This window comes from Martes martes (genome assembly GCF_963455335.1).
Source record: "Martes martes genome assembly, chromosome: 5".
Lineage (NCBI taxonomy): Eukaryota > Metazoa > Chordata > Mammalia > Carnivora > Mustelidae > Martes > Martes martes.
In genome coordinates this window covers 103,618,066-103,733,082 of record NC_137892.1, presented here as the reverse complement: position 1 = coordinate 103,733,082, position 115,017 = coordinate 103,618,066, and the positions used below count along the sequence as shown (strand labels likewise).

The window sequence follows — 115,017 nt, the reverse complement described above, 5'->3', positions numbered from 1 at the left end:
CAGAGATGTCTGCTCTTTTAATTATATATAAAGAAAAAAAAATAGCCTGCCGTGGGACAGGTGTGTAATGTTAGTATGCATGACTAATGTAAGAAATTGTTATTCTACTAATATTTACTTGTGATTGTGTGACAAGCGTGTTTACAGATTATTTGGTTACACTTCAATTTACAGGGCATAAACAATTATTATCTATTACTCTGAACTTTATTGATTACATGTCCTTCGGATTACATGGGATTGTAGTTGGGAGTTACCATGTAACTCAAAACATAATTAACATGTAATTAGTTTACAGACTTTAGAGTATCACTGCAATTTACCAAGCATGTAGTTCTAGCGCACTAGCATGGCACCAGCCATGTACTTACAATGTAGTTACAGAGTAATTACATGGTTATTTTTGCAATGTAAAATAAAGTGTTTCTGATTATTTTCTATGTAAAGGAACCCTCTCCCTTCCCCTTCTGGTCCCCACGCTTTGGTATAATATATATACTTCTCCATACACAGACCTCTGCAGAATGCAAAATAAAACTTGCAGTGAATGAATTTAGCATTTTATGAGAGTGCTGTTGGAAAGACTTGATAATTCACCCCTTTTGTTTTGAAGAGTTGAATCTTCTGTTAAAAGGTGATTTAAAACTTGAATGTGATGAATTGTGGCAAGTTAACTTCAAGTTATGTGCAATACTTATTTCAAACTTTTGAAAGATCTTTGCAGTGTAATTCTTTGTTTTTAATTGCAGACATTTAAAAATGTCATTTTCTACTGTTAAGAGTAATCCTCTTTCTTGCTGGTGTTTCTAAAGAAAAGAATCAGAAATCAATCTTTCTACTAATGTAAATTTGAGATTATTTTTAAAAATGGAATAAAAGAGGTTTTGGTCATTTGCTTTATTTTATTATCTTATTTTAAAGCTACTGTGATTGATAGCATTGTAAGAATTGGGACAATATTGTATTCAACTGTTTTATTTTTTATATTTTTAAAATTTAAAGTATAATTAGTTTTTATAATTTTCATCAGATTTTTGTTATATTTTTTGGAAGTGAAACTTTTAGCAAGTGGGTGTCTAGTTTTTACTAATCCCTAATGTTTTTTTTCCCAGTGTATTGCTCATATTATCAGAAGGAAAAGTTATTTAAGTATGTCAGTTAATTGTACTACTTGGCTGAATTTCCATATAGTTTTTACTGTGTATGGGGAGGTTGTAGTATTTATTATAGCATTTTAAATAAGGGTAATTCATTTTTTATTAAAGTCATTTTCACGTTAAGTTCCTATTTTTGTATGTTCTACTCTTAAGTTATATAACACAGTTCCTTTTTTAAAAGAGTTCATTTGTTGAAGTGCTAGTGGAAAATTAATGTTATTAAATAGTTTGCAAATGACTATTTATACCAGTATGCATATAATTTTTAAATATTTGTAATGTGAGATGTTGAATGAATAAAACTTTTAACTCAGCTTTCTTTTAATATACTTCTTTATTGTGAACATAAGTAGATTATGCTTCCATGATTAGGAGTGTATCATTTAAAAAGTACGAGGTGTATACTCTTGGGCCAAGGCAGAACGAACTGATATGAAAAGGTGTCCAGTTGTATAAGTACTAGTGGCAAGTGTGCATTGCTTACGTAAGTTTGTAAGTATCGGTGGGTTGTTGTCTTTGATCTGCACTATTTGGTCACATACTGCCCTGCAGAATCTTTTTTTGTTTGTTTGTTTGGAGCCTTCAGTACGTGTGTGTGAGGCCTCGGTCAGGATCTAAGCTAAAGGCCAAGTCACCTGCTTAAGGCCAGATGTCCAGCAAAAGTCAGGGAACATGTGTCTTTATAGAGAAGGTCACTATCTGGAGGTTTAGTTTGTGGTCTTTGCTAATGAAGAGCCTTGATTTTTGGTCATCGTATAAAGGATCACAGTTAGCAAGCCTTGAATTTCAACCCATTGACTTTCAGTGCTTAACTGACTTGAGCCAGTTGCTAACATAGGGTATGGCCTCTGGGATAATAATCTCTATAACACGAGAATTGAAAGTGTTATCTTTGATTTAGTCCATTCATCATGTGGACTACCGGGTCTGTGATGTATTAGTGTTTACATTTTAAAGTGCATTTTCAAACTTTAACTTAATCATTTATTATGACATAAAATATGACATGGAGGATATTCTGTTTTGTCAAATTTGATTTCTGTTCTTTCGCACCTTGAGTATAGTATTCTTAAGCCTGGAAGAAGCAGTTCTCCTCTTGAGACAAATGGACTGTAGAGGTCTTTTGCTTCTAAATTGTTTTTTCCCCAATATAGCTCTGTAAACTGTAGGGAGTGCCTGAGGGCTGAACCAGCAGCCCATGAATTCAGTGGAGGGCCCCTAAGGAAGCCCCGGGGACATCGGACATGTGGGTGGCATTTGGTTGCTACCTTCTATAACATCTCTTGGCATTCTGGGTTCATTTAGGCATTTGAGGAGAAAACACACACACACACACACACACACACACAAGTAGATTGTGTTTCTTTATTTTAGAAGTATTTATTTTAAGCAAGTGCTTATCAGCTGTAAATGATGTAACAACTGAATCTTGAAATAATACGTAGGTACACTACTTTGGTGTTTTAAATCACAGAACAGTGAATCTGAAAAGGGTGTGAGAGGCCATCTAAGCTGTGTTTCCTTATTTCCTGGTAGTTCACCCAAACTTGCCTAAAAAGGAAAGTTCTCCACCCCATTCTTAGCCATTTGTAACAATTGAGTTATTTCATAACCTCTTTTGGTAATGGCTTTGTATTCACATTCAGTTCAAAAGGAAAATAATTTTTTTAGGAATTTTTTTTTTAAGTTTGATAAATACTCCCTTAATGTGTGGTCAGAAGTTGTGAGGGAAAGTAAACTCCTGATTTTAAAATTTAAGAACTGTGAAGATGCTAATGAATTAAAAATATTTAAAGGGTAATTCTTTTTCTGAAGTATGTAATGATGGAATGAGAAACAAGAAACTCTTAATATTTCACAAATTGTGATCTTCAGAGCACTACAGTGGTCCTCTAGAAGAAACAGACAAAAAAATTAAATTTTTTAAATTTTTAATTAATTTTTAATTTAATTAATTTAATTATTTTTTTAATTAAAAAATTAAAAAAATAAAAAAAGTTCTGTCATTAAGTAAGCTTAAAAAATAAAGTACCCTGTTTCATAGAAAATCAAAATATGCAACCAGCTCGTTAAGGCTTTGAAAGGTTGTACAGTGAAGAAATCTGTTTTTCTTTGTTTAAAGTGTCTCCCCCCCACCACCAAAATTACTTTGTGCATAGTCTCTGATTGCAGATAATGTGGGATCCCATGAGACGTACTTGGGATACATTGCTCTACATTTTGGTATGTTCAAAGAATCTCTCTCTGTTTTTTTATTCTGCAAGGGCTCTTGATCCTGTCCCTCCGTAGTCATACCCAAGGCTGTTATCATTGTCCACATTTAACTTTACAGGGTTTTGACATAGTTGCCTTGCTTCTAACCCCTGTACCATTTCCAGCTCAGCTCCTTAATTCCCCTCCTTCTGCTCCCAGCTCCAGAAGAGAGACATTGCTTTGCGGAGTGAACCATCACCTTGCAAAGCTGTTTGGATCGTGCCATTCCCTGGCTCAGATAAGCCTTTATTTCTCATGAGGGCCAACCCAGGTACACCTTCAGACAAACCGCTTGTTTAAATCTGCCCTTCATGACATGCTATCTTTCTGATCACACATATCATTTCCCTCCTTGGAAAATTTTCCCTTGCAAATTGTCCCCCTGTACCCTTGCCGATGCTCTGAGAATAGGGACCGCCGGCTTTGAATAAACTCTAAGAATTCAGAAAATGAACATTTGTGCCCTACTATGAATTCTTCAGCAGCACCAATGCAGCTTCTCTTATTGAAGAACATTTTGCTTTGGCATCCCTGAATCTTGTCGGGATATTTTAAGTTCAAATCTGTTTCTAGTCAGTTTGGGTGTAATTGTTGACTGGCTGGGAAAAAGTATCATATTGTGATTCATTGTGGTGACCAGAGGTGGAAAAGTACAGTTTGTCTCAAGGAAGTTAAAAATGAACAGTGGCGTCCAAATCCAGTGCATGCGCCATCCGCCAGTGTGTTCTATTGGGCATAGTGTGATTAAGTGTCAGAGAAACACTGCTGGTGGGTAGATGGGGGCCTGGAAAGTGGTGAATCAGTGAATACAAACGCCAAAAGCCAAGCTTGAGCTTTCTTTATCCTCTTCACTGGAGTTCTATTTCAGTAAGCGTGGCTTTGATACCATAAAAAAATGTCAATGTGATTAAGCAAATGTCACCATTCTAAAGAGATTATTTTCAGCTCCTCTCTCATCCTGCCTCCAACACCAAAAGAGAGAGAAAAGAACCAAACATACCCGGTGGAAGGGTACGACCCTTCCATCCCCCGCCCTGCTGCAAACCCTTACTAAGGGCAACACACGGCATTTAAAATTTGTTCTGAAATGGGTTACCCAAGATGAGAACTGGTGGTGTTAAAAATCTGTGAAGCCGCATGAAGGTTTTAGGCAGGGTCCAGTACGGACCTGAGCCTCCTTAGTTGAATGCATGGAGGCGTCATTCACCTCTCACAGTTGAGGGAAAAGGGAAGCAGCCGCTGTGTTTAACCGCTGGTTGAAGATGGGATTCCGAAGGCCTGCCCAAGGCGGGGGTGGCGTTATGGAATGGCCTCATCTATCTATCAGGTGACTCTCAGCTCTCCTGAGAGTTTGGTTTGGTTCTGGAAGAGGAAACCAGTCATTGGTGACCACCTTGGTTGGGCAGTTACATACATTAGCATAGTTGGCACCCACGTGAGGTACTGAACAGAATACAGATCGCCAGGAAAAGTTGGATGACTTGCAAGGTTACACAGCTAGTCTGTGGTAAAGGCTGGATTCAGTCCCCACCCATCAAACCCCACATTTTTTTCCCTATAAACCTCACTGCCAGGGGAATAGCAATGGATAAGATTTTTTTTCAGTTGGTATTTGCTTTTTTTTTTTTTTTTTTTTTTTTTTAAGCTTATTTATTTGAGAAAGAGAGAGAGTGTTCTGGAGCAGGGGGAGGGGGAGAGGCAGAGGGAGAGGCAGACTCCCTGCTGAGCAGGGAGCCTGAGGCCAACTCAGTCTCAGGACCCTGGGATAATGACCTGAGCCAAAGGCAGATGCTTAACTGACTTGAGCCACGTAGGTGCCCCTTCTATTTACTTTTAAAACAGAAGCTTGGTATCACGTTTGAAAGTATAGAGACAGGAAGATGAAACAAAAGTTGCAGGAGAGAATGGGAGTTCGGATTGTGAGTCCTAACATGAGGCTACTTGCTTCCAAAGAATTGACTCTTGCTTGAGGGATTCACTCAAGGTCATAGAGTTGGGTAGTGGAGACCAGGTAGGAAGGCCAGATGGAAGCTCTTCTTCCATCATCAAGACTGGATGGCTCTGCCTACCTCTGTGGTTCTTGTCTGCCTACTGGCTTCTCTTATGTGTCTGTGTTTCAGTGGCCAGACTTGGTGTACCGATCATTCGCAAGGGAGTGGAAGTGTCATTTCTTTTCACTTTGAGGAACTTCTTAATGCATATCTTTTCTCTTTGACCACCAGTGAAAGACAGATCAGTCTGGGGCAGGAAACAAATAAAAAGGACCATTTTCTCTAGTACTATGAACCCCCAAATCCCAGAACCACAAGTAGTTCTGGGAGGGAGAAGAACAACAACAATTACAACAACAACTGGCATGGACACCATGTTTACCAAGTGCCAGCCATCTTGCTCACCAGAGGTGTTTCATTTCTCTCTCCAACGTCCCACTACTTCATGTGATAGGTGCCTTTAGCGTGGTCGCTTTCAGGTGGCTAAACTTCAGAAAGTTTAACCCACAAAACCAGGATTGAAGCCCAGGCACACAGATATTAGGTCCTGTTTTACCTTGGCCCGTTTGAGTTTCCAACCAACCAAAGAGGAATTTCATTAAAATTTCACCAAGACATTATACTGAAAGGATACCATTTTACAAATCGAAAAATCATTTGTCTTTATTTTGTCTGACGAGGATGGCTTCAACAATACCATGTGTGTGTGGTAGTTATGTCATCTCCTAAATTGAGAGAACCAAGGAGTGGCGCGACCAACCAAATCACATGGGTGCCAAGAAAGGATATCTATCTAACTAGCTAGACGGATGGACGAATGGGTGGGTGGATCAGTAGGTAGTTAGGCAGACAGACTGACAGATTGACATACATATTAATATATCTATACATCCCATTTTTTGCGGGGGGCGGGGTGTGGAATTCAAGGAAAATCCCAGCCAGGAGAAAGGGTTTTATTTCTTCCTATAGAACTATAAGTGAACATGTTCTTTATATAGAAATCAAGCCTTCCCTCATGCATCTCATTCTTTGAGACGCTGCAAAGTCGCTGTCATCTTGCAAAGACAGTTCCTGAAATTCAAAAGAGCAGGGAGAGGCTTTCTTACTGCTGAACTTTCCTGGTGAATTTTAAAACAGCACTTGAATATTTTGCTTTTGGACTGAGATGTCAGAATCATTAAAATAGATTTCTGCAGAAAATATATATTTATATATATTTCCTGATTTTATATAAATATATATATGTATATGCATATATATATTTAAAAAGAGAAAGAGAAGTGTTCGCCATTTTTAGAGTTCTGGAGCTCCGGAGTGCAGAGCTTTGATCATTGCTGCAGCCCAAACAGCTGCTCCTGAACAGATGTGATGCTGTAGAGCCTAGAAGAACCAACTTAGAATGTTTGAACATAGATTTGCAGCAAAATGCCCTTCTGAGGGAAACAGTGAGGCCACAGTCAAATACAGTCGTCAGCAACTTCCTTTTTCTTTGCCACCCAAAGAATTCAAGTCTAACAAAGACCGAACACAACATTCTAAAATTGGAAGACATACAATGGGGGACTCAGATTTGGTCCCCTAAGGTGTCCTACTTAAGTCAGAATCAGCAGCCCTCCCTGAGGGATGTCCCAGGGTCTGGGGAACGAGGGCAGGTGAAGGTGGACAGTAGGGGGAATGGGAAGGACAGGAGGAGAAGGGGAGTGGGACTCAGTTATCAAATACAGTCCCGTGCCAGAAATCAGTAGCATCTCCCTCCATACACAGAGCCAGCAGCTGGGGCCACAGCCTTCCACACTGTCTCCTCCCTTTCCCAGAACGAGGAAATTTTGCCATGATGGCAGTAGTCACCCACGATGGCAGAAAATTGGAATCTTTTTTTGGCTTTCGTTATGCTTATTTTATAGTACTTTCCCCTCTGAGTAAATAGGGAGGGCGCAGCTCCATGACCTTCAGAATTGGGGTCTGTGCATGTCTTAATCTGTTTCTGATAGCAGTTAGTGCCCTTGGCATATGTTAACTATTTACTATGAGCATCCTAACGATTCTTGTTGCTGTTATCTGTACACTTACAAAGTGCCGGTCCCTGTGCTGGGTTGGAGGCAGGAGCAGGTTTCAGGGTGACCATGCGTGTGGCTGGCAGGAGTCCTCTGCTGCCGCCATCCTACATCATTTCCCTTCCGTGTCTTCTCTGGGTTCTGCCCCATCCAGCCTGTAAGAGTTGCCATGGTGACGGTGGAAGTGTGGAGGCTTCAGGCCAAGTGCCTGCCTGGGCTGCGCCCTGTTCTTGCTGTCTCCCTTGCTCGTTGGGGATGGGATTCCTCCCATAGTGGGAGACCATACACCGCAGCAGAGGGTCAGTTGTCTGGGCTGCTGATCTGAACACAAACTCCCAGGGACTGTGCCCCGGAACCCTGATCAGTTTCAGCTCTGCAGAGTTTCAGATGAGCAGAGAATCTCTTTAGGCAAAGAAGCAGGAAGAGAGAAGTAGGAGCTAGAGATTCAGCCAGGAGGCTGTCAGCCGACAGTTCAATTATACTGCCTTCGAGGAAATCTGATTTTTTAGTTTCTCAGTTATTTCCCCTCTGCCTTTATAAATGGCAAAACACAGGCAGAGGTGGACCCAGGCATGGCAAGAGAGAGAAGAGGTGACTTGGATTTTGAAATCAGGGGTCCCTGGGGCTAGGGACATAGTTCTAGGGTGAGACCCCAGGATTTATGTCCCACTGCCACCTCTGGGCGAGTGAATTTGGCTACATTAGGTAACCTCTGAATATGGGTTGTCTCACCGGTCAGAAGGGGCAGAAAATAATATCTCCATCATCAGGTTGCCGTAAGGCTTCAATGAGGCCATTGTGGAGACTGTCATCATCACCATTGTTGTCCCAGATCCAGCCACTGCAGGCCACAACAACCCTGGGAATGTCCCTTCCCCTCTCTTCCTGAGATGCCACACTCGCTGTCTCTGTACAGAGGAGTCAGTGATACCCATCTCCCAGGACTGGGATGAGAACCGAGTCAGGGGAATGCCGCTGGCCTGCCCTGCCTCAGCAGAGCCTCCCTGCTGTCACCCCACCTCTCCTCCCCCCAGCCTCCCCCACACTGTGCCATGCGCTCTCCATTTGCCAGTCCTTAGCTGGAGTGGAACACAAATCTGGCTTGCCAAACCCTTGCCTTGCCAAACCCTCCAACAGCTTCCCATGGCCCTGGAGAGAAATCTCCATCTATTTTCTCAAGTCCATAGGCCCTGCAGTATCTGCCCCGGCCTCCATCTCCCACCCCTCCTCTCCACTGTGCCCTCCAGCCACACTGTGGCCCTCTCTCTGTCCTCTGACACAAGGCGCCTCTCCTAGGGCAGGGTCTTTATCCTCCTCCCCAGATTGTTTCCTCAGTGAGAAATTCTCAGCGCTGTCTCCCCGACCTCAGGCTTCAGCTCAACTCCCCTTTCGCCCTGCAGGACTTAGCTTAGACATCACCTCTGAGAAGAACTTCCTGGGTCATTCTTTCTAAAACATCCCCTCCCACACCCCCCCACCCCCTCGCACCCATCACACTTTGTTATCAGAAGCAGTCCTTCTGACTAGTACTTCTTACATGTGTAATTAGCATTATATATAATTTGTTTACCTGGTTTTCCTGGGTATAGGAGATAAATATTGTCTTAGGCATATTTGGGTCCTCGGGACCAGTCATGCGTGGTGCACATCATAAGTATTTAATAAATGTTTACTGAACAAGTGACTCACAGGATCCAGACATTAGTTCTCTTTCCTAGACCTGTTCTCAAAACAGCCACTAAAGGATCTGTGCCTCAGAAAGGGAAGGGGGGAGGCTGACAGCTAATGGAGCCCCAAGGCTCAGGTATTTCACTAGTAGAATAGAGATCGGAATGCCAGATAAAAGTAGCTGGGAGCCCTGCTGTGCTCGTGGGCGCCAAGTTCATCTGGGGATACTGTTCCAATGCAGGGTCTGATTCTACGCAGCTGGGGTCCTGAGACTCTGCCTTTCTAACAAGCTCTCAGGGGAACCCCACACTGCTGCTTCTCAGACCACAAGGAGAAGCAAGAACTCAGTCCCCATGAAAACCTGGGATTTTTAAACCTTGGAGTACCGAGGACAGGGGGAGCACAGTGGCTGGGAGAGCAGAACAGGACTGGGTTGTGGGTGCATCTCCGGAACTGGAAGCTGCTGGGACCCAGGACCCAGGGGCCCAGGAGGGGAAGAGTATACTCCCAATGCCAGAGCAGACCAGACAGATGGGGTTGAGAGGCTGGAATCTTGTTATTTAGGATGTGCTTTTAGTCCCAGAGAGATATTTCTATCCCAGAATTTGCTCATTCATTTATCCACTCATTTCTTCAGGAAATATCTGCACATTATTTATCCTGAGGATGCTGTGGGGACAGGACAGGTAAAGTCTCTGTCCTCTTGGCATGAACATCCTGGAAACGACCTGGATTTGAGACCTCAATTGTGTGTGTGTGTGTGTGTGTGTGTGTGTGTGTGTGTATGTGTGTGAGAGAGAGAAAGAGAGAGAGAGAGAGAGAGAGAGATAGATAGATAGATAGATAGATTTGGGTAAGTCCTTTGAACTTTCAAGCCCTGGTGAAATGTGATGCCAGTTCCCAACATAGGGAGTTGCTGGGGGATAGCCCCTGACAAAGGTCATGCATTCTTATTAAGCACAGAACCATTTATCTGAATTGTGAACTTGCTCTCTGTTAGCTAAAGGTAGAAATCAGCAAAAGAGAATTACATTGAGGGGTTTTCTTGTTCATTCAATCATTCATCCAAGTGTTTGTATTGTTCTGGGCTCTGGGCATATGGTGGGGGCAAAGCCAGCAAAGTCTCTGTCCTGTTGGCATTCGCATTTGGAGGGAGAAATCACATAATCAACAAGAAAACATATATATAAACAACAAAGTGCTCTGAGAGTTATGAGGACAATAAAACTGGATAATTTGGTGAGACTAGAAGTGGAGCTACTTTAATTGCGAGGTTAGAAAAGACATTTCTGACAGTTGAGATTTAAGTTGAGACCCGAGGAATGAGGAAAAAAAGCCATGGTGAAATCTGAGGGAAAAGTACTTTGGGCAGAAGGAACAGCCCATGCAGGAGTCCTGAGGCAGGACAAAGCTTGGCATATTTAGGAAAGGAAGAGCAGGGTGGCTAGACACAGTGACAAGAGGAAGAGGTCATGACATGAGCTCAGAGAGGCCAAAGGGCCAGAGAAGGCAGAGGCCTGTTAGCCACAATGGAGGCTCTGTGTTTTATTTTAAAGTAGATGGAGAGCTGCTGAAGATTCAGCAGCCACAGGGGGAGGATGGGAACTGATTTAGGATCGCCATGATGGTGTGGAAAATAGCTTATGGGGAGCAAGAGTGGGAGCAGAAAAACACTTCAGGAGTGATGGCCATGTGTCTGGGAGTGAGGACGGTGGATGTTGGTAGATGCCAATGGTGTGGGCCAGGATGATGGCAGAACAGAGAGAGGTGGGCAAGTTAGGGCTACAGGTTGGAGGGACAGATACAGGAGAATGACCTGGGTTTTGGCAAAATCCCACATGCTGTGCTGTTATTGGAGGAAACACAATTTACCAGGCAATACTAATCCTACTCCCTTGGAACACTGGGGCAAAAGCAAAATCTTCGTGGAACCACAGGAGGAAACAAGGCAGTTCCAATCCTACCTAGACACACAGAAGCTTCGAAAGGAGGATGTCGATTGATTAGAAAGGGAAATTTTTACCCCATTCCCCTCCCTGTCCTTGGATGTCTCATTGAAATTCGTTGCTTGTTTGAAAGGGCACGAGCGATCCATTTTTAACAAGAGCAAGTGGCACTTAGACGCCTTGAGCAGGCTCTAATTCTGATTAAGCATTATTTTAATTTGGAGGGGCTGTATGGAAGGAAGATGAGATAGATGGCTGACACAGACAATGTAATTAATCTTAGAGATGGGGTTAATAACCAGGGGATGAGGCATGTGTGCACGCGTGTGTACATGTGAGAATGCGTGTTGGGTTGGTGGTAGGGAGGCAGCCGTAAAGGGAGGGAATGCTCAATTTTCCTGTGACCAAGTCTAGAGAAGTTCTTCTGCGTTCCCCACAGGGCAGGGTCCTCCCATCCATTCATTTGCAGCAAACTCTGCGAGAGTTAGGTCCCCTGGGGCCCTAAGCTCTCTCATTCACAAAGGGCCTGTAAAACGGAGTCAGTTGACATTATCTTGAGATTAAACAATGGCCATAGAGATCCTCTGACAGGTGTGAGAATAGAACCATCATATCCATTTAAGCCTGGGCACCATTATCACATCCTCTGTCTATAACGCATAAAGAATCCAGTCTTAAAAAGGAACACCTATAATTGCTTGAGAAACACATAATTCTGTTATGTTGTATTTTGGGGGTTAAAGCTCTATTTGTTTATTGCAAGCATTTTAAAATATATCATAATTTCTTCATGTGAAAAAATGTACCTTCCCTCACGCTTCCTTCCCCCTGAAATGGAATTGGCCTGGGCTCCTTTCTTTCTCAAGAAGCCCTGGGGTTAGCTTTTTGAAAGTTGGGGCTGGCTTAGCAGCAGTGTCGGTTCCAGATCCCCCACACTTTATACTCCCAGGAACATGGTGGAAGTGGCAGAGAGGACTTGTCAGAACCAGGGGAGAGTGGAGGAACAGCACTTCAGGCACAGATGAGGTGGGAAGGCCCTTTTCTGACAGTCATCTGCGGCTGTCTCCTTGGGGGACCATATGTCCCCATGCCTACGGCTGGCCAAATGAAATTCATGACTAGGAGTATGCATCCGTTGGTTTTTCTCTCAGTTCCTGCAGCTGTTTGACGAAGGGGTGAGGGAGGGAGGAGCAAATCATCTCTTTTGTGGGCTGAGATGACATCTTATACAACTGCTCTTGGTCTTTCTACGCAGCGCCCCCCACCACCCCCCCGCACCGGCTGCCAGGGCCACTCACCCCACAAGGGCAGAGGGACTGGAAATGCATTTTCTCCAAGTGTTATTTTTAAAAAGCCCAAGTGAAAGAGTCGTGGTTTGAATTCAGGCTACTAACTCTTGGTAAAAATAAAAATTGAGTTGTTTTTTGAAGGGTGTGGAAAAGAAAGGGAGATTCTTTTTTATAAGGGAGCTGTGACTGCCACCTGGTGGATGATGTTAGCTGAGCAACTTCCTTCTGTTCGTGGCCTTTTCTAATGTGTCTAATCATTCATTTACTTATTTCTTTATAGTTACAACACATGAGTATGGAACGCCCTGTGTGTGTCAGACACCGTGTTAAGTGCCTGGGGACATGTTGCGGGAACAAAAAGGTCAAGGTCCTTGCTTTCATGTAGGAGCTGTAGGGTTTGTGGCTTGACAATCAAGAAGTAAGCCACTAAATTAGGTACTTTCAGACTGCAGTGAAGATAATGTGTAAGGAAGGGACTAGGGACAGGGAGACAGGGACCCAGGGAGGCTGCTCTCAGGAAGGTCCTCTGGGATGAGATCTGAACTCTGAGAAGGTTCTGGCTTTGTGAACTCCTTGCACCTGCTAGGCTCTCCTGACATCCCCCCTTGTTGTCCTGTCAGTGGCCATCCCCACTGACTGCTAGTGGAGCACTGGGTGGGCTGCAGGGGACAGGGGCAGAGTGAAATCTGTGTCTGTTGCATGTGGGTGGGCCAAAATACGCCCATGAAGTACAGCAGCCTTGGTCTCCTCTGTTCCCTGCATCTGCCCCATTCCTGCTGTGGTCAGAGGGCACTACTTTGTATCAGATCCATTGTTTCTCCTGCCAATAAAATCATCAAACACGGGATTAAAGAGGAGAAATAAACCTCTTCAAAAGGATTGGAGAGTTTGGGCTGAAGTGAGAGGACTTCAAGGGGTGAAGATTCCAGGGACAAGAAAAGCTCTAAGATGGCTCTACACCATAGCTTTCCTCCACCCACAGATGCTGTCCAGTGTATGAGTGGTAGCCTAGGGTTCAGGGTTACCCAAGGAGGCCCTAGTAAATGCCCTAGACTTTAAGCTGGGACACCTGAGGAAAGCGGATTAGATAGTACTGAAAAGAGGAGTAGTGGATTGGCTTACAGATGAGTAGAAAATAACTGGACAGAAGCATCTAGAGAAACAAGGACAGAAACCACAGAAAAGAGCAAAAGAGATAAACGGAGCAGAGTAAAAAGATTTAACATGTAGTGGGGTCACAGGAAAAGAGAAAGAATGAAGCAGAAGCAATACCAGAAGAAATAGCCTAGAATTGATCAAATCTGATAAATGATATCAAAGCACACACTCAAGAAGCACTATGCAGCCTAAGCAGGATAGATGCAAAGACCATCATACTGAGTGATTTCATGACAAAACTGCTAAAAAGCAAAGACAAAAAGAAAACCTGAAAAACAAGCAGAGGGTATGACTGACAGTTGACTTCTCAAAGGAGATAGAAATTGTGAAACAATGGAATTTCTTCGAAATGCTGAAATAGCTGGCAGCCTTGAATTTGATTCCCAGCAAAAACATTCTTTAAATATTGTTAAAAAAAGACACATCAGAGAAATAAGTACTAAGTGAATTCATCACCACTACAACACACTGATGTAAAATGTAAAGGTCCTCTAGGTAGGGGAAAGATAATGCCATTTGGAAAAATGGATATGTAGGGATGAATAAAAACACAATGGAGATGGTAAATACATCCAAAATCAGTAAATCAAAATGAATATTGACTGTTTAAAACAGTAATAATATTAATGTCTCACGATGCTTAAAATACATTGTAGAATTACCAAAATAATCTATATGCTGCTTACAACAGATATTATAAAAACAAGAATGAAGAATGGTTGAAAGTAAAATAATGAAAAAGACATACCATGAAACAAAAACCACCAGAATATATGCCAAGAAGTATCATTAGCAATAAAGAGAAACTCTTCATAAAAATCAAAGGGTCAAGTTACCAGGAGATATAACAATTCTAAATGTGTAGACACCTAATAGCAGTTAAAGATATACTAAGCAAATATTGATAGAACTAAAAGAACAAATAAAAATTCAGAGCTATAGAGGACAATCGTCAGCACACCTCTGTCAGTAACTGATAGAACAGTCTGACCTAATTTAGTTGAAAGTACAACCTAGATAAAAAGAAAGATGCATTAATTAAGAAACATAGATAAGACACTTCACAGATTTGATCAAATTGGCATATATAAAACACTGGCCCCAACACTTACAGAACATACATACTTTTCAATTGCACACAGTTAGTTCCCCAAAGTAGACCATATGCTGCATTCTAATGCAAGTCTCAGAAAATTTCAAAGGACTGAAATTCATTCAGAGTGTGGTCACTGACCACTATGTAATTAAGCTAAAAATAAATAAAGTTGAAAAGCTCCCAAAAGTTTGGAAATGAAACAGTATACTTATACACAATCCACAGGCCTAAAAAATTACAATTAAAATATTTTGAATTGAATAATGAAAATTTCACATATAAAACTTGTGGCAAGCAGCTAAAGCTATGCTCAGAGGAAAATGTATAGCTTTACATACCAGCATTAGAAAAAAAGGTCTCAACATCAATGATTTAAATATCCATCTTAGGATGTTATAAAAAGAATTAGGGAATAATAGAGGGAATTGACAAAGTCAAAAGTTGATTCTTTGAACAGATTAATAAAACTGGTAACCTACTATTGAGAACAAATCAGATAAAAAGCATACATAAGTTATCAATATCAGGAATGAAAAGGGAGATATCCCAATATTCCTAGAGACATTAAGGAGATAAATGAAGGAATATTTGAACAATTTTTGTTACTGAGTTTTAAATGATAGAAGGAACGAACAAATCCTAGAAGAACACAGTTTACTAAACTGACCCAAAAAGAAATAGAAAATCTGAATAATCCTATAACAACTAAAGACGTTCTTACAAAGAAAACCCCATGCCCAGATGTCTTCATCAGTAAGTACTATCAAATACATAAGAAGTTGTAAGCCATTCTCTCTCATGAACATAGAAGTGAAAAGTCTAAAGAAAACAATCTTGAAAAATCATATTTAGAGGTATAGCAATCATATAGTATGATAATATGTCACAAGTAAGTAGGATTTATCCCAGACAGAGGGTTGGTTTAACATTAGGATTTGATCAATGCAATTCATCACATTTACAGAATAAGGGAGTAAAATTATATAATCATCTCAATAGATTATAGCTAAAGTACTGGATAAAATTTAACACCAAACTAAACTCAAAATAGAAGGAAACTACCTTAATCTGATAAATATTATGATAAAAAAACAAATTTACAGCAAATATTACACTTAATAATAAAACACTAAAACTTCCCTTTGAGATCAGAAATAAGACAAGGATATTTACTATCATCATTTGTATTCACAAATTATATTGGAGCTTTTAGCCAAAGTGGATTGGATATCCATATAAACAAATAATTAATCTTGACTCTCTACATCATACTACTCATAAAAATCAATTCCAGGTGAATTAAATATTTAAATGTGAAGATAAAACAATAAAGCTTCTAGAAGATAACAGGAGAATATCCAGGAATACACAAAGATTTGTTAAACCAAATTCATAAAGTATAATTCTAAAGAAAAATATTGATATATTGGACTACTTTATATATTTATAAGATTTTATTTATTTATTTATTTGACAGAGAGACACACAGTGAGAGAGGGAACACAAGCAGGGGGAGTGGGAGAGGGAGAAGCAGGCTTGCCGCAGGGCAGGGAGTCTGATGTGGGGCTCGATCCCAGGATCCCTGGGATAGAGCCTGATGTGGGGCTCGATCCCAGGTTCCCTGGGATCATGACCTGAGCCAATGGCAGACGCTTAATGACTGAGCCACCTAGGTGCCCCTGGACTACTTTAAAGTTAAAAAAACTTTTAGGAGTTCATAGAATAAAAGGTGAGTCACAGATGAGAAAAAAAATTGCAATACATACAACTAACAAATAGTTAATATACAGAATATATTAAAAAACCTCCTCTTAATGATTGAGAACAGAATGAAAACCCCATATAGAAATAGACGAGAGCTTTTAAAATTTTTAAAAAAGATTTCATTTATTTATTTGAGAGAGAGAGAGAGAGAGAGAGACACCTAGTGAGAAGGAGAGCAGAGCGGGGGAGAGGGGCTGAGGGAGGAGAAGCAGACTTCCCACTGAGCAGGGATCCCAATGTGGGGCTACATCCCAGGACCCCAGGACCATGACCTGAGCCAAGGTCAGACGCTTAACCAACTGAGCCACCCAGGTGCCCCTAGACAAGAGATTTAAACACAAAGGATGATATCCAAATAGACAATAAGCCCAACTTCCTAAGTCATCAAGGAAATGCAAATTACAAGAAAGCAATACCACAGTGTGTCAGTCAATTTTATATGTAAAATTGCCTTGGCCACAGTACCCAGATATTTGGTCAAACATTACTGTAGATGTTTCTGCGAAGGTATTTCTTGATGACATTAACATTTAGATGGGTAGACTTTGAATACAGCAGATTACCCTCCATAGTATGGTTGGACCTCATCCAATCGCTTGAAGGACTTAATAGAAAAAGAATGACCTCTCTTGAAGAAAGGGGAATTCTGCCAGCTGATGGTCTGCAGACTTGAACTGCAACATCAACTCTTTCCTGGTTTTTCAACCTGCTGGCCCATCCTGAAGATTTTGGACTTGGCAGCCTCCATATTTACGTAAGCCAATTCCTTAAAACCTCTCCCTCTCTCTCCACACATACACACACCCCCACCCACCCACACACCCACATCTTTATTGGCTCTGTTTCTCTGGAAAGCCCTAATACACATATCCATCACAAGGGCTAAAATGAAAACCACTGACAAGGCCAAAGTGGTGCTGAACACGTGGAGTAACTTAACTGGAATTCGCGTGCTTTGCTAGCAGAAGTGAAAATTTCTACGACCCCTTCAGGTACCTGTTTGTCAGTGGCTACCAAAGCGGAACCTGTGAATACCCTAGCAATTCCACACTAAAGCACATACCTGCTAATAAATGTTCATCAAAAGATATACATTAATGTTCCTAGCAGCACTATTCATGATGGCCTCAGACTGGAGACAACGAAATGTCCATCAACAGCGGAATAGAGGAATGAATGGCATTATAATCAAATGATGTAGAAACTCATATAACAACTTGTATCTCACAAACGTAGCTTGAGTGAAGGACGTCGAACCGTGGGCAAATCTCACTGATGCTGTTTGAATTGGAAGAAAGCAAAGGGATTGGACCTGGGTGACGACATGACGAGCTTCAGCAGTGCACCATTTCTTCACCTGGGTGGATCTTACATGGATATATTTAGGGTGTGAAAATTCATCCATCTGTATAGTGATGATTGGTGCACTTTTCTGCACATATTTATAATTCAATTAAAAAGATTCATTTTAAGAAAATAGGTCTCTGTCACTGCCTGTTTGGGGAAGTTATTCGTTTTGGAGCCTCAGTTCCTCTTGTAAAATGCTGCATGGATTTAAAAGGATGGTCTATGGGAAAACCATTTCTAAAGTATAAATGTAAAGATATTGCCACATACACTTCATAGGGTATGTACTCAATAAAGGTGACATGAAGGTTAAGTCTAAGGGAACTCTCTCTGTGTGCCAGATGCCCAACATGCCTTATTTCGATTTAACAACCCAGTTACCCTGAATTTACTTCTGAGGAAACTGGAAGCTTAGAGAAGAAAAGTAGCTTGCCCAAATAACCCAGCTGGGAACCGTGATGGGCCTCAAGTAGGTGTGAGTAAGAAGCTGGCCTCAGGCCCATGGCCCAGCACAACATATACCAGGGTCCCGCTGGAACGCTATGGCAGCAAAAGGTGCTGTCTCCTCTCCCCTCCCCCAGGCCCCCAACTTCATTGACCGACACTCCACATTGGTCAAGTCCAGGGTCGGCCGCTCACTCTGAAACCTTCCTCATACCCAGCCACGGGGAGGGGTGTCCCAATGGCCTGCTCCCTTTCCTCCCACCCTCTTCTTGGTTCAGCTCATTTCTTCAAAGGGCTGTGCCCCACAGTCGGCTCTCTACCCCCAGTGATCCGGTTCCCAAACCGCACCGCCACTTTCCAGCTGAGTGGTCCACCATCGCCCCAACCAAACGCTTCCCGCTCCCCGGCTGTCTGCTGCGTGGTCAACCCCAGACGCTGTCTCCCCACTGACCAGAGGGCGTCCCTCCTGCCCCGCGCACCCTACTGCCCACGCCCCGCCCACCTACTGCTCACGCCCCGCCCCCCGGTCCCGCGGCAGCGCTCGCCCGTCCCCCCCTCCCCCGCACGTGCACCATGGCCCCGCCCCCGCCGGGCGGTCCCGGCAGTCTGCCGGCGTCTCCGCGTCCCGGCGGTACGCTTTGCGGGACCTGAGGAAACTCCGCGGCGGTTCCGCTACCAGGGTGGCGATGGCGGTGGCCGGCCGGGAGCCCGAGCGGGACGTGGCGCGCTTCGTTTACGTGACACGCTTCGGCTCGTACCGGTGCGGCGGCGTCTTGCAGCTGGGCAGCCGCCGGGCTCAGGGCCGCGGGAGCACTGGGCGCGGGGCCGGCTGCAGCCCTGAGGAGCCGTGGGCGGCGGCCCCAGCCGGCGCGGAGCTGGCCCCTGGCTCTAGGTCCCGGACCCCGGCTGCCTCCCCTCCGGCGTCGAGCGCGCGGAACGGCCCCCAGCCGGCGGCGCGAGCAGGTGGCGCCTAGCGGGCGGGCGGGCGGGCGGGAGCGAGCCTCTGTCTCAGAGCGGTGGGCGCCTCAGCCACCCGTCAGCGTTCTGTCAGCCTTCCCGGCTCAGCCTCGGTAATCCGGCGCCACCCGCGGCTTGAGGGCCACTGTCCTCCCGTCAGCCCGGCGGCGTGTGCGGGGCGAAACAGGAGCCCCCCACCTGTCCCTGGCTTTACGCGGGTCCTGGAAAGGGCGCCGAAGGGCACGTGCCGCTCACGTAAGGTCCGCCAGACTGACAGGAAGGGTCACTGGATGGAGCCACTTGCGTCCTGCACAATGAGGGGGCCCGTGGCGTGCTTGTCGGTATTCTTAGTGGCCACTAATTTTATATATTAGCTTAAGGAGGACTGACGTCTTTACCAGGCTGAGGCACTTCCTCTCTAAAAACGGGAACGTCTTTCCATTTGTTCAGGCTGCTTTTATGTCTTTTCGGAATGTTCTAGATTTGAAATTTTCCTATAGGTTTTGTGTATTTCTTTGTTAAATTTATTCCTAGATGTTTGATTTTCTCTTGTAAATGGGGTTTCTTCCTCCGTAATCCCCTCTGTTTATTGTTTGTATATAGGAAGGTTCTTGATCTTTCTTTTCTTTGAGCGACAGAGGGGACAAGTAGACTCTGTTGCGGTGAGGCTAGATCTCAGGAGCCCGACATCATGACCTGAGCTGAAATCAAGACTGAGAAGCTCAGTCAGCGGAGCCACCCGGGAGCCCCACTTCTTGATCTCTTAAAAAAAAAAAAAAATTCAGCTGTATTTAGGATTGGCTTTATGTACATTTTGAGGGGGTTCGATAAAGTTATATCTCTAGTAACACCACCACAATTAAGATGCTGAGCATTTCTGTTTCCTGGAAAAGCCCTTCCTCTTTTTTGAGAGCTTATCCCACCACCTGTGCTTTTTTAGAGTTCATTGAGCTCACCTATTAAAAGCGCACAGTTGTGCTTTTCACAGAAATGTGCGACCATCACCATACTCAATTTTGGAACATTTCTAATACCCCGAAAGAAAAAACTTGTAATTTGTACCGTACCCTGTACCCATTAACACTCAGGATTCCCTCTCACAGCCCACTCCTAACCGGAACCCTACTGCTAAGCAAATTCTAAACTTTCTGTCTTGATAGATTTGGACATCTCATATAAATTGCATCATACAATACGTGAGCTTTCCTGATTATCTTCTTTTGATTAGCTTATTGGTTTTTGTGTGTTAACTTTAGATCCTAGCACTTCAGTGCATTCTTTTATTATTAGAGTAAGTTTTATCATTGATACTGATTATCCAGGTATATGATGATGTTATTGGCAAATAGAGAAAATTTCATTTCTTTTTTTTTTTTTTACCCATTCCTATGCCTGCAGTAGATTTGTTTTGTCTTACTGCATCCATTAGCTGCTACCTCATGTATAGTGTTGAATAGTAGTGGAGATTGTGGGCATCCTTGCCTTATTCCTGACTTTAGGGGAAATGCCTCTAGTATTCCTCACTAAGTAAGGTACTGGTTTAGGACCAAGGCATACATATTTTTTTATATATGTTTAAAATCTTAAAAAGTATTCCTCAATTTTTATGTATGTTTAAAATCTTAAAAAGTATTCCTCGATTTTTGTTTTCTTCAGTTTTTTTTTTTTAAATCATAAATGGGTATTGAATTTTGTCAAAGGCTTTCTCAGACCTATGGCGATAAACACATTTTACTGTTAGATTTATTAGTATGGTATATAATATAAATGGATTTCCAATATTGAACCAACCTTGCATTCTTGTAATAAATCCTACTTGGTTATGATGTGTTATTTTCTTAAAGTAGCTTGAACTCTGCTAATAATTTGTTTAGAATTTTACATCATGATCTGTAGTTTTTCTTTCTTTGTACTTCTTCATCTGGTTTAGGTGTTAGAGTTATATTTACTTAATACAAGGAATTACAAAGTTTTCCTTCTTTTTCAATGCTCTGGAAAAATTTGTAGAACAGTGGGACTACCTGATGTTTGAAGGTTTCATAGAATTCTGTGAAATCATCTGGGTCTGGTGCTTTTTGTGAAATAATTCCTTAACAACTTTTTCTCTATCTTCTATGAAATTGCTCTTTTTAAGCTTTCTAATTCTAATGGGTGAATTTTGGTAATCTGTATTTCCCTAGGAAATTATCTGTTTCATCTGTGTTTCTAAATCTATTTGTGTAGAAGTATGCAAAGTAGTGTCTTATAATTTTAAAAAATTTGTTGTGATTCAGTGGTTATTTCCCAATTGTCATTTTTTTTTCTGTATGTATGTGTATTTCCCCCTTTTCTTGATCAAGTTAGCCAGTGTTTTGTTTTAATTTTTAAAAAACAGGATTTCAATTTATTAATGAGACATCTTGTTTTTCTAGTCTCTTTCTCATTAAAAAATAAAAAAGATGAAACTTTAATATCTCCTTGCATGTACTTTCTTTTGGTTTACTTTGTTCTTTTTATACATTTTTTTTTCCAGCAGGACATTTCATTCATTTATTTTTATTCTTCCTTTTTCTTGATAAGCGTTTAGTGCAATGCATTTTCTTCTAACCACTACTTTAAGTCCCATAGATTCTAATACATAGTGTCTCTATTGTTACTATTCTTTAAAATTATAATTTCAGTTTGTATTACCCTTCTCATTCTAGAGTTGCTTAATAGATTCAAGTTTTTTTTTTTTTTTCTAATGTCTGGGAATTTTCTGTTTTGTTTTTGTTAGTACACTGTTTTATTGCATTATGTTTTTAAGATTTTATTTATTTGTCAGAGAGCACAAGCAGGGGGAGTGGCAGACAGAGGGAGAATCAGGCTCCTGCTGAGCAAGGAGCCCGATGTGGTACTCGATCCCAGGACCCTGAGATCATGACCTGAGCCAAAGGCAGACACTTAACCTACTGAGCCACCCAGGTGTCCCTATTTTGTTGCATTTTGATCCGAGTGTTTGTAAGGTCTCCATTTTTACAGATGCTACTGATGTTTTCTTTGTGACCTAATTTATGATCCTTTCATTTTGTTCTTTTTCTCCCCTGGAATCCATGCATTTGGAAGACTGTCCCTTTTAATCAGCTTGCCCTTTAAACTCAGTCAGTTCCATTAAATGGCATGCTTCGTACTTTATTTGATGTCTGGCCTTTTAAATTGCACATTGAAATCCCTTCTCTGTCATTTGTGCTCTAATCTGCCAGGTGTTGTTTTAGTATTTTTAAATTTAGGGTGCATTTAATCTTTCTGTTGGTTGCTGCAGCTCTCCTGCAGGTACTTTTTCTGGTGTCCCTCTTCTCTTCCGTGGTGGCCACAAAGCCCTCTTGGGTGGAGCTGGAGCATATAGGATCATAGCTCTGTAATTGAATGATTTTTCTTATTTTACTTAAATGTTATTTTGCAGTTTCAGTGTTTTCTGTCCTCAAGTAATGCTGAGGGTGTGGTTTTGTGTAGAATTTTCAAAATGTGAAGCTGTTTGGTGTGAAATTTTGGGAATGCAGCTACTCTACATTTCTCATTGTCTTCAGTGACTCAGAACGTCCAAAACTGAAGGTTTCTGAACAAGAGAAGTAAGGGGCACTTTGGTGCCTCAGTCGGTTAATGGACCGACTCTTGGTTTCAGCTCAAGTCATGACTTCAAGGTTGTGGGATTGAGCCCCACATCGGGTCTGTGCTCTGCACAGAGTCTGCATGCCCCTCTCCCTCTGCTTCTCCTCTTCCTCTCTCTCTCTCTCTCTCTCTCTCTCTCTCAAGTAAATAAATTTTAAAAAGAGAGAAGTGATAGGGTTAGATTTACTCGGCCATGCTATATAAGGGAGATTGAATTGGAGGCAGGCAAGACTGAAGCCCAAGTTGAGGAATGTATAAATATTTTGTTTGTTATCCTTCCAGACTAAATTTACTTTGATAATTTAGATGTATGAGATGGTATTCTGTGTGACTTGTTTGACTCCTGAGAATGAGCTGTGGCAGAAAGCCTTCAGATATACTAAGCAGGGCCATGATTTTGGACTCCAAGCCCCTCTAATGGCCTCAGTGTTAAAAGGCACTCAGTTTTTTGTTTTGTTTTGTTTTGTTCTGGCCCCTCTGCCAGGGATCAAAAAATCCAGGGGTAGTATAAGACACTTTAGCCCTGGATTTCCAGCTTCTTTGAATAGTTGAAACAGGATAAAAGGTTTACTCTAGGAAAAGGAGAGAGTATGGTGATGGTGGTGGTGGTAGTGGTGGTGAGGAGCTCTACAGCTTAGGCAAGAAGCCAGGAAAAAATACAGTGGATTTGATTGAGAGCCTATATTGCTTTAGTGCCACAAATCAAAGGACAAATAATAGTCCATCAGCAAGATAGTGTATTAAAAGTGAAGAACACTGAAAGTGAATGAAGAAGCTTCTGGAAGAAAGGGGGGTGGAATGGAAGGGATGCATGAATTCGTGCTGGAGATAACCACCTATGCCAGTTAGGAGTAACTGGGTAGCTGAGATTATAAAACCAGTGTTGTGTTGTTGTAACTTTATGCGGTGCAGACCTAGGATCACTTTCCTATGCTTGGTTTCTCTGCTGGGGTGGGAAAAGACAATAAGGCAGTTTGCCCTGAATTTTGGTTTTGAAATTTTGGGGTTTTTGCTGCTCCTTTGTAGTAGGGGTAATATGATCTGATATGGAGGACGGAGTTGGGCTGGGAGAGATTGGAGGCCAGAGTCCTGTTAGAGGACAGTCAGTAGTCCAGTGCAAAAATAAAAGGTCTCACCTAAAGCAGCAACAATATAGAATGCACAGGATCAATGACTGACTAAAATATGGAGAAGGAAGGTTTGATGCCAACTCTGAAGTTTATGCGCTAGGCCGCTGGGCAGATGATGGAGCTATTAACTTCAGAGCCTCCTTGCTGTGCTTGTGAGACCAGGAATAGGGTCATAGATTTATATTTAAACCAAGCCAGAAGTGAAGTTTTACTCTGTTTTTGGTTTATTTAATATTAATATTAAGGGGATGTTTATTAAATACTTATGCTTGGTACTCTATGAGGAGTAGGTAAATTATGGATCCATTCAACAACATTGAACACCTTCAACACTGTAGGAACTAGATTAGGTGCTAGTGACATAGATGAATCATAATATTCTGCTGTCAAGGAACTTCTAAATGAATAATATGAATACAAGCTAGTAGACAGGAATGCTGTAAGAGAGAGATCTGACAAAGGCTTTAATAGTTTAGGGAAAGGAAAGACATAAGGGTAGGAAATAAAGGGACACAAATTGAGAAATTGCTAGTGGAAGGTTGAGATTATCAAGAGCATTGGCTTTGAAATCAGAAAGATATAATCTTGGCTCTGTCATTTACTAGTAGTGTAATATTGGCCAACTTAACTACTCTGATTCTCTGTTTCCTTATATGTAAAATGGGAATAATAGTTCTTACCACAACAGGTTACTGCAAAGACTAGAAGTAGTACAGAATGCATGCAGAGTATCCAGCACAGTGTTTGATGTAGAATAAATGTACAGAAATGGTTTGGAGGAAAGTGGGGGATTATCCCAGTGAGTAATATATAGTAGGCCTGAGTAATATTGAATGAATGAAAATGAAGTTTTGGACCAGATTGTAGAATGCCTTGGAGACTGTCATTTCATAGTCACTGAAGATTTTTGAATGGTGGAGTAAAGTGATCAGAGACAAGTACACTTCTGTAAGATATACTTGAAGTTGTTTTTGTAAAGTGTAGTGGAGTTTAGAAATCCAGGAGCAGGAAAATCAGGAAATTCTTCTAACATTTCAAGCAAGACTAATAAATCAATTCTCACAGAGCTTGGGAGGTATATTCATAATTTATATACAATAGAGGATGACAAGTACTCTTGTGGAAGTACAAATAATTGCTTTGGAAGTGGTGAATAATTTGAGGGTGAGGGAATCAGAGAAGGTTTTATGGTGATTGAAGCTCCATGAGAGTCACACATGTTGCTGAGCCAGGAGGGAATTACTGGTGGGAAAAATTGTGTGAGCATAGCCCTGTGTATAGATCTGTAACAGAGAGTGATTAGGGAAGAAGTAGGAGTCTATTTTGCATGTGTAGAAACCGTGTAGAAAGAAGGCTAGAAAAAGACTGGAAACATTAAGTTGGGACAAAGTCTTTGGTGTAGATTGGAGCTCCCCTTAGTGAAGTTTGCAAAACAAGTAGGAGAAATGATTTTGTCTTTTTTCTTTCTTACTTCCTCTATACTCCTTGACATGTTTTAGATCCCCAGTAATTACAGGTAGACTTGATGGCTCCTATCCTGACCTCGAGGAGTAATGTCTAGGTTAGGCAAGACTTAAAAATGGAAAACATTTGAGAATGATGCAAGTACAGTATTCCAAAGGTGTTGGCATTTAGAGAAAAAGGTACATCTGGGTATATGAAGAACAAAGATTCTTAGACTTGAGTTGTTTTCCTACCCTATATCTGCATATCATCTGCACTATCATTTACTTAATATATTTATTTAAATATTTGCATTTTTTCCTCTCAACTAAATTTCTTTTGAGAACACTTTACATCATTATCTCAGTGACAAACCTGTATAGTTAGCCACAAATAGAAATTAATTTAAAAAAATCTAATAAAGACAAAGCAATATTATTAAATTCTAGCCAAATAGCTTGTCTAAAAAATGTTGTCTGTAGTCATAAAGAGAGAGAAGCAAATCTCAGAGAAGTCATAATGACATACTAGTTCCAAACTCAGACTTTCTCCCTGATGTAATCAGATTAAAAAATAATGGGAAAGATAATGAGTTTCTCACTGTATGATTTAAGGTTCTTTAGTGCCAGGTCTGTGCCCCACCCAGAATCAGTGGCACGCTTCTCACAAATTGGGAAATGCCATTTTAGGACATACTCTAATTCACTAGCAAAAGTAATACTTATTGCCTAATATGTATGGTATTAGACATTGGATCTCTAATAAAGAATAAAACACACTCCCCAAGTTAACAAAATGAAAAATCTCATGGTAATTGAGCATAGGGTGCTTTCTGAAATCAGAGAAGGTTCCTGGAAAGCTAAATATTGAATGGGGGGAAGAAAGTCAGGTATAGAGTGGTAGTGGTAGGGCAGAGATAAGGTGGGTAAGGGTTTGGGTGGGCGGATTACAGACAAATATAAAGGCTTTCAGGGAGCACATGCTCACTGTTTTATGACTTTGTTTTTGGACACACAAGCCCTTGGGTTTTCTTCTAACAGTTAATATTTGGGAAGGCAGCATGGTTTAGTGAGTAGAGGAAGGAAACTTACTCGGACAAACCTTTATTAGTACCTACTATGTGTCTGGTAGTGTGGGTAGAAAAATGACAAAGACACACATAGCTTTACCCTTAGGGAGGTCACAACCTAGTGGAGGAAACACATTATAAATATGTGATATAAAAGTGTGCTAAGTGATGTGACCTCAGTGTTCCTGGAGCTAGTGCTGTGCAAGGCACTGTAGAGAGGTGATGGTGTGAGCTGAGTCTTGAAGAGCAGGTAGAAATTTGCCTGGCAGGAGTGTGTGTGTGTGTGTACACATGCATGTACACAGAGTGTTTTAGCCATATAGAACAGCATGTGCGAAGGCTGGGAAGTATAAGAACAAGGCATTTGAGGAACCAAAGGTATTTGGGACATTTGAAATCATAATGTGTGTCTGGAGTTGAATGGAGAAGAAAGGAGAATATAGAGATGCATTGGGTCAAGATGTGGCTTCTGGTATTTGTTTGGTGTTGCTGACTTTTTGGGACTCATCTGTCAAATCAGTAAAGAAAGATTTCCTAGGCATTTCCAAGGTAGTTTCTTGGTTTTCTCCCCCAGCATATTACTAGCTAATTTGTAAACTGGTATTATCTAGTGAATAGAAATATACCAACAAGTGTAAAAATCCCCAAAGACAGCTCAAGAGACATTTATAATTGTGCCTGTTACCAGGATAGTGAATCCTTTAAAATATGTGCTGGCCTTGATCTTTTACCTTTTCACTCTCTTTCTTTTTTTAAAAATTAGGATTAACCCAGAAGAATTTAGCTAAAAAGTTTGATTTCCCCATCCCTTTGAAAGAAGCTTCCAAAGTAATGAAGAAAAAGAAAAAGGTATATTATAAAGGAGAATGAGCAGTATTTGAATTTTGGATTAACCTTTCTAAATACAAATGTGTGAAGATACTCAACAGTAAAAATAGTTCCATCTTTTGAAAGTTTAATTTACAGAAGTGAGAAAATAGAATTAATTTAGCAGAAATGGAATTGGGTTTGGAAATATTTATTAACTATAGAGAACAGTCCTTCCAGTGTTTGGAGATATAAACACATTTTAATCAAAATGTAATGGGAGATTTTTCAAAGCATGAAAATGTATGTCTCATAGAATATAGCAAACTTCATAGATAGTATAATATAAAGAGAAAATCATGGATTTAACAGAAAAGAATAACATATCTATATTGGTGTCATATTGCTCTTTTAAAGACAAGGGATATACATTTAGTTTGTGGAAGGAAAGCTAACAATGATGAGCCTTTACTGCTGAACCATTTTCACCTCTAGTTGTCTACATATCATGGTAATTTGAGTGTTTTAAACATAATCAAGATCACTAGCTCTACAAATCTTTGTTTTCTACCATATATTTTACACTTTGGTTTGAAGAAACTATTAGTGATAATGACATATAAAATTGTATTATTTCTGCACTTTGACTCTGTATGATTTACAACCCATGCACCGTATAAAATAACGTTCAAGGTGATTCACCCTAAATGTATTTTGAGTGTACATCTCATCTTCCCACTATACTAAGAACTATTTCTTCCAAGAACCAATTCCCCTTGGGTGAGGAGAACAGAGCGGTAGCCAATGTTTACTTATAACTACTATATGTCACACACTGTGGTATGTGCTTTATATATATTTCATATATATATATATATTTTTCATTAATTCTAATAATCCAATATATGAAGTTATTATTAGATGAGATGTAAAATACTTCCCAACGTCAAGGAACTGTTAAGTGGCAAAGCCAGAATCTGAGCCTAGATTTGTTTTCTTCCATAGTTCTCATTAGAGAACTGTCCGGTATTTTTGCTTTGGTGTGTCCTAGGAGAAATGTTTAATTCTTAACTAGAATAAAATACATTAAAAACTACAAGAAAATACAAAAAAATACCATTAAAAACAAAATTGGATGTGTTGGAACAACTTAGGTAGGACTTTATAGATCTTGCCTTCATCCAGGAGAGTTAATGTAAATACTACAGAGAGGAAATGCTAGGAAGTTAGCAGAAGAGATGACTGATTGTAGGAAAACAATTACATTTAAGTTTTAGGTCTCTAAGTGCTGTTATTGTTTTATAGTGATACCCGTTGACAGGCAACATGGTTGAGTCACTGCCAGTTGCCTCTGTCAAAATGTATTCCTGCTTCTCTGCTAAGTGTTCCTTAACTCTGCTTAAATTTTTAAGGCTTCAGTATGGAATAGAGTGTACAAAGTCATTTCTAGAATGCTTGAAGAAAATGAAAAATATAGACTCAGGCTGAAATACCAACAACTATCTTGTGAAAGTAAGTTAACACAATTTTTTATTGTATTAAAGAAGACTGGCTTCCCTAACCATTTAGTCACCCTTGGGTCACATTAGTCTAGTACTTCTCCTAATTGTCACATTCAGAGTACAGAACTATAGAAATGTGGCTACCATATTATCACTGTTCATCATAATTAAAGGCACAAAACATTTTAAGCTGAGCTATAGACTAGACCACAGGCGTAGGTCTGAGTGGAGGAGCGTAGAAGGTAAATGTTGACTAAATTTACTGAGCGAAAGGAACACACTTGTCTGTTAAATCTGAATTTTAATGTCAGCTTTTTAATATGATTACAAAACTCATCCATATTGATGAAGAAAAACATTTTAACTGCAATATAAAATGATATATTCTGTGTCACTTTGTTACTTCCTTCCATGGATGCTGCAGTCTAATGCATTTGACAACACTGCCCTTGAATTATGGCCTTGATGTCATGAATTCATTCCTGGAAAACAACTCATAAATTAAACCAGGTTCTAAAGCTGCATCAATATTGAATTGATATTGTGGGCAGAGAAAAATTAGATGTAATCTTGTATACTTATTGAAGTAATAGGAAGTTCTGGATTCTCAAGTTGGATTAAATTTATATAACTAATAATGCCACATGAATTGATAGATCATAATAGTTACTTCCTTTCCTTCACATACTTGTTCTAATATTCATGTTACCATGCTGAACACTTTTGTAGGTTTTTAGTACTGTCACTCGATGACAGCTACTATTTTGATAGTAAATCTGCAGAATTGAGTTTTGTGAAGATCATTTTCATAAGATGATAATAGAATAGAATGCCATTTTGTAAGCAGTGTTACACTGGAAACTCATTACTGTTTGTTTAATATTGCATTAATAATGGCATAAATTGTTTGCAATGATGACATATAAACCAATGTTCAGTGATACTCTATTTATATTTATTCAGTTAAGAAGGAGAATGAGGCAGAAGTGAGGATTAGGAGGATAACAGTAGTCTGTGGTTTTTTAGGTGAAAAGGATGTTTGAATAGATAGAATAATGCACACAAACCCTGGATATTGTTCTAGGTGTTAATCCCGATTCAGTTACTTTAATAGACAGATTACATCTAATTTTGCTCTGGCCATAACCTCAAACTTGTCAATTTTCTTGTGACGTTTACTACTAACCGTCAAGTAATCTTATAAGGCTTATTTGACAAATTAAAATAATATTCTGTGTTTTCCAGAAATAGCTTGTTATAAACAAGTACCCTTGTAATATATTATTTTGCATTACAATTTTCAACCAGATTACAAAAATTGATAATATTGTTTTAGAAATGTATTATAATTCTTATTTCTTAATATGTATTTATTAATGGGAATACCAGTGCTAGAGGCCAACTTGAATTTTCTGTATATTTTATGTTGTTCCTAGACTCAAATTACACAAGATGAAATCTTATCTTCTGGTAAGAATCCAATTATATAACAGTTATAAAATATAGGCTTTATTTCCTTCCCCTTTACACTTACCTTTTGCAACCTTTAGTGTATGCCCATTGCTGATTCTAGCCTGTTTCCTTCCTTTAACCCAGTGTTTGACGCATAGTAAGCACTCATTAAATATTTGTTGAAACTTAATAAACTTCATTTGGGCCCCATATTCACAGTGCTATTGAAACTACTCTTTCCATGATCCATGGTTTTTGTTTTTGTGGGTTTGTTTGTTTGTTTATATTTCCTGGTTCGCTTTTCTTTTTGAACTTGTCACATTTAATATTATCTTACTACTACTTTCAATTTTTCTTCTTTCTTAGTGTCCTGAAGGATATGACATGGTTTTCTTTCTGCTTTTCTGACCATATTTTCTGTGTCTTTTTTAATTGTCTCATGCTACCACTTAATAACAAATGCTGCCCTGGGAGTAATTGTTGGTTCTGCTCTCTCTTTACATATTTGTTCTGAGATAATATACCCATTTAAAAAAAAATATTTATTTATTTATTTATTTGGCAGAAAGAGATAAAGCACAGGCAGGGGGAGTGGCAGACAGAGGCAGAGAGAGAAGCAGGCTCCCCACAGAGCAGGGAGCGGGACCTGGGGCTCTATCCCAGGATCCTGGGATCCTGACCTAAGCCAACCGCAGAGGCTTAACCAACTGAGCCACCCAGGTGCCCCAATATACCGTTTTTATAGCTTCAGTTACTCTCTGTGTATGACCCTTAAATCTTCCTTTTACCTTTGACCTCTGAATTTCTTTAGGCGATTCTACAATTATTTTAAAAAATTACATGTTTTGAATCAGTGAATCATCTCTCCTCTTTTCATTTCAATTGTGCCTTGGTTTGCTAATTTTCTGGGTTCATTGAATTTCTAGGGAGAGATTACATCCAGTTTGGTGGGGTTTGGAAAGTACTAGGAAAATAAGCTGGGCGTTGAGAAAGAAATCAGAATTTTCTACATGGGAATGTGGGGGAGGGGCATATATTTTAGATATGGCCATGAGCAAGTTCACAGAGTTCAAGAAAATGTTCAGGAATGTAGTTTGATCAAACCTTGTTTATGGTATTCATTGTGAAGAAAGGTATAAAAGTATACTGAGACTGTATTTCAGAGGGTCTCGTGTGAGTTATATTTATATTCCATTAAGTAGACAATAAAAAAACATGAAACATCTTCTTAACCCTTTATTCTAAATGATTACAAATGAACAGAAAAGTTGCAAGAATAATACAAAGAACTCCAGCATACCCTTTACCTAGTTTCACTGATTTTTAACATCTTGTCACATTTGCTTTTTCATTCTTAGACACTTTCTCTCTTTCTCTGTGTATATATGTTTGTGTTTAAAATATTACCCCTTAAGGGGTGCCTAGGCAGCTTAGTCAGTTAAGCATCTGAGGTTTAATTTTGGCTTAGGTCATGGTCTCAGGGTAGTGAGATCAAGCCCTGTGTCTGTCTTCATGCTGAGCATGGAGTCTGCTTGAAATTTCCTCCCTCCCCCCCAACCCCCCCCGTCCCTTTGCCCCTCCCTGCAAGCTCTTTATTTCTCTTAAAAATATATATATATATGTATGTATGTATATATATATATGTATGTATGTGTGTATATATATATATATATGTATGTATGTGTATATATATAAACCCTCAATACTTTAGTGTCTATATCCTAAGGACAAAGGTATCTTTTATATAACCATACAACAATCAAATTCAGGAAATTTATTTTTCCTTTGTAATTAATAAGTATTTTATAGAAACATAATAAAAAACTATGCAAATACCTTGTACATCATCAGTATAGAACATTTTAAAGCAGTGGATTGATCATATCTGCATTTTAGAAAGAATCTGATGTTATTTTGTAGAAAGGCTTGGAATGGAGGCAAGACAGGAAGAAACTGGGGATTCTGACAAGGTCCAAGTGAAAGTGAAATGCACTTAAATGGGAGTAGCAGAGTGCGTGGAGAGGAGACAAAGTATTTGCTGTGGGGGATAGGAGAGAGGATCCAAGTTCTGCAAATGAGTAGATGAGAAAGAAGGAAGTCAGGAGAAGAACTGGTTTTGTGAAGCTACTGAGTTTTATTTTGGTGTGTTGAATTTTAGCTGTAGTGATATATTCAGGTGAAAATTCCAGGTGCACAGCTCGAAGTGTCCTTTTGGAGCTAGTGTACAATCTATGCTGCATGAAGGTCATAGGTAGTTGTGGCAGTAGATGTGCATGAAAACCCCAGTGTGAGGATGCTGGGGGAGGAGAGGATTGAGAACACAATGTTGGTGATGTCTAAGATGAAGAGGAATTCTTAGTTTCAAAGAGTGATTGTAGGAGCTTAATCAGAAGTCATGATAGGGATACAAACAAAGTTTGCAGAAGATAAGGGGCTTGGCAGTTCAAAGGATTGCAAAGGCCTTGTTCAGTGAGAGTGTAGGGATACAAAAAGTGGGAGTATAGAAATACTTCAGCTAGGAACAATTTAAGAGTCTGCACCCAGAAGTTAAGCGAAAATGCCAATGGATGACATTGTCCAAAACAATAACCCACTTGTGAGTGGCTTGAAGTGACCTGGAGATAGAGGACTATGATACAGTATTTTTGTGACATAGTTTCTGTAAATGGAGCTGTTAAAGTCATCAAGGTTTTGGCAGGAGCTGGAATGGAGAAGAAAATTAGGAGTTATACACTGAGTGCATTAGAAGCTTTTTATGGTCAACTAGAGAAAGTAAAATTTATCAAAACAGTAAATACAGGAAGTGGCTAATTGTTGCTTAGTAGTTTTAGAAATGTTAAAATATTTCAGTGACTATTGACCATGACATTTTATCTTAACAAGATTCAATTTTGTCATCTTTTATTTAGGATTAACCTATCTTTGGATCTGTTTACCTAAGAAGACTATGAAGAGTTTAAAGATGGAACTTTAAATTGAATCATAATTATATGTTAATTTTGGCATGTTTTGTTGGAATTGGGACTTTCATAGTTGAATAGAAAAACTACCTTCATTATAAATTCATAATTGAATAGAAAAATTACCTTCATTATAAGTAAATTATGTATTTCCTTGCAAGTTAATACAAATTTTTGTTAAATATTATTATCATATGCACACAAGTGTTATGCAGATCTTATTCAAGTGTGAATTAATACTTACTCCATATCTTTTTAAATTAATCTTATACATTAAATTTAAATTTTACTATAAATTTAAATTTAAATAGTAATATAATTGCAGGGATTTACAGTTGCCCACTTTTCCCTTTTATTAATGAGTCTGCAACCACCACTTTATTCATTCTTCATTTAGATGTAAATGATTTAAATTAAACTTGGATTCCATTTAAATTGTTTTTGGCTTCCTTTTTCTAAATTTATCAATTGTTTTATCATAAAAATCTATAATTTACATAATGATGATTATTTTGGGTGTTAAAACTAATGGTTATTTAAACCATCTTTTTATCCTAAGGAAAATTAGAAAATTTGTGCAAATTCTAAATTGTAATATGGAATATTTTAGTAAAATTTGGAGGCAAAGATCAGAGGAAACATTCTTTTCCTTTCCAAGCCCCTAATTATTAGACACATTATTTTTTTCAGTCAATAAATGAGAGATTTAGTATTTTGAAAATAATTTAGAAATGTTTCTTAGTGGAGTCCCATTATTTTCTACTCAGTATTAAGTAGTAATCAACTATTGCCTAGACCATTTTTTTCTGCTTTTTTGTTGATGCAGTCTCTCTCCGTAAATTGTATTAAAGGCCTAGGTAGAACTGAAAACTTAGGAAGAGAAGTCAAAAAGAGGTTTGCCCATGAAAAAAGGTAAAAAAACAAAACAAAGAAACCTGACATGCATACTGAATTCTTTTACCACAAAAATTGAAGCACATGTGTAGTAGATCTCTTTGGTTCTAGAGGCAATAGATTCCTCACCTAGAAATATTGGCCAGGTCCTTATGTTAGGTGACACAGAACGTTGCCAACTTTGAGTGGGACCTAGTGTAGGAAAGGGCTCTGCAGTAGGTCCAGCCTGGGGTATAAGTCCTGCTGCTTGAGTCATATGAATTGGAAAGACCCTATGGTGTTGGAGATACCATTAATGGGAACAGATGTAGTATGAAGCTTATATAAGGAAAGCCAACCACAGACCCCATAATGGAATTATAAACCAAGGCTATGCTGTTCACAACATAAAATTAAATGCCTTTAGAGACACAGTTTTGACATGTTTTGGGGCTCTGGTGGAGAGAAATTTACTTGGCCATGAGGCAAACAAACAAAAACAAAATAACCAGCAGCATACTGCCATAAAGTGAAAATAGTACATCTGGGAAGGAAACCTTCCCAGCAGAAGTTTCCTAAGTAGGACCAGAGAACACAAGTAGGCTATGTGAGGTGGTAGTCCAATCCTCAGGTTACCCACATCCGCTATACTAACTCGCCTCCCCTTGCTTGCACCTATGGCCAATATAAGAAGTCCCATATAATCAGATGAAAGAGGAGGAAAAGTCTGAGCTTTGGTTTATGAATGGATTGGTTCAATTGTACATACAAAGCAATAGAGATGGTGGCAATACTATGACCATGTTCCAGAGTGGCCCTGAAAAACACTGGAAAGGGACAAGTGTGGAGTTGCAAGCCGCACACCTGGTCATCCACTTTGTAATATAGGGGGAGTGTCTCAAGGTGAAAATCTTTGTGGATTCCAGTGGCCTGGCCATTTTATCTGGAGCCTGGTAAGAAAGATGAATGTTGGAGACAAAAAGGTAAGGTATAGATTAGAGGTATATGGATGGACATACGGGAAGGGACAAAGTGTGAAGATTTTTGTTTCACATGCTACCACTCATGAGAAGAGACACTGAACAACTAAGTAGACAGAATAATGACCGGTTGATGTTAGCTACCTGTCATCATTGGCTACCCAGGAACTTGATTGTCTTTCTGTTTTCAGTTTTTTAATTTCAGTTATTATTTTTTTCCTTATGCCTGCTTTGGGTTTGCTTGTTTATTTATTTATTGATTTCTTGATTCTTAAACTGGAGACTTAGATTATTGATTTGAGACTTTTCCTCTCTTCTTATGTATGCATTTAGTGCCATAATTTTTCCTCTCAGCACTGTTTTAACTACGTCCCACAGATTTTAATATGTTGCGTTTTTGGTTTTTTTAAATTTAATTGTAAATCTGTTCTTTAAGTTCTATCAGCTTTATTTTCACATATTTTGTATATTATTTGGTGCACACATATTTAGTTTTGCTATGTGTAATCTTGGTAGATTGACCCCTTATAATTATATAATGTTCCTCTTTGTCTCTGGTAATTTTCTTTGCTCTTAAGTCTACTTGATAGGATCTTTATATAACTATTTCTGCTTTGTTTTAATACATCTTTTTCGACCCTCTCACTTTCAATTTGGCTGTATCATTCATTACATTTGATATGTTGCTTGTACATAGCATATAGTTGGTCCATGTCTTTAGTCAGCCAATCTCTGTCTTTTAATTGATATAATTTTACCATTTGTATTTAATGTAGTTCTTGATATATGAGGGTTTAACTCTTCCATTTCATTTTATGTTTTCTGATTTTTCTTCATTTCTCTGTTTTCTTTTTCCTGCCGTCCTGTTTCTCATGTGATCTCCATTGACACTTGAGTCAGTAATGGAAGGAGTGGTCAGGGAGTGTGGGAAGAAAGATAAGGCTCATTACTTGCCAGTAGGGTGGAAAATTCTGGCTCCCTACTTGGCCTTTTCTCACATAATCTCATTGGGTTATGGGGGGCACTTCAATTTGGGGGAAAGTTGGAAGTCTGGGGTCCCCACTCAGCCTTTGCTGCCATGGGTGTTGTTCGGGATCCAGTTTTTTTCTGTGGTGTTTAGCTGGTGAAGAGACATTAGTAAAATTTTCTGTCTTTCTAGGCTATCCTTTTTCCAGATGGAGCAGGCATTTATTGGGACTTTTTTGTTTGTGCCCACTGGCATTTCCAATCTGCTGCAAGTCCAGGATATATATTTGAGACCAAAAAAAAAAAACAAAGCAAAACTCCAGAAACTTACCACTGTGTTGTTATTTGGGCCTTGAGGTCCTCAGCTGATTTTTCTTCTTCTTTACATATTTGTCTTCTCTTTGTTTTATATATAATATCCAAGGTTTTTAGTTTTTAATACTTAGTGGGAGGAATAGGGAAAAGTATATCTATTTTATTTTCCTAGAAACATAAGTCTCAATTGATATTTTACAAAGGAAATGTACAGACAGTTCTATGAAGACAAGTAGTCATTTCATTAAACAGTGCTGAAACAATTGGATATCCATGTGCAAAAACATGAACCTCTACCTAAACCTCATACCTTATATAAAAGAATAACTCAAAATGGATCATGCATGTAAATGTAAAGTGTAAAACCAAAAAATGTTTAGAAGAAAATATAGGAGAAATTCTTAATGATCTAGAATTAAGGAAAGAGTTCAAAGTGGATAAGTTTGATTTCATCAAATAAAGTACATAAATACTTATAATATCCTTTTTTTAAAAAAAGATTTTATTTTATTTATTTGACAGAGAGAGACACAGAGAGGGAACACAAGTGGGGGGGGGGTAGTGAGAGAGGGAGAAGCAGGCTCCCCCTGAGCAGGGAGCCCAAAGCAGGACTCGATCCCAGGACCATGGGATCATGACCTGAGCCGAAGGCAGATGCTTAACGACTGAGCTACAGAGGCGTCCTGCATCTTTATTTGTAATAGCCAAAAATTGAAAACAACTCAGGTGTCTTTCAGTGGATGAATAATTAAACCGTGGTTGTCAAACCATGGCATACTACTCAGCAATAAAAAGAAGCAAACTACTGATACACAGAAAAACCTAAACGAATCTCCAGAGAATTGTGCTGAGTGAAAAAAGCCAATCACAAAATACTGTATTCCATTTATGTAGCATTCTTGAAATGGAAAAATTATGGAAATAAAGAACAGATTAGTGGGTTCCAGGGTTTAAGGAGTGGATGGGGCTTGAAAGAAGTGCATGAAGCTACAATAAGGTGAGTGATACTGATTATAAAACTTTAAGCAAGCCTTGCATTCCTGAAGTAAACTCTGCTTGGTTGTGACTGTGTGTGTGTGTGTGTGTGTGTGTATAAAATATATTCTGATCATATATACATATGATCAGAATTGATTTGCTATTATTCTGTTGAGGATTTTTGCCTTTATATTCATGAAGGATATTGGTTTATAGTTTTCTTTTATTGTAATTTTTGTTTGCTTTTAGTATCAAGGTAATGATATTTTCATGCAGTGTTATTAGGTGCGTACACATATAGACATAAATCATTGTTATGACCTATGATAAAGATCAAATTGGCAACTTTATTATTACGTAATGTCTTTCTGTATTCTTGGTAATATTCCTTGTTCTGAGGTCTACTTTGATGTTAACATAGGTATTGTCAGTCTTCTTTTGATTAGCACTTGCATGGTGTATCCTTTTCCATCCTATTACTTTTAATATGTCTGTGTTTATATTCAAGGTCCATTTATTATAGAAAGCCTATCATTTTAAAAATCTGATTTGGCAAGTTTTGTTTTTTAATTGGTATGGTTAGATTATTTACAGTATATGCAGTTATTGATATGGTTGGGTTAAATTCTGACACCTAGATATCTATTTTATGTTGATTCTGTCTCCTTTGGTTCTTTTTTTCTCTTTCCTCTTGGATTGGGTATTTTTTATTACTCCTTTTTATCTAAACTGTTAGCATAAGTATTAGTTATCTACTGCATACCCAAATCATAGTAATTTAAAACCACATACATTTATTAGCTCACAATTTCTACACATCAAATATAGACACAACTGAACTGAATCCTCTGCTTCATGGTCTTTTCCAAGGGTTCCAAGTATCAGCTTAGTATTTCTGGTCTAGAATGAAGTCTCAACTGGAGAAAGATCTACTTTCAAGTTTACTTATTGGTTATGGACAACATTAAGTTTCTTGCTAGCTGTTGGCTTATGGCCACCCTCTGTTTCTTGCCATTTGGGCTTCTCCAAAATAGTGAGAGTCTGTAGAAATGTGGAAGTTATGGTCTTTTATAAACAAATCACACAAGTGATATTACATTACTTTTGTAAAATTATATTTTGACAAATTCGTTTGAAGCATGTCATTAGTTTCCTCCCATATTCAAGGGGAAGCAATTACATGAAGAAGTGATTACAGAAGAGGAGATCATTAGAGGCTTGTCTTAGAAGTCTGCCTACCACAGCTTATTTTGTATTACCTCTTTAAAAGAATTTAGTGGTTAAAATGTCCATACTACCCAAAGCAATCTACACATTTAATACAATCTCTATCAAAATACTAACAGTTTTTCACAGAGCTAGGACAAACAATCCTAAATTTTGTATGGAATCACAAAAGATCCCAAATAGCCAAAGCAATTCTGAAAAAGCAAAACAAAACTGGAGGCATCACAATTCTGGACTTCAAGCTATATTGCAAAGCTACATTCATCAAGACCGTATGGTATGGGCACAAACACATAGAACAGTGGACACATAGATCAGTGGAACAGAAGAGAAAACCCAGAAACAGACCCATAACTATATGGTTAACTAATCTTCAACAAAGCAAAAAAGACGATCCCATGGAGAAAAGATAGTCTGTTCAACAAATGGTGTTGGAAAACTGGACAGCCACATGCAGAAGAATGAACCTGGACCACTTTTTTATACCATACACAAAAATAAATTCAAAGTAGATGAAAGACCTAATATGAGAAAGGAATCCATCAAAATCCTAGAGGAAAACACAGGCAGCAAACTCTTCAACCTTGACCACAGCAACTTCTGGCTAGACACATCTCCAAAGGCAAGGGAAACAAAGGCAAAAATGAGCTATTGGGACTTCAAGATAAAAATCTTTTGCACAGCAAAGGAAAGTTGACAAAACTAAAAGGCAGCCTACTGAATGGAAGAAGATATTTGCAAATGACATATTTGATAAAGGGTTAGTATCTAAAATCTAAAGACTTATCAAACTCAACACAAACACACAAAAATAATCCAGTTAAGAAATGAGCAGAAGACATATATTTTCCCAAAGAAGATAGCTAGATGGTTAATAGACACATGAAGAGATGCTCAATGTCATTCATCATCAGGGAAATACATATTGAAACCACGGTGAGATACCACCTCACACCTGTCAGAATGATTAAAATTAGCAATATGAGAAACAACACATGTTGGCAAGGATATGGAAAAAGGGAAATCCTCTTGCACTACTGGTGGGAATGCAAACTGATGTAGCCACTCTGAAAAACAATATGGAGGTCTCTCAAAAAGTTAAAAGTAGGACTACTGTATGATCCAGTAATTACATTACAAGGTATTTACCCAAAGAATACCAAAATACAGACTTGAAGGGGTACACACACCCCAATGTATATAACCATTAATAATAATCAAACTACGGAAAGAGCTGAAATGTCCATCAACTGATGAATAGATAACACACACACACACAGGAATATAACTCAGCCATCAAAAAGAATGAAATCTTGCCATTTGCAATGACATGGATAGAGCTAGAGTATATCATACTAAGTGAAATGAGTAAGTCAGAGAGAGACAAATATATGATTTCAGTTATATTTGGAATTTAAAAAATCAAACAGATGAACAAATGGGGGTAGAAAGAGAGGGAAATGAACCATAAGAGACTCAACAATAGAGAATAAACTGAGGGCAGATGGAGGAAGAAAGGTGGAAGATGGCCTAAATTGGGTGATAGGTGGTAAGGAGGGAACTTGTGATGAGTGCTGGGTGTTGTTTTGAATCGTAGTCCCGAAATGAATATTGCACTGTATGTTAACTAACTACTAGAATTTAAATAAAAATTTTAAAAAAATAGTGGTCTCTTTCATGTTTTCCGTATACATCTTAAATTATTTGGTCTGCCTTCAAATAATCTCTTAGAACAATTAAAAATAATTTTAAAATGAATTCTATATTTACCTTAATTTATGCCATATCCATTGATCATTTATTTGTGTAGATTCAAGTTTTTATCTGCTATCATCCTGATTGGAGAACTTCCTTTAGCATCTCTTACAGTGCATGTCTGCTGGTAATGATTACTTTTATTTTGTATCTCTGAAAAAAAAAAATCTTTATTTTGTCTTTATTTTTGGAGAGTCTTTTCCCTGTATAGAACTTTTTCTTTTTAAGAATGTTAAGGATGACACTCCATTGTCTTCTAGCTTGCATAGTTTCTGATGAGAAGTCTGTTGTTATTTCTGTCTTTGTTCTTTGCATGTGAAGTTTCTTTTGTCTCTGGATGCCTTTAAGAGTTTCCCTCTTTTTGGTCTTCAGCAGTTTGAATCTGACCTAAGTTGTTTCAGTTTGTTTGTTTTTGTTTTTATCCCTGTTGTCTTTCGAGCTTTTTGGATATTTGGTTTGGTGTCTTTTATTACTTTTGGAAAAATTGCCATTATCTGTTCAAATATTTCCTCTATTTCATGTTTTCTTCCTTTTCCTTTTAGTATTCCAGTTACATATTTATTAGACGTTTCATATTGTCCTACAGTTTGTGAATGTTGTTCTATTTTTTCCATTCTTCTGTATCTTTGTGTTTCAGTTTGGGCAATTTTTATTGATATATCTTCAAGTTCATTAATTCTTTCCACCATTATTTCAAGTCTGCTGATGAGCCTTCAGAGGATATTTTTCATCTCTGTTTACTAGCACTAACATTTTTGTATTCTAGCTTCTTTTTGTTCCTAATATTTTCACTTGATTCTTTCTATACTTTTAATTTTTCTGATGAAATTTCTCATGTGGTCATGCATGTCGTCAACCTTTCCCACTAGAGATAGGGAAGAGAGACATGGACAGAAGTTTGTGCCTTTTCTGTAGTGTTGTTATTTTCCTATCCAAGTTCTACACCATGAAGGAGGCTTTCTCTAGCTTTTTGTTCTTTCCACAATCTTTCTTGTGAGCACGTGGTAAAACATCTGGAGAGTACCTGTGAATGGGTGAAAATTCTCGTGTCTGTTTTTCCTGGGGATTCCATACGTGCATACTGCCTCGAATTCAGCTTTTAGCAATCCATTTAAATTTTAATTATTCTTAGCAGCTTGTACAGTGTCTGGCATCTATCCCAGGTAAGCAATTGCTCACATGCCTATCTTTCCTTAGCTTTCAGGTAAGTTGGTTGTACTGTAACCTCAGCACTCTGATGGTTAAAGAAAAATTGTGATTTTTATAGATATTCAGCTTTTGTTTTGTTGTTGTTGGTTTGGATGGGAGTGATGCTCTTTCCAGTACATACTAAGCTGAATCCAGAAATTTGGGCCATTGACTATTTCTTGACTATATTTTATTTCATGTCATCATGAAATTTTGATCACCATGTCTCTCCCCTGTCAAATTTATGGATTTCGAGGATATAGATTTCATTAATGACTAATCTTTGATTCATGACATTCTCATTGATCAGTGCATGGTCTGCTTTTAGTTATTTTAAATAATACAGTAAGCAACTGTGAACATACCCCCACAACAATATCTTGAAAATAAGTTATATCTAATCACATTGTTCAATACCTTCAATCCCTCCTCCCTGTCTTTCCTATTCAAGATAACCATCTTATTGATCCTATGCCTATGATCCTATGCCTACTTTCCTTTTTATAGTTTTCTGTAGTTTTATTGTAATCATATCCCCTAAAACTTATATTATAAATCTAAGTATTTAATTTTCTAATGAGGACATGCTTCATATAATCTTTTTGGACTTTTAATATTACATTGATATTACTTTTTAACACATTGCTAACATTCATATATATTGTTGACTTTCATTGTGGTTTGTTTTATTCTGTACTTTTTAAAAGTTAAGTAAAGTGGGGTAAATATACACATTTCTGGGAATAACACATTTTGAGCCTAGATTTTCCTATTTTGCCTTTTCGTAAACACATTGACCACTTGCTTAATCTGCCTAATTTTATTGATGATAAATGATGATAATCCTAAGTGAGTTCTCTGGTTTCTATGCTTTCAGAAACCTGATTGTGTATATAGAAATACTTTATATTCCTAGAAAAGTTACAGAATGAAATCCAATTAATCAACCAATTATCAAATTGAAGGACCCGATGCTGCCTCAGAAATATCATTTACCTTATTCTATACTTTCTAAGAATCTGAGTATGAGGGAGATATTTTTATATTTCTGGAAGTGCTCCAGTAGAATCTCAAATGACTCTATTTAAATGTCAGTTGTCATGTTGGCCTTTCTGTGACCCTAATGTGTCCTTATTGGACCCTATTATTGCAGGAATCTGGTGAAGTTTAGATATATTTTTCAAACAACCTGAAATAGCCTAATTGACTTTGGGTGACTATTAGTCCCAATATTTTATGCAATTTTTTGTTTTTGTTTTAAGCAATCACCCTGAAATGGGATTTTCTGGACCTCAAGAGACAGAGATCAGCTGAAAACTGAAATTGCCCGGACAAAGATAGTGCCGTGTAGTTAACAAATGTGTACTACCCACTCCTGCCTGAAGGTGGGAGTCTTCAATTATGTAACAGCCCAGGGCAGAGGTTGTGGAGGAGCAGTGACATCTAGCCAGAAGTCTTCTGCCTTTCTGAGTCAGGTTCTAGTGGGACATTCATTCATTCACTCTATTTATTTATGTAATAGTTATTGAGTACCGATGTTCCAGATTCTGTTCCAGGCTCTGGAGGAACAGAAGTGAACAAAACATGCAAAAATCTCTGCCCTTGGGGTAAAACAGATAATAAACAAAATAAATAAATGCTAAAGAATACAATGGAAGAAAAGGAGATGAAGGTGTATCAAGGGATGCAGTGTTAAGTAGGGAGGTGAAGTGAAGGTCTCACATAGAAGGTAATATACAATTACAAACCTGAAGTAAGGAAGTCAGACATGCAGATACATTAGAACAACTGTAAGAACAGTCTGCAGAAGTCAATGTCCTAAGGCTGAAGAAGGGGGGAGGTACAGGATAGTAATATAAGTTTATTTTCTTTTTCTTATGATTTTCCTGAAATTTTCTCTAACATTCTCTAACATTTCTTTATTGTGAGAATACAGTATATAATACATATAGCATTAAAAAAAGCATGTTAACTAACTATTTATGTTACCAGTAAGCCTTCTGGTTAATAGTAGACTATTAGTACAGTAGTTAAGTTTTAGGGGAGTCAAAGTTATACATAGATTTTTGACTGCCTGGGAGATCAGTGCCCCTAATCCCTGAATTGTCCAACGGTCAGCTGTATGTATGTATACACATACATGGAATATAATTCAGTCTTAAGAAGGAAATCCTGGGGCGCCTGGGTGGTCCAGTGGGTTAAAGCCTCTGCCTTCAGCTCAGGTCATGATCCCAGGGTCCTGGGATCGAGCCCCACATCGGACTCTCTGCTCAGCGGGGAGCCTGCTTCCCCCTCTCTCTTTGCCTGCCTCTCTGCCTACTTGTGATCTCTCTCTGTCAAATAAATAAATAAATAATCTTAAAAAAAAAAAAAGAAGGAAATCCTGTCATTTATAGCAACATGATTGAACCTAGAGGACATTATGCTAAGTTATTAAGCTGGATGCAGAAAAACAAATACTACATGATCTCATTTATATGTGAAATCTAGGAGTTGAACTCATAGAAGCAGAGAGTAGAATGATGCTGTCCAGGGGCAGGGGAGTGGGTGAAATGGAGAGATGCTGTTCAAAGGATACAAAGTTTGCAAAATGATGCAGTTTGCAGTTATGCAAAATAAATGTGTTCTGGAAATCTAATGTACAGTGTGGTGACTATAGTTAATAATACCATACCATATATTTGAAATTTGGTGAGGGTAGATTTTTTTTTTTTGAAGATTTTATTTATTCATTTGAGAGAGAGAGAGCACAAGTGGAGGGGAGAGGCAGAGTAAGAGGGAGAAGCAGGCTCCCTGCAGAGGAGCTCAATCCCAGGACTCTGGGATCATGACTTGAGCTGAAGGCAGATGCTTAACTGACTGATCTACCCAGGTGCCCTGAAAATAGATCTTAAATTTCACCACACATAGAAAAAAGTGGTAACTATATGAGGTGATGGATCTTTTAGTTTGATTGTGGTGATTATTTCACAATGTATACCCATATTAACACAGTGTACACCTTAAATATTTACAATGCTTATTAATTATATTTCAATAAGGTTGGAAGACAAATAACAATAGATGTTTACAGCCTGTTAATCCTTTCTGGTGTGTCAGAGAGAAATAAAAAGAATTTTCCAAAGGTGTTCGTAACATCCAGTGAACTTATACTCAACTATTTGATTTCACCATGTTAGCTTACTTATCTCTTATAAATTACTGTTTTTTTTTAAAGCTTGTTTTTTTTTTAGAACTCAGTAGATTTTTTTCTCTAGCAGAAGAGTATTCATTTTTCCTTATTGATTTAAAAATAAGCAATGTTTTGGGGGAGAGGAGCAAAGAAGGGAGAGTTAGGAAGAGAATGAAAATCAGCCAAAAATCCTGCAGAAAAACCCTATAAACATTTTTATGTCTTTCAGTCTTTTTTATTGAAATATAATTTGATATATAACATTGTGTAAATTTAAGGTATATGACATGTTAATTGGATACATTCATATATTGTAATATGATTGCCATTGTAGAAATATTAGCACCTCTGTCACATTTCACAATTATTCTTTCTTTTTTTATTTTTATTTTTAGAGAAAGAGGAAGGAGGGGCAAAGGGAGAGGGAGAGAGACATTTTTTTTTTTTTTAAGATTTTATTTATTTCAGAGAGAGAGTGAGCACAAGCAGGGGGGAAGGGCAACAGGAGAGGGACAAGCAGACACCCTGCCCACTGGGGACTCTGATGCAGGGCTTGATCTCAGGACCGTGAGATCACAACCTAAGCTGAAGTCAGATGCTTAACCAACTGAGCTACCCAGGTGTCCTGAAAGAGAATCTTAAGCAGACTCTGTGCCCAGCACAGAATTCCACATGGAGCTTGATTTCACAACCCTGAGATCATGACCTGAGGTGAAATCAAGAGAGTCAGATACTTAACTGATGCCCTAGTTGTTTCTCTTTCTAGTTGGTATTCAGTCTTTATATTTTCACATAGTCAAAATCATAATGTCTCTTTAATTTTGATTCCTCTTTTTATTCAACATAATAAACACTTCCCATGTTACCTAAAATTCTATTACATTATTTTAATGACTGCATAAGATTTCATCGTATGATGTGAACTAAAATTTACCCATCTACCTCCTTGTTGCTGATGTTTAGGTTGGAAGAACTAAATCCCTACTCTCATTAAACCATAATTACACAAATAATCATATAATTTTTAAGACTGATAGGTATTTCAACATAGGAAAACAGAGTCCTATTTTTTAGGGAGTACAAGGGGGAGTAAAATATAGTCTGGAGTCTCGGGGAGACTTCTCTGAGAAGGTAATATTTAAGTGACTCTGAAGAATAATATGAAATTATTATAGGACTAGGAAAGAGCACTCCCTGAAGAGGGAGTCACAAAGGAAATGTGAAAAGTCGCTGGCTTGGGAAGGAGTGTGTTTGAGAGGTTGGGGAAGCTGGAGCATAGCTGTAAGGGGAAGGGTGGCAGGAGGTGAAGTTTGTGAAACAGGCAGGGGACAAACTATAAAGAGCCTTTAAGACTAAGTTTGAGATTTTGGTCTTTATCTTTAAAAAGAAGAAGGAGGAGGAGGAGGCGGTGAAGAAGAAGGAGAAGAAGAAGAGGAAAACCTTCTAAGGAATTGTAAGCAAGGAAATAACATTACTGGACTTTCCGTTTTACAGAAATTGCTTGGACTACTGTATAAAGAATAGCTTGGTGGGGAAGAAAACACAGTTGTGAGGAGAATTGTTGGATGGAGTGACAGTGGACTCAGGAGTCATGGAGAGAGAGGGGTGGGCTGATGTGAGAGATATGTGGGAGGGAGAATAATCAGGACTTGGTGATTAGATATAGGAGTGAGGAATAAGATGTCAAGAATTCCTGTCAGTTTTCTCGTTGGATAATGGGTGGATAATGGCACAATTCACCAAGAGGCAAAGCCAGAGGAGATGACTGAGGTGAGAGATCAGGAGTTCAGTTTTGGACATGCTCAGATTCAAGTGCCCTTGAACCATTGGAATGGATATGTCCAGGAAACAGTTGTGTATATGGGTCTGGAGTCCAGAACAAATCTCTGTGCTTGGGACATAAATTTAGGAGTTACCAGTATAGGAACAGTATTTAAAGTTACTGGTGTGACTGTCAAGAAAGGGAGCATGAGGACAGCCTAGGATAGAGCCTGTGGTGGGTGCTGTGCTGTCCAGTTATGTCCCCCTACAGGACTGAAAGTCTTTTGCCCCTTGGGTGTTGGGTGACAGCCTTAGCTATTAGCCCTCTCCAGGAATTGCCCTTGGCTGAAGAGAGCCACCTTGCACAAGGTCTTTCTCTCTTGGAGAAGGGTGTGCACCTGCAATTGAATTCAAGACAGCTAAGAAAGTTCATCGCAGCTTCACAGGTACTTGTGAGATTGTCTGAGGGCTTTGTTGAGATTGTATCACAGTTCAAGTTCTCCCTCTGGTCAATCCTGCTTCCCTCCCTTTCTTCATCCTGAGCATTCCTTAATAAGTTTCCTGCATTCAAAGCTCTCAGAATCCACTCAATTGTGACTCATTTTGCAAAAAAAGACTGGGAAACTTTTGTTGGAAAAGACAGATGAATGGATCATTTAACAGGAAAAAGTCCCCTGGAATGCATTTTAAAGACCTATGCTTCTAGGCTCAATTTAAAACTTAAAAAAAAAAAAAAAAAGGCTTTGTTCTTATCGGCTTATTTTTAAGTGGATCCCCAGCCTTAACTGGAAAGATTCTTCATAAATCATCCTGCTTGAATTAAGCTGATGTCAATTTTCACCCCCAGGGCTTACCTCTTTTTTAAAGAAAGTCTTCTTCATCCATTTCTAGCCAATCTGAGGAGAGATGTGGACTGGCCTTTCTATCGTTTGCCTTTTGGCCTCTCTATTGTCCGTTTTTCCTCCAAATCAAAAGTAGGCAATGACCTCTTCCCTTTTTAAGAAGAAAGAGAATCTCATGCTTTTCATAGCTTTCGGACTGCTGTTGTTTGAAATTTAAATATAGAGCTCCTAGCAATAATATGAGCATAGTTTCCTTTTATGCTGGCCTCTGGGAGATTCTTAGATTTCTAAAAAGCTTATATTCCTATCACACCATTAAATTTTGAATAACGTTCTTAAACTGACAAGAAGATTTATAATGAGACATTTAAAGTGCTTTCATCATCTCTTTCATTGGAGCTATATCTTATACATGGAAACAAAACAAAACATTAAATGCTAGGATGTAATGAAAACCTATCACAGAAACATCACATATCCTTTGAAACTTATGTATGTAAAGTAATTATTTTCCGATAAAGTATTATTGAGCCCTTTGGGGAAAGACTCACACTGTATTCTAACTTTTCTCCCACTATGAATCCTGACAAGAGTGTTTCAGGAAATGGAAGTAAAATGGGAAAATGTGCATCAGTGAAAGTAAAGATTTAGGTTTAATATCTGATAAATATGAGAGAAGTAAGAGGCAGGAAAAGGAGGAGAGAAAAAATGTGATGTGATGTGAAAAAAATGTGTGCTAATCATCTCATTTTACATGGAAGTATATTGAAAGATTTTGTTTTATTCTTGAAGCTGGGAGATGAAAGTTGATTCAAATATGTTTTGGACATATTAAAAAATAAAAGACATAATTTTAAAACACTGTATGTACCTTTCAAATTATTGGAGGAAAATTAATGTAAAAAACAATGAAGGAGATGAAGGAAATCACAAAGAACAATAAACATTATAATAAGTATAAGACCATACATATCATCATAAGAGTTAATTTTAAGGACTTAAATTCCCACATTAGAAAGGTTACTTACAATGACCTATGTAAAAAACAAAGTCTAATTATAAAAGACTGGAAAGAGCAAATACAATCATAGAAAGAAGAGTTTGCATTTGTATTTTAGATAGAGGAATTCAAATCACAAAGCACTAAAAAGGACTCAAAGCTCATTTTATATCCATAAAAGCAAAATTCACCAAGAAGATGTGACATTGTGAAGCTATATGTCAAATAACATAGCTTTAATGCAAGAAGAAATATCACAACGGCAATAGAAAATAGTAACACCTTTCACTTTTTTTTTTTTTTAAGACTTATTTATTTTAGAGAGAGGGCGAATGAGGGGAAAGGGGACAGGGAGAGAAATCTAAAGCAGACTTCCTGCTGAGTGCAGAGACCCATACAGGGCTTGATCCCATGACCCTGAGATCATGTGAAACCAAGAGTCAGATGCCCTACTAAGTCACCCAAGTACCATGCCTTTCATTTCTTGACAGATCAAGCAAGTGAAAAATCAGTTAGGGTACAGAAGATTTAAGTATCTTATATAACAGATTTGACTTAATAGTTATGTATAAAAATCATATGTATTTGAATAGAAAATCACTTAATTCCTTATGCTTAGAAAATTTAACAGAAATAAATCATATGCTAGGCCACAAAGCAAAATTAATACATTCTGCAAAATAGAAAATGTACAGAAAATACTCCTAGGCTACACAAAATAAAACTAGAAATTGGTCTCAAAAGATGCAAATTAGTAATGACGAAAAGCATTTAGAAATTAAAATAAAACAAAACTATTTTGCTGAATGACTCCAGTCAGTGAAACAAATCTTCTGTTATAAGATATTTGAAAAATGATTAATAATGAAAGAGCTGCAGTAATCAGAGATAAATTAAAATAATAACGTTAATTTCCCATTTTCAAGCAGAGGAAAGCAAATCAATAAACTAGATATTTGTTCCAGGAAGTTCAAAAGACAAAAATGAGATATATTTAAGGAAATCAGGAAAAAGAAAACATTTTAAAAGTGTAAATTAGGAAAATAAAAACAGAACTGATTAACATAGGAGCTAGGTCCAAAAAAATGTGTATCTAATAATTGGAAAACATGAGTAAATATTATTTTGGACTTACAGGTGTTGTTCTAAGCACCTTATATATATTAACTTCTTATAATGACCTTATGCAGCAAGTATTAGTAGCATCCTGACTTATAATGGGGAAACTAAGGCACAGAAAAGTAAGTAACTTACCTGAGACCAAAAATGTTGACCCCAGACAGTTTGGCTCTAAAGACTGTCCTTAATTTCCATAGTATACACACAATTATTAAGGAAAATGGTTACAAACTCATAGAACAATAAATACCAATTAAAACATTTACAAGTGAAAAAATGCATATGACATTATGCTAAAAACATGGGTGTTTTAAAAATATTTTTATAAGTAACTTATGGTGCAAGCCATCTAGAATTGTCAGATAATGTTCAAAAGAATAATTATTTCTTTGTTTCATTCAGGACAATTCCAATACACTGTCTTAAGGGTATATTAGTAGGTTAAGGGTGAAGCTGATAAAGTTTAGACTCTTCAGCATGTGTGGCTCAGTGGGTTAAAGCTTCTGCCTTTGGCTCAGGTCATGATCCCAGGGTCCTGGGATGGAGCTCTGCAACTGGCTCTCTGCTCAGCGGGAAGCCTGCTCCAACCCCCCCCCCCCCCCAGCCTGCCTCTCTGCCTACTTGTGATCTCTATCAAATAAATAAATAAATAATCTTAAAAAAAAACCCAACAAAAAACCCAGGAAACCTCTTCAGCATGTTATTAAGGTATTTAGATAGCTGTTGTTTTGAGTGATCAACATTCTTTCTCACTTTTTGGAAATGCTCCCTTCCTTTCTTCCAGGAAGTGCTTTAGTCCACTTTGACCACATGGTTTGAATTGAAGTTGTCATCTTTTTCACTGATGGAAAGAAGTGGGCACTGGAGTCTACTAGGGCCCATCAGAGCTCTTCTCTGAGAATTTTGACCCTAGGATCTGAGAGGGCAAGTCTCAAATTCTTGTTTCATATGTTGGAGAAGCTTGCTTTAGCAATACTCCTAAACTGAGAACAATTAAAAATGTGGCTAAAATAGAACACAGCTATTTGAAACAATGAGATACTACTATACAGTTTTGAGCTGGTTAAAATCCAAAACACTGAGAATAGTAAATGTTAGCAAAGTTCTGGAGCAACAGGAACTCTCATTCATTGCTACTGGAGTTGCAAAATAATACTAATACTTTGGAAGAACTTGGCAGTTTTTTACAAAGTTGACCATACTCTTTTCATATGATCTAGCATTTCCTTTCCTTGGTATTTACCCAAATGAGTTGAAAACATGTTTACATAAAAACCTGCACACATATGTTTCAAGTGGCCTTATTCATAATTGCTAAAACTTGAAAGCAGTAAGATGTCCTTCACTGGATGAATGGATAAATAAATTGTGGTTTATCCAAACAATGGAATACTATTTAGTGGTAAAAACTAATGTGCTATTAAGTCATGAGAAGACATGGAGGACACTCAAATGCATACTGCTAAGTGAAAGAAGCCTATCTGAAAAGGCAACATAATGTATGATTCCAACTATATGACATTCTGAAAAAGGCAAATTTATAATCAGTGGTTGCCAGGGTTTGGAGGGAAGAAGGGAGGGACAAATAGGTAGAGCCCAAGGGATTTTTAGGACTGTGAAACTCTTCTGTATGATACTGTAATGATGGATGTATTCTATACAAGTAATGGTGGATACATTATACATTTGCCAAAACTCACAGAGTATGCAATACAAAGTACACCCTAATGTAAACTATGGATTTTATTTAACAATAATGTATCATTAATGGCTTATAAATTGTAATAAATGTTTAACACTAATGTCAAGTATTAATAATAGGAGAAACTGTTTGTGTATTTGCACAGGATGGGTGGTGGCAAGGGTATATGGGAACTCTGCACTTTCCACTCAATTTTTCTGTAAACCTGAAACTGCTTTAAAAAATAAATTTTGGGGGCACCTGGGTGGCTCAGTGGGTTAAGCCTCTGCCTTCGGCTCAGGTCATGATCTCAGGGTCCTGGGATCGAGCCCTGCATTGGGCTCTCTGCTCAGCAGGGAGCCTGCTTCCTCCCCCCTCTCTCTCTGTGCCTGCCTCTCTGCCTACTTGTGACCTCTGTCTGTCAAATAAATGAATAAAATCTTTAAAAAAGAAAAAAAATAAATTTTCTTAATTAAAAATAAAACAAACAAAACTGTTGTTTGAGGGGAGGGACCAGTGAAGCAAGGACTTGGAGAGCTAAGGTTCTAGAGAGAAATTAGTAATGGATTGGGGCAAATGCCAAATTCTCACTATTTTTTCCCTTCACACTGCCAATTCTTTCTTTTTTTTTTTTTAAGATTTTATTTATTCATTTGACAGATAGAGATCACAAGTAGGCAGAGAGGCAGGCAGAGAGGTGGGGAGGGGAAGCAGGCTCCCCGCAGAGCAGAGAGCCTGATGCGGGGCTTGATCCCAGGACCCTGAGATCATGTCCTGAGCCGAAGGCAGAGGCTTTAATCCACTGAGCCACCCAGGCACCTGAGCCCAAACTTTTCTACCACATTTTCCCTCCAGATGTTTTCTGATTTTTAATCTGTACTTGAAGGTGATGACCCAAATAGAAAATGGATATGAAGAACCTAAAGAACTTAAATTGAACCTTTGAAGCCTCATGGTATCACAGAGAAACAATAATTGGAGTTTCAGGGTCTGCCATGGTGAAGGGGTCCTGACTGATACCCTAGGTTTTCATTTGAGAGTCCCCCACCCCCCAAGGGACAGTTCAAACCAAAAATACACCAGATCTTATAAGAACTGAAACCTAGTCTCTAATTACCTCAATCCCTAATTGGACAAAAGTGAATTTCCCCCTATTTAACTATCTGTCTGAATAAAATTAAATTTATTTTTAGGAAGATAATAGAATCTAGAGCCTCTATAATTTTTTTCATACACAGTACAAAATAATCAATAAAAAATTAACAGGTATGTCAGAGTCAACCAAGTGAGAAAAAGAAGGTAATAGACCCAGATCCATATGTGCTCTGGATACTAGAATTATTAAATATGGACTTTAAAATATTTGCAAATAGTATCATTAAGAAAGCAGGTGAAAAATGCAAATATGACCAAGACCTGAAATCTATAAGAAGAACTATAAAGATGATCTCTAAATAACTAAAATTAACTAACTCAATAGATAATTTACCAGTAAATTGTAGAGGTTTAAAAAAACCACAAAAATTCGATGAGCAGATTAGGGAATTGAAAGATAGTTCAAATAGAAAATATCTGGATTAAAGCATGAAGAGGAAAAGGAAAAACAGATGGACAATACAGAAAAGGCCATAAGGGGTGTTGGGAAAAGGTCTCACACACATGTAATTAGCATCCCAGAAAATAAGAAGAGAAAAAATAAAAAACAAAAGAACAGGGCCAGTACATACCTGAAGAGAGAAAATGAAAGGAAATCCATAAGGAAAATAAATAAAACCAGAAGCTGGTTCTTAAAGAGAGAAATAAAATTAAGAAGCTTCTGACCAGGCTAACAAAAAAAAAGAGAAAGGACACAAATTACTAATATCAGAATGAAAGAGGAGACATCACTACAATTCCATATACATTAAAAGATTAATAAAGGAGTACTATGGACAGTTTTATGCCTACACATTTAACAATGTAGATAGAATGGACCTATTCCGTAAAAGACACACTGTGGCCAAAATTCACGGAAAAGGAAATAGACAATCTGAATACATCTATATCTCTTAAAGAAATGAAATTGATAACTAAAAACCTCTCAAAACAGGAAGCACAAGGCCCAGATGGATTCACTGGTGATTTTTGCCAAACATTAAAGGAAGAAATCATACCAATTATCTATATTTTTCCAGAATATTGGAGCAGAGAGTGTATGTCCTAACTGATTCTGTAAGTTCAGAATTACCCTAGTACAAAAATCAGGCAAAGAGATTATAAAAGAAGAAAACTATAGACTAATATCTTTCATGAATATAGATGTAAAAATCCTCAACAAAATATTAGCAAATTGAATCCAATTTTGTATAAAAATAATTATATACACAACCAATTATATACACAACCATTTAGCCCAGGTATGCAAGACTGGTTCAACATTTGGAAATCACTTAATGTAATCTATCACATCAATAGGCTAAAGAAGAAAAATTGCATGTTCATTTCAATAGGTGCAGAAAAAGCATTTGACACCCATTTATAACAACTTTCAGTAAAAGGGCAACTTCTTAACTTGATAAAGAACACTGTCCAAAAAACCCCTAAAGCTAACATCATAATTAATGGCAACAAACTGAAATTTGCCCACTAAGATCAAGAACAAGGCAAAGATATCTTATTACTATGTTTCAGCATCATACTGGAAGTCCTATAAAATGCAGTAAAGGCATGAAAAGGAAATAAAAAGTATACAGATTGGGAAGGAAAAAATAAAACTGTCTTTGTTCATAGATGACATGATAGTCTCTATAGAAAATCTGAAAGAATCAACAACCAAACTCCTGGAACTACTAAGCAGTTGTAGCAAAGTTACAGGATACAAGGTGAATATATAAAAGTCAATTGCTTTCCTACACACCAGCAATTAACAAGTAGAATTTGAAATTAAAAACACAATACCATTTACAGTATAACCAAAAAATGAAATGCAAAGGTATAAGCTAAAAAAATACATCAAATATATGAGGAAAACAAAAATGTTATAAACAAAATTGAAGAAGATCTGGATAAATGGAGAGATATTCCATGTTCATGGATAGGAAGACTCAATATTATAAATGTGCCAGTTTTTCCCAAGACACCAGATTTTCTATTGATCTATAGGATCAATGCAATCTCAGTAAAAAATAGCGAGTTATTTTATGGATATCAAAATACTAACGCTTAAGTTTATACAGAGAGGGAAAAGATCCAGAAGAGCCAATGATATTGAAAAAGAAGGACAAAGCTGGAAGATTGACACTATCTAGCTTCAAGACCTACTATAACTCTTTAGTAATCAAGATAGTGTGCTATTGGAGAAAGAATGGACAAATAGACCAATAGAACAAAATAGAGAGCCTAGAAATAAACCTAAAAATATATAGTCAACCAATCTCTGATAAAGAGCAAAGGCAATACAATGGACAAAATACAGTTCTTTCTCAAATGGTGCTGGAAAAATTGGATGTCCAGTTGTTAAAAAATTAGATGCAGAACTTACACATTTCACATAGATTAACTCAACATGGATCACAGACTTAAATGTAAAATGTAAAACTATAAAATCCCTGGAAGATAGCATAGGAGAAAATCCAAATAACTTTGGGTTTGGTGGTGGTGTTTTAGATACAACATCAAAGGCGTGAACTAGGGAAGAAATAATTGATAAGTTGAATTTAATCAACATTAAAAAATTCCACTCTGCAGAAGATATTGTCAAGAGGATGAAAAGATTAGTCACAGACTGGGAGAAAATATTTGCAAAAAGCATGTTTGATGAGGGACTGTTATCCAAAATACACAAGAATTCTTAAAACTCAACAATAAGAAAATAATCTAATTTAAAAATGAGCCAAGATCTTAATAGTCACTTAACTAAAGAGGATAGATAGATGGCAAATAAGCACATGAGATATTCCACATCATATGTCAGCATGGAGATGTAAATTAAACAACAATGGGAAGCTACTCCATACCTATTAAAATGGCCAAATTCAAGAGTCTTGAAATCACCAAATGTTGGCAAGGATATGGAATAACCGGAATTCTTATTGCTCTTGGGAATGCACAATGGTACAGACATTTTGGAAGATGGTTTGGCAGTGTCCTACAAAACTAAACATACTCTTATCATATGATCCAGGAATTACACTCCTTTGTTTTTACCTAAAGGAGAAAAAAACTTATGTCCACACAAAAACCTGCACACAAGTGTTTATAGCATCTACATTCATAATTGCCAAAAGGTGGAGGCAACCACAATGTCCTTTAGTAGGTGAGTGGATAAACTGTGGTACACCCAGACAATGGAAACTTCCTCAGTGCTTAAAAAAAAGGGGGGGGGGATGATCTAGCAGACCATGAAAGAGATGGAGGACCCGTAAACGCATTTTACTATGTGAAAGAACCAATCTGAAAAGGCAACTTACTGTATAATTCCAACTGTGTGACATTCTGGAAAGGCAGAACTATGGAGACAGTAAAAAGAACAGTAGTTGTTAAGGATTAGGGAAGAGAGGGAGGGATAAAGAGGTGACGCACCCAAGATTTTTAGGGCAGTGAGATTATTCTGTATGATAGCCTAATGGTGGATACATGTCATTATACATTTGTCCAAATTCATAGAATGTACACCAAGAGTGAGCTCTAATGTAAAGTATGAACTTGGGATGATAATGCTATGGTTGGCTTTAAGCCTATGATTTCATTATGCTTTCTGCTTGTTTCCTTTGTTTTTGTTGTTCTTGTTTCCCCCCCCCCCTACCTTTTTTGGGTTATTTGATTTTTTCCTAGTATTCCATTTATATTTCTTTGTTGCAGTTTTGACCTTTTCTTTGTATATTTTTGGTTGTTCTGGGGATTAAAATAGACATAGCTAACTTTTCACTGTTTAGTGGGAATCAATGCTTTACCACTTAGAGTATAGAAACATTATCACTGTAGTGGTCCCTTCACCCTCTCCTCTTCGTGTTGCCGTTATCCTATATATCACATCTACACACATGGAAAACCTCCTAAAAATGTCCTATTTTGTTTTCAACTGTCAAGCATATCTCCTAGAACTCAACAGGAGAATAAGAGTCTATTATATTAAGCACCTCTCAATATCATTCTCCCATATGGGGCTTTCCCACATCACTCTGCCCCCCTGTTTCTTCCTGCAGCCTCTCTCCTGGCATCACATACCAGGAAGCCTGGATTTCACATTGCCATGACACAGGTGCTTCTCTTGGACCTTTTACTAAACTGTTAGAACCTCTGGCTTAGAGTTATTAAAGGTGTGATTCCTGCTTGTGAAACAATCATAAGCTGTGTTAAAGGGGCTTTTTTTCCCCTTTGGAGAGAGCAATAATCCGATCAGACACAAGTGTTCACAAGTGACTCCATGTGGATATCTACATTGTGTTGTCCTCACATGATGCTTGCACCTGAAAATCATCCTGGTCTTTGGAAAGGAGAAAGTAAGAAACCAATATTAGAGTGACTTCCTCTCATATATATGCATATTTCTATTAATAGTACCCTGTGCAGCTCTGATATGCTACAGACCTTCCTGTCTTAGAAACGTCTCTCTTTGCACACACACATGCATAGATGCACACACATATCCATTTCATTACTGAACAATACAGATGACATGCATGTTTTCTCTTGGCCTTGTAGGTAGTAGAGTGTATGCTTATCATGTGAGCACTAATTAAAGTGACCAAGCCATTTATCATGGGAACCAGGATATTTTTGAAAGTGAAAGGGGATGCTATTACTAATGCCAAGACCACTGGACCTCATGATGTACATCATAAACACCACTGCAGCTGGGGTAAGTGACCAACCGTGATCTGAACCACAGCGAGGAGAAATCCGTGACAGTAGTCTTAATCTCAGAGGATTCTAAGAGTATAAGAGCAATCCCCAGAGATGAAGTAATTCAGCCATTCAGAACCTTGTCCCTGAGCTAGAAGAGGTTTCCTTGAGCACGTCTCATCTTATTCAAAATCACCCTGCAAAGGAGGTATTATTATTCTCACAACATAGATAAAGGAATGGAGGCTTGCAGAGGGAATACAAAATGTCCAAGATCTCCACAGTCAGAACTTCATAGAGCTAATACTAGGACTTCGCCTTCCCTGATTCCAGACACAACTTGGAAGCTATACGAAGTTGTGGATTGCATGCAAACATCAGTGGCCTTGGATCGGGGCTCAAGTTCCAGCTCCTGGTGCTCTACCAGCTGTGTGACCTTAGCTGACCTGTGTGATTACTTACGGTAGCACTGTGAGAATAGTAGCTTCTCACAAGCAGTGCTTGCCATGTGCCTGGCTCTGAGCAGATTTCCTGTTGTTATCACATTCCCACCTCACACTAACCCATCACATTTTGCAAATGAGGGAAATAGTCTGAAAGATCCTGGAAAAGTGCTCACTGCATGGGAAATAATAAACGTAAGTTTCCCTTCACTCCTTACTACAGGTCAGAGCACAGTGCAGGTCCTGAACCATTTTGGGTTTCATAATATTTCTCTGGAAGATTTTTAAAAGTGATCCCTTCTAATGAATAGGTCTCCTTCTTCTGGTTTTCTAAAGTCTCAAGGGTTGCTTATTATATGGTTATTATTATGATGATGTCCAGAATCCCTCCCATTTTCTTGAAACCAATTTTGTCCCATGCCCTGGTTGTGGCCATGCATGAGAAACAGCAGGTGGTGCCAGATGACAGATGGTGTGGGAGCCCGTTCCCCGGTGGGAGGGGGCGCGAGCGAGGGAGCAGGCAGGCAGCTGCCAGGAGCTCTTCCCCTCTCGCTTGCGCCTCGCTCTCAGAAACTCCCAATCCAGACACAGGCAAGGCGCTGTCCTTTCAGCACCACAAGCTCGGGCTGAGGAGGGAGGACTCCTGGCCGTCCTCCTCCTCTTCAAATTGGCTTGAATCTGCTTTGACCCCCCAAGAGTGCATCACAGTAAGTAGGCATTTGTTTTTGTTATAACCACTCCTCAATATCCTCCGACCCTTTACCATCCCTTTCATCTCCACAACAATCCTATTTTGTCTAATAATGTTCCACCAGCAAGACTGACAGGAGAAATTCAGTGGTCTGGTTTTCTAGGGGTGGGGTGGGAGCACTGTTTGACTTCCAAGGAAGCTTGAGAGAAATAAATGTGATTTGTTTATTTAGTTGGCAATCTTGCAATACGGGGGTTGCTAACTTTCCATGGAAGCAAAAAAAAAAAAAAAAAAAAAAAAAGGTCCTTTGCTATTGAGGAAATGGAGGCATTCCATGGCTGAATAACAGAAGCATGCTCAAGCCAGCCTTTTTTTGTTTTAGGAAATTGTATCTCCTGTACAACCTATGTATCATGTGAAAGGGTACAGTACACATGGAGACACTGAATGTATTTATTGTGGTGTAGGGAGATTGCTGAAGAAAAGCCAACATAATAAAAAAGCAAAGTGGTAAGGTGTGGTGGTAAGGTGAAATTTATCATACTGCAGGGTGACCCAAAATAATAGGATTTAATTTTGCAGTAAGAATAAGCTTTTCACTGAGATTATATGACTGTATTAGCTCTAGTGCCTTGGATTTTTTTTTTTAAAGCTTATATATTGTTTGTGTAAGTCTGGGATTTCCTTGAGTGTTCCTGAATTTGGGGGCTGTTGAACCCCATGGGTGGGTGGGATATTTTGATGATTAGAGAAGTTTTGCTGGATAATGAGAAACATGTCATGAAATCTAGCAGAAGACAGATAGATGACTGATCTCTACACTGAAAGCCGAGTGGACCCATTTAGGACACTGCTGTTTTCTCTGTCGTCGGTCAGCCCTCTCTTTCCCTGCTTCACTTCCCACTATAACTAGAACCCCACTGTTTGCCTTAGGTCTGGGAAGAAGGGCGTAAGGATGGTGAAGCTGAACAGTAACCCCAGTGAGAAGGGAACCAAGCCGCCTTCGGTTGAGGATGGCTTCCAGACCGTCCCTCTCATCACTCCCTTGGAGGTTAACCACTTACAGCTGCCTGCTCCGGAAAAGGTAAAGCAGTTGCTCTTCTCCCCATCAGTCCCTCATGCTCCCCCCATCTCAGGAAATAAAGCAGCAAAAATTCCACCTCTCCAAACCCTTTCATTCCCTCAGCCAAATATGTCCCCTTTCTTGTAAAATGTAGTCATTCCTTTCAGAGACATGACATCTCCTGTGTTATTTCAGGTTTATGGTAAGTGTTTACTCATTTTTTTTGTTCACATATACATATGTGGGCAAGAAAATTAATCTTTCTTTTTTGAAGTTTTATCATAGCATATGAATATTAACAAACTTGTGGATGGTGACAGAGAAAATTGTCTTGATTATCGGGGGGAGGTGTTTCAAAAATTCACTGGTATAGATTTGAGGACAGAGAATTGGATACAGTCCAACAAGCATTTAGTCTGCACCTGCTAAGGCCCTATCCCTGTGCTACAAGTTGGTTATGAAAAGGCAAATTACAAAACCCTGTCTAGTGCAATGCTTAATATAATGCATCAGGGTAAATACTATACTTGAGAATTTCACAGGTTATGAGAGCACAGGGGTCGAAACAATTAAATTCTCTTGGGGTGGGAGGGGACTAGAAGGACAGGTCAGGTAAACTGCAGAAGAGAACATTTGAATTTGGCTTGTAAACATGAGTAAAAACCTTCCAGTTAGAGCATAGGAGGAAAAGACATTTAAGACATATGCAAAGCATGGAGAGCTTTTGAGAAATAGCATGACTAGTGTAGAGCGTCTTTAGGGAGGCGTGGCTGGCAATGAATGAGTGGCTGATGGCACATCTCCTGACATGGGAGTAGTCCATGAAGAATGGAGGTGGGCACTTATACAAAGGTGGGCACTGATACAAAAGTTATCTCATGGGCAGAGCTGGGAGAAACATTATTGTTTAAGATCCAGTTGAGAGAACTTGGGGTTTTATATGTGAGCTTTTGCACACTGTAAGAGATAGATTTGGAGGTAAATAATGGAGTACCCTGGCTGAAGAGCAAACAATGGATCATTCCATCTGTTTGATTTTCTCATTGGCATCTCCAGGAGGGCATTGTGTGTCTTAACCAATTGGATCTATCCAATGAACAGAAGAGGAGCCAAAGCTAGATAAAGGGCCTGGCTGATTGGCTGGGGGTTGAGTCATCTGTTTTGAAAGTGCAGAGGCTGTCAATATGAGAATGTGCATGGGGGTGGCAGAAATAAAGAATCCTTGAGCCATCCTGTGAGACTGAGAAGGCTTTTAAAAGTAAAATGTGAACAGGCACTTAACACTAAAGAAATGTGAAAGAACAGTATTAATTAGGTATCTGCTACATGGATAGCAGAGGCTCTCAGTTTGGGGTTGCATATTAGAAATCACCTGGGGGAGGCCTTGAAAATCTTGATATCTAGGCTGCACCCCAGAACAATTATATCAGAAGCTCTGGGGGCGAGACCCAGGCATCAGTATTAATTAAATTCCCCCAGGTGACTCATGCGTGCAGCCAAAGTCGAGAACTGCTGCCCTAGGTGCACATTTCCCTATGAAGTTAGGGATCATGCACTCAAATTTATAGGTGAAAAGGTGAAGGATCAGAGAAATTTGGTTAGTTACCCCAGCTTACAGAAGGAGTAAGTGGCAACGCTAGAATTTGAACCCAGTTATAATGGAAATTGGAAAGGAGCAAGGAGATATTTTCTTGAAGTCTTGTGAGGCTTCAGGAAGATTCTTCACCCTTCTGCCAACTGCTACCACCTGGAAGATCTTCATGTCCCTAAAAAGGATGTAAGGAAAAGGGATTGTGGTGAGATCACCCTTCTCACCATCCCTAGACACACGGCAAGTCATCCTCATTCCGTGGCCTCTCTTTCCCCTCACTCTCCCATCCCACCTTTTTGCCTTCAAGGGCTCCCTTCTCTTCTTTAGAGAGGAAAAGACACAATAACCATGGAGTTCTTAGTCCAGATGAGCAAAAAGTGTGTCCCAAAGCCTGAAGGACAAACACACAGGGGACCTGCACGCATGGAAAGGGAAAGCAATGCATCCCAAAAGATGCAATTCCCTACAGGGGCATATCCTCACAGGGGCACATTACAGACTCTTTCTGATGTTCATGACCAAGTGTTCCTACCAGGCACCTCCGTTTCCTCCTTTGTGAAGGGGGGATCACCCTTACCTCACAATGGTCAGAACAAAGTTAGATACAGGCTCATATGTAAAGTTCCTGGCACAAAAATAACTATAAAAGAATAATAATGACCATTTTCAAGTGCTTCCTAAATGCTAGGTTCTGTTCTAAGACAAATGTACATGTGTGCGCGTACCCGCAAAGTGTGTGCATGTGCGTGCGCACACACACACACACTTCTTTCACCCTATCAATAGTTAATAGGACTCAATAAAGAAGTTGCTATTTTAATCCAATTTTTAAAGATGACAAAACTCAGAAATGGAATGGTAAAGTAACTTCCAAAGCACATAGTAAGCATCCTGGCGATGTCTAGAGAACCCAGAACCCAGGAAGTGTTGTTCCAGAAACTTCCACTTCAGCAGGAACAAGAAAGCCAGCTGGCCTGGGAGTCCACAGACTTGGGCTTTAGCTCAAATTCAGTTGCCAGCCCACAGTGTGACTTGTGTAACTTGTTTTTCCTCCCTCAGGCCTCTGTCTACTCTTCTCTGAGTGGGAAACGGTAGTAGCAGTTTTCTGTGCTAGTATTTTGATTTTCTAGTATTTACAAGAGTAGACAAGTTTTCCCCTGACATTGGAACAGATGTGTTAGAAGTGAATTGCACTCAAGAAGCCAAATGGGTCCTCCAAATATTTAGCTAACAACACAGACTCTGAAGCTCCCTCTCTAGGAGGACACCCATCTCTGCCCCCCTCTTACTATTTTACCTTGGCTGATGACTTGAAGCAAGTTTCCTACATGGCCTCAGCCTCCTCGTTGTGAAATGGGGATGATAATATTGGGACGCAGGTCACAGGACTGTAGGGAAGGGGATGTGAGTCCTGACACACTCTTTGGTTAGGTTCTAGTCAGATGGTGAGTGTTTGAAGCCAAAATGTTCATCAGAAAGAAGTATATTTGACCCCACTATTAAATCATGTGGGGTTTTTTTGAAAATGTAAAATACAGAGTGTGCTTGGTGTGTGATACTGGTGATAATCTTTGGATTTGCACACTAAATGAACTTTAGTATGGAGTCTGTGAGTTTCAGGGTTGGGGGGTAGCTTTCGGAGGCCAAATGGAGAAATGAGCATGTCTGAAGCCCTTGTGCTGGGCTGGGAATGAACCACACAAGGCATTCCTATCTGTTGCTTCGGTTAATCTTCTCAATGGCCCTATGAGGGGGATTATTGTGCACCCATTTCACTGGTGGGAAAATTGAGGCTCATATCAATGGAGTGGCTTGCCCAAGTGCACCTAAAACCCCAATTTTCCCTCTGCACTGTGCTGCCCTCAATGACGAGAAGCCTCCCATCTCCAAGAGTGCTTCTTCCAGCTCTACACCCCTCATCCATGGCCACGTTCCTCCTTAGTCTTCCTGGACCAGCTGGTGGGGGCTGGGTGTGATCCCCCAGAGAGAACATCCTAGCCTCCAATGCTCCCACCCTGCCCAGTACTGGAATGATTGCTGCCTGCGTCAGGAGAGAGATGGGCTAGCTTCCCACCTTGTCTAGCACTCTAATCAAATCCTCCACACTGCACAATGCCAAGGTTGAGAAACCCTGCCTTAGGGTTTCCTACATCTTCCAGGGTGGTTCATGCTTCTTCCTATTTGCACATTCCATTCCCTGTACCCCGAATGGCCTTGTCACCTCTTGCCTGTCTGTTAAGCCAGTACTCATCTTCCTAAACCCAGCTGAGAAGGCAGCTCTCCTGGGCGCCTTCAGTAGCTGCCCATAATTATAGCTATGGTTTTACTTATCCCCATGGAAGGTATCTATTCACTCACTCACTCACTCACTCACTCACTCACTCATCCAGCACAACTTGTGAGGCATCTTCTATGTGCCAGGCACTGTGCCAGGCTATGGATACCCAGGCATAAAAAGGCAGGCCTAGCCACTGCTTTCATGGGCCAGTCCAGTGGGGAAGAGGGACTTCAAACAAGCCATCATACAAACAGACGCACAGAGACACAAGCTAAAAGAAGGGCTATTAGGGAAAGATTACAGAGCTGTGATGTGAGAGAGGATAGGACTCGAGAGACCTAACTGTGATGGAGGCTGATCAGCGATGTCCTCCTGAGGAAGGAGCCTCGCCTGAGACCTGGAGGTTGGGTTGTCAAAAGAGTAGGGGCCGAGTGTCTAGTATGTGGCCAGGCATTGAGGGAGTTGGAGGAATAGGCAGGAAAATAGGTGGGCTGGGCACACTGAGCCAGGGGGAGAGATTTGGGAGGTGAGGGGAGGTGGGCACCAGTTCATGGGGGGGCTCAGTGTATTTTTTTTTTTTTTGGAGGAGTTTAAAGCAGGAGAGTAATGGGATCTGATTTGTATTTAAGGAAGATTCTTCTGGATGCTGTGGGCCACCCTAGGGATGAGGGACTCATGCTGGGTCTCCTCTTCCTCATTCTTCCTAAGGTACCCCCCTCGCAGCACCAGTGTTGTTTCCCTAAGACAGAGGTGACTGGTTCCCTGCAGCATGTGGCCATGAGAGAAAAGACTGGAAGGCAGGAGGTCAGCTAGAAGGCCACTGCCATATCCATGAAGGAGGGTGAGGGAAGCTAGGGTAGTAGCAGTGAGAATGAGGAGGTGGTGCATTTAGGCTGACTTGGTGTCTGGTTGGCACTGAGGAGATTTGCCCACTGGCCCGAGGGCCCTGGCTCGGCCTCATCGTGCATCCTGGCATGCAACGAGCAGTGGGAACTGTTGGCTGAGTGAGACCCCCCATCCCTTGCATAGCCTAAAGCAGGCTTGGTTTCTCCACTTGACAGATGCAGGAAGAGAATTGAACCTAAGCAGTTGGGCTGCTTTTCCAAACCATGAATGCAAGCTCTTGAGAAGTTGAAACATCAGTCAGCAGATACCAAATTCTGGGACATACCCATGGGGCCCCGTTGCCTTTGGTGTGTCTAAGTGAGCACATTTAACTCGGATATCCCCACAACCCTTCTGTGAGGTTGCAACAATTATTGCCATTTACAGATGCAGAAACTAACTCAGAGAGGTGAAATGCTGTCCTAGGACACCAAAAAGAAAACAGTGCATCCCAGATCTACACACAGGTGTGCTGGGAGATGCCAACTTATGGGTAGCAGGTCTGCAGAAAACAAGCCACAAACGGACACAGCCCCACCTTGGCAAAGCCCCAGATGAATCATGTATTTGACAAGCCAGCAACCAAGCTCTGGGCAAATGTTCCTTTCCTTTCTACTGATTCCTAAGTCTTTGCGTGTCCTGGATGACGTTGGCCCACCAGCGTGTGGGAGGAAAGCAATGCAGTCGTTTGGAGATCCAGTAATGGGGTTTGATACACTTTGTATTTTGCATGGTAAGCCACATGAGCTTTGCCATCCTTGAGGCCCGGGTTCAGATCTCAGCTAAGCTATTTTCTTACTGTGTGGCTTTAGGCAAGTCACTTAGCATCTCTGGGCTTTTTTTGTTTTTTTACAACTGTAAAATGAGCATAATATCTATATACTAGGGTTATTGTGAGGGAAAAGCAGGAAAATTGTCTACTGACACACAAATGGTGCTTTTAAAAAAATATTTTATTTATTTATTTGACAGACAGAGATCACAAGTAGGCAGAGAAGCAGACAGAGAGAGGAGGAAGCAGGCTCCCTGCCGAGCAGAGAGCCCGATGCAGGGCTCGATCCCAGAACCCTGGGATCATGACCTGAGCCGAAGGCAGAGGCTTTAACCCACTGAGCCACCCAGGCGCCCCACAAATGGTGCTTTACTGATATAATTTTTTATCTTTCACTGGATATCCAGAATATATGTCCTAAAGTTCATGTTTTCAAAAGATGACTGTAAAAATGAAACATGCTATAAATGGAGTTTCCAAGGTGAAGGTACACGGGATCCAACAATGTGGACCTGGACAGATGTGGCCAAAGGAGATGCCTCTCCTGTCACTGAGTCTGTCCTGCGTGTCTTCTTGGCTTCTCTGGTGGCTTTATCAGAGGATTCTTTTTCTCCCTGAAGCACAGGATCAGAGAACCATCAGCCATTCCCTAGGGAGCAGCAAAAATGCTCATCTCTGCACATTTGAGATTCACAGAGCCCCCTTGTTCCACTCTTCAGACACTCTCAAGAGACAGATTATAAATCACCATGAATTGGGGCAAAGGCTCCGACCAGGCAATTCCAGCAAATAGACATAAAAATGACCATGAAGTATATTAAAATTCTTTATAATTTTAGAAATATAATTTTTAACAAAACAGAACATTTTACCTGTTAGATTGGCAAAAAAAAAAAAAAAAGCCCACCCTGAAAACCAAAAAACGAAACAAAAAACCCCGACATTTGATAATACCCAGTGTTGCTAGCACTGAGGCAGAGCAGATCTAATACACTGTTGTTGGTTATATAATTTGGTGCAATGTTTTGCAGAGGGTGTCTTGACATTGTTCATAAAATTTAAACTATATGTACCATTCGATTGGGGAGTTATCTTATGGGTATATTCTTTCAAGTATGCAAAGGCTTATGAATAAAAAAGAAAACCTGTGAACAACTGGAATGTTCCATGCGACTGGGCCGGGTAGATGAACCCTAGCGCATGGGTGTGGAATACCAAGTGGTTGCTAGGAGAACGAAGCGTTCCTGCCTGTGCTAATGTGGGAGGAGCTACAGACACAACAGCTCCGTTAAAACAGCTCTAAAGAACATGGCACGGAGTCATCCCATTTGTGGAAACACATCTGTGTGTATGTTTTGTTCTTATCATTCATAAAACAATTTTGGACAGACGCACAAGAAACCATTAAATGTTGAGGGAGTAGGGATAGAGGTTGGAGGGTGGATTGTTTGAAGACTTTCATTCCATATTTTTCATACTTTATTTTTATCATGAGCATGTATCAAATTTTCTACTTTAAAGAAAATCACCCCCCCACCATTCTCACAGATGGTGAGACAGTCTTGGAGCACGGAAGTGACTTGCTCACACTCACACACGGACCAAACTGGTATCCCTGAACATAGAGGAAGGCATTATAGCAGTGCACTTTGAATTTGAACACTAACTCTACCACCTAATTGCTGTGTGACCCTGGGCAGGTTTATTAACCCTCCTGTTCCTCTGTTTCCTTGCTGCTAAAATGAAAACAATAATCTCTTCCTGTAAGAACCGTTTTAGGGGTGAAATGAGAAAATGCATGTCGAGTTGTTCACCCCAGTGTCCAGCACAGAGTAGATATTAGAGCAAGGCTGTTGTTATTACTGTTGTTGCTTATTACCATTGTCAGCAGTTTGGTCCCAGAATCAGGATCACTTTGCAGAGCACAGGGCTGGCCCTAGGCCTGGAGGAGTGCTGAGCAGTGTAGTGGGCTGAGCCTTTGGACCACAGAGGACAGGCCCAGAGGCAGATCTGCAGATCTCTACTATAAAGATGCCAGCCGCAGTGGCTAGTTTCCTTTCACAGCAGGAGCTGGAGCCCTCCCCATACCCCCAACCCCAGAGAGGACCATATGGAGAGTCCCTCATCTCCCCAGGTGCTATACCCTGCCATGGGGTCGGACAGTCATGGGTATAGTGGACTGACCGGTGTATTTGAGGCCATATCGGCCCACCTTCTCTTCTGCCTCTGAAAAAATAAAAGTCCAGCAAGGAAAAGAGACCTGATCCTGTGGAAAGAACCCCAGACTGGGAGTGAGCAGGCCCTTGCTAGAGTCTTGCTTCTGACCCAGGCTTGCTCTGTGACCTGTAGCAAATTCCTTCCCCTCTCTGGGCTCCGTTTTCCCCATCTGAGAGTTGATGGGATTGGACAACACTACCACTAACATCTTCTGAGCCCTGTGTTCTGGGCCCTTGCCAAGCTTTGAGGGCCCAAAGAAAGAGACTCAAACCCAAAAAGGTGGAGCACGGGGTGAGCGGTGAGCAGGGGGACAAGAGAAGTTCCCAACCAAGTATTCAAGCCCCATCTGGTCAATTTCACCTTGTCTCTTTACAGATAGGATTTATTCATTCAACAGTATGTATGTATCCCCTCTTATGTAGCAGGGGCCACAAGATCAGAGTTTGAGTGTGGTGATTCTTGAATGGGGACGTTCCTAGTGGGTGGCACTTGGATCTGAACCAGAAGCTTCGATTCAAGATTTGGCTTTGTTTCTTAGTGGCTTTGTGAGGTTATGAGGTCATTTCTGCACTCCAAGACTCAGGTTCCCCATCTGTAGAATGGGGATAATCATTCCTAATTCAGAGTGATTGAGGGGGTTTCCTGTGATACAGGATGTAAAGCTTTTGGCACAATGGTAGTGGGTACCTATTTTATTTTAAATTTTTTATTTGGGGGGACAGAGAGAGAGAGAGAGAGAGAGAGAGGGAGGAGAGGTAGAGGGAGAGAATCTCAGGCAGACTCGCTGCTGAGACAGACCCCAACTCAGGGCTGGATCCCAGGACCCTCAGATCATGACCTGAGTGGAAATCAAGAGTCAGACGTTTACCCAACTGAGCCACACAAGCTTTCCTGGGTACCCGTTTTAAAACAATGATAAGAAAGAGCAGGGTAATCTTGAGTTTGAACCATCAGTTCAACCACTTCGCAGTCATTTGACCATAGGCAAGGGATTGAATTCTCTGAGGCTAAATTGTCTCATTTGAAAAATGGGAATCATAATGATTTTAAAGGAGATACATGAAGATCAGAGAGAAGGTTGTGAGGAGAGTTATGAGAAGCAACAGAATACACTCAGTAGGCCCCTTAGAATAGTGCCTGGCACATAGTAGGTGCTCATCAGGTTCACTGTCCTGCTCTGAACTTCTCCCTTCGCAGCAGGGATGAGCCGCAGGGTACAGCTTAGATCTATTTTTGGCCTGCGCAAGTCCAGCTCATAAAAATACAATCCTGCTCCTTGTCAGCACTTCTGCACTTTTATTTATTGTTCTTGCCAATCCCGAGGCCTCTGCATGTGGGAACCTCTTTATTATTGATAATCCTGGGAAGTAGTATTTTAAATTTTTATGATCTGTACTTTGCGCCATCTGAACCACCATGTATTATCTGGCCTTGCCAGTGAAGGGGGACTATATCCAGACGAGGGGTCCTTTTGGGATGAATAATTCATCCCATTTTCACAATGCCAATTATGTTAAATTATGTTCTTCATATCAGCTGCTGACAGGACAATGGGGACTGATGTATAAATATGAAAACAAATTTATCTCTTTCCCAAATCCGCAATGGTATTTGAGAATCTGGAGGTTCATTTTTCCAAATATTTGTAAAACCTCACTTTAAATGATAAAAAAGAGTAGAAGGGATTTTTCCTCTTCTCTCTCCACTCCCCCCAACCCTTCTGTCATTAATCAAGAGCTCAGGGCTTCATTTTCCCCCCACTTTGTTTTTCAACTGCAGAGAATAGAGACTTTCTTTGCAAATGTATTTTCTCTTCTCTCTTTCTTTGCTTATGTAAGCTGATTCCTCCAAGGTACAATTAATGATTGGCTAACATTTTTTATGCTTTCCCTTTCACAGTGCTAAAAAAAAAAAAGCAATTATTGCCATATCTTCTTTTATAGAAGGGAAATGTTTCTGGCTCCCCTCCATGGGAACAGAACACCAAATTTTGTGACACGCCCAGTAGCTGGTTGATTCCAGTAACTCTGGAGGGCTGTGTTTCTCCTGTTCTCTACATCTTTTCAGTGTATCCTACTGTGGCTAGAGCCTTCTCCATTACCTATAATATGCATCCAGAAAGCCACTCTCTGGTTTATAATCCTTCTTTGGCTTTTCACTGCTTTCAAGTTAATCCTCAAGATGCTTGGTGTGGCATTCGGAGCCTCTGTTTACCCCTCACTCCACCTGCCCTGTTCTCTGGCCACTCAAAACCACTCCCTGTGGCTCTTCCTCGTGTCAGCCTCCTGAATGTCTTCTGAACGTAAGCTGGTATATGCTGTTCCCTTGGTCTAGAAAACCCTTTTCCCTAAATTTGGGGAGGCAAGAATGGAAACAAGAAGCTGGTCAGAGAAACCACTCATAGAGAGAGGACAACGCTCTGGACTAGGGTGGTGGCTGTGTGACTGGACAGATGGGTTGATTTGAGAGAAGTTTTTGAGAAGCAGAACTGGTACTGAAATGGATTTGGAGGGTGACGGGAAGGGAGGAGTCATGGCAGAATTCCTGTATTTTATCTGACATAAGCACTGGCATGGCTAATGCTGCTATTTTGGGGGGATGACTTGGGGAAGAAATGTTGAGGGGCAGGTGGATCTGGGAGCCCAAGGACTTTGCTGTGGACATGGTGTATTTAGGTGGTTGGTCCAAGAGCAAATGTCCATTAGGGTAATCTGAGTGCTGGATGAGGTCTGAATTAAGTTCTAAGGATAAAGATGGGCTTGGAAGTAATACAAGTGTGAACACTCAGAGGGTATGTAGGAGGGAAGCGTGCCCATGACCTCACCCTGAGAAATTCTGACACTGAGAGGTCAAGAAGAAGGGGAGGATCTTGAAAGGGAAACTGAGGAGAGCTGGTCAGTGAACAGGAAGAGAACCAAGAAAGATACAGCCGTGGATGCAAGGGAGAAGAGCATTTCAAGGGATAGGGTGCAAACAAGCCCGCTGCTGAGAGGTCAAAGAAGAAGCCAGAGGATTGTCTACTTATTCTGGGCAAATGGGCAAAGACCTGCTTTTGATGTAGCGATGGGGTTCTAATGAGCTAACACTTCCTTAGGGGTGAAGTTAAAATATTAAGTATCAACCTGGGTTGCTTTTGGGGGAAAATATGGCTTAGCTAAAGAGAAGACTGGGGACCAGCATGGGTCAGGTACCCACCTGACCTGTGGCCTGTGTTTGAACTTGGTGGTTTGAGGAATGGGGCTCCCAAAGCAAAAGAACTATTTTCATTAGAAAGTCACTCAGGGCATAAGCAGCCTGTCATAGGGGTTCAGGGCAAAGCAGAAGGTGGATTCAAAGGAGAGCTATGACTCCCAACTCTGCCTAAACTCAGTGGCTGCCCATTGCCCATTGCCCATTACTGCAAATGGTAAATGAGATACTTTAAAAAGAAATAGTATATATATATGTATATATAGACATATATCTATAATTATAACTATTACATGTTATTTATATATTCATTTTAAATATTATACATAAGTTATATAAAGTAATATATAAATTATTCTATATATATTTTGAATTTGATATAAATGAAACCATATAATATACAAAAAAAATTTCATGTCAGATTTTGTTCAAAGTAATGTCTGTAAGATTCACCCATATGTGTGGCATGCCATATTTTTATGAATACATATTTTTATGAACACATATTTTTATGAATAAACCACAATTTATGCATTCTCCTATTAATGGATATTTGGATTGTTCTCAACTCAAGGATGTTATGAAAAGAGTGGCCATGAACATTTTATTTGGTGGACATTTTGAGGTGATTTTGTTTTTTTCTCATGCCAAAAAACATCTACTTATTTAGTATTTGGCCATCTTACTAAATTCTAATAGCTTTTCAGTTCATTTTTCTTGGAACACATTTTTATTAGATAGAACTTTTTACCTCAAGTAACAGAAAACCTAATCCAAATTGGATTAAGGCCCAAAGGGTATATGTAGTCCCCTGTAACTTCAGACTTCAATGTGAACTTCAGTGATCCAGAGGGCAGTGCATCATCAAGGCCCATCTCAATTTCTCTAGGTTTCTCTTGGCTCTGCCCTTTTTCATATGCTACCTTTGTCTTCATCTTGACTCCTTATTGTGACAACAATCTCTACAGAAGTTTTGGAACTCAAGTCCTCACCACACCAGCCAGAGTAAGAGCATGTTCTTTGAAGAACACCCATAAGGAGCAAGGAGGCTTCTTTTCCCTGGTCAATATTACCTGGTATCTCATTGGTCCAAATTTTGAGCCAATCAAATTTTATGATCAAAAAGATAGTGGGTCCTGGGGCACCTGGGTGGCTCAGTGGGTTAAAGCCTCTGCCTTCAGCTCAGGTCATGATCCCAGGGTCCTGGGATCGAGCCCCACATCGGGCTCTCTGCTCAGCAGGAAGCCTGCTTCCTCCTCTCTCTCTGCCTGCCTCTCTGCCTGCTTGTGATCTCTGTCTGTCAAATAAATAAATAAAATCTTAAAAAAAAAAAAAGATAGTGGGTCCTGATTGGCTTAACCTAATTAGGGACCATTCCTATCATGAAGGGAGGCACTATCCCCCCCAAACCACATGGCTGCTACACAAAAGTGGCAGTGGTGAGTTCCCAAAAGGAATATCTGGGGACTTTTGATCTAAATGGATGCTAAGGAAGCAACCACAAAATGTTTAATATGGTATTTAGAATGGTATTGCCTATAATGATTATTCAGTGTCTCATTCTGACAGTTAAATTTTTAAAGTTGTCTCCTGTCTCAAAATATTGGCTGTGCATAGGGTCTTTTACATTTATGTGAAATGATGAAAATGGTTTTGAACTTTTTGAGAAACTTTGGAAAAAATGTTTATAGAAATTGAGGGGCAGAGGGAAGGACTAAGAAGCAAATGCTTCTTAACATTTGCTGTGTGATATCATGCCTGAGATCTGATGGCTAAGGATCTAGCCCCAAAGGAATCAACCCAAGAGATGGTTGATAGTTGAGATGGACTTGGCAGTATGGGAAAGCATATCAGTTTTCTATCATTTTACAACAAATTTCCAAAAATGTGATGGCTTAAAACAACACAAATATATTGTCTTGCAGTTTTTTCAGGTCAGAAGTCCAGGTACAGGGTAGCTGTGTTCTCTGCTTGGGGTCTCACTGGTCTGAAGTCAAGGCATTGACCAGGCTGCCTTCTGGTCTGGCCCTCAGGGTCCTCTTCCAAGCCTGCTGAGGTTGTTGTTGTTCAGTTACTTATGGTTGTAGGACTGAAGTCCCCATCTTCTTGAGTGAGCTGGCTGTCAGCTGTGGTCACTGTCAGCATCTAGAGTCTGCCTTCTAGCTGCATGGTCTTCTTGTAACAAGTCAGCTTATTTCTTCAAGGCCAGTAGGAGAATCTCTCTCCAGTCTGTTATGATGGAGTTGTTGTTTTTTTTTTTTTAAGATTTTTATTTATTTTTTGAGAGAGAGAGAGAGTGAAAGAGAGCACAAGTGAGGGATAGAGAGAGAAGCAGGCTCCCCACCAAGCATGGAGCCTGATGTGGAACTCGATCCCAGGACCCTGGGGTCATGACCTGAGCTGAAGGCAGATGCTTAACTGACTGAGCCACCCAAGCGCCCCTCACCCAGTGAACTTCTATTCATCTATCACTCCCTACTTACCCCACCCCCCAGACAAGGAGGTCAGGAGCATGACTGAGCAGCATTGTTCTTGAGAAGCCCTTTTGTTGCTCTTGATGGGCTGGGTAGGGAGGACCTGCAGGCTGACTAATACAGGCCAGGCTCCATTCCACACCTGCTTTGAACATCCCTGGAAGAATATCAGGCAGCACTCAGAAGCAGTGTGAAAATAAACATTTATTATTGAATGAATGGTTTGAGTGCTTATCTTCTATTAACTCATTTAAACCTCACAACAACCCAATGAGGTATTGATGGTTATTGCCCCACTTTATAGATGAGAAAACAAAGACACAGAAGGCTTAGTAGTGGAGTTAGTGTTGAAACCCAGCACAGAGCTGCAAATTTTGGGTTCTAGATGATGGGGAGGAAGAGAAGTGTTAGATGGGCTGGTCCCTGAGCCCCCTTAACCAACATATGTAAGTGCCACACTGGAATTCTCAGTAGTAGCAGTACTTTCCCACATCCTTTCCTTTTCGGGTTACATTTAGTCAATGGCACGCCTCATAGACTTAAAGAACATTCTTTATAGCAGAATTTTTTGCTTGAGTCAGTCCACTTGACTGCTGTCTCCAGGAAAACGTGGTGGGAATTTTCAGTGAAGATTCAGTTAATTAAAGCTCCAATGAGAAGTAAGGATGATCATAGTTAGAAGACAGCTTCCTTTTAGCTGGATGACCTTGGACAAATGACTTAGTATCTCTGAGCTTCAGTTTCCTTGTCAGAAGAATGGAAATGGTAGTGGTATATAGATAAAGGCATATGAAATGCTTGATCTAGTTCTAGCACATAATAAATAATTCCAAAAATATTACCCATTATCATCTCACTTAACACTCAAAACAACCTTGTTAAATAGGGTTGATGATTATGATTATTGCCCATATTTTACAGGTGAGACCTTGAGTCTCAGATAGCTTCTGTGTTCCCCCTGACACTGTGGCACTGGCCACGGTTATTGATTATCTGTCAGATTCTTTTCTCTTCCACTTTGCCTACACAGTGGGATGGAATTCCATAAATGTCTTGGCAGGTTGACAGCATATCTTGATAAGATATTAACCGCCTCTGCAAAATATGCAGACTTTAGAAAAACAAGACGATACAGGAGATTCCAAGACCTTTATGTTTTCCTCTGTACAAGTCCCTAAATCAAATTGGAATTAGGTGTATGTATAAAGATGGACTACAAGATGTCCATCATAACTTGTTTACGTAACCCAAACTGTATAAAAAACCTAAATGTTCAACAACAGAGGCTCATCGGGTTCATTGTAGCATATGCGTACAGCGAGATATTATGGTACATCAAAAAGCAAAATACAATTGTGTATTTGTCTCTATAAAAATATGTTAGTATATTGTTGTATGTTTAAAGTAGGTTATAATTCATGAAGTATGAATCTGTTGCATGAAGAGGAAATATATGTTTATATAAATAGCACATATATATCTAATAGATGCATATATATGCATATAAAAACGTCTGGGAAGGTGTGAACCGAATTGTCTCCTATGGTTGTCTCTATTGGAATAGGAAGTATGGGTAATTCAAATTTTCTGCTTTCTTATGTGTTTGAGAAGGAGATTCTTTACTTTCTGATCTTTATGGAAGGTATAACAATTCTAGCTACTGAGAAAAAGAAAAGAAAAAAGAAGCGTTTCAAGTCTCCATTTGTGCTAACACTGGTTGAACATTTCAGGTGATTGTGAAGACAAGAACAGAGTATCAGCCTGAACAGAAGAACAAAGGGAAGTTCCGGGTGCCGAAAATCGCCGAATTTACGGTCAGTTTCTTTACACAAATTGTAAAGGTAAGGCTGGCTCCAGCCAGCTCAAGACTCCTCGTGCTAGTAGAGCAGGTGCTACTGGAGAGTGGGAAATTACATAAGACTGTTTCTGGAGGATTTCTTGAGGTCACACTATCTGGCTCACTGAGTCTAATCAAACAACAAAACCTTGCCTCATGAGGACTACTTATGTTCTCTTCTGCTTTGGAATGCTCGGATAATTTGAAAATTGATAAATGTGTCTCCTTCCTTCTTTTCCCCCTGTCCCCATCTCTCTACATTTCCATCACAATCTCCTGGAAATATGATGGAAATCTATTTTTAAAAACCCTCAAATTTTAGTCAGTGGATGTTTATAACAAAATAAAAGAAGACAAAGGGCAAAAAAAAGCTGACTTCTTGGTGGGAAAAACCCAAATGGTTGACCTTTTGTTTCTTGGTGGAGGGGTTATTAGGAAGATGATAAATATATATCATTGTGATAAGTCACATGAAGGAGTCATGAAGCATTCTCTGCAAGGACGAGGAGAGAAACTTCAGGGGAGTACCCTGGAGAAGGTAGCTTAGATAGCTGAGAAGAGCACAGCTTGTGCAAAGGCCCTGAAGCTGGTCCCAACTCTGAATAGGTATAAGTGCAGTGAGGTTAGGCTCTTAGAAGGGGGTAGGGAGTAGCAGATAGGAGACAGGAGAAGTGGGAAGAAAGCAGACAATTCTAGACTGTGTAGACTATATGGGGGAATTTGAGCTTCATGCTAGAAGCATAAAGGAAGCCACCGAAGGACTTGAAGAAGAGAAGAGACATGATTTAATTGGGTTTTAAATAAAGCATGCTGGCTTTTATGTGGTCCATGGGCTGTAGATGGCAAGCAGGAATTTGGGGAGCTATTAGGCTATTGCAGTTATCCCAAGAGAAAGAGATGGTGGCTGAAACAAGAATGTTGAGCAGACAGAGAGACACGGGAAGACCTAAAAGATATTTAAGAGGCAAAATCGGCCATGATTTTACTAGATCAAGTGGTTCCTTAGGTCGATATTGGAGCAGTCTGACTGGGTATGAGCCCTATTTCCACCTTATACCAGCCAAGTGGCCACTGCAAGGCCACAAACCTCGTGTATCAGATGGAGGTAATAGTAGAGTCACTGTGAGGGTCAAGTGCAGAAGACATGCAGGGCACTGTGATCTGTACATGGTAAGTACAAACGAACAGTAACTCTTCAGTGTCAGCTGTGACTGGAGGCTTTGAAAGTGAAAACAGCCCTTGGTCGGAGTATGTACATGGATAAACATGTTGCTCTCTTCCTGTCCCTCCCTGTCTCCCTGCTAAATCTGGGTTAAGCAGTTGGCTGTGTGAGCCTGAGAGGGAGTGTGGCCCCTCTCTATGCATCCCTCGGAGTGTAGGAGTTCCCTGGATGCTGACGCCTGCTTTGAGGGCAGGGGCTGCCCTTATTTTTGTACTTCAGTGTCTGGCTCACAGAATCGGTCCCGTGAATATGGACCCGGCCTGAACTGCACACCTGCAAGAATGAGCTCAGAGCTTCAGCGGGCGGCCTGGGGCACCTTGGTGCATAAAGTATATGCACTGGGCCAGAGAGTAAGCTGACCTGTGCTCCTGGCAACCGAGACCATTAGAAATACGTCCAGATTCACGGATAGGAATGTTCACTGCAGTGTTGTTTTTTTTTTTAAGATTTTATTTATTTATTTGACAGAGAGATCACAAGTAGGCAGAGAGGCAGGCAGAGAGAGGGGGAGAAGCAGGATCCCCGCTGAGCAGAGAGCCCGATGCAGGGCTCAATCCCAGGACCCTGGGATCATGATCTGAGCCGAAGGCAGAGGCTTAACCCACTGAGCCACCCAGGTGTCCCTGCAGTGTTATTTATAAAATCAAAGTATTGGAAATAATGCTACAACTTCCTCATGATTTTGTAAATAAGACCACAGCCATATGATGGACTATTTTCGCAGTTTCTCAAGGTTTCCTTTCTCTCAGAAAGTATTTCATTTACTCTGAATTATGGGCTTCTGTGATATTTTCATCTTCTTTTTACTTTCCTGTGCTTTCCAAATTTGATATGAGCGTGCATGATTTTGATAATCAGAAAAAAGGTAGAATTATTTTTAAAAATTTATGTATTTTTTTTTACCAAATAGCATGTTTCAAGCTTCTGATGGAATTATTCCTTATTTATCAGTTGCTTTGCAATGATGATTATGAAGACGCACAATAATTTGGGCAAGTACTTCACAGGGAAAGTTGAGTGAAGAAAGCAGGGATTCAAATTGTGTGTTTTCCAGGATTGGAACTATGCAAAAAACTACAAGTAAACAGAGGAAAAAGGGCATGGCAGAAATGTGTCAACATATGCCATCTGGGGATGCTGGGTGGCTCAGTCTGTTAAGTGTCTGCCTTCGGCTCAGGTCCTGGGATGAGTCCCCCATCAGGCTCCTTGCTCAACTGGGAATCTGCTTCTCCTTCTGCCTGTTGCTCCCCCTGCTTGTGCTTTCTCTCTCTCTCTCTTTCTGACAAATAAATAAATAAAATCTTAAAAACAAAACAAAACCAAAAACATATGTGACTGCATTACAGCAGTGGTGTTGGATGATTTTTTTCTCTTCTTTGACCACTTTTGGTGATGTTGCTGTTTAATTATATAAATATTTATATTTATATGATTATAAATATATTTATCATATGTAAATATATTTAATAAATATATTTATATTTCTATGATATAAATCATATAAATATTTAATCATATTTAATCATATTTAATGCCCACAAGCCCTTGTGGGCATTTAAAGAGGCTGATATAATCCTCCATTTCTCAAAGGGGAACCATGGCTCAGAGCAGTGATGTGATCTGCTCCTCTAGCCAGCAAGTAGCCGGCCAGCACTCAGAAAGGAGCCTTTCTGTTCAGCCGCGCACCTGCGATTATTGGTCACTCCCCATTCAAACAGAACAGAAGTGAGTCAATTAAGAGAAAAGGAGGGGTGCCTTCAGGGCCTGGGGCTGCAGAAGCCCCCCATGCAGCTTGACTCGATTGGTCAAGAAGGAAGGGTGTTGGGTTTGGGGGCAGCAGTCCCTTGTCAGAACTGGCTGTCAGGGCTGGGCAGAAGGCCCTGCCACTCAGAACAAAATGGGAGGAATAGAGCAAATCCGTTTGTTTATGTAAAGTTGTAAGCATTCATTAGCCCTTTTTTTGCTTTCTTAAAGAGAGCTGTCTCTGGGTTATGTGGAGGATCTATCTGCTGGGGTGAGCGTGGCTCTGTGGCTCGAGGCTTTGGGGGAGAATGTGAAGGTGTGAGGTGTTGGCTGCAACAAGGCTTGGGGGGCCCAGGTGGGCTGTTTAAGACAGAATTTATAGGACTTGCTCCTGGTGGGGAAAAGGGGGGCAGTTAGAATACTCCTTGTATTCTAACTTGGCTTGGCTGGCCGGGTGGGGGCATGCTGTCCACCGAAGTAGGAACTGGGGGCCTAGGTTGGGGACATGTATTGAGTGCGAGGTACCTGGGGCATATGGGCCATGGATGGTGGCCAGGTCACCCTTGTATGTAAATGGCTGGGACTCAGGATGAATCTCTGTGCTGGAGACCCTGGGGCTAGAAGTCAAAGAATTCCCAGTTAGCATTAGAAAGTGTGGTGCTGGGAAATAGTGGCTGGGCTGCCTCCCCAGGACATTGCTCATGGCGGAGGGAACCTTGGGGAGGGCGAAGAAGTATCCGTCCCCCATTCCAAGACCCTTGCAGGGGTGGAAAAGCTTATTACCTCACATTTCAGAGCTGACCTGGACAGAACAGCTCCAAGCCTGAGAGAGAGAATGAGAGGAGAGAACGGTGGGGCGGGGGGAGATGAATTGAGAAAGACTGGCTAAAAGGATTGCCTGGACTTTTTGTCTTTTCTAAAACCAAGAAGGCTCTTGTGAAAAGTCACAGACTTGAGAAAGTGTCCACCAGGCTACTTAAGAAGACAGGAGCATGAAGAGAGGAACTCCTCCTTCTTTCTTAGTCTTGGGAGCTGAATGTTCCTCTAAAGCTGGTTTTGCCAAGGAAGGCGCTGTGCAGGGTGCTGGTCTGTGCAGGACACTGGTCTGCACGGGGTGCTGGTGCATTATAAGGCAATTTTTCACTGTTTTTCTGTCTGCTGTGATCTACTCATTTCTTTGTCTTCCTGTTCTGCTCTTGACCTGTGACTGCTGCCTTATGTATGTTATCTCACTGAATGATCCCAGCACATGGGGCTGGTGGGCTCATCGTCCCACTTGTAGGTGAGGGAAATAGGCTCAGAGAGGCTGGTCCTTCCCCCAAGTTCCACACCAGGAGGCTGTGTGGCTGGTCTGGGCTCCCAGGCCCTACGCAGGAAGTCAGGAGTCTGGAAAGGCTGCTTGTAGTGGAATGGGGACGGGGCTACCAGTGAGTAGCTCTCTGGAGATGGTGCCCAGCCAGCTTTCCTGCTAGTTGCTCCTTTCCTCCTTCTCTTCTGTCTGGCCAGGGGATGGGGCCTTGGCTCTCTGTCTCGGGCCTCGGCTCCACTAGCGTCCCCTCCCATGCCAACATGGGAAAAGACTTGGGGCAGTGCAAGAACCAGCCTTGCCAGGCTCTGTTGCCTCATCTGACAGCTGGCAGACTCCAGGCCCCTCTCCCTCCTGAAAGGCTCCAATTACTGTACCTTCTCTGTCCACCCATCCTCTCATCGCCCAGCCTCATCCTGGATCCCTCTGCCTCCTTTGTCAGACTCCAGTCCATTCTTCTCACCACCGCAGAGGAGGACTCTTTCTAAAGCGCATATCCTGTAAGGGCTTTGCCACCTTTAAAACCCTTCCACAGCCCCCCCTCCCCCTGCTCACCTGCCTCTCCCACAAGTACTCTGACTGCCCAAAGCACTTCCTTATGACACTGTCCACGGTCTAACTCCCTGTTTTTGTTCATGCTGTCCCTTCCTGCTGGAATGCCTTTCCTGTCTTCACCACTGCGCATATTCCCTACTCACCCCTCAACACCCAACCCAAATGGCCCCTGTCCTGTGCGGTCTTGCCGGCTGGCCCCATGGTCTCTCCCTCCTCCTTGGTTTCCTGCACCTGTTGTATGAGCCTCCATTCTAGCACCGGCTACACAGTATTGGCATCATCAAACTACCGACTGACTTGGGACTGGGATGGTGTCTTCGTCGTCTTTGCACCCCAAGAGCCTAGCCAGTGCCTGACCACCTTAGGAACCATAAGATGACTTTAATAACTGAACGAGCAGGTGAGTGAGTAAACAAAAAAATCCCCCGGCTGACCGAGAAACTCTGCATTTAAATAACACTGGAGCTCTGGCTGCCTCCTTGTCAATATCTTTATTTAAAATCGGGGCCTTATCTCTGTTCCTAAGCTTCTTGACGATGACACATTCTCATAAATGTCTTCTTCTTGATGCCACATTCTGAGGGAGGTGAGACCGCGTTTATAGGTTTGCCATTTGCTTCTGCCAACATTTCATCAAAACCCCAGGGGCTGCTTTCCTTGGGTGGGATTCTAATCTTTGTTGACAGCAGCAAATGGAGATAAGACATTTTACTTAATATCTGTTGTCTTGGTTTTTATTGCTCTCCTATTTTAATTTTTTATTCTGAGGAACATTCTAGGTGAGTTATTAAAAATGTTGCCTGCTGGGTTAAGAGCAGAGTCATTATCTGGCATGGAAGGAAAGAATTTGCATCTGAGTACTTGGTGGAGAAAGGCCCTACTCGTATTTGATGTGTATTATTGCATTTCTGGCTAGGGTTTTATTGAAAATCAGAATAAAGATGCTGGCCTATGTTTTTGTCTGGGTGCTTTCTCCAGGCCTGATAGAGGTACTGTTAGAGTAACTTCCAGAAATATATATATTGTTATCAATTGATCATTGAAAAGCAAATGTGGCTTTTTTTTTTTTTTTAAACAAAAACCCCCATGGTGCTGTCTCAGAAGGAATGTGCTCAGGGTTTCAGCGAAGGCCTGGGTGGCTGGGTGGCTCAAGGACCACTCCACAGCCCAGTAACTGAAGCTGCTTTTAATTGCTAACTTTTCATACTTGTTGATTCAGACTCTGGTGAGTAAACGCTGCAATAAAGCAAGTGACTTGTTAATATGTTGGATGTATAAGAAGGTTGCTAGAGTTTAGTAAATATTCTTCTTTCCTATGGGACTTCTCAGTGGAAGCTGGAGCTGGCTTACACCCTCTCCTGGGGGCCAGTTATGAAAAGTCTACAAGCCAGTAGTTAAGCCGTTGCAAGCTTGTAACCAAACATAGTGGGAGTATTTACACCATGGAAGTGGGCAAACGTAGACAAATTTTCACTCTCCGCCCCCAAGGCGATAGGAGAGGCAATATGGAAGAAGGGGGAATACATTGGTTGGGGATCTGTGTGAACTAAAGCAGGTGTAAAATGGGATAGTGTTGTCTACATTATAAGTCTGGTATGAGGACTGAAATAACAGAAACTAACACTGTCCTGTGAGAGCTCAGTAAATGTGAGCTGCTTCTTGTACAGTAGTTGCATTTACACAGTAGTTGCATCTTACACAGTAGTTGCATTTCTGGGGAGTTGGTCACCTGACCGGATGGAATGCATCTACCTAGGTTGGGCATCAGTGGGAAGCTTCCCTCATTCCATTTCCGTGAGCCCTCCGTCTCAACTGACATTGCCATGGCACACCTATCCCTCCTCACTCACCCTTTCCACTGTGCTAGCTTTTGACCTTCCATCTCCATCCTACCCCTTCCACCCACTGTGAACAACATCAGATTGGATCATTGATCTTGCCTCCCTACTTCCTACAGGCAACAGCATGAGGTCCTTACTATGGCATTGCAGGCTTGTCAAAAGCTGTCCTGGTTGCTAGTTCCAGTTCTTGTGCCCCTGACCTCCTGCACCCTCAGAACTTCAGCCTTCTCTTACTTCTGTAAAGCCACTACACCTTTTCCCATCTTCTGGTCTTTGCCCGCACAGTCTTCCCTCTTCTCTATTCCATGTTCTCTGATGACCCAGCTCAAATATCACTCACAGAAACCAGTCCTCAATTCCCCAAGTCATTTCTCATCTGAGAGTCTCAAGATCCCAGCATTACCCATGGTCCCTGTACCTGTCTCTGTTGGCAGAGTTCTCTGGCTACCTGGTTGGGTTGTTGACGGTAACACTGAAAGCAGGGCTTCATAATGTTTTCTTGAATCCCATGTGGGGGTAGTAAGAGGAAGATGTTTGCAGAAAGTAAAGCAGTATTTACAATTATTTGTAATTAATAACTTTCATCTTATTGAACATCTATATGTATCAGGTAGTTTGCTAGTCATTTTCCATCTCATCTTTAACTCACGAAGGAGGCATCAATTTTGGTAAACAGAGGAGAAAACTGGGGATCAGAGAGGTTAGTTAAGGTACCTCAGATCACACAGCCAACAAAGGGCAAAATCAGGCTTTTCTGACCCAGAGTGTGTGGGTGACTATGGATGTTTTTGAGTGTATGTGTGAGTGTGTGTATGTGCTCTTTTGTCTATACCCATCTTCCAAACTGGGAAACCCTGCACATTTTGGGAATTGGCTAAATTACACTAAACTGAAAAGTGGTTGTTAGAATTCTAAATTTTGCTGCCTCTCCTTGCTATTTGCCAAGAATTAGGCTAATTTTGCTTTGGCTCTTTCCTTCTTTCTTTTCTTTGAATACACTATTTGGCCAAGCCCTGAAATGCATTGATCCAAAAAAGAAAAAAAAAAGGAGAAGCAAAATTTCCCAAGGGAGAAATGCCATTTTCCTCACTGATTGCCATGTGGCTGGCCTCGTGGTCCCATCACACAGTGGGAGGGTTGATCTCCTGACTTTCTCGCTCTCTGGGCCTCCGCTGCTGCAATGCGTGATTATATTAAATGTGACTTAAAAAAAAAAATTTATGATGTTTAAGCTCCTGTAACTGTCAGAGGCAGACAGGTCCTAACAAAGTGACTGTATGTGCAGCTTGTGTGTCACCACCATGTTCTATAATTATAAGAAAACTAGTTGCCATAGCAACTGCCATAGAGGCCTAGCTTCCTCCTGGAGATGCTGACAAGCTCCTCAGCTCCGTGATCCGAGAAATTGGGAGGGGATTTGGTTCTCTGAGAACATTCAACTCTCACTTGGATGTTAATCGTGAGCTGACTCTGATTCTCCACAACTTGAACTCAGTTGTGTTACACAATCTGACAGATGCGGGTTCGAATTTGATTCTAGAACTTACTGGCTGTTGGACCTTGGGTAAGTCACCTCACCTCCATGAGCCTCAGTTTCCTCTTTTGCAAAATGGGGATGCTAATGCCCACCTCGGAGGATTGTTGTAATGGTTATGTTTGTGGTGTACCTGTTGGGGTCCCCTGATATAAATTGGATATATTCCCCTTAACTGCTTCACTGTGAACAAATGAAAAATTTAAAAATGATGAATTAGAAAGGGTGGTTGTTTTAATAATAGTGGAATTATAGTAACAATAATAATTTTGGTAACATTTATGGTTAGAAAACCAAATTCATAAATAAAACATTCTAGGATGAATCATGTATATGAGGGATAGAAAGAAAGAGGGATGGAAAGAGAGAATAGAGAGAGGAAAGATAAATGAATATACACCTAGGTGAAATTGACTTGAATGAAGATTCTGCCAGTTTTCTTTTTTAAACTACATTTCCTTGAAGCTAAGAAAATGATCTCTAGTCTCCCCCAAATCTCCAACTTATGTTAGGAAATCTAGCTTCTATCTCAGTCTCTGGACCTCAGTTTTCCCATCTGTAAAATGAAGCAGTCGGGTAGGATTGTCCACAAGGGCTCTTCTGTCTTTGATCTTCTTACTGTGGTTCTCAACCAGGGATGATTTTGCAATGAGGGGACATTTGGCAATGTATGGAGACATTCATAGTCATCACAGCTGTGGCGTGTATGTGCATACTACTGGCATTTAGTAGTTAGAGGGCAGAGATGCTGCCAAACATCCTGTAATGTCCTGGATGACTTCTACAATGAAAAATTATCCTGCCCCAAACGTTGTGGGTGCCAAGGCTGAGAAACACTGGTCTAGGATTTACCACCATGTTTACTGGTCTAGAAACCAGAGTCATGCCCCTGTCACCTCACTGAGATGTGTCAGATTTGTTGAGTATTCAGTTTCTTATCCTAGCCATCTCCTAGGGATTTGAGGCCCTAGAAAAATTAGTTAAGGTAGAGACCAAAGACTTCGCAAGATCCCAGGGGCTTAATAAAAAATGATGGCCTTGGGAGGTGGGGAAAATGTGGTCCTGTGAATTTTCTTTTTCCTGGATACTGCATAACTCTAAACAGAACAAATATGATTGTTTCATGGGCAAACAAGGTGCAATTTTGGACCCATAATTAGCTTTATTATTATGTCTCTATAGAGAATAAAAATAAGTCTTTGTATATATTTCAACTGCACCCTCATTTCTAGCTTCAGCCTTTGATTTTGACATTTCAGGTCACAGCTAGTGTGTGTCTCTTCTCAGTCAATGTGATCCCTCCTTACTTGTGCTTAAAATCATTTTGAGGGTTCCCCTGGCCTTCAGGGTGAAATCTGAACCCCTTTGTTCATTGTACCTGGTCCTCAGAAACTGTCTTTTGCTCATCTCTTCGTTCCTGCAACCGAACTCCTGCCAACCCACATTACTCATGGAATCCTGGGCACACTCTGCTCTATCTCCTCCACTCTTCAGTTTAGCTGTTTCTTGTACCCTGAATACTTTTCTCTCCCCTGTGGTCTAGTGCACACCTGTTCATCTCATTGGTCTGGCTCAAACATCACCTCCTGGATGAAGCCAGTTCTGGTAGCCCGTCCTCTCTTCCCAGTTGTCAGTTGTGGAACTGACCGTTTGCTCTGGGATCTTCCTCACTGGACAGAGTTTGTCAACTTGACCTCCTTCATGCAGGTACTCCCTTACTTGGGATTTTCCATGGCCCTGTGAAAGCCTGGGCTCTTGGAGACAGACGACACCCCTGGCTGAGTTCTACATCACCTAGAGCTATTAATCATGGGGCCTTGAAAACCATGGGTGGTCAGTAAGTTTTCTTTTTAAACAAGAGTAACACATTTACATGTGCAAAATTCCCACAGTGTAGAAAGGCATAAACTGAAGAATGTCTCCTTTTCTCTCCCTTCGTAATCCTTCTCACCTCAAAACCCATCATCGATGTCTATGTTGTCCAAATTAGAAGCCTCTAGCCAGATGTGGCTATACTCATTTAAATTTATTAAAATGAAATAAAATTCAAAATTTAATTCCTCAGTCACACAAGCTGCATTTTGAGTGCTCAACAGCCACGGGAGTCCAGTGGCTATCATATTGGATAGCTCAGATTTAGAGCATGTTTCCATCATTGCAGAAAGCTCCATTGGATGGCCCAGGAGAGTTTATGTTCGCTTCTAGAGACATTTTCTACATGTCAGTGTATATAGAATTATATACACATGTATACATTTGATATCCTTTTTGTTTTCTCAAATGGGACCATTTTATATATATTCTTCTGTACCTTGCTTTTTTCTCTTAGTAATATAGCTTAGAGATCCTTCTACATCAGTACATTGAGATCCTTTTATGTTCTCATTAATGACTGTACAATGAGGGTTTTCATAATCTTCCTCAATCAGTCTCTTATTGTTGTTCTAGCTTTCAGTCTTTTGTCATTAAAAACCCTGCTGCAGTGAACTTCCTTGTGTGTGTATCTGCACACACACACACACACACACACACACGTGCACACACACACACTCACCCATCTTTCATATATTTTACAAGTATATTTGTAGGCTATGAGAATTTTCATCTTATAAGCTTTGCCAGAGAGCCTGTGAATCTTCAATTTTAATAGATTGGGCCAAATTATCTACCAAAATTTTTCCGACCAATCTATACTTCCTCCATCATGGTACAAGTGTGTTCTTCCCCACATTGCTAGTTTTAGCAGTCTTTAAAAGCTTTACCAATCGGATATAGAGAAAATGGCACCTCTTCTTTGTTTAAGTTTGTATGTCTTTCATTATCAGTGAGATGGAGCCCCTTTCTGTGTAGCAGTTGACTGTTCGACGTTTGCTTCCTTCCTGGAAAACACCCTATTTGGTTGGACCACTTGCTTTTCCTTCCTACAGATTTGTGTGGCCTCTTCCCAAAACTAAGAACTTACTCATTCTCATTTATTTGGTACTTTCTTAGTTGTCTTTTGCCTTTTGGTTCTGTTTATGGTGTAACTTCTTTTTTAAGCCTGCGGGATTTCCTACATTTGCTTTAACTTAGATTAATCACCAACTCCAGAAGGCATAAATGAAAATATTGATACAGTTAACTCTATAAAAATCAAAGCCTTCTCCCACCCTAAACTCATGTTTTCGTCTAGTACTTTTATGATTTTATTTTCTATATTAAAATTTTGGTCCATTCGAAATTTGCACTGTAAGAATGCAAATTACTGTGAGTAAGGTAGGAATCCAACTTTCTTTGTAAATGGCAGTTTGCCATTTTTTCCACATTCATTAGTTAATCCTTCCACTCTCTGACTTGACACACCCCCATTTTTAAATAGTGCATTCCCATTTGTATTTGAGTTTACTTCTGGGTTCTCTTTTCTTCCTTTGACCTGACAGTTATTTGATGTAAAAAATTGAGGAAATACCAAATTGTCATAATTACATGGTTTTGTTATTTGTTATTATTTATTTATTATTTTTAAGTAGGCTCCACATCCAGCATGGAGCTCCATGTGGGGCTTGAAATCACAACCCTGAGATCAAGAGTCAGATGCTTAACCAACTGAGCCACCCAGGCCCCTCTTAATTACAGACTTTTATAATACATCTTATAATCTGTGTAAATTGTTCTTTCCTTAATCCTTAGACTTTTCAGAAACCCCTTACCCATTCTAGGATGTGTGCTTTTCCAGATAAATATATTTTTTATGTTCTAAAAACTTATGCTACTTTTTCATTTGGGTTATAAGAATTTATAGATTAATTTGAGGAGAAGCTACATCTTTAAAATACTGAGTCTATGTAGACACAAATTTAACTTTGCATCTGCTGAAGTCTTTTTTAGAGGTTCTAGTTGAACTTTAAAATCATCTTTATAGTTCTTATTACATTTATTCCAAAATATATACCTATTTTTTGTTGATATTATAAGAGGGACCTTTTCTTCCATTATATTTTCTAACTGGTCATTATTTACACTTAACAAAAATGGTTTTGAATTTTATACCTTTACTTGTCACCAGGTAGTTACTAACATATCTTATTGTTTTTAATAATTTTTTGAAAAAATAATCCTTTGGGTTCTATACATATATAATCCTTTGGGTTCTGTACAGATGATATTGGCATGTCATCTGCCAATAATGGTGATGTTGTTCCCCTTTCTGATATTTAGTTCTCTTGTGTTACTTCTTTGAAGATTGTTTTTAGGCTCCTAATGTCATTTTCTTGTCTAATTGCATGGCTCAATACTTTCAAGTCCGCTATTTCTAACATTTGGCCATTTACACTTTTAAAAAATTTATTTTAGAGAGATGGAGGAGGCACAGAGAGAAAGGGAGAAAGAGTCTTAAGCAGACTCCCCACTGAGTGCAGAGCCTGACATGGGGCTCAGTCTCACAACTCTGAGATCATGACCTGAGCTGAAACCAAGAGTCAGACACTTAACCAACTGTGCCACCCACGTGTGCCTTTGTCACTTACATTTTGATGGATTTTTATTTTCTTCCCCAAATGTCTTTTCTGCATGTATAGAGAGGGTCATATGGTTTGTCTTCTTTGACCTGGCATTATGAAAAATTATATGAGTAGATTTTTAACTACAAAGCCATTCGTACATGTCCATGTTTGGTCATGGTGTACTACTGGATTCTATTTGATAATATACTCTTTGGAAATTTTGCTTTAGTCATGTTGTGAGTTTGTGTTGAATAATTTTGTGCATGTGCTGTCTTTGTCAGTGTGGTACTGTTATGCTGCCTTTGTAAAGAAAATGTATATGCCTTTTTCTTTCTCGATGCTCTAGAAAATTTCAAGGAATAGAGAAATACCGTTTCTTTCAGTTTTTTTTTTTTTCTAAGAATGAACACATAAAGTCATCTGGCTTAGTGTTATTGGGAGAGTGTGGGTAGTTATCAGTATATATGTGAAGAACTAATAAGCAAATTTCATTTGTACCCAGCTTCCTCTCTAAAGCTTTGAAAGCTTATCTTTTGAAATGCGCTCATTGTCATTCTCTTGATTGTAATCCCCTTCAGCAATATTTCTCTAAGTGGCCCCATTCAGCCAATAAATATTTACAGAATAGACACCATGACCCAGGCCTTGGGGTAGGTGGTGTGGGTGATTCATGGAGGTACCAGACTTGGCACACGATCTAATGTTCCCAGCATCCAACTGAAACCTCCATTCCTGTGCATTTATTTGATTTTAAAGCAACATCATTTATCATTGAATATTAATAGAGCTCAGGGCTCTGTATTTACAGTTTCCCCTTTAGGCATACAAGAATTATTTTTGGCTGTAGAGTGCAACAGCTCACTCCATCACACGGCAAATTGTCTCTCCTCTTCTTGGGCTGGAGCGTGCTGTCTTCTGTCTCTGACTCAGGTCTTCCGAGCAGGGCCATGCTGATTGTTCGCAGGTAGAGCTCCTGGTGTTACCTCTCTTTACTTCTCTGAGTGAAGTTTTTTTTTTTTTTTCAAACCTGTAAAATGGAAATACCAATCTTGTTTGGTGATACGTAGATGGGAAAACATTTGTAAAGTGTCAAAATACAATGGGCACCCAGTAAACCTGAGTTTATCTCCTTATTTTGGTATTTCCTCAAATACCCAGCTCAGTACTAGGCTATGAAGAAAGCACTCATGGAATATGTGTTCAGGTCTAGATTATTTTGAGAGTCCTTGACTGGTCTTCCTACCTCCCAATTTTACTACCTCCAATTCAATTTCCATCCAAACTGCCAGAGTAATATTTAGTGCTCAAATGGAACCACATCAGTGAACACTGGATAGTAAACATAGGTTAGCTCTCTGGTTCTCCCAGTAAACTCTAGTCTGACACTGTGCTCCTTCCTGAGCTTGCCTCTGTTTACCTTTCGAGCTTCCTCATTCACCATCACGTACCATCCACACCCCCATATCTTTGCACCGGCTGTTCTCTCTGCCCGCATCACCCTTCCCCGCATCCTTCCAGGCTGGCTCAGGAACCCTCTTGCCTGGTGTGGTCTTCATCACAGCCTATCTTCTAAGGGGCTCTCCCGAGGGTGGAGACCATGTGTCTGTCATCCCTACGTCCCATGTGCGTGGCCCTGGGTCTGCTGTGGACTAGGTGTTCTGTCAGTATCTGTTGTCAGGTGCGTGATTAGTCTTTGGGTTACATGGTAAAATATGAATGAGGTTTTCTCCGTTTCAGTTCTCGGAGGAGCCCTGGGGAAATAGTTCTTTAAAACATGAAAATGAGGCCAGGAAAATCAATTGCATTTCTCGGATGCAGGAGATGACGGAAACGCGTGACTTTCGTGAGCCTCCCAGGGCACAGCACTATAATGGGGAGTCGGAGGCACCTTTCATTTAACGTAGATTTCAAGCAGGGCCCAGGCTGGAACTCACCAAACCATTCAGCCACCCACTGCTCATGAAATTCAGATGCAGGCTTGCTTGAAAAGCCCCGAGATGCCTTGCACAGCTCCCTTCTTCTTTTTAAGTAATAATGAGCTGGCTGGGCAGCCTTGCCAATGATTTTTCAGTTAAACGCCTACGCTCCAAGATACCTCCTTCAATAAGTGGATGGGGCAGAAAGGTCAGTGAAGAGACAGGAGGGTGAATATTGACGGAGTGTCTTCTGGGTTCCAGGCACTGGGCTTGCTGTCTTTATTATATCCTGGACCTTCCTAACTGCCCTGTGATGGGGACATTACTGTAATCACTCCCTTTGTACAGAGGACAAAACAGAGGGTGAGAGAGAGGTGACTTGTCCAAGGCCACACAAGTCAGATAGGAGCCGTTCGCGTATCTTCTGAGCAGTCAGTTTTCTTTTCTTTCTCCCTTCCTTCTTTCCCTCCTTCCTTCCTTCCCCTTCCTCCCTCCCTCACTTCCTTCCTTCCCTCCGTCCCTCCCTCCTTCCTCCCTTTCTTCCTATCTATAAACTGGACTCTGAATGTTCTAACAGATCCAGTTCCTTTCTTTTGTCAGGCTCTAGTAAACACTGAGCCCATTTTTGCGCCCTGCTCTGAGTACGGGCACTGTTACAACACCTGCTTCCAATTTATGCCCATCTTTGTTCCTTCCACTTACTTCATTACTATTTTCCTTATCTGTGAAATGCGGATAATCATCATAATCCCTAGCACAGAGGACTGTTGTGAAGACTCACTGGAGAAACCAGATAATGTCCTCAGGGCAGAACTTGGCACATCGTGAACGCTCAGTGAATAATAGTGATTACTAAATCATGTAGCTCAGAAGTTGCCCTAAATCATTTCTGGAAAAAGATGGGGAGGGTGTAATAAAAATTAGACGAATGAAACTAGTTAGGTGCCTTTATTTACTCGGCACAGATTTTATTGAACACCTACTGCAGTGAAGCCCTGGCCCGATACAAGGGCTGCCAAGATGAATCCTTGAGGCTGGGGACCCTCGAGGAACCGACAGCGCGGGGCAAATGTCCAACTGGTTTGCTTAGCCATGAAACCTGTCTCTGTGAACATCCCACATTCTGTATCTTCTGCCCTGCTTGATTTCCATGTCTAGGAAGCCTCCCTGACCTGAACCTCACTCCCAACACTTTGGTTTTCTGCAGTCCGGCAAAGAACTGCATCGAGGAAATGACACTGGCCCTCCACTCTGGGTCATGATGCCCGACTCCTCCAACCAGGACTGCTGGGAGGGGTCGGGCTGGGGTCGCCGTTGGATAAGCACACAAACAGGGGCCCAGATTGCAATCTCCTGAGCGAACTCAGCAGAGGGAGGATAATTTCTTTAGGCTCCAAGCCCTTGCTTTAGTGTTCTGCAGAGAGGACTTTCTGCGGCCCTGCAGGCTGGCTGTGTGCTCAACCTTGTGTGTCTGCTGGGTGATTTGCTTGCCTTTGTAGAGTCAGAGCAATTTTTAAGGGACATGCGTTTCCATTATTTGGAGTCAGGGAGAGTGGGCGAAATGCAAGGGTCTGATTCCTGCCCCGAGAACACCATGCAAAAGTTAATTAAGGCTCTGACTCACCAGACCATTTTGATGAAATTAAGAGGTTCAGCTAAGCGTCGGCTATTTCAGTGACAGGAAGTCAAGCAGTTGGCTCTGTAGGCGACTGCTTAAGGAATGTATTTCAGTAATAATGACAGTAATGATATCTAACATTGCTGGGCGCTTTACATCCAGTGTCTTTGGGAGTCCTTCCAATGTGTCTGGTAGGTAGTGTTATGAATTCCCTTTTTTGCAGATAGGAGATGGAGGCTCAGAGAGGTGGCGCTACTTGCTTAAGGTCACACAGCCAGAAAATGGTGGAGCAGAGGCTAGATCCCAGGCCAGTCTGGTGTCAGAGCCTGGCTCCTTCTCCTGCCTCCCACTTCTTCCTTTTTAAACCCCTGCATCCCAGTCTCTGCAAAGCCAAAACTGAATTGCTATGCCCCTTGCACCCTGATCCTTTGGAAGCCTTTTGTTTTCTTCATAATAAATTAAAATTGTGTTCACGGCAGCAGTAGATCAACATCGTGTCCTATCCACCCAAATCCCACTTGCCTGTGTGTTGGGACAGATTTGTAGCTGCAATCACTCCTTGTGGAAACAGCAAGGCTTGTGTGACATCTTAATTTACTGAGCTTCCCCGGGTGCCCAAGAGCCCTGGCAAGATTTGCGAGGGTCTCCTTGTCTGGACCATACTTACAAAATGCAGGTGAGTGACAAGGTTACAGGAAAAGCTCCAGGGCTCCCCTTGCTCAGCAGCCCAAGCAGGAAGAAGGCCCAGGTGTGCTGAGCAAATGTTAGAAGGCCTTGACCTAGCCTTGCTGTGGGATGCTGGGAAGTCCCTTAGCTTGACCTCAATAAGACAAGGACAGTAACGACTTCATCGAATAGTTGTTGTGCGGACTCGATCAAGCAACGGGTGCAAAACCCTATGCCTGGCTCACAGCAGATGCTTGATAAATGTTAGGTCCTTCTTCTCCACACCTCCAAATCCCCTCCCTTCCCTGGGGTAGAAGGTGCTGGGCCTCTCGGGAGAGGTTTTGTGGACACATGCCCCGGACCCCTTGAATCCCCCACCTGTCCTGTGCAGTAATCAGTCATTACCTCCCTCATAGGACTGATTGGGAGCAAGTCCTGATTTCAACCTTTGCTGCTATCTGACCCTGAACCAGTGACTTTTTGGAACCTTATTTCCTGTAAAATAAGATTTAAAAGACCAATTTTATAAGGGCACATTTAAAATGCATAATTAAAGAAAACATAGTTTTGTGTCTGCTGCCCCCAATTTGAACACTGGGAAACTTCACTTAAAGTTCAGGACCTCTGTCTTTTCTTGAGAAAGCAGAAAATCAGCTGTGATAGGCCCTCCTTCCTGTCCTTGATGCCACTTTCCTGGGGCCGAGCAGCTGCTGTCCCTGGTGGGGCGTGTTCCCTCCAGTGCCCTTGCCCTCTTCCCTCATTTACGTTGCTTGTCTGTTCTGTGCTCACACCTAGTGGGAGACTAGGAGACGTTGACTCCCTCCCTCTTGATACATCGTTTAGATCAAGTTGCGTTTGTTTATGTCTCTCTTCTACTTTTGTCTTTATCAGCTTAGAAAGACACAACCTTGTGAAGTAAGGCCTCAGCCTCTCCATCCTAGAAAAACATCACTGTCTTAACATCCTCTGGTCCAAAACAAACAATGGTTTGAACTTCTGAAATGCAAAATACTTTGGGAGGCCAGAGATTTGCCTCCCATATAAGCTGGGCCGCCAGACCCTCATTTCTTCTTTCTGATGATTATGCCAATAGCAAATTACATTGAGAAATAAGTTATTGCTTTGGAATGTTCCAGTTTAAATTGTGCTTTTTCTTCTTCAAGCCTTCCACAGATATTAATGAATTCCTGGCTTGAGATGGGTTGACACTTGGGCACACTCCTCCTTCTGTGGGGGAATTTCCCTTCCTGGGTTCTGAAAGAGAGTCTCGAATCATTGTTCATATAAAGTTTGAGGCCACAGATGTTTCCTTTTTCTTTCAAAAGGCAATTTACTGAGCAGGATTCATTTGGGGCCCTAGAGAATAGGCTTCTTTAATGGGTTTTTGGGGGCTTCCACAGAGAGCTGATCTAACAATGTAATAATGCCATCTTTTTGGTTTAGGGATGGAGAGAACCTTTGGCTTCCACGCTACTAGCGGCCACTCCAGAGGAAGTAGTGTGAGTGGAAGGTACACAAAGCCTTTGGGGTCAACCTGGGTTCAAATTCTGCTTCTTAATTCATTATTTGAGTTTACCTAGGCAAGCGACTTACCTTCTTTGGGTCTTATGTTCCTCATTTATAAAACAGGAAAACTGAGAAGACCTACCATATAGGGTTGGTTTTAAAAAGCTATCAAGAAGAAATAAAGTCAAAACAGCCAACTGTATTTAAATAAATACTCTTACTGCCCATCTTAAACCTTTCCAATGAAATCATCTTGGATATGGAAGCACGGCCCTGAAGCACAGCCAACTCCCTCTCCAGGAACTGACTCCAGTGAAGGAATTAAACAGAGCATGGGAGTGAACAAAACACACGCTTACTCTCCAGACCTCTCCTGCCCCTTCAGGGTCAGTGTTTCTACTCCAGAGGTAATATGACAGAAATTGTCCTGCCCTCCACTGAACGTGCACTGCTCCAGAGCAAAGCTGGACTGGTGATCTGTATGATTGCATGGTACCTTTCAGTGCTCCTGGGAGCTAGGGAATCACTCCCATCTTTAGGCAGAGAACCTGAGGCTTAGAGATGTCATAGAACTTGCCCAAAGCCATGCAGAAAGCAGGGGGAGGAGCTGGAAGTGGAGAGGCATGTCTGTTTTGAGTCTGCATGGGTCTCCGGCCGGCCCCTACCACTAGTGATGGGGGCATTAGTGATGGCTGTCTTCAGTCTTGTCTGGATAGTTCATAAAACCCAAACAATTTTTTTTTTCCTTCTGATTAGGCCAAACAGACCCATGAAGACATCAGGGGTGTTTGTTTTGGTCATTCTGGTAATCTCTCATTCACAGGTATGTCCTTGAGTTCAAGGAATCTAAAATGGGAGAATGAATCCATTAATATTCAATGAATGCAGTTTGTTTGGCATGGAAAAAAAAAATCATTCAAAGCATGGAGCTGTGGGACAGTCAGAGGAAATCAGATTTTAAATCTGGAGACATCTTTATTCTGAGCCCAGGCATTGGGCTCAGTATTTCCGCACAGTGATCTCATTTTATCCTCACCCTTGTGCTTTGAAGTAGTTATTATGATCCCAATTTCCAGATGAGAAAGCTGAGGCCTAGGAAATCTAAATGGGACCACCACTGCATTTCTCCTTCTTTATCAGGACGGAACAGACTGATGGTAAAGTGTTCCTCCTGAGGCCACACTAAAACCTCCTTGGCTGACTTGGGAATATTTGGGTCTCGAGGATGGACTCAGCTCCTAGGTGTGACCTAAATGTGAAACTGAAGAGCATCCTGACTGGGCCATGTGACTGTGGAGTCAGCTTACGTACCCACATGTGTACTTCGCCAAGAGCTGGGAAGACAGTATTTCGGTGCCAGAATCCTTCCACTCTTTCCTTCTGAGGCTCCCTGCCAAGGACGTCTGTATGGAAGGAGGCAAAGTACCCCTGGAGAGACCCGACATCCTGAAAGACAGCTTCTTCTGTGAGCAAAGTGGGCATGAGGCTCTAGGTGGGAGGTCTCAGACAGTCTCTGGCTTCTCATCTTGGCCTGTGCACCCTCACCCCAAGGAGGGAGCTTGTACTGCCTTTTGAGAAAAGGGCTGTCCAAAGCACAGTCGCCACCACCAGAGGGAGGAACATGAGAGCTGGAAGATAGGAGAGAGTGTGTTTGTTCCCAAATCCCAAGGTCAAATCCTAAGGTCAGGCTCACCCAGTGATGACCTGGGTCAAGAGGCCACAAGGAGAGGAGGTATAGACTTGAAAAGAGATGGCACAGGCTCCTCCTGGTCAGGAAGAAGAAGACCTTTACCCCGTCCTGATCCACGAGGCAAGAAGTAAAGAAGCGATATTCAGGGGGACTGAGCTGGAGAGGCAGGAGCCTGGAACCCGGTGCCTGTCTTTAAGGCCTGGGGTCCATGGTAAAGCATGGGCATTCCTGCCAAGCTCTGAGAAATGAGGTCCACGATGCTTCTCCTTTAGGGGAACCAGAAAGGGGGACAGGACAGTGAGGGGAGCCATACTGGAGGTCCCTGAGACCACCCCCAGGTTGGTGATTCACAAGCAGGACTCCCAGGACCCAGTATAGAGCTGTACTCAGCACTATGCTTTATTACAGTGAAAAGGAGACAAGGCACAGTCAGCAAAGGAGAAAGGACCCAGTCAGGCACAGGCTTCTAGTCTCCTCTGCTCATGGAGTCACGCTGGACGCCGCTCCCCCAGCAACAAGTTGTAACATGCAGGGAATGGTGTCTACCAGGCAACTCCCAGGGTTCTTACTGGAAGCTGGTCACGTAGGCACCCCCTCCCCTGCATGTACCCACATTCCAGACTCCCAGAAGGAAGTCAGGTGGTCAGCATCACCCGTGCTCTCTGTGTAGGTTAGGCACAGTGAGCCACTCTTACTAGTTCTGGAATGAGCCAGTTCCCAGGCACCAGCCAAGTGCCTGCCTTGCAAGTAGACCTTCCAGAGGTAGAGGTCTCAGACTTGGGGCTTTGACTCTTTTTTGGGCGTCTCTTTCCCAAGATTCCTCCAGGTGGGGAGGGCGCACATGTCTGTGTGTCTGTGAGTCCGTGTGAGGCGGGAGGGGAGAGGAGGTAGAAGATGCAGGTAGAGATTCCTTCCTCCTCACGGACAAAGGCAGCAAATTGAGGAGAGGAGCTGAAATGACGTCTCCCCAAACACAGCTGCTTTCTGTCCCAGGACCCTCTGCTGTGGGGCCACTGTGGCATTGACAGGCCTGGTTTCTCACCCTTGCAAGGTTTATAGGAAGACGTGGGGTGGCTTATCTGGCTCTGAATCCCCACCGGCATTCCTAGGGGTGCCATGCATTGGAACATGGAGGGTGAGTTCTAATTTTCCAAACTGAATTTGCTGACCCGATTCTCTCTCTCTCTTTTTTAAATCAACTCTTGTGCCAAGAAAGGGGATTGAGGAATGAAAGTAGCTTAATGGAACTGGTATTTGGGCTGCAGGGCCAGCGTCTCCATGGAGATGGGGCTGCGGGCTGAGTCTAGACAAGGGTTGGCTGGGACGCTGGGAGACGGCTGTGTGCCTCTGACTGTGGCTGTGAGGTGCATGGAGGGCCCCCTGGCTGGAAGAGACCTGCGCTGCTCTGCTCGGGCCGGCTCCAGGTGTAGCTGAAGCAAATGGGGGTGAGTCCTTCACAGCTCCCTCCTGTGTTCTCTGTGGCAGGACCAGGACAAGATCTGGGCAGGTCACAGAGGCATGGCCCCTGCCCTCGGAAAGCTCCTGGTCTAGTGGGGTAGGCTGATGGGGCAAGAAGTCGTGACAACACAGAGCGCTAAGTGACCATGGCTAGAACCCAGCACCTGGAGGCTTCAGAGCAGCCTCACTCCTGAGGGAAAGGTCTAGGAAGGCTTCCTATGTGTCCAGGAGGAAGGCAGTGGAAAGGCATGTCAGTAGCGGGAAGCCTAAAATTTTCAGGAGCTAATGACAGAGAAAGGGACAGTGTGTGTGTGTGTGTGTGTGTGTCTTTGTATATCTGTGTGTGTCAGTGCATAGGTTTCCGTGTGTGTCTGTGTGTGTGTGTCTACATGTGTCAGTATGTTGGTCCATGTGAGTGTGTGTGTGAGTATGTGTGTGTGTGTGTGAGTGAGTGAGGGTTCCTGGGGCAAGGTCAGCAGAGGGTTCCTGGGACAGGTCAGCAGAGGCCAGATGATGAAGATAGTACGGTGTTGAGGAAAGACAATGTGTTTTGGATCCAAACAGATCTGGCTTCTAGGTCTTGCTCCACTACTGATGGGCTGGAAAACTCTGGCAACTTACACAGTACCTACCTGCAGTCCTCAGGTTCATCGTCTAGAAAGCAGGAATAGCAACCATACCCACTTTCTGGGATACTGGATAGGACTGAGTCAGCTAATATTTGTCAAGTGCTGAGTCAATCAAGGATGTGAGCTCCTTGCTCTCTTCTCTTGGAGGCCAGGCAAAGAGTTTTGGTCTTTGCCTTGATCTAACTATAGTTTGTTGGTCTTATGTGGAAATGCTGGTTTCTGGGTGTCAGGGAAGTCTGAGGGACCCAGAATCTCTGGGTGTAAGGTCTGGGCCCCTGCATCAGCTCAGTGTCCTCAGATGGCCCTGGTGCTCATAATTGTATACACACTGTGTCTGGGCATGAGGTCAGCCCTGCCATGGGCCGAGATGGGACCTGCAGGCACTCCCACAAAGTGTGCTAGGGAATAATTTAGGAATATCCCTTTGGAGGCCAGCAGAGATGACCGACGGGGAGGGGAAGGCAGGAGAAGCCAGAGAAAAGATGATCCCCATGATCCCCCTTTCTGTCTCATTAATAAGAATCACTGGTGGGACCCTCATGCCCTTGGAAGCCCAAAGGTAGACAGCGCTGCTCTTGAGGGGCTGTCTGTCCAGGAGCACAGGTCACTGGAGATGGCAACACAGTCTAATACCCGATGGTCCTCGTGCTGCAGAAACAGCTGGACCAAACTCAGCTCTGAGGATGCACGATTCTAACAATAATAACAATGGCCACGAGCAGTAATAGTTCAGCACTTACACGTTTATGTGGCACTTTGGACTTTTGCATTATTCATCTTGGTCACACCTGGTGACATTTTTGTGTACATCAGTGTAATGACTCTGAGCCATTGGCAGGAGGTAAAGTGGAGGTCTGCCGGGGCTGGGAGGGGCCAGAGTATGCGGGGATACTTTCTCTGTGATTGTAGAGAGCTGGATGGGCCAGGAATGGGTAAAATGGGAAGAAGCGGAAGGAATCAGAATTTATGCAGGGATGCACGTGGATAAGAATAAATAGAAAGTGTGTAAAAACAGACTCGAGATCATGGCAGGATTGTAATGGGTGTTTTCCTCTTGGATTTCCAATGTTGTTCTTATTATAATGGTGCAGCGCACTCTGGATAAAAATAAACTCGAACACAGCTATAGATCTATCAGCAGGGTAACATATGGTGAGGCAGCTGTATTTCTGAGTTAGACCTGAGTTTAAATCGTCACTCTGCCTTCATACATGTCAAGTCATGGCCATCTGTAAAATGGGCACATGGTTAGTACCTGCCGCCTGGAGTTTCAAGGACATGAAGTGATGTGACCCATGAATGTGCTCCATAGGTGCCAACTAAGGTCATTACCACGGGCCGGGCCTAGCCTGAAGGTTATGAAGCATTGTCACATTCTGTCTTAGTGTGAGGTAGCCATCAGTGTCACCCCCATTTTAGAGAGAGATAGGTCAGGGATTCCAAAGGCCAAGCAGCTCACCCAGGTCACATAGCAAGTTAGTGATGGAGCTGGGTTTTCGGTCTAGACATTCTGGCTCAAAAGCTCTACTCCATTAAGTGCTTGGTGCTAGGGCCAGGATGTCATTGAGGCAGGGTTTATGGAGAATTTGCCATCCCCTTGCACTTGCCACTCAATGCCTATTGTCAGGATCTTTGGGACCGAGCCAGGAGCAAGGCACCGGGTGGCCTAATTCTGTCTCTGGAGGTTCCAGCTGTCACATACAAAAGATGAATGTCTGTCGGGTAGCTCTGTTTTTATCTTCCCACAAAGTTTAATTTCCCCGATGCGAGTGGTTCGATTGCTTTGAGGTTTCCAGGGTTTGAAGCTTCATAAGAAGGCTGGTTTCCTGGGCACCGTGATGCCGCGAGGCTGCAGTACACGAATGTGAATGAAATTCACGTTTCTTGCCATAATGAGGGTCCTAGATCAGTGTCTTGGCTCGGCAGACAGCGGAAGGCTTTTGTTTTTCTCCTCTGTCTTCCTAACTCCTGGGATTTCCACGTCCAGGTGACATACCCCCTTGAATAAGTTGATAGTACAGATTGTCTTCTTTCACTGCATTACTGCAAGCAAAGGTAGCAGCAGCACAGAGAAATGTTTACCAAAATTCTGCTTAAGGTAGTGGTCAGGGTTGAGAACTTTGGAATCGGATATTCAAAAGTTTCCCTCAAACTCTGCTGCTTTGATTGCCAAGAAGCCTTGGGCAGGCTACTCGGTGCCTCTACACTTTTGTTTGCACAGCTGTAAAATGGGGGTCATAACTGGGCTTACAGGTTTCCCATGAAAGATTTTAAAAAGATGATACGTATAATGTGCTGGACACAGTACCCTGTATGTTCCGGAACAGTCAGTAAATGACGGCTACTATTGGCTGAGCCCGTGCACCAGGACAACACTGGGCACTTTCACAGACAATATCTCAGTGAATCCTCACAGCAGTCCTGTGGGGTGGGAGTTTTGCCCCCATTTAACAGATAAGGAAATGGGCTCAGTGAGGTGAAGCATCCTGCCCAAGGTCACACAGCTCATCGGAGGCAGACGCAGGCTGAGAGCCCTTTTGGAATGGGGTCACCACTGCTGCACAGAACTTCATGGGCAGTGCCTGGAATGGCAGGGCCCAGTCCTCCCAGCCATCAGAGAGAAGCTCTCATCTTTGACGGCCACAGGAGACAGACCAGGAGATCGCTCCAGGGGCAACTAATAATTCTTCCAGTGTCAGACGAACTTCTCAGATGACTTTATGCAGTGATTTTATCCAGTCAACCTGCAAGGCAGTGAAACAGTTATGAAGAGCCCTGAAAATTCACTACTGGTAGTGATTTGTGCCAAAGAGGAAAAAGGGAGTGAGGAGTAGGGAATGTGGAATTTGCATTAACATCCGCTCTACCCAGTGCCAGCCCATGAGCCAGAAGCTGGGACCACAGAGGCAAACGAGATACGGCCCCTGCCCCATGACACACATGATAGGTTGGAGAGTCCTGGTATGGGGCCAAGTACTAAGTGGTGGAGGAAAGAAAGTGTGATGAGAGCACAAGTAGGCAAGGGAAGGCTCTCCAGGGAAGGCAACATGCTGTGAGCTGGGTTTTGAAGCATGCCTAAGAGTTCACTAAAAGAGGAAAGGATAAGAGGAACATATGTTGAGAAAAAGGGCAGTCTTCCAGAGGGGTTGGAGATTTGGGAGTACATGCTCCCTTGTGGGAGTCATGGTGCCGGGCACAGAGTAGATGGTGAGAAACACTCGCTGCCCAAGGCACTCCCTGGGGGAAGGGAGGGTTCAGGGGTATGAAGAGGTCACCACAACAGAAGGAACGCCTTCAGGTGGCCAACGCAGGTCCTGGTACAGAGCTGGGCAGGGAAGGTATAGCAGGCTGGACCAGAAGGCTAAGGACCATTCACTGTGATGAGGGAGGACACATGGGAATTCCAGGCCCGAGTGCAGGAGGGCTCAGTGGGCTGCGCGTGTCTGGAGGGGACCATGCGAGCCAGGGAATGGTGGCCTGCATGGCTGGAGGTGGCAGAAACAGGCCAGGCTGAGCAGGACATTACCTGAAATATGGGATCCATGTTGTGGGAAGTGGTTCTCCTGAGCGGGACAAAGGTGACCTTGATCTCAAAGCCCTGTGGCATCTCGTCTCAGTGTTCTCTCCCCTTGTCCCGTCTCAGCTCCCCTGCTCCTTCTAGACCCCCTAGGACCCAGCTACTCCCTTAGTGGGTCTCTGGGCTGGTGCCTCATCCTGGACGGCTCTGGCCAGAGTCTTCTTATGTGGGGCTCCCCGGACCACCCTTCCCCTGCTATGTGCCATTTCAGATCCCACATGGGGCTTGTTTTAGAATTATTTCTTGGTGATGTGCTTGGTCCGCGTCTGACCCTGTCTCTGCCATAAGGTCCTGAGATGACGACTGTCAGGCAGCGTCTGGCTCGCGATAGGCCCTTCATCAGTCCGTGCTGAGCGTTGCGCGGATGAACGTGTCGAGGGGTGGGGGGCGCCTGGAGACGGGTAGCGGGGGCCGTGCCCAGCAGGGAGGACTGCATCTCCCAGGAAACCCGAACCTAGCACGGGATTTATTTCTAGTTCCATGTTGTTACATCAGGAAGAGAAGCCAAGGGCCACAAGACCTCTCTGAGGTTATGCAAACTGAGTCTGTCATGATGGATGTGCAGCCAACTTCCCCATGTGAGGCGCTCTGTGGGGAAGTGGGAGCTTCTCGCTGGGGTCCTCTCTGGGGACCCTTCCAACAACCAAAGCCGTGCACAAGAATCCAGACCAGCCCAAAAGTCACCCGTCATCCCCAGGGTCAGTCCCTTGCTCCTCCCTTCTCACATCACCCCGCTCACCTCCTAGGAGCTTCTCGAACCGTGCACCCCTTCCACCCTTATGGCCCCACATCCAGCCTCTGCATTTGGGGCACGCCCTGGTGCCTCAGCCTCCCCGCTGGCCTCTCTCCCTCCAGCCATGCCCCTGCAAAACTGCCTCCACCTTGCCTCCAAGACATCTCTCCAAAACATAGTTTGTATCCCGTCACTTCCCTCCTTAAAACCTTCAGGGGCTCCCTGTTACCCTGGAGATGAAGTCCAAGTTTTAGCCTGGTCCTTCCTTATCTGTTCTCTTGCCACTTACCCATTTCCCTAGACCTCTCTCTCCCTCACTCATACCCTCTGGGCCAGCCATGTCAAATCGTATGATGTTTCCAGAACAGCCCCAGCTTCCTGTCCATGGCAGACACGACTTCTCTGCCCAGAACCTTCTTCCTTCCCTATTCTATTTTCTTCCCTGAAGTCACATCCAACATTGCCTCCCCCAGGAGGCTTTCTGTGGTCCCCTACCGACCTTAGGCCCAGCAGTCCCCTGAGCTGATGCCCTCAGTCACAGTGTTATCCCTGGTGAGCATGTACCCATATACATCCGTCCAGCTCCCCCTCACCCTATAGGCTGTGAGGCTCCAGGGAGGGCCTGGGCTTGACTCACAACCCTGTATTCTCTGACCTCCACAGGGTCTTAGGAAATGACTGGGCTCTAGCTGCAGAAGTCATCAAGATTCAGGACAGGGAGACAAAGCCTCCTTCCCTTGAAATGGCCTCTGCTCAGCCTCGTTCCGGGTCTCTTTAGCTTGGCTCAGCAAAATCCCTCAGTGGCTGCACTCCCAGCACCCTTCTCAGCACCAGACTCTGGTCTCTGGCAGTGGTACAGGGCACCCTGCCCACCGTCTATCTATCACAGTCTTCTCAACCCTGTAGGCACACGACAGCCACCTTGGGGCTTGGACACTACCATCGGAAGTTCTGCTGTAGTGGGTCTGGGGCAGGTCCAGAGCATTAGGATTGTTTAAAATGCTGTCCAGGTGACTCTAAGAATATGTAGCCAGTTTGAGAACCACTCACGCCTAGTCATCCTAGAATAGAGGTCCTCATCCTTTGTTGGATGTTACAATCACCCAGAGAGTTCATAAGACTGCCCATGCCCCGGACCTACCATCCCTGACCCAGTAAATGAGAATCCACTGGGCAGTAGCAATCTTGGCATCAGCATTGAATCCTACAGAATCTTCCCTCCCCCCCGTCTCACTCCCTCCCTCTCTCCCTTTCCTTGTTCCAGAAATATTTACTGGCCTTACCTATTAAGCTCTGGGAGCACTGAGGTGAATCAGATCCTGCCCCTCCTTGGTGGGGGCTTAACAGGGCTTAACTCAGAGCTGTTAGGAAGGGAAGAGCCCCCCCGCCACTGCTCCCTAAAGGGAATGTGTCCCATGGACAGGTGTACTGGGCCCTGCCCTGGCTCCCAGGGCCGCCTCCTCTTCACCAACCTGCTGCTTTCCCGGGGACGCCCATGCTGGGTCATCCCAGAGACTGGGTCTCTGCTTCGTCAGATCACATTAGAATGGGGGCTCTCTGGGGGGCTGCCCCGGACCCTGCACGAGGCTGGCGGTAGTGGCAGATTGGGGGCTGCGGGTTTCTGCTCTCTCCTTGGCACACGCGAGTTCCACAGCCATGCTTTGTTTGCGGCTGCACCTGTAAGCGTGTCTGTGTCTCGGTCCCACGCAAGGCTCTGGGGAGGGCATGCCAGCAGGACTTCAAGGTCCTTTTGATGGAAAGAATCAACCTGGGCTCTGGGCATTTTTTAAAAAAATGCAGATAATATTCACATATCAAATTAACTAAAGTGAAAACTTGAGTGCCATTTATTGCATTCACAACATTGTGCAAGTACCACTTCTACCTAGTTCCAGAACATTGCCCTTGCCCCAAAAGGAAACTCTGTTCTCCTTTCCCTTACCCCCAGCCCCTGGCAACCACCACTCTGTATTCTCTCTAAGAACTGACCAATTCTGGATGTTTCTATAAATGGAGTCATATAATATGTGGCCTTCTATGTCTGGTGTCTTCCACTTAGCGTGTTTGCAGGGTCCATCGGCCTTTGTAGTATCTACTAGTACTTCGTTCCTTTTCATGGATAAATAATATTCTGTTATATGGCTGGACAGTGTGTTGACTCATTTATTAGTCCATGAACATTTGTATTGTTTCTGCCCTTCTTTATGGGGAAATCTGGGCATTTACAATTCTTTACATCTGTACTCCAAACATCTATTGACTGGTATTCCTAGGTCCTTAGCATTAGCCTGTGTGCTGTGGTGGTCCCCTTCCCTGTACTAATCAAATACTATCTTCAGGGTCCCTAAGGGGGTGTAGGCATATGTGGGTCATCTCTTGCTCCAGCTTCCAGCCTCCACTGACATCTCCAACTCTCTCCACATCCTACCTGGGTGATTCCAGTCCCATCTCTGTACTGTCTCACCCCACCCTACCGGCACCCCAATCTTGGGCAGGAGGCTGGTGCGTGTGCAACAGACTGCAGCCGAGGGATTGGTGTGCAAATGGAGGGGGCAGACAGCCCACTGTGCTGACAAGAGTTTAGATGTGAATTTTGCGTGTCGTCATCTGAAAGGAAAAACTGCTTTTTCTCCATCCTTCCACAACACTTACGATATCAAACGTGCAAGGTTTTCCCTGCATCAGGTAATTCTCCAATTCTCAATGGATGGTGACTAGATGTTCTATAATTTAGCTCACCCCTGATGCTAGCTGCTGGAGCTAGCTCACACCCCACGGGGAAGGGCTCCATCCCGCAGGCGCCCCAATTCAGATGCCAGTCGCAAGTCCCGGGCTGCATCTGTGCTTGTGACCAACTGGCCAGTCACTGGCGAGTCCTGCCCCTCCCCCTCAGTTTTAATAGTTTGCTAGAACAGCTCATAGAACTCAGGAAAGCACTTTACTTAGTTTTTACTGATTTATTACCAAGGATACAAATGAACAGCCCCCTGAGGGGATACGCAGGGAGAAGAGTGGAAGGGTCCTGGGCACCGGGGCTTCTGTCCCCGTGTAGCATAATGGGGTAAGCCACACTCCTGGCATATGGACATGTTCTTGTTCACCAATCTGGAAACTCTCTAAATCCCTTCAGTTAAGATTTTTATGGAGGCTTCATTACATAGGCATGATTGATGAAATCACTGGCCATTAGTGATTGAACTCAATCTCTCCCCTCCCTGTGGTGAGGGGGTGGGGTGGAAAGTTCCAACCCTCTAATCCCATGGCTGGCCTCCCAGCCCCCGCAACTGGCCCCCCTCCTTAGGGGCTTTCCGAAAGTCACATTATTAACGTAAACTCAAGTATGGTTGAAGGGGCTCGTTATGAATAATAAAAAAAACACTTGTTTCGTCTTTATGGATCTGGGCTATTTCAGGAACTGGGCACAAAACCCAAATATTAGAGCAAAAGATGCTTCTAGTGCTCCTATTATTTAGGAAATTATAAGGGTTTTAGGAGCCCTGTGCCAGGAATTGGGAACAAGACCCAAATATATATTTTCTTCTATCATAATAGCAGACTGTCCTAAAACTTCATACACATGGCACAAGGTGTTTCTAATGGACGGCGTCTGCCCATCAGGTTTGGACAGACACCTCCCATTTCCATCTTCTTCTTGTCCTTTTCCAATGCCTCCCACCCAGTATTTAAAGCTGCCAGCAAACAACTCTGTTCGTTTGGAGCAACATAGACTTCTGTCTTTTCTGGTCCTTATAAACCGCAACCTGGGGTGGGAAGGAGATGGGATGTGGACCCCCAAGGTCGATTTTATTTTTCTTCTGAAACAAAAGAAACCTCCTCTCCATGAGGAGAATTCTGCCATGTTTCTGGGCCAACTGTCTCAAACAGCTACCTGCTTTTCAAAAATAGCATGAAAAAAAATTCTGCCTGTAACACTAGGTGCCCCATGTTATGGGGGTTACCCTACCTCTTTGTACACGGGGAGTGGGATGGGGCCGGTGCAAGCCTGGACACGCCTTTGAAATTAACCATCTATCTACTCCTTTCTGGTGAATCCTGTCTGTTGAGTCTTGTATTATTTTTTCAAAGTTTGCTCGTTGGTAATGGTTAGGAGCTGGGCTTTCACTGTGAGCAATTTGGAGACCATTAGATGCTTCTGAGCAGACAAGAGATGTGCCCTGACTTAGATTTTGAAAGGACCTCCCTGGTTGCTACAGGCGGCTGCATCATAGGGGGCGAGAAGGCTGCTAGTCAGAGGCTGCTTGGGGACCTCAGGTGAGAGGTGCCGATGACTCTGCCGGGCTGGAGATAACCGGGAGGTCAGAAGCCATCAGACTATGGGACATTTTCAAAGGCAGAAACCATAGCTTTTGCTGGAGGGCTGGATGTAGAATATGGGAAAAAGAGTTGAGGATGACTCCAAGGGGTGCATGGGTCGCTTAGAAGGTTAAACCTCTACCTTCCGCTCAGGTCATGATCCCAGGGTCCTGGGATCGAGTTCTGCATCGGGTCCTTGCTCAGCAGAGAGCCTGCTTCTCCCTCTCTGTCTTCCTCTCCCCCTACTCCAGCTTGCTCTCTCACTCTCTCAAATAAACAAAAATGAATTTTTTTTTTAAAGAAGGATGACTCCAAGATGTTTGGCCTGAGTGACTGTAAAGGTGGACTTGGGGGAAAATGTAGGCGGAACGGATGTGGGACGGCGAGGAGCAGGGGCTTAGTTAGTTTGGTCGATGTTTCTAAGGTGCCTACTGCATGTCCCAGTGGAGGTGAAAGGGTCAGATGTATCTGAGGTTGGAATCCCGTTGTGCTAAGGAGGGCGGCGGTGATGGAGGGCAGAAGCACCGGAAGTGACAGGTGGATTAGTGATGCCCCCCACACACATTCCTTTACGCCCCTGCTTCAGGCTGTGACCTGAGCACAAACACACTTAACAGGAAACGTGAAAAACAAAAACAGGAAAAGTAAGTGAGGGGGGAAATCACACCTTGGGGCCAAGAAGGAGGTTCAGAAAGTATCTAGTAGAAGAGGGAAACTGAGGCCCAAAGAGTACAGTTGGTTTGTTCCAGGTCATACCACGAGTAAGTGACAGAGCGAGGCAGAGCCAGTCTTCGGGCCGCAGGCTGCTGGTGCTCTTTCTGACACACCGTGTTGCCCACCAGCTCCAGGATTCGAAGGCTGCCTGTGTGCCGGGCTGAAGGCAGGTAGGGCGGAGGCTGGATGACTGTCAGTGTTGTTTCCCTCTAGGTCACCATTCTCGTCAGCCTGGCCCTCGCTTTCCTCGCCTGCATCGTGTTCCTGGTGGTTTACAAAGCCTTCACCTATGACCACAGCTGCCCAGAGGGATTTGTCTATAAGGTAAGGGGCTTCTGGCAGGTGAGTGGCCCCAGGTGACTGCCAACCTCAATTAGAAGGTTTATCACTGTCTTCTTTTCACTGGCCAAACTCGGGCAACCTCCCTGCAGACTATTGAGAATGTGGTATGTGTCTGACAAGGGGTTTCACGAAGGATTTCATTTCCTTCCAGTAGGCAGTGAAGTTCTTCCTCCCAGATGGTGCTATCCGGAGTCAGGAGTAGGAGGGGGCCCCGCTTCAGGCTGGAGGTCAGCGGTCAGGGAGAGCTTGCTTCCACCCGAGAGGGGCTGGTCCATCCAGAAAGCTCTGCCTTGGTACCTTCCTGGTTTGATGTCCGATTCCCAGTTCCTGTGGCAGGAGTGGTTCATTTACTGAGCACCTATTAAAAGTCACAGCCTTTTCTAGATATTTTCATAAACATTATCTCAACCAAGCTGTACACGCATTCTGAAAAAAAGGTTTTATTGCCCCCATTTTACATATGAGGAAACAGGGGAAGAACGTTTGGATAAGAGAGTTTTCCAAATCAGCACATTCCATTGTCAAGTGAGGAAGTCAAATGGGGGGTGTTCTGTCTTGGAAACATGCATCCTTCAGTTCTGCTATGTGGCTTCCTCAGACTCCATTCCTGGTAGTTAAAAGCTGAGGTTCTCAAAGAAGCAACAACTCTCAAGAGGGGACAGTTGAATGGATGATGATGTGTTCACACAAGGGATTTCTGGGCAGCTGTGAAAATGGGTGAGGGAGGTCTTTAGAACCGGGCCCGGATTATCCTCCAGGTTAATAATGAAGAGGAAAAAACACTACATTTGTGTGAGGAAAGGGCTCGGAGGGGAGGGATATGTGCTTATATTTCCAGGAAAAATTCTAGAAGGATCAATGAAAAAACTGGGAAAATTGATACTCAGTGGGGGTGGGGGAGGAAGGCAGAGAGTAGAGATGGGGGAGAAGAGCAAGGCTTCTCTGGAGACCTCTCGCTATCCATTTGTCCTGGGTATCTATCAATGTCTGGCATACCTAAAAAGTAAATAACCACAAGTCATTCCTGAAAATTAAAAACAAGCTTGACAAAGAACCTAGCTCTATATCAATTTGGGGATGTCGACGTACAAAGAAAATAAATATTCCAAATGAACAGAGTGCATTGACTGTTCACCCACAGTGGAATATACTCTAAGGATACAGAAAGAGGAATCTTAAAGTTGATTCAACAATCTAACTGTTGGTCATAATATTTGCGTTATTTTGTGACCATTTGATATATGTTGTAGGGTAACACATATAGACCATTCTGTCAATGTTTGTTGGGAACCAAAGATTTTTTTTTTAAGATTTTATTTATTTATTTGACAGAGAGAGAACACAAGTAGGCAGAGAGGCAGGCAGTGAGAAAGAGAGGAGGAAGCAGGCTCCCTGCCTAGTGGAGAGCCCGATGAGGGACTCGATCCCAGGACCCTGAGATCATGACCTGAGCTGAAGGCAGAGGCTTAACCCACTGAGCCACCCAGGTGCCTGGGAACCAAAGATTTTGATCAAAGAGGAGTTACAAATATAAAAAAAACAAAAAACAAAAAACAAAAACCAGATGGCCATAGGCTGCAGCAATGGCCCAGAGAAGCAGCTGGGGAAGGGGTGAATGATCCAGATCAAGAGGTCTGGGGGGGGTGGTGGTGGGAGGGATGGGGCGTCAGGAGTGTCCTCTACAGCCTCATAGTCACTGAGCAGAGGACAGTAGATTTGTATCAGCCTCAGGTTTCTTTCTCTCTTTTTTGTAAGTGGAGGGATAATTGACATATAACATGTTAGTTTCAAGAATCGACGTGATGATTTGATATTAGCATATATGTTTAAATGTAAGTCTAGGTAACATCCATCACCACATGGTTACAAAAAATTTTTTTTTCTTATGATAAGAATTCTTAAGATCAACTCTCTTAGCAACGTTTAAATATACAATACAGTGTTCTTCACTACAGTCACCATTGTCCGTGACATCCCCAGAGCTTATTTATTTTATCTCTGGAAGTCTGTGCATTCTAACCACTCCCACCGTCTTCACCTCCCCCACCCCCCGCCTCCTGCAACCACCAGTCTAGCCTCGGGTTTATTTTTTCTGGTTTCGAGTAGGCAGCAGCTTTGAGGCGGTGATGGTGATGATGTTGGGGAAAGAGCGCCGAGGGCCAGGCCCAGGCCAGGTGACATCCCCTACCCTCTGATTCAGAGCCTCTTGTGGCTGAGGGCCCCAGACGGAGTGGTCATGGGGCAGGGTGGGTTGGAAGCAGTCCGCTGAGCTCCCCCTGACTCTGTCTCTCTCGTCCTCAGCACAAGCGCTGCATCCCGGCCTCCCTGGATGCTTACTACTCATCCCAGGACCCCAACTCCAGAAGCCGCTTCTACACGGTCATCAGCCACTACAGTGTGGCCAAGCAGAGCACCGCTCGGGCCATCGGGCCGTGGCTGTCGGCGGCTGCTGTCATCCATGAGCCCAAGCCGCCCAAGACCCAGGGCCATTAGAGGCCCACCCCCAGCCAGAATGGGGGGCCCAGCGGGGGGTCCCCTGATGGCTAAGCCAAGCTCCAGTTACAAGACACCACTGTACTCCTGGGATATGGGGGCGGGGGCGGGGCCGGGGTGGGTGGGGGGGATCTCACCGAAATTATCGTGCACTGGAGTTGTCTGAATTGATATTTCTTTTCGTCCTTTGGTATTGTTGATTCGTCCCCAAGTCAGGATTATGTACAAAGGCATGTTTCGTGTTGACTGTTCCCATGTAAGATATTTTCAAAGCCACTGCTTATTACTTGTTAGGAAAATTTAAAAACAGAAAAGGAAACAAAATGAACAAAGAAGGACTAAACTGGCTGCATTTGGAAGATGTTGGTGGTCCGTGAAGAGCACAGACTCTGGGCTTCTTCGATGAGAAGCCGTAGCCTCCGTGGGGGGGTTTGGAAGGTACAGGAAATGTGAGCAATGCAGGCTGGGGCTACATGGTTGGCCTCGGCTCTGCAGGAGGGGAAGACAGGCAGTCAGGACTGGCCTCGTTGGAGAGGAGGGCTGATTTTGGTGTTGTTAAGCCTGGGATTCACAAAACCTAAAGTCAAGAGCACCCACCATGGGTGCGTTTTGCTAAGCTAGCCCAGATCACCACACGGGAATCTGAGCTGGGGCTTGGGCCAGCCCCTGCGGCCTGGGGAGGAACGGGTGCAGTCAAACGCTGAGCAGCAGGCAGACTTTCTCCGTCTTTCTCTTGAGTGTCTAGATCAACCCTGGGTACTGCCTATGTTTAAGAGACAGCAGGGTAGGGTGGGGGAGAAGGAAGAAGAGGCTGCAGGACAAAGCAAGGCATGGGACAGGCATATTGCATGTGGCCAAGCTGAAAGCACAGGCACCACATTTTAAAAGTCTTGTTTGCTTGGTGTTTCCCAAAGTGCTAATGGCCATTGGAGGAGTAGTGATAAGGGTCATAGCTGGGAACCTCAGGTGACAGCTGGGGAGACTTTAAGACTGGGTCTGCAACAATGCCAAATCACCCATAAAGGAAGCTGAAAAATGTGACCGTCTTTTGCCCACCTATTGGACTGACAGCCATCTGACAAGCACCCAAAGTCCCCGATCTAGTTCTAGAAGCTGACTAGGGGATAGCGTCTGGCAGGCCTCTCGCTGTGGTGGGATGCCACCTACCCCCCCATCAGGCACTCCCACGTGGTTTCCGGCAAAGGTTTCTGGGAGGCCCCCTCTGCGGGATGTGGCTCCAGGCTTGCAGGGCCAGAACTGGCTGGGAGAGTTGGTTATTTGAGATGTAGTACTGTTTCCCCATGAAGCCCGACAGCCTGGATAACGGACATTCTCTCCTGGCTTGCTATGTTGCCGAAATCATTGTACACAACAGCTGGGTAATAAGACTAGCATAGCTCAAACTATCCTGCCAAACGCTATCATCTGACTTTCCTCCTCCCACCTCATCACCTCGAGTCACCTGTAAATTCATTTGTCATCCGAAGCGGAATAACAAATTGTCCCTAGCAAAACCGCTGAGCGCTTTATAATTTTGTGGTGTATTTTTGTCAGTAGGTAGCAGAGGCTGAAGTATTTTTTGGTGTAATTCTTGAACTTTTCTGACAGGAAACAAATAAAGATAGATGTGTCTGAAATTCTTGACCTTCCTTTGCAACCTTCCTCACTTTTGCTCAGTGAGCTTGATGGGAAGCGGCCGGGGTCAGAGATCTGTCCCCGAGGTTAGGGTGGGCTCTGGGGGCAGAGTGTCTTGTGAGGCTGCGGCTGGAATTGGGCTGTGGGGGGACCTCCATCTTCAGGCAGGTGGGCCCAGAAATGATACACCTGGCCACAAGGCCATGTCCCCCTGAGTATCTGCTGAGTGCCCATGGAGGGCCAGGCTGTGCTGGGCACGGAGCATTCAGTGATGAACAAGGCATAGTCACCACCCTGACATCTGGAGATGGAGTTGGACATGGACACAGATGCTGGCAAAAGAAGAGTCTGAGGAGGCCGCCGGTGTGACACAATTGGCTGTTAGCCAATAGCTTGAGGAGAAATATGATGAGTAATCAGTGGGGTCATCTTCATAAGTAGCTTTGAGGTTTATTATAACCATGGCAGGGGCTTGTTATTGACCCTCATTTCACAGATAAGGAGACTGAGGCTCAGAGGGATGGCGAGGTGCCCTAGGGCCATAGCAGATGAGCTGGGATTTGGACCCAGGTCCTTTGGGAAGGTCCTTTAGGAAGTTCTTTGCCCCCTACCCCCCGCCTTCTTCTCTAAGACCCTGAGCCACCTTGTCAAGGTTATAGTTCATTCCCCCCAAAAGTCAAGTCACTGTTACCATAAAAGCAAACTAGCTCACTCTCAGCCAAAACTCAGTATCAATGGTTAATGTTAAGAATAGCAAACATGGGAGACACCCAGCCGGCTAAGTCGGTAGAGCATGTGACTCTTGATCTTGTGATTTGGATCCCCCCCCCGATTCCCCCCAACCCGGCCCAAAAAAGAATAGCAAACACGTGAATGCCCCTTGCTCTGTGCCAGGTACTACATGGGTCATATAACCCTCCATCAGCTCCACGAGGTAAGCACCCTCATCATCAACGTCACCGTCGGCACACTGTCATCCTCACCCTCACTTTGGGTTGGAGGAACAGAGGCACGGAGCAGCCTGCACAAGGTCACGTGGCTGGGAGGTGGTTGAGCCATGCTCCTGATCCACAGGTTTGGGGACTAGTGTCTGAACCACGGAGCCGTTCAGCAGTAACCGCTCACCCCTGCATTTTGCTTGGTAGCTTATGGTTTGTGTTCACAGCGCTTCTCAAACCCAGATGACAGGATGTTTGAGGGAAAGGCTGTGATTGACTCCGGGCAGAGCTGGAGTCTGAGGCTCCAAGTTCATTGCTACGCTGAGGACTGTGGCTATTCATGCACGCCTGGCGGGAAGAAGGAAGCTAGCAGGGCTCCTGCCCTTTGGGGCGGCCCAAGCTGCTGAGTGCTGGTGTGAGACAATCCTACCCGCACCCACGGAGCCCTGGAATTTAGCCTCTCTTCAGGGCAGGGTGAAGCCAGGGCAGGGATCTGGGCGGGCAGCCCGCTCGTGGAGGCAGGCTGATCCATATGGCCAGCGTGTAAACACCCACTATTTTTTTCAATTACACAAAGTCAACCAAAGACTTAATGAACACATGTTCAAACATTCTGTCATAAATGGATTTGCCACTCCATTGCCTCAAAAAATAAACCAAAGACATCTTTTCTGTGGAACGAACAGGCTATGGGTATGTGACTGGAAAGGAGGGAGACGGTGGGGGCTAGGTGTTGGGTGACAGGTACTTCTGTTTTTAGGGGCAACCCTGGGCTATGTGCTATGCTTGGGAGAGTCATACCTTTCCCAGCAGAAAAAAAAAGAGGATACTAACTCTTCTCACAAGACCCAAGGAGTGGGTGATTAGTTCTAAAAGAGTTTAACCAGAGGGGGTTTGGTTGGGGAAAAGCTGCTCTGGTTTTTGGAGGATGGGGTTTTGCAGGGGCACCGCTGGCTGAAGGAGAGTCAGGGGGAAGACAGGAAATCACAACATAAACAGCTCAGTCTGTGGCTTTTGCACGCTTTTTAACCTACTCATCGACACTGGGGACCGGTCTCTTTTTTTTTTTTTTTTTAAGATTTAATTTATTTATTTGACAGACAGAGATTGCAAGTAGGCAGAGAGGCAGGCAGAGAGAGAGGTGGGGGAAGCAGGCTCCCTGCTGAGCAGAGACCCTGATGCAGGGCTCGATCCCAAGACCTTGGGATCATGACCTGAGCTGAAGGCAGAGGCTTAACCCACTGAGCCACCCAGGTACCCCTGGGGACTGCTCTCTTGAGAGGCTTTCAGTTGATGGGGAGAGAAGACAGACAGAAAGTGTGCAGGAGAGGTGGAGGGGAGGGCGTGACAGGGTGTCTGTGAGCCACGGGTCTGTGGAGGAACGAGCCTTAGAACTGGACCTTGAAGGACAGCTTGCGTTTTTGATGGAGGGAATTCAGGAGGGTGGAGAGAAGATGCCACGGAGCAGACAGCACTCCCAGGTAAGGGGACCAGCATGACAGAAGTGCGGAGGAGACAGGCCCGGGGCTGCTCCTCACACAGGCTCTGGGAGGTCCCCTCCAAGCTGGTGCTGGATGCAGAGATGACACGCCCAGGACACAGCTGCTGCCTGCCCTGTGGCTACCCGGCCAGGCTGCGGGGAGGGGAGGCAGAGGCCTGAAGAGACCATTGCTGCACCTCCGGGAGAGGCTGTGATGGCACCAGGGTAATCCCAGCAGGCAATCAGGCCCGGGGGTATTTAGAGAGATGTACATTCTTCTTGGAAAATCGAAAGACTACCTGCTGGAACTGCTGTTGATCAATTTCTCCCGCTCCCCTCACCCCGACATCGTGTTCTAATCTGACTGGGGAGTCATGTGGAGGAAGAGAAAGAAGAAGAAGAAAATAAATCCCTGATCATTTTTCCAAGAAGCACACATCACTGCCTCTTTAGAAAAATAGTGCTCCTGAGCGGTTGAGGGGAAAAGACTGGTTTCCACGGCAACATCAATGTCATTCCCCATAGATCAGCCTCAAATCTGGCACAGCGGGGGGTTTATCGGATTCTGTCCTTTCGTCAGAGATGATCTGCTTCTGAGAACCCAGACCCAGAGTTCATTAGTCAAAGTTGTCCTCAAAGGCGGTCTTGGCGTTTCTGGACACTCTCTCTCTCTCTCTTCTCTCTGTCTTTGTCTTTCTCTGTCTCTGCCTCTCTGTCTCCTTCCAAGGGAAGGATGTCCAGAGGCTGTGGACTGAATTGATGTAATTTATATTTCAGTTTGAGGCCCCAGGTGAGTGCTGGGCTGGGTGTGGGGAGCAGAGGGGGAAACAGAGTCCCTGGAAGGGGCACAGCCTCCCCATGCTGTCCTTCCTGGACCTGAAGCCTCAGTTAACTCCATTTCCCCGTCCCAGCTTCAGCCTCTCTGTATTTAAAATGGGGACAATAATTGTACCTACCTTTTTTTTTTTTTTGCCAGAATTCGATGAAATAATACTTAACGATTTAGCTATGGGTGGTATTCAACAAATTATAACCACTGTATCTTGAACAACTCCCTTCCTCAGACTGTTTCGTCATTTGTCAATTGGAATTACTTATTTATTAACAAAACAAAACCAAAAACCCTCCCCTCACAGGATTGCTGTGGTTTAAAATAAGGCAGTGCTGTAACGTGCCCATGACCCAAAGAGTGGTCACCAACCACCTGCCCTTAGGAAGCCCGTGGGCCCCGCCCCTTTAGTTCCAGGCATCCCTTACCTTGTCACCACAGATGCCCTAACACAGACCACGTGTTCCCATTCTCCTCATGTCTTCCAACAGGTTTCATTTGTAAATTTAGTCACACAAATACATCATTTTTTTTACAATTTTTTTTACAAATATATCATTTTTTAAAAAGATTTTATTTCTTGATTTGACAGAGACCACAAGTAGGAAGAGAGGCACATAGAGAGAGAGAAGGAAGCAGGCTCCCTGCTGAGCAGACAGCCCCACGTGGGGCTCGATCCCAGCACCCTGGGATCATAACCTGAGCCGAAGGCAGAGGCTTTAACCCACTGAGCCACCCAGGTGCCCCACAGATACATCATTTTTCTTTTTTACAAATATATCATCTTTAAATGATAACATTCATTTAGGCCATTTTGATCAAACTCTTCATATGTATTTTTTAAATAGGACTGAACTACAGACTTTATTCCGATTTCACCAATTTTCTACTGAAGTTCTTTTTCTGTTCCAGGATCTGTTCCAGGACTGCACATTGCATTTGGTTGTCTCCTTAGTCTCCTTCGATTTGTGGCAGTTCCTTGGTCTTACCTTGTCTTTCACAACCTTGACACTCAGGAAGAGGGCAGGTCAGGTGTTTGGAAGATTGTCCCTTGGTGTGGGTTTGTCTGATGTCTTCCACAGTTACACCGAGAATATGGCTTTTCGGGAAGAATTGCCCAGATGTGACTGCTGTTCTCAGAGCCTCAGGTCAGAAGGGGCATAACACTGATGTTAACCCTGATCTTCATGTTAAGTGGTATTGGTTTGCCAGCTTTCTCCATTGCAATGTTACTATTTTTCCCTTTGTAATTAGTAAAAGTTTGGGATAGATACTTTGAGAATGTATAAATACCCCGTTTCTCCTTAAACTTGCACAGACTGATTTTAGCATTCATCAGTAGATCTTGCCTGTAGCAATTATTACGGTAGTGTTCTAATAGTCATTTTCTATTTTCCCCATTTCTTCTACATTTAATAATTGGGTTCTTCAGTAAAGAAGGGTTGTCCCTTCTCATTTATTTGCTGATTCAATCATTTATATTAGTATGGACTATATCTTAATATAGTATATAATAGTATATTTATTTAGACTTATAATCAAATACTATCATTATTTATTTGG

General features: G+C 42.2%; 2 protein-coding genes across 2 annotated transcripts; both read left to right on the top strand.

The window, feature by feature from the left end:
• Positions 1 to 18,853: 18,853 nt before the first annotated feature.
• On the top strand, positions 18,854 to 33,128 carry LOC308343525 (uncharacterized protein C5orf47; the record flags this gene model as incomplete). Its single annotated transcript, XM_080804573.1, has 4 exons — positions 18,854 to 19,130; positions 27,157 to 27,242; positions 28,613 to 28,712; positions 33,064 to 33,128. The coding sequence occupies 4 exons, from the start codon at positions 18,854 to 18,856 to the stop codon at positions 33,126 to 33,128; spliced, it is 528 nt and encodes a 175-aa protein (XP_080660699.1).
• A 25,755-nt stretch (positions 33,129 to 58,883) lies between these two features.
• NSG2 (neuronal vesicle trafficking associated 2) lies at positions 58,884 to 108,572 on the top strand (the record flags this gene model as incomplete). The annotated part of the gene is made up of 4 exons (XM_080804796.1): positions 58,884 to 59,012; positions 74,128 to 74,211; positions 105,951 to 106,061; positions 108,381 to 108,572. 4 exons carry the CDS (start codon positions 58,884 to 58,886, stop codon positions 108,570 to 108,572), a joined length of 516 nt encoding a protein of 171 aa, XP_080660922.1.
• Between the last annotated feature and the right edge of the window lie 6,445 nt (positions 108,573 to 115,017).